We start from the raw sequence: 144,179 nt of genomic DNA, 5'->3' as shown, positions 1-144,179 counted from the left end.
GCAGATGAACAATCTTTTTTATTTTAATGAAATTTCCATGAATGTTCAAGGAAATGGAATACAACAGTTTTTCTTTCTTTCTTTTATCCCCCACCACCTCCCACCTTCCAAATCATGGTTGGCAACAGTAATATTCAATCTTCTGCATTCTTACTCTTTTACTTTATGCAGATTAACAATCTTTTTATTATTTTATTAAAATTTCCATGAATGTTCAAGGAAATTGGATACAACAGTTTTTCTTTCTTTCTTTTATCCCCCACTTGCCCGCAGCTTCTAATTCATGGTTGACAACATTAATATTCTATCTTCTGCATTCTTACTCTTTTTCTTTATGCAGATTAACTATCTTTTTATTATTTTATTGAAATTTCCATGAATGTTCAAGGAAATGGGATACAACAGGTTTTCTTACTTTCTTTTATCCCCCACCCCCGCCAGCTTCCAAATCATGGTTGACAACATTAATATTCTATCTTCTGCATTCTTACTCTTTTTCTTTATGCAGATTAACAATCTTTTATTATTTTATAGAAATTTCCATGAAAGTTCAAGGAAATGGGATACAACAGTTTTTCTTTCTTTCTTTTATCCCCCAACACCCCCCAGCTTCCCAATCATGGTTGACAACATTAATATTCTATCTTCTGCATTCTTACTCTTTTTCTCTATGCAGATTAACAATCTTTTTATTATTTTATTGAAATTTCCATGAATGTTCAAGTAAATGGGATACAACAGTTTTTCTTTCTTTCTTTTATCCTCCTGCGGCCCCAGCTTCCAAATCATGGTTGACAACATTAATATTCTATCTTCTGCATTCTTACTCTTTTTCTGTATGCAGATTAACAATCTTTTTATTATTTTATTGAAATTTCCATGAATGTTCAAGGAAATGGGACACAACAGTTTTTCTTTCTTTCTTTTGTCCAGAACCCCCGCCATCTTCCAAATCATGGTTGACAACATTAATATTCAATCTTCTGCATTCTTACTCTTTTTCTTTATGCAGATTAAGAATCTTTTATTATTTTATTGAAATTTCCATGAATGTTCAAAGAAATGGGATACAACAGTTTTTCTTTCTTTCTTTCCTCCCCCACCCACCCCCCGCTTCCAAATCATGTTTGACAACATAATATTCTATCTTCTGCCTTCATATTCTTTTTCTTTATGCAGATTAACCATCTTGTCATTATTTTATTGAAATTTCATGAATGTTCAAGGAATTGGGATACAACAATTTCTCTTTCTTTCTTTTATCCCCCAACCACAAGCTTCCAAATCATGCTTGACAAGATTAATATTCTATTTTCTGCATTCTTACACTTTTTCTTTATGCAGATTAACAATCTATTTATTATTTTATTGAAATTTCAATGAATGTTCAAGGAAATGGGATACAACAGTTTTTCTTTCTTTCTTTCATCCACCACACCCCCCAGCTTCCAAATCATGGTTGACAACATAATATTCTATCTTCTGCCTTCATACTCTTTTTCTTTATCCAGATTCACAATCTTGTCATTATTTTATTGAAATTTCATGAATGTTCAAGGAAATGGGATACAACTGTTTTTCTTTCTTTCTTTTATCCCCCACTCCCCCCCAGTTTACAAATCACGGTTGACAACATTAATATTCTATCTTCTGCATTCTTACCCTTTTTGTTTATGCAGATTAACAATCTTTTTATTATTGTATTGAAATTTCCATGAATGTTCAAGGAAATGGGATAAAAAAGTTTTTCTTTCTTTCTTTTATCCCCCACCCCCGCCAGCTTCCAAATCATGGTTGACAACATTAACATTCTATCTCCTGCATTCTTACTCTTTTTCTTTATGCAGATTACCAATCTTTTTATTATTTTATTGAACTTTCCATCAATGTTCAAGGAAATGGAATACAACAGTTTTTCTTTCATTCTTTTATCCCCCACCCCCCCAAGCTTCCAAATCATGGTTGACAACATTAATATTCTATCTTCTGCATTCTTACTCTTTTTCTCTATGCAGATTAAGAATCTCATTATTATTTTATTGAAATTTCAATGAATGTTCATAAAAATGTGACACAAGAGTTTTTCTTTCTTTCTTTTATCCCCCACCCCCCAAGCTTCCAAATCATGTTTCACAACACTAATCGTCTATCTTCTGCATTCTTACACTTTTTCTTTATGCAGATTAACAATCTTTTTATTATTGTATTGAAATTTCCATGAATGTTCAAGGAAATGGGATACAACAGTTTTTCTTTCTTTCTTTTATCCCCCACCCCCGCCAGCTTCCAAATCATGGTTGACAACATTAATATTCTATCTTCTGCATTCTTACACTTTTTCATTATGCAGACTAACAATCTTTTTATTATTTTATTGAAATTTCCATGAATGTTCAAGGAAATGTGATACAACATTATTTCTTTCTTTTTTTCATCCCCCACGCCCCCAGCTTCCAAATCGTGGTTGACAATATTAATATTCAATGTCCTGCATTCTTACACTTTTTCTTTATGCTGATTAACTATTTTTTATTATTTTATTGAAATTTCCATGAATGTTCAAGGAAATGGGATACAACAGTTTTTCTTTCTTTCTTTCAATCTCCTACACCCCCAGCTTCCAAATCATGCTTGACAAGATTAATATTCTATCTTCTGCATTCTTACCCTTTTTCTTTATGCAGATTAACAATCTTTTATTATTTTTTTGAAATTTCCATGAATGTTCAAGGAAATGGGATACAACAATTTTTCTTTCTTTCTTTCATCCCCTACTCCCCAAGCTTCCAAATCATGGTTGACAACATTAATATTCTATCTTCTGCATTCTTACTCTTTTTCTTTATGCAGATTACCAATCGTTTTATTATTTTATTGAAATTTCCATGAATGTTCAAGGAAATGGTATACAACAGTTTTTCTTTCTTTCTTTTATCCCCCACCACCCCCCACATTCCAAATCATGGTTGACAACATTAATATTCAATCTTCTGTAATCTTACACTTTTTCTTTATGTAAATAACAATCTATTTATTATTTTATTGAAATTTCCATGAATGTCCAAGGAAATGGGATACAACATTTTTTCTTTCTTTCTTTTATCCCCCACGCCCCCAGCTTCCAAATCGTGGTTGACAACATTAATATTCAATCTTCGGCATTCTTACACTTTTTCTTTATGCAGATGAACAATCTTTTTATTATTTTAATGAAATTTCCATGAATGTTCAAGGAAATGGAATACAACAGTTTTTCTTTCTTTCTTTTATCCCCCACCACCTCCCACCTTCCAAATCATGGTTGGCAACAGTAATATTCAATCTTCTGCATTCTTACACTTTTACTTTATGCAGATTAACAATCTTTTTATTATTTTATTAAAATTTCCATGAATGTTCAAGGAAATTTGATACAACTGTTTTTCTTTCTTTCTTTTATCCCCCACTTGCCCGCAGCTTCTAATTCATGGTTGACAACATTAATATTCTATCTTCTGCATTTTTACTCTTTTTCTTTATGCAGATTAACTATCTTTTTATTATTTTATTGAAATTTCCATGAATGTTCAAGGAAATGGGATACAACAGTTTTTCTTACTTTCTTATATCCCCAACCCCCCCAGCTTCCAAATCATGGTTGACAACATTAATATTCTATCTTCTGCATTCTTACACTTTTTCTTTATGCAGACTAACAATCTTTTTATTATTTTATTGAAATTTCCATGAATGTTCAAGGAAATGTGATACAACATTATTTCTTTCTTTCTTTCATCCCCCACGCCCCCAGCTTCCAAATCGTGGTTGACAATATTAATATTCAATGTTCAGCATTCTTATACTTTTTCTTTATGCAGATTAACAATTTTTTATTATTTTAATTGAATTTCCATGAGTGTTCAAGGAAATGGTATATAACAGTTTGTCTTTCTTTCTTTCATCCCCCTACCCCCCGAGCTTCCCAATCATGGTTGAAAACATTAATATTCTATCTTCTGCATTCTTACTCTTTTTCTCTATGCAGATTAACAATCTTTTTATTATTTTATTGAAATTTCCATGAATGTTCAAGTAAATGGGATACAACAGTTTTTCTTTCTTTCTTTTATCCTCCAGCGGCCCCAGCTTCCAAATCATGGTTGACGACATTAATATTCTATCTTCTGCATTCTTACTCTTTTTCTTTATGCAGATTAACAATCTTGTCATTATTTTATTGAAATTTCATGAATGTTCAAGGAATTGGGATACAACAATTTCTCTTTCTTTCTTTTATCCCCCACCCCCCAAGCTTCCAAATCATGGTTGACAAGATTAATATTCTATCTTCTGCATTCTTACAATTTTTCTTTATGCAGATTAACAATCTTTTATTATTTTATTGAAATTTCCATGAAAGTTCAAGGAAATGGGATACAACAGTTTTTCTTTCTTTCTTTCATCCCCCTACCCCCCCAGCTTCCAAATCATGGTTGACAACATTAATATTCCATCTTCTGCATTCTTACACTTTTTCTTTATGCAGATTAACAATCTTTTATTATTTTATTGAAATTTCCATGAAAGTTCAAGGAAATGGGATACAACAGTTTTTCTTTCTTTCTTTCATCCCCCTACCCCCCCAGCTTCCAAATCATGGTTGAAAACATTAATATTCCATCTTCTGCATTCTTACTCTTTTTCTTTATGCAGATTACCAATCTTTTTATTATTTTATTGAACTTTCCATCAATGTTCAAGGAAATGGAATACAACAGTTTTTCTTTCATTCCTTTATCCCCCACACCCCCAAGCTTCCAAATCATGGTTGACAACATTAATATTCTATCTTCTGCATTCTTACTCTTTTTCTCTATGCAGATTAAGAATCTCTTTATTATTTTATTGAAATTTCAATGAATGTTCATAGAAATGTGACACCAGAGTTTTTCTTTCTTTCTTTTATCCCCCACCCCCCAAGCTTCCAAATCATGGTTCACAACACTAATCGTCTATCTTCTGCATTCTTACACTTTTTCTTTATGCAGATTAACAATCTTTTTATTATTGTATTGAAATTTCCATGAATGTTCAAGGAAATGGGATACAACAGTTTTTCTTTCTTTCTTTTATCCCCCACCCCCGCAAGCTTCCAAATCATGGTTGACAACATGAACATTCTATCTCCTGCATTCTTACTCTTTTTCTTTATGCAGATTAACAATCTTTTATTATTTTTTTGAAATTTCCATGAATGTTCAAGGAAATGGGATACAACAGTTTTTCTTTCTTTCTTTCATCCCCCACCCCCCCAGCTTCCAAATCATGGTTGACAACATAATATTGTATCTTCTGCCTTCATACTCGTTTTCTTTATGCATTTAACAATCTTGTCATTATTTTATTGAAATTTCATGAATGTTCAAGGAAATGGGATACAACATTTTCTCTTTCTTTCTTTTATCCCCCACAACCCCCCACCTTCCAAATCATGGTTGACAACATTAATATTCAATCTTCTGTAATCTTACACTTTTTCTTTATGTAAATAACAATCTATTTATTATTTTATTGAAATTTCCATGAATGTCCAAGGAAATGGGATACAACATTTTTTCTTTCTTTCTTTTATCCCCCACGCCCCCAGCTTCCAAAGCGTGGTTGACAACATTAATATTCAATCTTCGGCATTCTTACACTTTTTCTTTATGCAGATGAACAATCTTTTTTATTTTAATGAAATTTCCATGAATGTTCAAGGAAATGGAATACAACAGTTTTTCTTTCTTTCTTTTATGCCCCATACCCCAAGCTTCCAAATCATGGTTGACAAGATTAATATTCTATCTTCTGCATTCTTTCACTTTTTCTTTATGCAGATTAACAATCTATTTATTATTTTATTGAAATTTCCATGAATGTTCAAGGAAATGGGATACAACAGTTTTTCTTTCTTTCTTTTATGCCCCATACCCCCCAGCTTCCAAATCATGGTTGCCAACATTAATATTCTATCTTCTGCATTCTAACTCTTTCTTTACGCAGGTTAACAATCTTTTTGTTATTTTATTGAAATTTCCATGAATGTTCAAGGAAATGGGATACGACACTTTTTCTTTCTTTCTATCATCCCCCAACCCCCCAGCTTCGAAATCATGGTTGAAAACATTAATATTCTATCTTCTACATTCTTACTCTTTTTCTTTATGCAGATTAACAATCTTTTTATTATTTTATTGAAATTTTAAGAATGTTCAAGGAATTGGGATACAACAATTTCTCTTTCTTTCTTTTATCCCCCAACCACAAGCTTCCAAATCATGCTTGACAAGATTAATATTCTATCTTCTGCATTCTTACACTTTTTCTTTATGCAGATTAACAATCTATTTATTATTTTATTGAAATTTCAATGAATGTTCAAGGAAATGGGATACAACAGTTTTTCTTTCTTTCTTTCATCCCCCACACCCACCAGCTTCCAAATCATGGTTGACAACATAATATTCTATCTTCTGCCTTCATAATCTTTTTCTTTATCCAGATTCACAATCTTGTCATTATTTTATTGAAATTTCATGAATGTTCAAGGAAATGGGATACAACAATTTCTCTTTCTTTCTTTTATCCCCCACGCTCCAAGCTTCCAAATCATGGTTGACAACATTAATAATCTATGTTCTGCGTTCTTACTCTTTTTCTTTATGCAGATTAACAATCGTTTTATTATTTTATTGAACTTTCCATCAATGTTCAAGGAAATGGTATACAACTGTTTTCCTTCTTTCTTTTATCCCCCACTCCCCCCCAGTTTACAAATCACGGTTGACAACATTAATATTCTATCTTCTGCATTCTTACCCTTTTTGTTTATGCAGATTAACAATCTTTTTATTATTGTATTGAAATTTCAATGAATGTTCATAGAAATGTGACACAAGAGTTTTTCTTTCTTTCTTTTATCCCCCACCCCCCAAGCTTCCAAATCATGTTTCACAACACTAATCGTCTATCTTCTGCATTCTTACACTTTTTCTTTATGCAGATTAACAATTTTTTATTATTGTATTGAATTTTCCATGAATGTTCAAGGAAATGGGATACAACAGTTTTTCTTTCTTTCTTTTATCCCCCACCCCCGCCAGCTTCCAAATCATGGTTGACAACATTAATATTCTATCTTCTGCATTCTTACACTTTTTCTTTATGCAGACTAACAATCTTTTTATTATTTTATTGAAATTTCCATGAATGTTCAAGGAAATGTGATACAACATTATTTCTTTCTTTTTTTCATCTCCCACGCCCCCAGCTTCCAAATCGTGGTTGACAATATTAATATTCAATGTCCTGCATTCTTACACTTTTTCTTTATGCAGATTAACAATTTTTTATTATTTTATTGAAATTTCCATGAATGTTCAAGGAAATGGGATACGACAGTTTTTCTTTCTTTCTTTCATCCCCCTACACCCCCAGCTTCCAAATCATGCGTGACAAGATTAATATTCTATCTTCTGCATTCTTACCCTTTTTCTTTATGCAGATTAACAATCTATTTATTATTTTATTGAAATTTCAATGAATGTTCAAGGAAATGGGATACAACAGTTTTTCTTTCTTTCTTTCATCCCCCACACCCCCCAGCTTCCAAATCATGGTTGACAACATAATATTCTATCTTCTGCCTTCATACTCTTTTTCTTTATCCAGATTCACAATCTTGTCATTATTTTATTGAAATTTCATGAATGTTCCAGGAAATGGGATACAACAATTTCTCTTTCTTTCTTTTATCCCCCACGCTCCAAGCTTCCAAATCATGGTTGAGAACATTAATAATCTATGTTCTGCGTTCTTACCCTTTTTCTTTATGCAGATTACCAATCTTTTTATTATTTTATTGAACTTTCCATGAATGTTCAAGGAAATGGGATAAAAAAGTTTTTCTTTCTTTCTTTTATCCCCCACCCCCGCCAGCTTCCAAATCATGGTTGACAACATTAACATTCTATCTCCTGCATTCTTACTCTTTTTCTTTATGAAGATTACCAATCTTTTTATTATTTTATTGAACTTTCCATCAATGTTCAAGGAAATGGAATACAACAGTTTTTCTTTCATTCTTTTATCCCCCACACCCCCAAGCTTCCAAATCATGGTTGACAACATTAATATTCTATCTTCTGCATTCTTACTCTTTTTCTCTATGCAGATTAAGAATCTCTTTATTATTTTATTGAAATTTCAATGAATGTTCATAGAAATGTGACACCAGAGTTTTTCTTTCTTTCTTTTATCCCCCACCCAACAAGCTTCCAAATCATGGTTCACAACACTAATCGTCTATCTTCTGCATTCTTACACTTTTTCTTTATGCAGATTAACAATCTTTTTATTATTGTATTGAAATTTCCATGAATGTTCAAGGAAATGGGATACAACAGTTTTTCTTTCTTTCTTTCATCCCCCACCCCCCCAGCTTCCAAATCATGGTTGACAACATAATATTGTATCTTCTGCCTTCATACTCGTTTTCTTTATGCATTTAACAATCTTGTCATTATTTTATTGAAATTTCATGAATGTTCAAGGAAAAGGGATACAACATTTTCTCTTTCTTTCTTTTATCCCCCACAACCCCCCACCTTCCAAATCATGGTTGACAACATTAATATTCAATCTTCTGTAATCTTACACTTTTTCTTTATGTAAATAACAATCTATTTATTATTTTATTGAAATTTCCATGAATGTCCAAGGAAATGGGATACAACATTTTTTCTTTCTTTCTTTTATCCCCCACGCCCCCAGCTTCCAAAGCGTGGTTGACAACATTAATATTCAATCTTCGGCATTCTTACACTTTTTCTTTATGCAGATGAACAATCTTTTTTATTTTAATGAAATTTCCATGAATGTTCAAGGAAATGGAATACAACAGTTTTTCTTTCTTTCTTTTATCCCCCACCACCCCCCACCTTCCAAATCATGGTTGGCAACAGTAATATTCAATCTTCTGCATTCTTACACTTTTACTTTATGCAGATTAACAATCTTTTTATTATTTTATTAAAATTTCCATGAATGTTCAAGGAAATTGGATACAACAGTTTTTCTTTCTTTCTTTTATCCCCCACTTGCCCGCAGCTTCTAATTCATGGTTGACAACATTAATATTCTATCTTCTGCATTCTTACTCTTTTTCTTTATGCAGATTAACTATCTTTTTATTATTTTATTGAAATTTCCATGAATGTTCAAGGAAATGGGATACAACAGTTTTTCTTACTTTCTTTTATCCCCCACCCCCCCCAGCTTCCAAATCATGGTTGACAACATTAATATTCTATCTTCTGCATTCTTACACTTTTTCTTTATGCAGACTAACAATCATTTTATTATTTTATTGAAATTTCCATGAATGTTCAAGGAAATGTGATACAACATTATTTCTTTCTTTCTTTCATCCCCCACGCCCCCAGCTTCCAAATCGTGGTTGACAACATTAATATTCAATGTTCTGCATTCTTACACTTTTTCTTTATGCAGATTAACAATTTTTTATTATTTTATTGAAATTTACATGAATGTTCAAGGAAATGGTATACAACAGTTTTTCTTTCTTTCTTTCATCCCCCTACCCCCCCAGCTTCCAAATCATGGTTGACAACGTTAATATTCCATCTTCTGCATTCTTACTCTTTTTCTTTATGCAGATTAACAATCTTTTATTATTTTATAGAAATTTCCATGAAAGTTCAAGGAAATGGGATACAACAGTTTTTCTTTCTTTCTTTTATCCCCCAACACCCCCCAGCTTCCCAATCATGGTTGACAACATTAATATTCTATCTTCTGCATTCTTACACTTTTTCTCTATGCAGATTAACAATCTTTTTATTATTTTATTGAAATTTCCATGAATGTTCAAGTAAATGGGATACAACAGTTTTTCTTTCTTTCTTTTATCCTCCAGCGGTCCCAGCTTCCAAATCATGGTTGATAACATTAATATTCTATCTTCTGCATTCTTACTCTTTTTCTTTATGCAGATTAACAATCTTTTTATTATTTTATTGAAATTTCCATGAATGTTCAAGGAAATGGGATACAACAGTTTTTCTTTCTTTCTTTTATCCAGAACCCCCGCCATCTTCCAAATCATGGTAGACAACATTAATATTCAATCTTCTGCATTCGTACTCTTTTTCTTTATGCAGATTAAGAATCTTTTATTATTTTATTGAAATTTCCATGAATGTTCAAAGAAATGGGATACAACAGTTTTTCTTTCTTTCTTTCCTCCCCCACCCACTCCCCGCTTCCAAATCATGTTTGACAACATAATATTCTATCTTCTGCCTTCATATTCTTTTTCTTTATGCAGATTAACAATCTTGTCATTATTTTATTGAAATTTCATGAATGTTCAAGGAATTGGGATACAACAATTTCTCTTTCTTTCTTTAATCCCCCACCCCCCAAGCTTCCAAATCATGGTTGACAAGATTAATATTCTATCATCTGCATTCTTACACTTTTTCTTTATGCAGATTAACAATCTATTTATTATTTTATTGAAATTTCCATGAATGTTCAAGGAAATGGGATACAACAGTTTTTCTTTCTTTCTTTTATCCCCCATACCCCCCAGCTTCCAAATCATGGTTGCCAACATTAATATTCTATCTTCTGCATTCTAACTCTTTCTTTCGGCAGGTTAACAATCTTTTTGTTATTTTATTGAAATTTCCATGAATGTTCAAGGAAATGGGATACGACACTTTTTCTTTCATTCTATCATCCCCCAACCCCCCAGCTTCCATATCATGGTTGAAAACATTAATATTCTATCTTCTGCATTCTTACCCTTTTTGTTTATGCAGATTAACAATCTTTTTATTATTGTATTGAAATTTCCATGAATGTTCAAGGAAATGGGATAAAAAGTTTTTCTTTCTTTCTTTTATCCCCCACCCCCGCCAGCTTCCAAATCATGGTTGACAACATTAACATTCTATCTCCTGCATTCTTACTCTTTTTCTTTATGCAGATTACCAATCTATTTATTATTTTATTGAACTTTCCATCAATGTTCAAGGAAATGGAATACAACAGTTTTTCTTTCATTCTTTTATCCCCCACCCCCCCAAGCTTCCAAATCATGGTTGACAACATTAATATTCTATCTTCTGCATTCTTACTCTTTTTCTCTATGCAGATTAAGAATCTCATTATTATTGTATTGAAATTTCCATGAATGTTCAAGGAAATGGGATACAACAGTTTTTCTTTCTTTCTTTTATCCCCCACCCCCGCCAGCTTCCAAATCATGGTTGACAACATTAATATTCTATCTTCTGCATTCTTACACTTTTTCATTATGCAGACTAACAATCTTTTTATTATTTTATTGAAATTTCCATGAATGTTCAAGGAAATGTGATACAACATTATTTCTTTCTTTTTTTCATCCCCCACGCCCCCAGCTTCCAAATCGTGGTTGACAATATTAATATTCAATGTCCTGCATTCTTACACTTTTTCTTTATGCTGATTAACAATTTTTTATTATTTTTTTGAAATTTCCATGAATGTTCAAGGAAATGGGATACAACAGTTTTTCTTTCTTTCTTTCATCCCCCACTCCCCAATCTTCCAAATCATGGTTGACAACATTAATATTCTATCTTCTGAATTCTTACTCTTTTTCTTTATGCAGATTACCAATCGTTTTATTATTTTATTGAAATTTCCATGAATGTTCAAGGAAATGGTATACAACAGTTTTTCTTTCTTTCTTTTATCCCCCACCACCCCCCACATTCCAAATCATGGTTGACAACATTAATATTCAATCTTCTGTAATCTTACACTTTTTCTTTATGTGAATAACAATCTATTTATTATTTTATTGAAATTTCCATGAATGTCCAAGGAAATGGGATACAACATTTTTTCTTTCTTTCTTTTATCCCCCACGCCCCCAGCTTCCAAATCGTGGTTGACAACATTAATATTCAATCTTCGGCATTCTTACACTTTTTCTTTATGCAGATGAACAATCTTTTTATTATTTTAATGAAATTTCCATGAATGTTCAAGGAAATGGAATACAACAGTTTTTCTTTCTTTCTTTTATCCCCCACCACCTCCCACCTTCCAAATCATGTTTGGCAACAGTAATATTCAATCTTCTGCATTCTTACACTTTTACTTTATGCAGATTAACAATCTTTTTATTATTTTATTGAAATTTTATGAATGTTCAAGGAATTGGGATACAACAATTTCTCTTTCTTTCTTTTATCCCCCAACCACAAGCTTCCAAATCATGCTTGACAAGATTAATATTCTATCTTCTGCATTCTTACACTTTTTCTTTATGCAGATTAACAATCTATTAATTATTTTATTGAAATTTCAATGAATGTTCAAGGAAATGTGATACAACAGTTTTTCTTTCTTTCTTTCATCCCCCACACCCCCCAGCTTCCAAATCATGGTTGAAAACATAATATTCTATCTTCTGCCTTCATACTCTTTTTCTTTATCCAGATTCACAATCTTGTCATTATTTTATTGAAATTTCATGAATGTTCAAGGAAATGGTATACAACAATTTCTCTTTCTTTCTTTTATCCCCCACGCTCCAAGCTTCCAAATCATGGTTGACAACATTAATAATCTATGTTCTGCGTTCTTACTCTTTTTCTTTATGCAGATTACCAATCTTTTTATTATTTTATTGAAGTTTCCAAGAATGTTCAAGGAAATGGTATACAACTGTTTTTCTTTCTTTCTTTTATCCCCCACTCCCCCCTAGTTTACAAATCATGGTTGACTACATTAATATTCTATCTTCTGCATTCTTACCCTTTTTGTTTATACAGATTAACAATCTTTTTATTATTTTATTGAACTTTCCATCAATGTTCAAGGAAATGGAATACAACAGTTTTTCTTTCATTCTTTTATCCCCCACACCCCCAAGCTTCCAAATCATGGTTGACAACATTAATATTCTATCTTCTGCATTCTTACTCTTTTTCTCTATGCAGATTAAGAATCTCTTTATTATTTTCTTGAAATTTCAATGAATGTTCATGGAAATGTGACACAAGAGTTTTTCTTTCTTTCTATTATCCCCCACCCCCCAAGCTTCCAAATCATGGTTCACAACACTAATCGTCTATCTTCTGCATTCTTACACTTTTTCTTTATGCAGATTAACAATCTTTTTATTATTGTATTGAAATTTCCATGAATGTTCAAGGAAATGGGATACAACAGTTTTTCTTTCTTTCTTTTATCCCCCACCCCCGCCAGCTTCCAAATCATGGTTGACAACATGAACATTCTATCTCCTGCATTCTTACTCTTTTTCTTTATGCAGATTAACAATCTTTTATTATTTTTTTGAAATTTCCATGAATGTTCAAGGAAATGGGATACAACAGTTTTTCTTTCTTTCTTTTATCCCCCACCACCCACCACCTTCCAATTCATGGTTGACAACATTAATATTCAATCTTCGGCATTCTTACACTTTTTCTTTATGCAGATGAACAATCTTTTTATTATTTTAATGAAATTTCCATGAATGTTCAAGGAAATGGAATACAACAGTTTTTCTTTCTTTCTTTTATCCCCCACCACATCCCACCTTCCAAATCATGGTTGGCAACAGTAATATTCAATCTTCTGCATTCTTACACTTGTACTTTATGCAGATTAACAATCTTTTTATTATTTTATTAAAATTGCCTTGAATGTTCAAGGAAATGGGATACAACAGTTTTTCTTTCTTTCTTTTATCCAGCACCCCCGCCATCTTCCTAATCATGGTTGACAACATTAATATTAAATCTTCTGCATTCTTACACTTTTACTTTATGCAGATTAACAATCTTTCTCTTATTTTATTGAAATTTCCATGAATGTTCAAGGAAATGGGATACAACAGTTTTTCTTTCTTTCTTTTATCCCCCACAACCCCCCAGCTTCTAAAACATGGTTGACAACATTAATATTCTATCTTCTGCATTCTTACTATTTTTCTTTATGCAGATTAACAATCTTTTTATTATTGTATTGAAATTTCCATGAATGTTCATTAAATGGGATACAACAGTTTTTCTTTCTTTCTTTTATCCCCCACCCCCGCCAGCTTCCAAATCATGGTTGACAACATGAACATTCTATCTCCTGCATTCTTACTCTTTTTCTTTATGCAGATTAACAATCTTTTATTATTTTTTTGAAATTTCCATGAATGTTCAAGGAAATGGGATACAACAGTTTTTCTTTCTTTCTTTCATCCCCCACCCCCCCCCAGCTTCCAAATCATGGTTGACAACACAATATTCTATCTTCTGCCTTCATACTCTTTTTCTTTATGCATTTAACAATCTTGTCATTATTTTATTGAAATTTCATGAATGTTCAAGGAAATGGGATACAACATTTTCTCTTTCTTTCTTTTATCCCCCACTCCCCAAGCTTCCAAATCATGGTTGACAACATTAATATTCTATCTTCTGCATTCTTACTCTTTTTCTTTATGCAGATTACCAATCTTTTTAATATTTTATTGAAATTTCCATGAATGTTCAAGGAAATGGTATACAACAGTTTTTCTTTCTTTCCTTTATTCCCCACCACCCACCACCTTCCAAATCATGGTTGACAACATTTATATTCAATCTTCTGTATTCTTACACTTTTTCTTTATGTAAATAACATTCTATTTATTATTTTATTGAAATGTCCATGAAAGTCCAAGGAAATGGGATACAACATTTTTTCTTTCTTTCTTTTATCCCCCATGCCCCCAGCTTCCAAATCGTGGTTGACAACATTAATATTCAATCTTCGGCATTCTTACACTTTTTCTTTATGCAGATAAACAATCTTTTTATTATTTTATTGAAATTTCCATGAATGTTCAAGGAAATGGAATACAACAGTTTTTCTTTCTTTCTTTTATCCCCCACCACCTCCCACCTTCCAAATCATGGTTGGCAACAGTAATATTCAATCTTGTGCATTCTTACACTTTTACTTTATGCAGATTAACAATCTTTTTATTATTTTATTAAAATTTCCATGAATGTTCAAGGAAATTGGATACAACAGTTTTTCTTACTTTCTTTTATCCCCCACCCCCCAGGCTTCCAAATCATGTTTGACAACATTAATATTCTATCTTCTGCAGTCTTACACTTTTTCTTTATGCAGACTAACAATCTTTTTATTATTTTATTGAAATTTCCATGAATGTTCAAGGAAATGTGATACAACATTATTTCTTTCTTTCTTTCATCCCGCACGCCCCCAGCTTCCAAATCGTGGTTGAAAATATTAATATTCAATGTTCTGCATTCTTACCCTTTTTCTTTATGAAGATTAACAATTTTTTATTATTTTATTGAAATTTCCATGAATGTTCAAGGAAATGGGATACAACAGTTTTTCTTTCTTTCTTACATCCCCCTACACCCCCAGCTCCCAAATCATTGTTGACAACATTAATATTCCATCTTCTGCATTCTTACTCTTTTTCTTTATGCAGATTAACAATCTTTTATTATTTTATTGAAATTTCCATGAAAGTTCAAGTAAATGGAATACAACAGTTTTTCTTTCTTTCTTTTATCCCCCAACACGCCCCAGCTTCCCAATCATGGTTGACAACATAATATTGTATCTTCTGCCTTCATACTCTTTTTCTTTATGCATTTAACAATCTTGTCATTATTTTATTGAAATTTCATGAACGTTCAAGGAAATGGGATACAACATTTTCTCTTTCTTTCTTTTATCCCCCACTCCCCAAGCTTCCAAATCATGGTTGACAACATTAATATTCTATCTTCTGCATTCTTACTCTTTTTCTTTATGCAGATTACCAATCGTTTTATTATTTTATTTAAATCTCCATGAATGTTCAAGGAAATGGTATACAACAGTTTTTCTTACTTTCTTTTATCCCCCACCACCCCCCACCTTCCAAATCATGGTTGACAACATTAATATTCAATCTTCTGTAATCTTACACTTTTTCTTTATGTAAATAACAATCTATTTATTATTTTATTGAAATTTCCATGAATGTCCAAGGAAATGGGATACAACATTTTTTCATTCTTTCTTTTATCCCCCACGCCCCCAGCTTCCAAAGCGTGGTTGACAACATTAATATTCAATCTGCGGCATTCTTACACTTTTTCTTTATGCAGATGAACAATCTTTTTATTATTTTAATGAAATTTCCATGAATGTTCAAGGAAATGGAATACAACAGTTTTTCTTTCTTTCTTTTATCCCCCACTTGCCCGCAGCTTCTAATTCATGGCTGACAACATTAATATTCTATCTTCTGCATTCTTACTCTTTTTCTTTATGCAGATTAACTATCTTTTTATTATTTTATTGAAATTTCCATGAATGTTCAAGGAAATGGGATACAACAGTTTTTCTTACTTTCTTTTATCCCCCACCCCCCCCAGCTTCCAAATCATGGTTGACAACATTAATATTCTATCTTCTGCATTCTTACACTTTTTCTTTATGCAGACTAACAAACTTTTTATTATTTTATTGAAATTTCCATGAATGTTCAAGGAAATGTGATACAACATTATTTCTTTCTTTGTTTCATCCCCACGCCCCCAGCTTCCAAATCGTGGTTGACAATATTAATATTCAATGTTCTGCATTCTTACACTTTTTCTTTATGCAGATTAACAATTTTTTATTATTTTATTGAAATTTCCATGAATGTTCAAGGAAATGATATACAACAGTTTTTCTTTCTTTCTTTCATCCCCCTACACCCCCAGCTTCCAAATCATGGTTGACAACATTAATATTCCATCTTCTGCATTCTTACTCTTTTTCTTTATGCAGATTAACAATCTTTTATTATTTTATTGAAATTTCCATGAAAGTTCAAGGAAATGGGATACAACAGTTTTTCTTTCTTTCTTTTATCCCCCAACACCCCCCATCTTCCCAATCATGGTTGACAACATTAATATTCTATCTTCTGCATTCTTACTCTTTTTCTCTATGCAGATTAACAATCTTTTTATTATTTAATTGAAATTTCCATGAATGTTCAAGTAAATGGGATACAACAGTTTTTCATTCTTTCGTTTATCCTCCAGCGGCCCCAGCTTCCAAATCATGGTTGACAACATTAATATTCTATCTTCTGCATTCTTACTCTTTTTCTTTGTGCAGATTAACAATCTTTTTATTATTTTATTGAAATTTCCATGAATGTTCAAGGAAATGAGATACAACAGTTTTTCTTTCTTTCTTTTATCCAGCACCCCCGCCATCTTCCAAATCATGGTTGACAACATTAATATTCAATCTTCTGCATTCTTACACTTTTACTTTATGCAGATTAACAATCTTTTTCTTATTTTATTGAAATTTCCATGAATGTTCAAGGAAATGGGATACAACAGTTTTTCTTTCTTTTATCCCCCACAACCCCCCAGCTTCTAAAACATGGTTGACAACATTAATATTCTATCTTCTGCATTATTACTCTTTTTCTTTATGCAGATTCACAATCTTTTTATTATTGTATTCAAATTTCCATGAATGTTCAAGGAAATGGGATACAACAGTTTTTCTTTCTTTCTTTTATCCCCCACCCCCGCCAGCTTCCAAATCATGGTTGACAACATGAACATTCTATCTCCTGCATTCTTACTCTTTTTCTTTATGCAGATTAACATTCTTTTATTATTTTTTTGAAATTTCCATGAATGTTCAAGGAAATGGGATACAACAGTTTTTCTTTCTTTCTTTCATCCCCCACCCCCCCAGCTTCCAAATCATGGTTGACAACATAATATTGTATCTTCTGCCTTCATACTCTTTTTCTTTATGCATTTAACAATCTTGTCATTATTTTATTGAAATTTTATGAATGTTCAAGGAAATGGGATACAACACTTTCTCTTTCTTTCTTTTATCCCCCACTCCCCAAGCTTCCAAATCATGGTTGACAACATTAATATTCTATCTTCTGCATTCTTACTCTTTTTCTTTATGCAGATTACCAATCTTTTTAATATTTTATTGAAATTTCCACGAATGTTCAAGGAAATGGTATACAACAGTTTTTCTTTCTTTCTTTTATCCCCCACCACCCACCACCTTCCAAATCATGGTTGACAACATTAATATTCAATCTTCTGTATTCTTACACTTTTTCTTTATGTAAATAACAATCTATTTATTATTTTATTGAAATTTCCATGAATGTCCATGGAAATGGGATACAACATTTTTTCTTTCTTTCTTTTATCCCCCATGCCCCCAGCTTCCAAATCGTGGTTGACAACATTAATATTCAATCTTCGGCATTCTTACACTTTTTCTTTATGCAGATGAACAATCTTTTTATTATTTTATTGAAATTTCCATGAATGTTCAAGGAAATGGAATACAACAGTTTTTCTTTCTTTCTTTTATCCCCCACCACCTCCCACCTTCCAAATCATGGTTGGCAACAGTAATATTCAATCTTGTGCATTCTTACACTTTTACTTTATGCAGATTAACAGTCTTTTCATTATTTTATTAAAATTTCCATGAATGTTCAAGGAAATTGGATACAACAGTTTTTCTTACTTTCTTTTATCCCCCACCCCCCAGGCTTCCAAATCATGTTTGACAACATTAATATTCTATCTTCTGCATTCTTACACTTTTTCTTTATGCAGACTAACAATCTTTTTATTATTTTATTGAAATTTCCATGAATGTTCAAGGAAATGTGATACAACATTATTTCTTTCTTTCTTTCATCCCGGACGCCCCCAGCTTCCAAATCGTGGTTGACAATATTAATATTCAATGTTCTGCATTCTTACACTTTTTCTTAATGCAGATTAACAATTTTTTATTATTTTATTGAAATTTCCATGAATGTTCAAGGAAATGGGATACAACAGTTTTTCTTTCTTTATTTCATCCCCCTACCACCCCAGCTCCCAAATCATTGTTGACAACATTAATATTTCATCTTCTGCATTCTTACTCTTTTTCTTTATGCAGATTACCAATCTTTTTATTATTTTATTGAACTTTCCATGAATGTTCAAGGAAATGGTACACAACTGTTTTTCTTTCTTCTTTTATCGCCCACGCCCCCCAGCTTCCAAATCATGGTTGACAATATTAATATTCTATCTTCTGCATTCTTACACTTTTTCTTTATGCAGACTAATAATCTTGTTATTATTTTATTGAAATCTCCATGAATGTTCAAGGAAATGGGATACAACATTATTTCTTTCTTTCTTTTATCCCCCACACCCCCAGCTTTCAAATCGTGGTTGACAACTTTAATATTCAATATTCTGCATTCTTACACTTTTTCTTTATGCAGATTAACAATCTTTTTATTATTTTCTTGAAATTTCCATAAATGTTCAAGGAAATGGGATACAACACTTTTTTTTTCTTTCTATCATCCCCCAACCCCCCCAGCATCCAAATCATAGTTGAAAACATTCATATTCTATCTTCTGCATTCTTACTATTTTTCTTTATGCAGATTACCAATCTTTTTATTATTTTATTGAAATTTCCATGAATGTTCAAGGAAATGGGATACAACAGTTTTTCTTTCATTCTTTTATCCCCCACCCCCTCAGCTTCCAAATCATGATTGAAAACATTAATATTCTATCTTCTGCAATCTTACTGTTTTTCTCTATGCAGATTAACAATCTTTTTATTATTTTATTGAAATTTCCATGAATGTTCATGGAAATGGGATACAACAGATTTTCTTTCTTTCTTTTATCCCCCACCCCCCAGCTTCCAAATCATGGTTGACAACATAATATTCTATCCTCTGCCTTCTTACTCTTTATCTTTATGCAGATTAACAATCTTTTAATTATATTATTGAGATTTCATGAATGTTCAAGTGATTGGTATACAGCAATTTCTCTATCTTTCTTTTATCCCCCACCACCCGAAGCTTCCAAATCATGGTTGACAAGATTAATAATCTATCTTCTGCATTCTTTTTTTCTTTATGCAGATAAACAATCTTTTTATTATTTTATTTAAATTGCCATGAATGTTCAAGGAAATGGGATAAAAAAGTTTTTCTTTCTTTCTTTTATCCTCCAGCGCGCCCAGCTTCCAAATCATGGTTGACAACATTAATATTCTATCTTCTGCATTCTTACTCTTTTTCTTTAAGCAGATTAACAATCTTTTTATTATTTTATTGAAATTTCCATGAATGTTCAAGGACATGGGATACAACAGTTTTTCTTTCTTTCTTTTATCCAGCACACCCGCCATCTTCCATATCATGGTTGACAATATTAATATTCAATCTTCTGCATTCTTACACTTTTACTTTATGCAGATTAACAATCTTTTTCTTATTTTATTGAAATTTCCATGAATGTTCCAGTAAATGGGATACAGCAGTTTTTCTTTCTTTCTTTTATCCTCCAGCGACCCCAGCTTCCAAATCATGGTTGACAACATTAATATTCTATCTTCTGCATTCTTACTCTTTTTCTTCATGCAGATTAACAATCTTTTTATTATTTTATTGAAATTTCCATGAATGTTCAAGGAAATGGGATACAACAGTTTTTCTTTCTTTCTTTTATCCAGCACCCCTGCCATCTTCCAAATCATGGCTGACATCATTAATATTCAATCTTCTGCATTCTTACACTTTTACTTTATGCAGATTAACAATTTTTTCTTATTTTTTTGAAATTTCCATGAATGTTCCAGTAAATGGGATACAACAGTTTTTCTTTCTTTCTTTTATCCTCCAGCGCCCCCAGCTTCCAAATCATGGTTGATAACATTAATATTCTATCTTCTGCATTCTTACTCTTTTTCTTTATGTAGATTATCAATCTTTTTATTATTTTATTGAAATTTCCATGAATGTTCAAGGAAATGGGATACAACTGTTTTTCTTTCTTTCTTTTATCCTCCAGCGCCCCCAGCTTCGAAATCATGGTTGACAACATAATATTCTATCTTCTGCCTTCATACTCTTTTTCTTTATGCATTTAACAATCTTGTCATTATTTTATTGAAATTTCATGAATGTTCAAGGAAATGGGATACAACATTTTCTCTTTCTTTCTTTTATCCCCCAATCCCCATGCTTCCAAATCATGGTTGACAACATTAATATTCTATCTTCTGCATTCTTACACTTTTACTTTATGCAGATTAACAATCTTTTCATTATTTTATTGAAATTTCCATGAATGTTCAAGGAAATGGGATACAACTGTTTTTCTTTCTTTCTTTTATCCCCCACCCCCCCAGTGTCCAAATCATGGTTGACAACATAATATTCTATCTTCTGCCTTCTTACTCTTTATCTTAATGCAGATTAACAATCTTTTCATTATATTATTGAGATTTCATGAATGTTCAAGGGATTGGGATACAGCAATTTCTCTATCTTTCTTTTATCCCCCACCACCCCAAGGTTCCAAATCATGGTTGAAAACATTAATATTCTATCTTCTGCATTCTTACACTTTTTCTTTATAGAGATTAACAATCTTTTTATTACTTTATTGAAATTTCCTTCAATGTTCAAGGACATGGGATACAACAGTTTTTCTTTCTTTCTTTTATCCAGCACCCCCGCCATCTTCCAAATCATGGTTGACAACATTAATATTCAATCTTCTGCATTCTTACACTTTTACTTTATGCAGATTAACAATCTTTTTCTCATTTTATTGAAATTTCCATGAATGTTCAAGGAAATGGGATACAACAATTTTTCTTTCTTTCTTTTATCCCCCACAACCCCCCATCTTCCAAAACATGGGTGACAACATTAATGTTCTATCTTCTGCATTCTTACCCTTTTTCTATATGCAGATTAACAATCTTTTTATTATTGTATTGAAATTTCCATGAATGTTCAAGGAAATGGGATACAACAGTTTTTCTTTCTTTCTTTCATCCCCCACCCCCCCCAGCTTCCAAATCATGGTTGACAACATAATATTGTATCTTCTGCCTTCATACTCTTTTTCTTTATGCAGATTCACAATCTTGTCATTATTTTATTGAAATTCCATGAATGTTCAAGGAAATGGGATGCAACAATTTTTCTTTCTTTCTTTTATACCCCACGCTCCAAGCTTCCAAATCATGGTTGACAACATTAATATTCTATCTTCTGCATTCTTATTCTTTTTCTTTATGCAGGTTACCAATCTTTTTATTATTTTATTGAACTTTCCATGAATGTTCAAGGAAATGGTATACAACGGTTTTTCTTTCTTACTTTTATCCCCCACTCCCCCCCAGCTTCCAAATCATGGTTGACAACATTAATATTCTATCTTCTGCATTCTTACTCTTTTTCTTTATGCAGATTAACAATCTTTTTATTATTTTATTGAAATTTCCATGAATGTTCAAGGAAATGGGATACAACAGTTTTTCTTTCTTTCTTTTATCCAGCACCCCTGCCATCTTCCAAATCTTGGTTGACAACATTAATATTCAATCTTCTGCATTCTTACACTTTTACTTTATGCAGATTAACAATCTTTTTCTTATTTTATTGAAATTTCCATGAATGTTCCAGTAAATGGGATACAACAGTTTTTCTTTCTTTCTTTTATCCTCCAGCGCCCCCAGCTTCCAAATCATGGTTGAAAACATTAATATTCTATCTTCTGGATTCTTACTCTTTTTCTTTATGCAGATTAACAATCTTTTTATTGTTTTATTGAAATTTCCATGAATGTACAAGGAAATGGGATACAACAGTTTTTCTTTCATTCTTTTATCCCTCACCCCCTCAGCTTCCAAATCATGATTGAAAACATTAATATTCTATATTCTGCATTCTTACTGTTTTTCTTTATGCAGATTAACAACCTTTTATTATTTTATTGAAATTTCCATGAATGTTCAAGGCAATGGCATACAACAGTTTTTCTTTCTTTCTTTTATCCCCCACCCCCCCAGTGTCCAAATCATGGTTGACAACATAATATTCTATCTTCTGCCTTCTTACTCTTTATCTTTATGCAGATTAACAATTTTTCATTATATTATTGATATTTCATGGTTGTTCAAGGGATTGGGATACAGCAATTTCTCTATCTTTCTTTTATCCCCCACCACCCCAAGCTTCCAAATCATGGTTGACAAGATTAATAATCTCTCTTCTGCATTCTTACTCTTTTTCTTTATGCAGAATAACAATCTTTTTATTATTTTACTGAAATTTCCATGAATGTTCAAGGAAATGGTATACAACAGTTTTTCTTTCTTTCTTTTACCCCCCACTCCCCCCCAGCTTCCAAATCTTGGTTGAAAACATTAATATTCTATCTTCTGCATTCTTACACTTTTTCTTTATGCAGATTATAATCTACTTATTATTTTATTGAAATTTCAATGGATGTTCAAGGAAATGGGATACAACAGTTTTTCTTTCTTTCTTTCATTCCCCACCCCCCCCAGCTTCCAAATCATGGTTGACAACATAAAATTCTATCTTCTGCCTTCATACTCTTTTTCTTTATGCAGATTCACAATCTTGTCATTATTTTATTGAAATTTCATGAATGTTCAAGGAAATGGGATACAACAATTTCTCTTTCTTTCTTTTATCCCCCACGCTCCAAGCTTCCAAATCATGGTTGACAACATTAATATTCTATCTTCTGCATTCTTACTCTTTTTCTTTTTGCAGATTACCAATCTTTTTATTATTTTATTGAACTTTCCATGAATGTTCAAGGAAATGGGATCCAACAGTGTTTCTTTCTTTCTTTTATCCCCCACCCCCGTCAGCTTCAAAATCATGGTTGACAACATTAATATTCTATCTTCTGCATTCTTACTCTTTTTCTCTATGCAGATTAAGAATCTCTTTATTATTTTATTGAAATTTCAATGAATATTCATAGAAATGTGACACAAGTGTTTTTCTTTCTTTCTTTTATCCCCCACCCCCCAAGCTTCCAAATCATTGTTCACAACACTAATAGTCTATCTTCTGCATTCTTACACTTTTTCTTTATGCATATGAACAATCTTTTTATTATTTTATTGAAATTTCCATGAATGTTCAAGGAAATGGGATACAACAGTTTTTCTTTCTTTCTTTTATCCCCCACCTCCCCCAGCTTCCAAATCGTGGTTGACAACATTAATATTTTATCTTCTGCATTCTTACACTTTTTCTTTATGCAGATGAACAATCTTTTTATTATTTTATTGAAATTTCCATGAATGTTCAAAGAAATGGGATACAACAGTTTTTCTTTTTTTCTTTCATCCCCCACCCCCCCCAGCTTCCAAATCATGGTTGACAACATAATATTCTATCTTCTGCCTTCATACACTTTTTCTTTATGCATTTAACAATCTTGTCATTATTTTATTGAAATTTCATGAATGTTCAAGGAAATGGGATACAACATTTTCTCTTTTTTCTTTTATCCCCCACTCCCCAAGCTTCCAAATCATGGTTGACAACATTAATATTCTATCTTCTGCATTCTTACTCTTTTTCTTTATGCAGATTACCAATCTTTTTATTATTTTATTGAAATTTCCATGAATGTTCAATGAAATGGGATACAACAGTTTTTCTTTCTTTCTTTTATCCCCCACAACCCCCCAGCTTCCAAAACATGGCTGACAACATTAATTTTCTATCTTCTGCATTCTTACTCTTTTTCTTTATGCAGATTAACAATCTTTTTATTATTGTATTGAAATTTCCATGAATGTTCAAGGAAATGGGATACAACAGTTTTTCTTTCTTTCTTTCATCCCTCACCCCCCCCAGCTTCCAAATCATGGTTGAAAACATAATATTGTATCTTCTGCCTTCATACTCTTTTTCTTTATGCAGATTCACAATCTTGTCATTATTTTATTGAAATTCCATGAATGTTCAAGGAAATGGGATACAACAATTTCTCTTTCTTTCTTTTATCCCCCACGCTCCAAGCTTCCAAATCATGGTTGACAACATTAATATTCTATCTTCTGCATTCTTATTGTTTTTCTTTATGCAGATTACCAATCTTTTTATTATTTTATTGAACTTTCCATGAATGTTCAAGGAAATCGTATACAACTGTTTTTCTTTCTTTCTTTTATCCTCCAGCGACCCCAGCTTCCAAATCATGGTTGACAACATTAATATTCTATCTTCTGCATTCTTACACTATTTCTTTATGCATATTAACAATCTTTTTATTATTTTATTGAAATTTCCATGAATGTTCAAGGAAATGGGATACAGCAGTTTTTCTTTCTTTCTTTTGTCCTCCAGCGACCCCAGCTTCCAAATCATGGTTGACAACATTAATATTCTATCTTCTGCATTCTTACTCTTTTTCTTTATGCAGATTAACAAACTTTTTATTATTTTATTGAAATTTCCATGAATGTTCCAGTAAATGGGATACAGCAGTTTTTCTTTCTTTCTTTTATCCTCCAGCGACCCCAGCTTCCAAATCATGGTTGACAACATTAATATTCTATCTTCTGCATTCTTACACTATTTCTTTATGCATATTAACAATCTTTTTATTATTTTATTGAAATTTCCATGAATGTTCAAGGAAATGGGATACAACAGTTTTTCTTTCTTTCTTTCATCCCCCACCCCCCCAGCTTCCAAATCATGGTTGACAACATAATATTCTATCTTCTGCCTTCATACTCTTTTTCTTTATGCATTTAACAATCTTGTCATTATTTTATTGAAATTTCATGAATGTTCAAGGAAATGGGATACAATATTTTCTCTTTCTTTCTTTTATCCCCCACTCCCCAAGCTTCCAAATCATGGTTGACAACATTAATATTCTATGTTCTGCATTCTTACTCTTTTTCTTTATGCAGATTACCAATCTTTTTATTATTTTATTGAAATTTCCATGAATGTTCAAGGAAATGGTATACAACAGTTTTTCTTTCTTTCTTTTATCCCCCACTCCCCCCCCAGTTTACAAATCATGGTTGACAACATTAACATTCTATCTCCTGCATTCTTACTCTTTTTCTTTATGCATATTAACAATTTTTTTTATTATTTTATTGAAATTTCCATGAATGGTCAAGGAAATGGGATACAACAGTTTTTCTTTCTTCTTTTATCGCCCACGCCCCCCAGCTTCCAAATCATGGTTGACAATATTAATATTCTATCTTCTGCATTCTTACACTTTTTCTTTATGCAGACTAATAATCTTGTTATTATTTTATTGAAATCTCCATGAATGTTCAAGGAAATGGGATACAACATTATTTCTTTCTTTCTTTTATCCCCCACACCCCCAGCTTTCAAATCGTGGTTGACAACTTTAATATTCAATATTCTGCATTCTTACACTTTTTCTTTATGCAGATTAACAATCTTTTTATTATTTTCTTGAAATTTCCATAAATGTTCAAGGAAATGGGATACAACACTTTTTTTTTCTTTCTATCATCCCCCAACCCCCCCAGCATCCAAATCATAGTTGAAAACATTCATATTCTATCTTCTGCATTCTTACTATTTTTCTTTATGCAGATTACCAATCTTTTTATTATTTTATTGAAATTTCCATGAATGTTCAAGGAAATGGGATACAACAGTTTTTCTTTCATTCTTTTATCCCCCACCCCCTCAGCTTCCAAATCATGATTGAAAACATTAATATTCTATCTTCTGCAATCTTACTGTTTTTCTCTATGCAGATTAACAATCTTTTTATTATTTTATTGAAATTTCCATGAATGTTCATGGAAATGGGATACAACAGATTTTCTTTCTTTCTTTTATCCCCCACCCCCCAGCTTCCAAATCATGGTTGACAACATAATATTCTATCCTCTGCCTTCTTACTCTTTATCTTTATGCAGATTAACAATCTTTTAATTATATTATTGAGATTTCATGAATGTTCAAGTGATTGGTATACAGCAATTTCTCTATCTTTCTTTTATCCCCCACCACCCGAAGCTTCCAAATCATGGTTGACAAGATTAATAATCTATCTTCTGCATTCTTTTTTTCTTTATGCAGATAAACAATCTTTTTATTATTTTATTTACATTGCAATGAATGTTCAAGGAAATGGGATACAACATTATTTCTTTCTTTCTTTCATCCCGCACGCCCCCAGCTTCCAAATCGTGGTTGAAAATATTAATATTCAATGTTCTGCATTCTTACCCTTTTTCTTTATGAAGATTAACAATTTTTTATTATTTTATTGAAATTTCCATGAATGTTCAAGGAAATGGGATACAACAGTTTTTCTTTCTTTCTTACATCCCCCTACACCCCCAGCTCCCAAATCATTGTTGACAACATTAATATTCCATCTTCTGCATTCTTACTCTTTTTCTTTATGCAGATTAACAATCTTTTATTATTTTATTGAAATTTCCATGAAAGTTCAAGTAAATGGAATACAACAGTTTTTCTTTCTTTCTTTTATCCCCCAACACGCCCCAGCTTCCCAATCATGGTTGACAACATAATATTGTATCTTCTGCCTTCATACTCTTTTTCTTTATGCATTTAACAATCTTGTCATTATTTTATTGAAATTTCATGAACGTTCAAGGAAATGGGATACAACATTTTCTCTTTCTTTCTTTTATCCCCCACTCCCCAAGCTTCCAAATCATGGTTGACAACATTAATATTCTATCTTCTGCATTCTTACTCTTTTTCTTTATGCAGATTACCAATCGTTTTATTATTTTATTTAAATCTCCATGAATGTTCAAGGAAATGGTATACAACAGTTTTTCTTACTTTCTTTTATCCCCCACCACCCCCCACCTTCCAAATCATGGTTGACAACATTAATATTCAATCTTCTGTAATCTTACACTTTTTCTTTATGTAAATAACAATCTATTTATTATTTTATTGAAATTTCCATGAATGTCCAAGGAAATGGGATACAACATTTTTTCATTCTTTCTTTTATCCCCCACGCCCCCAGCTTCCAAAGCGTGGTTGACAACATTAATATTCAATCTTCGGCATTCTTACACTTTTTCTTTATGCAGATGAACAATCTTTTTATTATTTTAATGAAATTTCCATGAATGTTCAAGGAAATGGAATACAACAGTTTTTCTTTCTTTCTTTTATCCCCCACTTGCCCGCAGCTTCTAATTCATGGCTGACAACATTAATATTCTATCTTCTGCATTCTTACTCTTTTTCTTTATGCAGATTAACTATCTTTTTATTATTTTATTGAAATTTCCATGAATGTTCAAGGAAATGGGATACAACAGTTTTTCTTACTTTCTTTTATCCCCCACCCCCCCCAGCTTCCAAATCATGGTTGACAACATTAATATTCTATCTTCTGCATTCTTACACTTTTTCTTTATGCAGACTAACAAACTTTTTATTATTTTATTGAAATTTCCATGAATGTTCAAGGAAATGTGATACAACATTATTTCTTTCTTTGTTTCATCCCCACGCCCCCAGCTTCCAAATCGTGGTTGACAATATTAATATTCAATGTTCTGCATTCTTACACTTTTTCTTTATGCAGATTAACAATTTTTTATTATTTTATTGAAATTTCCATGAATGTTCAAGGAAATGATATACAACAGTTTTTCTTTCTTTCTTTCATCCCCCTATACCCCCAGCTTCCAAATCATGGTTGACAACATTAATATTCCATCTTCTGCATTCTTACTCTTTTTCTTTATGCAGATTAACAATCTTTAATTATTTTATTGAAATTTCCATGAAAGTTCAAGGAAATGGGATACAACAGTTTTTCTTTCTTTCTTTTATCCCCCAACACCCCCCATCTTCCCAATCATGGTTGACAACATTAATATTCTATCTTCTGCATTCTTACTCTTTTTCTCTATGCAGATTAACAATCTTTTTATTATTTAATTGAAATTTCCATGAATGTTCAAGTAAATGGGATACAACAGTTTTTCATTCTTTCGTTTATCCTCCAGCGGCCCCAGCTTCCAAATCATGGTTGACAACATTAATATTCTATCTTCTGCATTCTTACTCTTTTTCTTTGTGCAGATTAACAATCTTTTTATTATTTTATTGAAATTTCCATGAATGTTCAAGGAAATGAGATACAACAGTTTTTCTTTCTTTCTATTATCCAGCACCCCCGCCATCTTCCAAATCATGGTTGACAACATTAATATTCAATCTTCTGCATTCTTACACTTTTACTTTATGCAGATTAACAATCTTTTTCTTATTTTATTGAAATTTCCATGATTGTTCAAGGAAATGGGATACAACAGTTTTTCTTTCTTTTATCCCCCACAACCCCCCAGCTTCTAAAACATGGTTGACAACATTAATATTCTATCTTCTGCATTATTACTCTTTTTCTTTATGCAGATTCACAATCTTTTTATTATTGTATTCAAATTTCCATGAATGTTCAAGGAAATGGGATACAACAGTTTTTCTTTCTTTCTTTTATCCCCCACCCCCGCCAGCTTCCAAATCATGGTTGACAACATGAACATTCTATCTCCTGCATTCTTACTCTTTTTCTTTATGCAGATTAACATTCTTTTATTATTTTTTTGAAATTTCCATGAATGTTCAAGGAAATGGGATACAACAGTTTTTCTTTCTTTCTTTCATCCCCCACCCCCCCAGCTTCCAAATCATGGTTGACAACATAATATTGTATCTTCTGCCTTCATACTCTTTTTCTTTATGCATTTAACAATCTTGTCATTATTTTATTGAAATTTTATGAATGTTCCAGGAAATGGGATACAACACTTTCTCTTTCTTTCTTTTATCCCCCACTCCCCAAGCTTCCAAATCATGGTTGACAACATTAATATTCTATCTTCTGCATTCTTACTCTTTTTCTTTATGCAGATTACCAATCTTTTTAATATTTTATTGAAATTTCCACGAATGTTCAAGGAAATGGTATACAACAGTTTTTCTTTCTTTCTTTTATCCCCCACCACCCACCACCTTCCAAATCATGGTTGACAACATTAATATTCAATCTTCTGTATTCTTACACTTTTTCTTTATGTAAATAACAATCTATTTATTATTTTATTGAAATTTCCATGAATGTCCATGGAAATGGGATACAACATTTTTTCTTTCTTTCTTTTATCCCCCATGCCCCCAGCTTCCAAATCGTGGTTGACAACATTAATATTCAATCTTCGGCATTCTTACACTTTTTCTTTATGCAGATGAACAATCTTTTTATTATTTTATTGAAATTTCCATGAATGTTCAAGGAAATGGAATACAACAGTTTTTCTTTCTTTCTTTTATCCCCCACCACCTCCCACCTTCCAAATCATGGTTGGCAACAGTAATATTCAATCTTGTGCATTCTTACACTTTTACTTTATGCAGATTAACAGTCTTTTCATTATTTTATTAAAATTTCCATGAATGTTCAAGGAAATTGGATACAACAGTTTTTCTTACTTTCTTTTATCCCCCACCCCCCAGGCTTCCAAATCATGTTTGACAACATTAATATTCTATCTTCTGCATTCTTACACTTTTTCTTTATGCACACTAACAATCTTTTTATTATTTTATTGAAATTTCCATGAATGTTCAAGGAAATGTGATACAACATTATTTCTTTCTTTCTTTCATCCCGGACGCCCCCAGCTTCCAAATCGTGGTTGACAATATTAATATTCAATGTTCTGCATTCTTACACTTTTTCTTAATGCAGATTAACAATTTTTTATTATTTTATTGAAATTTCCATGAATGTTCAAGGAAATGGGATACAACAGTTTTTCTTTCTTTATTTCATCCCCCTACCACCCCAGCTCCCAAATCATTGTTGACAACATTAATATTCCATCTTCTGCATTCTTACTCTTTTTCTTTATGCAGATTACCAATCTTTTTATTATTTTATTGAACTTTCCATGAATGTTCAAGGAAATGGTACACAACTGTTTTTCTTTCTTCTTTTATCGCCCACGCCCCCCAGCTTCCAAATCATGGTTGACAATATTAATATTCTATCTTCTGCATTCTTACACTTTTTCTTTATGCAGACTAATAATCTTGTTATTATTTTATTGAAATCTCCATGAATGTTCAAGGAAATGGGATACAACATTATTTCTTTCTTTCTTTTATCCCCCACACCCCCAGCTTTCAAATCGTGGTTGACAACTTTAATATTCAATATTCTGCATTCTTACACTTTTTCTTTATGCAGATTAACAATCTTTTTATTATTTTCTTGAAATTTCCATAAATGTTCAAGGAAATGGGATACAACAATTTTTTTTTCTTTCTATCATCCCCCAACCCCCCCAGCATCCAAATCATAGTTGAAAACATTCATATTCTATCTTCTGCATTCTTACTATTTTTCTTTATGCAGATTACCAATCTTTTTATTATTTTATTGAAATTTCCATGAATGTTCAAGGAAATGGGATACAACAGTTTTTCTTTCATTCTTTTATCCCCCACCCCCTCAGCTTCCAAATCATGATTGAAAACATTAATATTCTATCTTCTGCAATCTTACTGTTTTTCTCTATGCAGATTAACAATCTTTTTATTATTTTATTGAAATTTCCATGAATGTTCATGGAAATGGGATACAACAGATTTTCTTTCTTTCTTTTATCCCCCACCCCCCAGCTTCCAAATCATGGTTGACAACATAATATTCTATCCTCTGCCTTCTTACTCTTTATCTTTATGCAGATTAACAATCTTTTAATTATATTATTGAGATTTCATGAATGTTCAAGTGATTGGTATACAGCAATTTCTCTATCTTTCTTTTATCCCCCACCACCCGAAGCTTCCAAATCATGGTTGACAAGATTAATAATCTATCTTCTGCATTCTTTTTTTCTTTATGCAGATAAACAATCTTTTTATTATTTTATTTAAATTGCCATGAATGTTCAAGGAAATGGGATAAAAAAGTTTTTCTTTCTTTCTTTTATCCTCCAGCACGCCCAGCTTCCAAATCATGGTTGACAACATTAATATTCTATCTTCTGCATTCTTACTCTTTTTCTTTAAGCAGATTAACAATCTTTTTATTATTTTATTGAAATTTCCATGAATGTTCAAGGACATGGGATACAACAGTTTTTCTTTCTTTCTTTTATCCAGCACACCCGCCATCTTCCATATCATGGTTGACAATATTAATATTCAATCTTCTGCATTCTTACACTTTTACTTTATGCAGATTAACAATCTTTTTCTTATTTTATTGAAATTTCCATGAATGTTCCAGTAAATGGGATACAGCAGTTTTTCTTTCTTTCTTTTATCCTCCAGCGACCCCAGCTTCCAAATCATGGTTGACAACATTAATATTCTATCTTCTGCATTCTTACTCTTTTTCTTCATGCAGATTAACAATCTTTTTATTATTTTATTGAAATTTCCATGAATGTTCAAGGAAATGGGATACAACAGTTTTTCTTTCTTTCTTTTATCCAGCACCCCTGCCATCTTCCAAATCATGGCTGACATCATTAATATTCAATCTTCTGCATTCTTACACTTTTACTTTATGCAGATTAACAATTTTTTCTTATTTTTTTGAAATTTCCATGAATGTTCCAGTAAATGGGATACAACAGTTTTTCTTTCTTTCTTTTATCCTCCAGCGCCCCCAGCTTCCAAATCATGGTTGATAACATTAATATTCTATCTTCTGCATTCTTACTCTTTTTCTTTATGTAGATTATCAATCTTTTTATTATTTTATTGAAATTTCCATGAATGTTCAAGGAAATGGGATACAACTGTTTTTCTTTCTTTCTTTTATCCTCCAGCGCCCCCAGCTTCGAAATCATGGTTGACAACATAATATTCTATCTTCTAGCTTCATACTCTTTTTCTTTATGCATTTAACAATCTTGTCATTATTTTATTGAAATTTCATGAATGTTCAAGGAAATGGGATACAACATTTTCTCTTTCTTTCTTTTATCCCCCAATCCCCATGCTTCCAAATCATGGTTGACAACATTAATATTCTATCTTCTGCATTCTTACACTTTTACTTTATGCAGATTAACAATCTTTTCATTATTTTATTGAAATTTCCATGAATGTTCAAGGAAATGGGATACAACTGTTTTTCTTTCTTTCTTTTATCCCCCACCCCCCCAGTGTCCAAATCATGGTTGACAACATAATATTCTATCTTCTGCCTTCTTACTCTTTATCTTTATGCAGATTAACAATCTTTTCATTATATTATTGAGATTTCATGAATGTTCAAGGGATTGGGATACAGCAATTTCTCTATCTTTCTTTTATCCCCCACCACCCCAAGGTTCCAAATCATGGTTGAAAACATTAATATTCTATCTTCTGCATTCTTACACTTTTTCTTTATAGAGATTAACAATCTTTTTATTACTTTATTGAAATTTCCTTCAATGTTCAAGGACATGGGATACAACAGTTTTTCTTTCTTTCTTTTATCCAGCACCCCCGCCATCTTCCAAATCATGGTTGACAACATTAATATTCAATCTTCTTCATTCTTACACTTTTACTTTATGCAGATTAACAATCTTTTTCTCATTTTATTGAAATTTCCATGAATGTTCAAGGAAATGGGATACAACAATTTTTCTTTCTTTCTTTTATCCCCCACAACCCCCCATCTTCCAAAACATGGGTGACAACATTAATGTTCTATCTTCTGCATTCTTACTCTTTTTCTATATGCAGATTAACAATCTTTTTATTATTGTATTGAAATTTCCATGAATGTTCAAGGAAATGGGATACAACAGTTTTTCTTTCTTTCTTTCATCCCCCACCCCCCCCAGCTTCCAAATCATGGTTGACAACATAATATTGTATCTTCTGCCTTCATACTCTTTTTCTTTATGCAGATTCACAATCTTGTCATTATTTTATTGAAATTCCATGAATGTTCAAGGAAATGGGATGCAACAATTTTTCTTTCTTTCTTTTATACCCCACGCTCCAAGCTTCCAAATCATGGTTGACAACATTAATATTCTATCTTCTGCATTCTTATTCTTTTTCTTTATGCAGGTTACCAATCTTTTTATTATTTTATTGAACTTTCCATGAATGTTCAAGGAAATGGTATACAACGGTTTTTCTTTCTTACTTTTATCCCCCACTCCCCCCCAGCTTCCAAATCATGGTTGACAACATTAATATTCTATCTTCTGCATTCTTACTCTTTTTCTTTATGCAGATTAACAATCTTTTTATTATTTTATTGAAATTTCCATGAATGTTCAAGGAAATGGGATACAACAGTTTTTCTTTCTTTCTTTTATCCAGCACCCCTGCCATCTTCCAAATCTTGGTTGACAACATTAATATTCAATCTTCTGCATTCTTACACTTTTACTTTATGCAGATTAACAATCTTTTTCTTATTTTATTGAAATTTCCATGAATGTTCCAGTAAATGGGATACAACAGTTTTTCTTTCTTTCTTTTATCCTCCAGCGCCCCCAGCTTCCAAATCATGGTTGAAAACATTAATATTCTATCTTCTGGATTCTTACTCTTTTTCTTTATGCAGATTAACAATCTTTTTATTGTTTTATTGAAATTTCCATGAATGTACAAGGAAATGGGATACAACAGTTTTTCTTTCATTCTTTTATCCCTCACCCCCTCAGCTTCCAAATCATGATTGAAAACATTAATATTCTATATTCTGCATTCTTACTGTTTTTCTTTATGGAGATTAACAACCTTTTATTATTTTATTGAAATTTCCATGAATGTTCAAGGCAATGGCATACAACAGTTTTTCTTTCTTTCTTTTATCCCCCACCCCCCCAGTGTCCAAATCATGGTTGACAACATAATATTCTATCTTCTGCCTTCTTACTCTTTATCTTTATGCAGATTAACAATTTTTCATTATATTATTGATATTTCATGGTTGTTCAAGGGATTGGGATACAGCAATTTCTCTATCTTTCTTTTATCCCCCACCACCCCAAGCTTCCAAATCATGGTTGACAAGATTAATAATCTCTCTTCTGCATTCTTACTCTTTTTCTTTATGCAGAATAACAATCTTTTTATTATTTTACTGAAATTTCCATGAATGTTCAAGGAAATGGTATACAACAGTTTTTCTTTCTTTCTTTTCCCCCCCACTCCCCCCCAGCTTCCAAATCTTGGTTGAAAACATTAATATTCTATCTTCTGCATTCTTACACTTTTTCTTTATGCAGATTAACAATCTACTTATTATTTTATTGAAATTTCAATGGATGTTCAAGGAAATGGGATACAACAGTTTTTCTTTCTTTCTTTCATTCCCCACCCCCCCCAGCTTCCAAATCATGGTTGACAACATAAAATTCTATCTTCTGCCTTCATACTCTTTTTCTTTATGCAGATTCACAATCTTGTCATTATTTTATTGAAATTTCATGAATGTTCAAGGAAATGGGATACAACAATTTCTCTTTCTTTCTTTTATCCCCCACGCTCCAAGCTTCCAAATCATGGTTGACAACATTAATATTCTATCTTCTGCATTCTTACTCTTTTTCTTTTTGCAGATTACCAATCTTTTTATTATTTTATTGAACTTTCCATGAATGTTCAATGAAATGGGATACAACAGTTTTTCTTTCTTTCTTTTATCCCCCACAACCCCCCAGCTTCCAAAACATGGCTGACAACATTAATTTTCTATCTTCTGCATTCTTACTCTTTTTCTTTATGCAGATTAACAATCTTTTTATTATTGTATTGAAATTTCCATGAATGTTCAAGGAAATGGGATACAACAGTTTTTCTTTCTTTCTTTCATCCCTCACCCCCCCCAGCTTCCAAATCATGGTTGAAAACATAATATTGTATCTTCTGCCTTCATACTCTTTTTCTTTATGCAGATTCACAATCTTGTCATTATTTTATTGAAATTCCATGAATGTTCAAGGAAATGGGATACAACAATTTCTCTTTCTTTCTTTTATCCCCCACGCTCCAAGCTTCCAAATCATGGTTGACAACATTAATATTCTATCTTCTGCATTCTTATTGTTTTTCTTTATGCAGATTACCAATCTTTTTATTATTTTATTGAACTTTCCATGAATGTTCAAGGAAATCGTATACAACTGTTTTTCTTTCTTTCTTTTATCCTCCAGCGACCCCAGCTTCCAAATCATGGTTGACAACATTAATATTCTATCTTCTGCATTCTTACACTATTTCTTTATGCATATTAACAATCTTTTTATTATTTTATTGAAATTTCCATGAATGTTCAAGGAAATGGGATACAGCAGTTTTTCTTTCTTTCTTTTGTCCTCCAGCGACCCCAGCTTCCAAATCATGGTTGACAACATTAATATTCTATCTTCTGCATTCTTACTCTTTTTCTTTATGCAGATTAACAAACTTTTTATTATTTTTTTGAAATTTCCATGAATGTTCCAGTAAATGGGTTACAGCAGTTTTTCTTTCTTTCTTTTATCCTCCAGCGACCCCAGCTTCCAAATCATGGTTGACAACATTAATATTCTATCTTCTGCATTCTTACACTATTTCTTTATGCATATTAACAATCTTTTTATTATTTTATTGAAATTTCCATGAATGTTCAAGGAAATGGGATACAACAGTTTTTCTTTCTTTCTTTCATCCCCCACCCCCCCAGCTTCCAAATCATGGTTGACAACATAATATTCTATCTTCTGCCTTCATACTCTTTTTCTTTATGCATTTAACAATCTTGTCATTATTTTATTGAAATTTCATGAATGTTCAAGGAAATGGGATACAATATTTTCTCTTTCTTTCTTTTATCCCCCACTCCCCAAGCTTCCAAATCATGGTTGACAACATTAATATTCTATGTTCTGCATTCTTACTCTTTTTCTTTATGCAGATTACCAATCTTTTTATTATTTTATTGAAATTTCCATGAATGTTCAAGGAAATGGTATACAACAGTTTTTCTTTCTTTCTTTTATCCCCCACCACCCCCCACCTTCCAAATCATGGTTGACAACATTAATATTCAATCTTCGGCATTCTTACACTTTTTCTTTATGCAGATTAACAATCTTTTTATTATTTTATTGAAATTTCCATGAGTGTTCAAGGAAATGGGATACAACAGTTTTTCTTTCTTTCTTTTATCCCCCACCCCCCCGGCTTCCAAATCATAGTTGACAACATTAATATTCCATCTTCTGCATTCTTACTCTTTTTCTTTATGCAGATTAGCAATCTTTTTATTATTTTATTGAAATTTCCATGAATGTTCAAGGAAATGGGAGGCAACAGTTTTTCTTTCTTTCTTTTATCCCCCACCCCCCCAGCGTCAAAATCATGGTTGACAACATTAATATTCTATCTTCTGCATTCTTAATCTTTTTCTTTATGCAGATTACCAATCTTTTTATTATTTTATTGAACTTTCCATGAATGTTCAAGGAAATGGTATAGAACTCTTTTTCTTTCATTCTTTTATCCCCCACTCCCCCCCAGCTTCCAAATCATGGTTGAAAACATTAATATTCTATCTTCTGCATTCTTACACTTTTTCTTTATACAGATTAACAATCTTTTTATTACTTTATTGAAATTTCCTTCAATGTTCAAGGACATGGGATACAACAGTTTTTCTTTCTTTCTTTTATCCAGCACCCCCGCCATCTTCCAAATCATGGTTGACAGCATTAATATTCAATCTTCTGCATTCTTACACTTTTACTTTATGCGGATTAACAATCTTTTTCTCATTTTATTGAAATTTCCATGAATGTTCAAGGAAATGGGATACAACAGTTTTTCTTTCTTTCTTTTATCCCCCACAACCCCCCAGCTTCCAAAACATGGCTGACAACATTAATTTTCTATCTTATGCATTCTTACTCTTTTTCTTTATGCAGATTAACAATCTTTTTATTATTGTATTGAAATTTCCATGAATGTTCAAGGAAATGGGATACAACAGTTTTTCTTTCTTTCTTTCATCCCCCACCCCCCCCAGCTTCCAAATCATGGTTGACAACATAATATTGTATCTTCTGCCTTCATACTCTTTTTCTTTATGCAGATTCACAATCTTGTCATTATTTTATTGAAATTCCATGAATGTTCAAGGAAATGGGATACAACAATTTCTCTTTCTTACTTTTATACCCCACGCTCCAAGCTTCCAAATCATGGTTGACAACATTAATATTCTATCTTCTGCATTCTTATTCTTTTTCTTTATGCAGATTACCAATCTTTTTATTATTTTATTGAACTTTCCATGAATGTTCAAGGAAATGGTATACAACGGTTTTTCTTTCTTACTTTTATCCCCCACTCCCCCCCAGTTTACAAATCATGGTTGACAACATTAATATTCTATCTTCTGCATTCTTACTCTTTTTCTTTATGCAGATTATCAATCTTTTTATTATTTTATTGAAATTTCCATGAATGTTCCAGTAAATGGGATACAGCAGTTTTTCATTCTTTCTTTTATCTCCCACCCCCCCAGCGTCAAAATCATGGTTGACAACATTAATATTCTATCTTCTGCATTCTTAATCTTTTTCTTTATGCAGATTACCAATCTTTTTATTATTTTATTGAACTTTCCATGAATGTTCAAGGAAATGGTATAGAACACTTTTTCTTTCATTCTTTTATCCCCCACTCCCCCCCAGCTTCCAAATCATGGTTGAAAACATTAATATTCTATCTTCTGCATTCTTACACTTTTTCTTTATACAGATTAACAATCTTTTTATTACTTTATTGAAATTTCCTTCAATGTTCAAGGACATGGGATACAACAGTTTTTCTTTCTTTCTTTTATCCAGCACCCCCGCCATCTTCCAAATCATGGTTGACAACATTAATATTCAATCTTCTGCATTCTTACACTTTTACTTTATGCAGATTAACAATCTTTTTCTCATTTTATTGAAATTTCCATGAATGTTCAAGGAAATGGGATACAACAGTTTTTCTTTCTTTTTTTTATCCCCCACAACCCCCCAGCTTCCAAAACAAGGCTGACAACATTAATTTTCTATCTTCTGCATTCTTACTCTTTTTCTTTATGCAGATTAACAATCTTTTTATTATTGTATTGAAATTTCCATGAATGTTCAAGGAAATGGGATACAACAGTTTTTCTTTCTTTCTTTCATCCCCCACCCCCCCCAGCTTCCAAATCATGGTTGACAACATAATATTGTATCTTCTGCCTTCATACTCTTTTTCTTTATGCAGATTCACAATCTTGTCATTATTTTATTGAAATTCCATGAATGTTCAAGGAAATGGGATACAATTTCTCTTTCTTACTTTTATACCCCACGCTCCAAGCTTCCAAATCATGGTTGACAACATTAATATTCTATCTTCTGCATTCTTATTCTTTTTCTTTATGCAGATTACCAATCTTTTTATTATTTTATTGAACTTTCCATGAATGTTCAAGGAAATGGTATACAACGGTTTTTCTTTCTTACTTTTATCCCCCACTCCCCCCCAGTTTACAAATCATGGTTGACAACATTAATATTCTATCTTCTGCATTCTTACTCTTTTTCTTTATGCAGATTAACAATCTTTTTATTATTTTATTGAAATTTCCATGAATGTTCCAGTAAATGGGATACAGCAGTTTTTCTTTCTTTCTTTTATCCCCCCGCGACCCCAGCTTCCAAATCATGGTTGACGACATTAATATTCTATCTTCTGCATTCTTACTCTTTTTCTTTATGCAGATTAACAATCTTTTTATTATTTTATTGAAATTTCCATGAATGTTCCAGTAAATGGGATACAGCAGTTTTTCTTTCTTTCTTTTATCCTCCAGCGACCCCAGCTTCCAAATCATTTTTGACAACATTAATATTCTATCTTCTGCATTCTTACACTTTTTCTTTATGCAGATTAACAATCTTTTTATTATTTTATTGAAATTTCCATGAATGTTCAAGGAAATGGGATACAACAGTTTTTCTTTCTTTCTTTTATCCAGCACCCCTGCCATCTTCCAAATCTTGGTTGACAACATTAATATTCAATCTTCTGCATTCTTACACTTTTACTTTATGCAGATTAACAATCTTTTTCTTATTTTATTGAAATTTCCATGAATGTTCCAGTAAATGGGATACAACAGTTTTTCTTTCTTTCTTTTATCCTCTAGCGCCCCCAGCTTCCAAATCATGGTTGACAACATTAATATTCTATCTTCTGCATTCTTACACTTTTTCTTTATGCAGATTAACAATCTCTTTATTGTTTTATTGAAATTTCCATGAATGTTCAAGGAAATGGGATACAACAGTTTTTCTTTCATTCTTTTATCCCTCACCCCCTCAGCTTCCAAATCATGATTGAAAACATTAATATTCTATATTCTGCATTCTTACTGTTTTTCTTTATGCAGATTAACAATCTTTTATTATTTTATTGAAATTTCCATGAATGTTCAAGGAAATGGCATACAACAGTTTTTCTTTCTTTCTTTTATCCCCCACCCCCCCAGTGTCCAAATCATGGTTGACAACATAATATTCTATCTTCTGCCTTCTTACTCTTTATCTTTATGCAGATTAACAATTTTTCATTATATTATTGATATTTCATGAATGTTCAAGGGATTGGGATACAGCAATTTCTCTATCTTTCTTTTATCCCCCACCACCCCAAGCTTCCAAATCATGGTTGACAAGATTAATAATCTATCTTCTGCATTCTTACACTTTTTCTTTATGCAGATTACCAATCTTTTTATTATTTTATTGAAATTTCCATGAATGTTCAAGGAAATGGTATACAACAGTTTTTCTTTCTTTCTTTCATCCCTCACCCCCCCCCCCGGCTTCCAAATCATGGTTGACAACATAATATTGTATCTTCTGCCTTCATACTCTTTTTCTTTATGCAGATTCACAATCTTGTCATTATTTTATTGAAATTCCATGAATCTTCAAGTAAATGGGATACAACAATTTCTCTTTCTTTCTTTTATCCCCCACGCTCCAAGCTTCCAAATCATGGTTGACAACATTAATATTCTATCTTCTGCATTCTTATTCTTTTTCTTTATGCAGATTACCAATCTTTTTATTATTTTATTGAACTTTCCATGAATGTTCAAGGAAATGGTATACAACGGTTTTTCTTTCTTACTTTTATCCCCCACTCCCCCCCAGTTTACAAATCATGGTTGACTACAATAATATTCTATCTTCTGCATTCTTACTCTTTTTCTTTATGCAGATTAATAATCTTTTTATTATTTTATTGAAATTTCCATGAATGTTCCAGTAAATGGGATACAGCAGTTTTTCTTTCTTTCTTTTATCCTCCAGCGACCCCAGCTTCCAAATCATGGTTGAAAACATTAATATTCTATGTTCTGCATTCTTACTCTTTTTCTTTATGCATTTTACCAATCTTTTTATTATTTTATTGAAATTTCCATGAATGTTCAAGGAAATGGTATACAACAGTTTTTCTTTCTTTCTTTTATCCCCCACCACACCCCACCTTCCAAATCATGGTTGACAACATTAATATTCAATCTTCGGCATTCTTACACTTTTTCTTTATGCAGATTAACAATCTTTTTATTATTTTATTGAAATTTCCATGAGTGTTCACGGAAATGGGATACAACAGTTTTTCTTTCTTTTTTTATCCCCCACCCCCCGGCTTCCAAATCATGGTTGACAACATTAATATTCCATCTTCTGCATTCTTACTCTTTTTCTTTATGCAGATTAGCAATCTTTTTATTGTTTTATTGAAATTTCCATGAATGTTCAAGGAAATGGGAGGCAACAGTTTTTCTTTCTTTCTTTTATCCCCCACCCCCCCAGCGTCAAAATCATGGTTGACAACATTAATATTATATCTTCTGCATTCTTACTCTTTTTCTTTATGCAGATTACCAATCTTTTTATTATTTTATTGAACTTTCCATGAATGTTCAAGGAAATGGTATAGAACTCTTTTTCTTTCATTCTTTTATCCCCCACTCCCCCCCAGCTTCCAAATCATGGTTGAAAACATTAATATTCTATCTTCTGCATTCTTACACTTTTTCTTTATACAGATTAACAATCTTTTTATTACTTTATTGAAATTTCCTTCTATGTTCAAGGACATGGGATACAACAGTTTTTCTTTCTTTCTTTTATCCAGAACCCCGGCATCTTCCAAATCATGGTTGACAACATTAATATTCAATCTTCTGCATTCTTACACTTTTACTTTATGCAGATTAACAATCTTTTTCTCATTTTATTGAAATTTCCATGAATGTTCAAGGAAATGGGATACAACAGTTTTTCTTTCTTTCTTTTATCCCCCACAACCCCCAGCTTCCGAAACATGGCTGACAACATTAATTTTCTATCTTCTGCATTCTTACTCTTTTTCTTTATGCAGATTAACAATCTTTTTATTATTGTATTGAAATTTCCATGAATGTTCAAGGAAATGGGATACAACAGTTTTTCTTTCTTTCTTTCATCCCCCACCCCCCCCAGCTTCCAAATCATGGTTGACAACATAATATTGTATCTTCTGCCTTCATACTCTTTTTCTTTATGCAGATTCACAATCTTGTCATTATTTTATTGAAATTCCATGAATGTTCAAGGAAATGGGATACAACAGTTTTTCTTTCTTTCTTTTATCCCCCACAACCCCCCAGCTTCCAAAACATAGCTGACAACATTAATTTTCTATCTTCTGCATTCTTACTCTTTTTGTTTATGCAGATTAACAATCTTTTCATTATATTATTGATATTTCATGGTTGTTCAAGGGATTGGGATACAGCAATTTCTCTATCTTTCTTTTATCCCCCACCACCCCAAGCTTCCAAATCATGGTTGACAAGATTAATAATCTATCTTCTGCATTCTTACTCTTTTTCTTTATGCAGAATAACAATCTTTTTATTATTTTACTGAAACTTCCATGAATGTTCAAGGAAATGGTATACAACAGTTTTTCTTTCTTTCTTTTACCCACCACTCCCCCCCAGCTTCCAAATCTTGATTGAAAACATTAATATTCTATCTTCTGCATTCTTACACTTTTTCTTTATGCAGATTAACAATCTACTTATTATTTTATTGAAATTTCAATGAATGTTCTAGGAAATGGGATACAACAGTTTTTCTTTCTTTCTTTCATCCCCCACCCCCCCGCAGCTTCCAAATCATGGTTGACAACATAATATTCTATCTTCTGCCTTCATACTCTTTTTCTTTATGCAGATTCACAATCTTGTCCTTATTTTATTGAAATTTCATGAATGTTCAAGGAAATGGGATACAACAATTTCTCTTTCTTTCTTTTATCACCCACCCCCGTCAGCTTCAAAATCATGGTTGACAACATTAACATTCTATCTTCTGCATTCTTACTCTTTTTCTCTATGCAGATTAAGAATCTCTTTATTATTTTATTGAAATTTCAATGAATGTTCATAGAAATGTGACACAAGAGTTTTTCTTTCTTTCTTTTATCCCCCACTCCCCAAGCTTCCAAATCATGGTTCACAACACTAATATTCTATCTTCTGCATTCTTACACTTTTTCTTTATGCATATGAACAATCTTTTTATTATTTTATTGAAATTTCCATGAATGTTCAAGGAAATGGGATACAACAGTTTTTCTTTCTTTCTTTTATCCCCCACCTCCCTCAGCTTCCAAATCATGGTTGACAACATTAATATTTTATCTTCTGCATTCTTACACTTTTTCTTTATGCAGATAAACAATCTTTTTATTATTTTATTGAAATTTCCATGAATGTTCAAGGAAATGGGATACAACAGTTTTTCTTTCTTTCTTTCATCCCCCACCCCCACCCAGCTTCCAAATCATGGTTGACAACATAATATTCTATCTTCTGCCTTCATACTCTTTTTCTTTAAGCATTTAACAATCTTGTCATTATTTTATTGAAATTTCATGAATGTTCAAGGAAATGGTATACAACAGTTTTTCTTTCTTTCTTTTATCCCCCACCACCCCCCACCTTCCTAATCATGGTTGAAAACATTAATATTCTATCTTCTGCATTCTTACAGTTTTTCTTTATACAGATTAACAATCTTTTTATTATTTTATTGAAATTTCCATCAATGTTCAAGGACATGTGATACAACAGTTTTTCTTTCTTTCTTTTATCCAGCACCCCCGCCATCTTCCAAATCATGGTTGACAACATTAATATTCAATCTTCTGCATTCTTACACTTTTACTTTATGCAGATTAACAATCTTTTTCTTATTTTATTGAAATTTCCATGAATGTTCAAGGAAATGGGATACAACAGTTTTTCTTTCTTTCTTTTATCCCCCACAACCCCCCAGGTTCCAAAACATGGCTGACAACATTAATTTTCTATCTTCTGCATTCTTACTCTTTTTCTTTATGCAGATTAACAATCTTTTTATTATTGTATTGAAATTTCCATGAATGTTCAAGGAAATGGAATACAACAGTTTTTCTTTCTTTCTTTCATCCCTCACCCCCCCCAGCTTCCAAATCATGGTTGACAACATAATATTGTATCTTCTGCCTTCATACTCTTTTTCTTTATGCAGATTCACAATCTTGTCATTATTTTATTGAAATTCCATGAATGTTCAAGGAAATGGGATACAACAATTTCTCTTTCTTTCTTTTATCCCCCACGCTCCAAGCTTCCAAATCATGGTTGACAACATTAATATTCTATCTTCTGCATTCTTATTCTTTTTCTTTATGCAGATTACCAATCTTTTTATTATTTTATTGAACTTTCCATGAATGTTCAAGGAAATGGTATACAACTGTTTTTCTTTCTTACTTTTATCCCCCACTCCCCCCCAGTATACAAATCATGGTTGACAACATTAATATTCAATCTTCTGCATTCTTACACTTTTACTTTATGCAGATTAACAATCTTTTTCTTATTTTATTGAAATTTCCATGAATGTTCCAGTAAATGGGATACAACAGTTTTTCTTTCTTTCTTTTATCCTCCAGCGCCCCCAGCTTCCAAATCATGGTTGACAACATTAATATTCTATCTTCAGCATTCTTACTCTTTTTCTTTATGCAGATTAACAATCTTTTTATTGTTTTATTGTAATTTCCATAAATGTTCAAGGAAAGGGATACAACAGTTTTTCTTTCATTCTTTTATCCCTCACCCCCTCAGCTTCCAAATCATGATTGAAAACATTAATATTCTATATTCTGCATTCTTACTGTTTTTCTTTATGCAGATTAACAATCTTTTATTATTTTATTGAAATTTCCATGAATGTTCAAGTAAATGGCATACAACAGTTTTTCTTTCTTTCTATTATCCCCCACCCCCCCAGTGTCCAAATCATGGTTGACAACATAATATTCTATCTTCTGCCTTCTTACTCTTTATCTTTATGCAGATTAACAATATTTTCATTATATTATTGAGATTTCATGAATGTTCAAGGGATTGCGATACAGCAATTTCTCTATCTTTCTTTTATCCCCCACCACCCCAAGCTTCCAAATCATGGTTGACAAGATTAATAATCTATCTTCTGCATTCTTACTCTTTTTCTTTATGCAGAATAACAATCTTTTTATTATTTTACTGAAATTTCCATGAATGTTCAAGGAAATGGGATACAACAGTTTTTCTTTCTTTCTTTCATCCCCCACCCCCCCCCAGCTTCCAAATCATGGTTGAAAACATAATATTCTATCTTCTGCCTTCATGCTCTTTTTCTTTATGCAGATTACCAATCTTTTTATTATTTTATTGAACTTTCCATGAATGTTCAAGGAAATGGTATACAACAGTTTCTCTTTCTTTCTTTTATCCCCCACTCCCCCCCAGTTTACAAATCATGGTTGACAACATTAATATTCTATCTTCTGCATTCTTACACTTTTTGTTTATGCAGATTAACAATCTTTTTATTATTGTATTGAAATTTCCATGAATGTTCAAGGAAATGGGATAAAAAAGTTTTTCTTTCTTTCTTTTATCCCCCACCCCCACCAGCTTCCAAATCATGGTTGACAACATTAACATTCTATCTCCTGCATTCTTATTCTTTTTCTTTATGCAGATTACCAATCTTTTTATTATCTTATTGAACTTTCCATGAATGTTCAAGGAAATGGGATACAACAGTGTTTCTTTCTTTCTTTTATCCCCCACCCCCGTCAGCTTCAAAATCATGGTTGACAACATTAATATTCTATCTTCTGCATTCTTACTCTTTTTCTCTATGCAGATTAAGAATCTCTTTATTATTTTATTGAAATTTCAATGAATGTTCATAGAAATGTGACACAAGAGTTTTTCTTTCTTTCTTTTATCCCCCACCCCCCAAGCTTCCAAATCATGGTTCACAACACTAATAGTCTATCTTCTGCATTCTTACACTTTTTCTTTATGCATATGAACAATCTTTTTATTATTTTATTGAAATTTCCATGAATGTTCAAGGAAATGGGATACAACAGTTTTTCTTTCTTTCTTTTATCCCCCACCTCCCCCAGCTTCCAAATCATGGTTGACAACATTAATATTTTATCTTCTGCATTCTGACACTTTTTCTTTATGCAGATGAACAATCTTTTTATTATTTTATTGAAATTTCCATGAATGTTCAAGGAAATGGGATACAACAGTTTTTCTTTCTTTCTTTCATCCCCCACCCCCCCAGCTTCCAAATCATGGTTGACAACATAATATTCTATCTTCTGCCTTCATACTCTTTTTCTTTATGCATTTAACAATCTTGTCATTATTTTATTGAAATTTCATGAATGTTCAAGGAAATGGGATACAACATTTTCTCTTTCTTTCTTTTATCCCCCACTCCCCAAGCTTCCAAATCATGGTTGACAACATTAATATTCTATCTTCTGCATTCTTACTCTTTTTCTTTATGCAGATTACCAATCTTTTTATTATTTTATTGAAATTTCCTTGAATTTTCAAGGAAATGGTATACAACAGTTTTTCTTTCTTTCTTTTATCCCCCACCACCCCCCACCTTCCAAATCATGGTTGACAACATTAATATTCAATCTTCTGTATTCTTACACTTTTTCTTTATGTAAATAACAATATATTTATTATTTTATTGAAATTTCCATGAATGTCCAAGGAAATGGGATTCAACATTTTTTCTTTCTTTCTTTTATCCCCCACGCCCCCAGCTTCCAAATCGTGGTTGACAACATTAATATTCAATCTTCGGCATTCTTACACTTTTTCTTTATGCAGATTACCAATCTTTTTATTATTTTATTGAAATTTCCATGAATGTGCAAGGAAATGGTATACAACAGTTTTTCTTTCTTTCTTTTATCCCCCACCACCCCCCACATTCCAAATCATGGTTGACAACATTAATATTCTATCTTCGGCATTCTTACACTTTTTCTTTATGTAAATAACAATCTATTTATTATTTTATTCAAATTTCCATGAATGTTCAAGGAAATGGGATACAACAGTTTTTCTTTCTTTCTTTCATCCCCCACCCCCCCCAGCTTCCAAATCATGGTTGAAAACATAATATTCTATCTTCTGCCTTCATACTCTTTTTCTTTATGCAGATTCACAATCTTGTCATTATTTTATTGAAATTTCATGAATGTTCAAGGAAATGGGATACAACAATTTCTCTTTCTTTCTTTTATCCCCCACGCTCCAAGCTTCCAAATCATGGTTGACAACATTAATATTCTATCTTCTGCATTCTTACTCTTTTTCTTTATGCAGATTACCAATCTTTTTATTATTTTATTGAACTTTCCATGAATGTTCAAGGAAATGGTATACAACAGTTTCTCTTTCTTTCTTTTATCCCCCACTCCCCCCCAGTTTACAAATCATGGTTGACAACATTAATATTCTATCTTCTGCATTCTTACCCTTTTTGTTTATGCAGATTAACAATCTTTTTATTATTGTATTGAAATTTCCATGAATGTTCAAGGAAATGGGATAAAAAAGTTTTTCTTTCTTTCTTTTATACCCCACCCCCACCAGCTTCCAAATCATGGTTGACAACATTAACATTCTATCTCCTGCATTCTTACTCTTTTTCTTTATGCAGATTACCAATCTTTTTATTATCTTATTGAACTTTCCATGAATGTTCAAGGAAATGGGATACAACAGTGTTTCTTTCTTTCTTTTATCCCCCACCCCCTTCAGCTTCAAAATCATGGTTGACAACATTAATATTCTATCTTCTGCATTCTTACTCTTTTTCTCTATGCAGATTAAGAATCTCTTTATTATTTTATTGAAATTTCAATGAATGTTCATAGAAATGTGACACAAGAGTTTTTCTTTCTTTCTTTTATCCCCCACCCCCCAAGCTTCCAAATCATGGTTCACAACACTAATAGTCTATCTTCTGCATTCTTACACTTTTTCTTTATGCAGATGAACAATCTTTTTATTATTTTATTGAAATTTCCATGAATATTCAAGGAAATGGGATACAACAGTTTTTCTTTCTTTCTTTCATCCCCCCCCCCAGCTACCAAATCATGGTTGACAACATAATATTCTATCTTCTGCCTTCATACTCTTTTTCTTAATGCATTTAACAATCTTGTCATTATTTTATTGAAATTTCATGAATGTTCAAGGAAATGGGATACAACATTTTCTCTTTCTTTCTTTTATCCCCCACTCCCCAAGCTTCCAAATCATGGTTGACAACATTAATATTCTATCTTCTGCATTCTTACTCTTTTTCTTTATGCAGATTACCAATCTTTTTATTATTTTATTGAAATTTCAATGAATGTTCAAGGAAATGGTATACAACAGTTTTTCTTTCCTTCTTTTATCCCCCACCAGCCCCACCTTCCAAATCATGGTTGACAACATTAATATTCAATCTTCTGTATTCTTACACTTTTTCTTTATGTAAATAACAATCTATTTATTATTTTATTGAAATTTCCATGAATGTCCAAGGAAATCGGATACAACATTTTTTCTTTCTTTCTTTTATCCCCCACGCCCCCAGCTTCCAAATCGTGGTTGACAACATTAATATTCAATCTTCGGCATTCTTACACTTTTTCTTTATGCAGATTACCAATCTTTTTATTATTTTATTGAAATTTCCATGAATGTGCAAGGAAATGGTATACAACAGTTTTTCTTTCTTTCTTTTATCCCCCACCACCCCCCACCTTCCAAATCATGGTTGACAATATTAATATTCAATCTTCGGCATTCTTACACTTTTTCTTTATGTAAGTAACAATCTATTTATTATTTTATTGAAATTTCCATGAATGTTCAAGGAAATGGGATACAACAGTTTTTCTTTCTTTCTTTCATCCCCCACCCCCCCCAGCTTCCAAATCATGGTTGACAACATAATATTCTATCTTCTGCCTTCATAGTCTTTTTCTTTATGCAGATTCACAATCTTGTCATTATTTTATTGAAATTCCATGAATGTTCAAGGAAATGGGATACAACAATTTCTCTTTCTTTCTTTTATCCCCCACGCTCCAAGCTTCCAAATCATGGATGACAACATTAATATTCTATCTTCTGCATTCTTATTCTTTTTCTTTATGCAGATTACCATTCTTTTTATTATTTTTTTGAACTTTCCATGAATGTTCAAGGAAATGGTATACAACTGTTTTTCTTTCTTTCTTTTATCCCCCACTGCCCCCAGTTTACAAATCATGGTTGACAACATTAATATTCTATCTTCTGCATTCTTACTCTTTTTCTTTATGCAGATTAACAATCTTTTTATTTTTTTATTGAAATTTCCATGAATGTTCCAGTAAATGGGATACAGCAGTTCTTCTTTCTTTCTTTTATCCTCCAGCGACCCCAGCTTCCAAATCATGGTTGAAAACATAATATTCTATCTTCTGCCTTCATACTCTTTTTCTTTATGCAGATTCACAATCTTGTCATTATTTTATTGAAATTTCATGAATGTTCAAGGAAATGGGATACAACAATTTCTCTTTCTTTCTTTTATCCCCCACGCTCCAAGCTTCCAAATCATGGTTGACAACATTAATATTCTATCTTCTGCATTCTTACTCTTTTTCTTTATGCAGATTACCAATCTTTTTATTATTTTATTGAACTTTCCATGAATGTTCAAGGAAATGGTATGCAACAGTTTCTCTTTCTTTCTTTTATCCCCCACTCCCCCCCAGTTTACAAATCATGGTTGACAACATTAATATTCTATCTTCTGCATTCTTACCCTTTTTGTTTATGCAGATTAACAATCTTTTTATTATTGTATTGAAATTTCCATGAATGTTCAAGGAAATGGGATAAAAAAGTTTTTCTTTCTTTCTTTTATCCCCCACCCCCACAGGCTTCCAAATCATGGTTGACAACATTAACATTCTATCTCCTGCATTCTTACTCTTTTTCTTTATGCAGATTATCAATCTTTTTATTATCTTATTGAACTTTCCATGAATGTTCAAGGAAATGGGATACAACAGTGTTTCTTTCTTTCTTTTATCCCCCACCCCCGTCAGCTTCAAAATCATGGTTGACAACATTAATATTCTATCTTCTGCATTCTTACTCTTTTTCTCTATGCAGATTAAGAATCTCTTTATTATTTTATTGAAATTTCAATGAATGTTCATAGAAATGTGACACAAGAGTTTTTCTTTCTTTCTTTTATCCCCCACCCCCCAAGCTTCCAAATCATGGTTCACAACACTAATAGTCTATCTTCTGCATTCTTACACTTTTTCTTTATGCATATGAACAATCTATTTATTATTTTATTGAAATTTCCATGAATGTTCAAGGAAATGGGATACAACAGTTTTTCTTTCTTTCTTTTATCCCCCACCTCCCCCAGCTTCCAAATCATGGTTGACAACATTAATATTTTATCTTCTGCATTCTTACACTTTTTCTTTATGCAGATGAACAATCTTTTTATTATTTTATTGAAATTTCCATGAATATTCAAGGAAATGGGATACAACAGTTTTTCTTTCTTTCTTTCATCCCCCACCCCCCCCAGCTTCCAAATCATGGTTGACAACATAATATTCTATCTTCTGCCTTCATACTCTTTTTCTTTATGCATTTAACAATCTTGTCAGTATTTTATTGAAATTTCATGAATGTTCAAGGAAATGGGATACAACATTTTCTCTTTCTTTCTTTTATCCCCCACTCCCCAAGCTTCCAAATCATGGTTGACAACATTAATATTCTATCTACTGCATTCTTACTCTTTTTCTTTATGCAGATTACCAATCTTTTTATTATGTTATTGAAATCTCCATGAATGTTCAAGGAAATGGTAAACAACAGTTTTTCTTTCTTTCTTTTATCCCCCACGACCCCCCACATTCCAAATCATGGTTGACAACATTAATATTCAATCTTCTGTATTCTTACACTTTTTCTTTATGTAAATAACAATCTATTTATTATTTTATTGAAATTTCCATGAATGTCCAAGGAAATGGGATATAACCTTTTTTCTTTCTTTCTTTTATCCCCCACGCCCCCAGCTTCCAAATCGTGGTTGACAACATTAATATTCAATCTTCGGCATTCTTACACTTTTTCTTTATGTAAATAACAATCCATTTATTATTTTATTGAAATTTCCATGAATGTTCAAGGATATGGGATACAACAGTTTTTCTTTCTTTCTTTCATCCCCCCCCCAGCTACCAAATCATGGTTGACAACATAATATTCTATCTTCTGCCTTCATACTCTTTTTCTTTATGCATTTAACAATCTTGTCATTATTTTATTGAAATTTCATGAATGTTCAAGGAAATGGGATACAACATTTTCTCTTTCTTTCTTTTATCCCCCACTCCCCAAGCTTCCAAATCATGGTTGACAACATTAATATTCTATCTTCTGCATTCTTACTCTTTTTCTTTATGCAGATTACCAATCTTTTTATTATTTTATTGAAATTTCCATGAATGTTCAAGGAAATGGTATACAACAGTTTTTCTTTCCTTCTTTTATCCCCCACCACCCCCCACCTTCCAAATCATGGTTGACAACATTAATATTCAATCTTCTGTATTCTTACACTTTTTCTTTATGTAAATAACAATCTATTTATTATTTTATTGAAATTTCCATGAATGTCCAAGGAAATGGGATACAACATTTTTTCTTTCTTTCTTTTATCCCCCACGCCCCCAGCTTCCAAATCGTGGTTGACAACATTAATATTCAATCTTCGGCATTCTTACACTTTTTCTTTATGCAGATTACCAATCTTTTTATTATTTTATTGAAATTTCCATGAATGTGCAAGGAAATGGTATACAACAGTTTTTCTTTCTTTCTTTTATCCCCCACCACCCCCCACATTCCAAATCATGGTTGACAATATTAATATTCAATCTTCGGCATTCTTACACTTTTTCTTTATGTAAGTAACAATCTATTTATTATTTTATTGAAATTTCCATGAATGTTCAAGGAAATGGGATACAACAGTTTTTCTTTCTTTCTTTCATCCCCCACCCCCCCCAGCTTCCAAATCATGGTTGACAACATAATATTCTATCTTCTGCCTTCATAGTCTTTTTCTTTATGCAGATTCACAATCTTGTCATTATTTTATTGAAATTCCATGAATGTTCAAGGAAATGGGATACAACAATTTCTCTTTCTTTCTTTTATCCCCCACGCTCCAAGCTTCCAAATCATGGTTGACAACATTAATATTCTATCTTCTGCATTCTTATTCTTTTTCTTTATGCAGATTACCATTCTTTTTATTATTTTATTGAACTTTCCATGAATGTTCAAGGAAATGGTATACAACTGTTTTTCTTTCTTTCTTTTATCCCCCACTGCCCCCCAGTTTACAAATCATGGTTGACAACATTAATATTCTATCTTCTGCATTCTTACTCTTTTTCTTCATGCAGATTAACAATCTTTTTATTTTTTTATTGAAATTTCCATGAATGTTCCAGTAAATGGGATACAGCAGTTTTTCTTTCTTTCTTTTATCCTCCAGCGACCCCAGCTTCCAAATCATGGTTGACAACATTAATATTCTATCTTCTGCATTCTTACTCTTTTTCTTTATGCAGATTAACAATCTCTTTATTATTTTATTGAAATTTCCATGAATGTTCAAGGAAATGGGATACAACAGTTTTTCTTTCTTTCTTTTATCCCCCACCCCCCCCAGCTTCCAAATCATGCTTGACAAGATTAATATTCTATCTTCTACATTCTTACACTTTTTCTTTATGCAGATTAACAATCTATTTATTATTTCATTGAAATTTCAATGAATGTTCAAGGAAATGGGATACAACAATTTTTCTTTCTTTCTTTCATCCCCCAACCCCCCAGCTTCCAAATCATGGTTGACAACATAATATTCTATCTTCTGCCTTCATACTCTTTTTCTTTATGCATTTAACAATCTTGTCATTATTTTATTGAAATTTCATGAATGTTCAAGGAAATGGGATACAACATTTTCTCTTTCTTTCTTTTATCCCCCACTCCCCAAGCTTCCAAATCATGGTTGACAACATTAATATTCTATCTTGTGAATTCTTACTTTTTCTTTATGCAGATTACCAATCTTTTTATTATTTTATTGAAATTTCCATGAATGTTCAAGGAAATGGTATACAACAGTTTTTCTTTCTTTCTTTTATCCCCCACCACCCCCCAGATTCCAAATCATGGTTGACAACATTAATATTCAATCTTCTTTATTCTTACACTTTTTCTTTATGTAAATAACAATCTATTCATTATTTTATTGAAATTTCCATGAATGTCCAAGGAAATGGGATACAACATTTTTCCTTTCTTTCTTTTATCCCCCACACCCCCAGCTTCCAAATCGTGTTTGACAATACTAATATTCAATCTTCGGCATTCTTACACTTTTTCTTTATGCAGATGAACAATCTTTTTATTATTTTAATTTAATTTCCATGAATGTTCAAGGAAATGGAATACAACAGTTTTTCTTTCTTTCTTTTATCCCCCACTCCCCCCCAGTTTACAAATCATGGTTGACAACATTAATATTCTATCTTCTGCATTCTTACCCTTTTTGTTTATGCAGATTAACAATCTTTTTAGTATTGTATTGAAATTTCCATGAATGCTCAAGGAAATGGGATAAAAAAGTTTTTCTTTCTTTCTTTTATCCCCCACCCCCGCCAGCTTCCAAATCATGGTTGACAACATTAACATTCTATCTCCTGCATTCTTACTCTTTTTCTTTATGCAGATTACCAATCTTTTTATTATTTTATTGAACTTTCCATGAATGTTCAAGGAAATGGGATACAACAGTGTTTATTTCTTTCTTTTATCCCCCACCCCCGTCAGCTTCAAAATCATGGTTGACAACATTAATATTCTATCTTCTGGATTCTTACTCTTTTTCTCTATGCAGATTAAGAATCTCTTTATTATTTTATTGAAATTTCAATGAATGTTCATAGAAATGTGACACAAGAGTTTTTCTTTCTTTCTTTTATCCCCCACCCCCCAAGCTTCCAAATCATGGTTCACAACACTAATAGTCTATCTTCTGCATTCTTACACTTTTTCTTTATGCATATGAACAATCTTTTTATTATTTTATTGAAATTTCCATGAATGTTCAAAGAAATGGGATACAACAGTTTTTCTTTCTTTCTTTTATCCCCCACCTCCCCCAGCTTCCAAATCATGGTTGACAACATTAATATTTTATCTTCTGCATTCTTACACTTTTTCTTTATGCAGATGAACAATCTTTTTATTATTTTATTGAAATTTCCATGAATGTTCAAGGAAATGGGATACAAGAGTTTTTCTTTCTTTCTTTCATCCCCCACCCCCCCAGCTTCCCGAACATGGTTGACAACATAATATTCTATCTTCTGCCTTCATACTCTTTTTCTTTATGCATTTAACAATCTTGTCATTATTTTATTGAAATTTCATGAATGTTCAAGGAAATGGGATACAACATTTTCTCTTTCTTTCTTTTATCCCCCACTCCCCAAGCTTCCAAATCATGGTTGACAACATTAATATTCTATCTTCTGCATTCTTACTCTTTTTCTTTATGCAGATTACCAATCTTTTTATTATTTTATTGAAATTTCCATGAATGTTCAAGGAAATGGTATACAACAGTTTTTCTTTCCTTCTTTTATCCCCCACCACCCCCCACCTTCCAAATCATGGTTGACAACATTAATATTCAATCTTCGGCATTCTTACACTTTTTCTTTATGTAAATAACAATCCATTTATTATTTTATTGAAATTTCCATGAATGTTCAAGGATATGGGATACAACAGTTTTTCTTTCTTTCTTTCATCCCCCCCCCAGCTACCAAATCATGGTTGACAACATAATATTCTATCTTCTGCCTTCATACTCTTTTTCTTTATGCATTTAACAATCTTGTCATTATTTTATTGAAATTTCATGAATGTTCAAGGAAATGGGATACAACATTTTCTCTTTCTTTCTTTTATCCCCCACTCCCCAAGCTTCCAAATCATGGTTGACAACATTAATATTCTATCTTCTGCATTCTTACTCTTTTTCTTTATGCAGATTACCAATCTTTTTATTATTTTATTGAAATTTCCATGAATGTTCAAGGAAATGGTATACAACAGTTTTTCTTTCCTTCTTTTATCCCCCACCACCCCCCACCTTCCAAATCATGGTTGACAACATTAATATTCAATCTTCTGTATTCTTACACTTTTTCTTTATGTAAATAACAATCTATTTATTATTTTATTGAAATTTCCATGAATGTCCAAGGAAATGGGATACAACATTTTTTCTTTCTTTCTTTTATCCCCCACGCCCCCAGCTTCCAAATCGTGGTTGACAACATTAATATTCAATCTTCGGCATTCTTACACTTTTTCTTTATGCAGATTACCAATCTTTTTATTATTTTATTGAAATTTCCATGAATGTGCAAGGAAATGGTATACAACAGTTTTTCTTTATTTCTTTTATCCCCCACCACCCCCCACATTCCAAATCATGGTTGACAATATTAATATTCAATCTTCGGCATTCTTACACTTTTTCTTTATGTAAGTAACAATCTATTTATTATTTTATTGAAATTTCCATGAATGTTCAAGGAAATGGGATACAACAGTTTTTCTTTCTTTCTTTCATCCCCCACCCCCCCCAGCTTCCAAATCATGGTTGACAACATAATATTCTATCTTCTGCCTTCATAGTCTTTTTCTTTATGCAGATTCACAATCATGTCATTATTTTATTGAAATTCCATGAATGTTCAAGGAAATGGGATACAACAATTTCTCTTTCTTTCTTTTATCCCCCACGCTCCAAGCTTCCAAATCATGGTTGACAACATTAATATTCTATCTTCTGCATTCTTATTCTTTTTCTTTATGCAGATTACCATTCTTTTTATTATTTTATTGAACTTTCCATGAATGTTCAAGGAAATGGTATACAACTGTTTTTCTTTCTTTCTTTTATCCCCCACTGCCCCCCAGTTTACAAATCATGGTTGACAACATTAATATTCTATCTTCTGCATTCTTACTCTTTTTCTTCATGCAGATTAACAATCTTTTTATTTTTTTATTGAAATTTCCATGAATGTTCCAGTAAATGGGATACAGCAGTTTTTCTTTCTTTCTTTTATCCTCCAGCGACCCCAGCTTCCAAATCATGGTTGACAACATTAATATTCTATCTTCTGCATTCTTACTCTTTTTCTTTATGCAGATTAACAATCTCTTTATTATTTTATTGAAATTTCCATGAATGTTCAAGGAAATGGGATACAACAGTTTTTCTTTCTTTCTTTTATCCCCCACCCCCCCCAGCTTCCAAATCATGCTTGACAAGATTAATATTCTATCTTCTACATTCTTACACTTTTTCTTTATGCAGATTAACAATCTATTTATTATTTCATTGAAATTTCAATGAATGTTCAAGGAAATGGGATACAACAATTTTTCTTTCTTTCTTTCATCCCCCAACCCCCCAGCTTCCAAATCATGGTTGACAACATAATATTCTATCTTCTGCCTTCATACTCTTTTTCTTTATGCATTTAACAATCTTGTCATTATTTTATTGAAATTTCATGAATGTTCAAGGAAATGGGATACAACATTTTCTCTTTCTTTCTTTTATCCCCCACTCCCCAAGCTTCCAAATCATGGTTGACAACATTAATATTCTATCTTGTGAATTCTTACTTTTTCTTTATGCAGATTACCAATCTTTTTATTATTTTATTGAAATTTCCATGAATGTTCAAGGAAATGGTATACAACAGTTTTTCTTTCTTTCTTTTATCCCCCACCACCCCCCAGATTCCAAATCATGGTTGACAACATTAATATTCAATCTTCTTTATTCTTACACTTTTTCTTTATGTAAATAACAATCTATTCATTATTTTATTGAAATTTCCATGAATGTCCAAGGAAATGGGATACAACATTTTTCCTTTCTTTCTTTTATCCCCCACACCCCCAGCTTCCAAATCGTGTTTGACAATACTAATATTCAATCTTCGGCATTCTTACACTTTTTCTTTATGCAGATGAACAATCTTTTTATTATTTTAATTTAATTTCCATGAATGTTCAAGGAAATGGAATACAACAGTTTTTCTTTCTTTCTTTTATCCCCCACTCCCCCCCAGTTTACAAATCATGGTTGACAACATTAATATTCTATCTTCTGCATTCTTACCCTTTTTGTTTATGCAGATTAACAATCTTTTTAGTATTGTATTGAAATTTCCATGAATGCTCAAGGAAATGGGATAAAAAAGTTTTTCTTTCTTTCTTTTATCCCCCACCCCCGCCAGCTTCCAAATCATGGTTGACAACATTAACATTCTATCTCCTGCATTCTTACTCTTTTTCTTTATGCAGATTACCAATCTTTTTATTATTTTATTGAACTTTCCATGAATGTTCAAGGAAATGGGATACAACAGTGTTTATTTCTTTCTTTTATCCCCCACCCCCGTCAGCTTCAAAATCATGGTTGACAACATTAATATTCTATCTTCTGGATTCTTACTCTTTTTCTTTATGCAGATTAACAATCTCTTTATTATTTTATTGAAATTTCCATGAATGTTCAAGGAAATGGGATACAACAGTTTTTCTTTCTTTCTTTTATCCCCCACCCCCCCCAGCTTCCAAATCATGCTTGACAAGATTAATATTCTATCTTCTACATTCTTACACTTTTTCTTTATGCAGATTAACAATCTATTTATTATTTCATTGAAATTTCAATGAATGTTCAAGGAAATGGGATACAACAATTTTTCTTTCTTTCTTTCATCCCCCAACCCCCCAGCTTCCAAATCATGGTTGACAACATAATATTCTATCTTCTGCCTTCATACTCTTTTTCTTTATGCATTTAACAATCTTGTCATTATTTTATTGAAATTTCATGAATGTTCAAGGAAATGGGATACAACATTTTCTCTTTCTTTCTTTTATCCCCCACTCCCCAAGCTTCCAAATCATGGTTGACAACATTAATATTCTATCTTGTGAATTCTTACTTTTTCTTTATGCAGATTACCAATCTTTTTATTATTTTATTGAAATTTCCATGAATGTTCAAGGAAATGGTATACAACAGTTTTTCTTTCTTTCTTTTATCCCCCACCACCCCCCAGATTCCAAATCATGGTTGACAACATTAATATTCAATCTTCTTTATTCTTACACTTTTTCTTTATGTAAATAACAATCTATTCATTATTTTATTGAAATTTCCATGAATGTCCAAGGAAATGGGATACAACATTTTTCCTTTCTTTCTTTTATCCCCCACACCCCCAGCTTCCAAATCGTGTTTGACAATACTAATATTCAATCTTCGGCATTCTTACACTTTTTCTTTATGCAGATGAACAATCTTTTTATTATTTTAATTTAATTTCCATGAATGTTCAAGGAAATGGAATACAACAGTTTTTCTTTCTTTCTTTTATCCCCCACTCCCCCCCAGTTTACAAATCATGGTTGACAACATTAATATTCTATCTTCTGCATTCTTACCCTTTTTGTTTATGCAGATTAACAATCTTTTTAGTATTGTATTGAAATTTCCATGAATGCTCAAGGAAATGGGATAAAAAAGTTTTTCTTTCTTTCTTTTATCCCCCACCCCCGCCAGCTTCCAAATCATGGTTGACAACATTAACATTCTATCTCCTGCATTCTTACTCTTTTTCTTTATGCAGATTACCAATCTTTTTATTATTTTATTGAACTTTCCATGAATGTTCAAGGAAATGGGATACAACAGTGTTTATTTCTTTCTTTTATCCCCCACCCCCGTCAGCTTCAAAATCATGGTTGACAACATTAATATTCTATCTTCTGGATTCTTACTCTTTTTCTCTATGCAGATTAAGAATCTCTTTATTATTTTATTGAAATTTCAATGAATGTTCATAGAAATGTGACACAAGAGTTTTTCTTTCTTTCTTTTATCCCCCACCCCCCAAGCTTCCAAATCATGGTTCACAACACTAATAGTCTATCTTCTGCATTCTTACACTTTTTCTTTATGCATATGAACAATCTTTTTATTATTTTATTGAAATTTCCATGAATGTTCAAGGAAATGGGATACAACAGTTTTTCTTTCTTTCTTTTATCCCCCACCTCCCCCAGCTTCCAAATCATGGTTGACAACATTAATATTTTATCTTCTGCATTCTTACACTTTTTCTTTATGCAGATGAACAATCTTTTTATTATTTTATTGAAATTTCCATGAATGTTCAAGGAAATGGGATACAAGAGTTTTTCTTTCTTTCTTTCATCCCCCACCCCCCCAGCTTCCCGAACATGGTTGACAACATAATATTCTATCTTCTGCCTTCATACTCTTTTTCTTTATGCATTTAACAATCTTGTCATTATTTTATTGAAATTTCATGAATGTTCATGGAAATGGGATACAACATTTTCTCTTTCTTTCTTTTATCCCCCACTCCCCAAGCTTCCAAATCATGGTTGACAACATTAATATTCTATCTTCTGCATTCTTACTCTTTTTCTTTATGCAGATTACCAATCTTTTTATTATTTTATTGAAATTTCCATGAATGTTCAAGGAAATGGTATACAAGAGTTTTTCTTTCTTTCTTTTATCCCCCACCCCCCCCCAGCTTCCAAATCATGCTTGACAAGATTAATATTCAATCTTCGGCATTCTTAGACTTTTTCTTTATGCAGATTACCAATCTTTTTATTATTTTATTGAAATTTCCATGAATGTGCAAGGAAATGGTATACAACAGTTTTTCTTTCTTTCTTTTATCCCCCACTGCCCCCCAGTTTACAAATCATGGTTGACAACATTAATATTCTATCTTCTGCATTCTTACTCTTTTTCTTTATGCAGATTAACAATCTTTTTATTATTTTATTGAAATTTCCATGAATGTTCCAGTAAATGGGATACAGCAGTTTTTCTTTCTTTCTTTTATCCTCCAGCGACCCCAGCTTCCAAATCATGGTTGACAACATTAATATTCTATCTTCTGCATTCTTACACTTTTCCTTTATGCAGATTAACAATCTTTTTATTATTTTATTGAAATTTCCATGAATGTTCAAGGAAATGGGATACAACAGTTTTTCTTTCTTTCTTTTATCCAGCACCCATGCCATCTTCCAAATCATGATTGACAATATTAATATTCAATCTTCTGCATTCTTACACTTTTACTTTATGCATATTAACAATCTTTTTCTTATTTTATTGAAATTTCCATGAATATTCCAGTAAATGGTATACAACAGTTTTTCTTTCTTTCTTTTATCCTCCAGCGCCCCCACCTTCCAAATCATGGTTGACAACATTAATATTCTATCTTCTGCATTCTTACTCTTTTTCTTTATGCAGATTAACAATCTTTTTATTATTTTATTGAAATTTCCATGAATGTTCAAGGAAATGGGATACAACAGTGTTTCTTTCTTTCTTTCATCCCCCACCCCCCCCAGCTTCCAAATCATGGTTGCCAACATTAATATTCTATCTTCTGCATTCTTATTCTTTTTCTTTATGCAGATTACCATTCTTTTTATTATTTTATTGAACTTTCCATGAATGTTCAAGGAAATGGTATACAACTGTTTTTCTTTCTTTCTTTTATCCCCCACTGCCCCCCAGTTTACAAATCATGGTTGACAACATTAATATTATATCTTCTGCATTCTTACACTTTTTCTTTATGCAGATTAACAATCTACTTATTATTTTATTGAAATTTCAATGAATGTTCAAGGAAATGGGATACAACAGTTTTTCTTTCTTTCTTTCATCCCCCACCACCCCCAGCTTCCAAATCATGGTTGACAACATAATATTCTATCTTCTGCCTTCATACTCTTTTTCTTTATGCAGATTCACAATCTTGTCATTATTTTATTGAAATTTCATGAATGTTCAAGGAAATGGGATACAACAATTTCTCTTTCTTTCTTTTATCCCCCACGCACCAAGCTTCCAAATCATGGTTGACAACATTAATATTCTATCTTCTGCATTCTTACTCTTTTTCTTTATGCAGATTACCAATCTTTTTATTATTTTATTGAACTTTCCATGAATGTTCAAGGAAATGGTATACAACAGTTTCTCTTTCTTTCTTTTATCCCCCACTCCCCCCCAGTTTACAAATCATGGTTGACAACATTAATATTCTATCTTCTGCATTCTTACCCTTTTTGTTTATGCAGATTAACAATCTTTTTATTATTGTATTGAAATTTCCATGAATGTTCAAGGAAATGGGATAAAAAAGTTTTTCTTTCTTTCTTTTATCCCCCACCCCCACCAGCTTCCAAATCATGGTTGACAACTTTAACATTCTATCTCCTGCATTCTTACTATTTTTCTTTATGCAGATTACCAATCTTTTTATTATCTTATTGAACTTTCCATGAATGTTCAAGGAAAAGGGATACAACAGTGTTTCTTTCTTTCTTTTATCCCCCACCCCCCCCAGCTTCCAAATCATGGTTGACAACATAATATTCTATCTTCTGCCTTCTTACTCTTTATCTTTATGCAGATTAACAATTTTTCATTATATTATTGATATTTCATGGTTGTTCAAGGGATTGGGATACAGCAATTTCTCTATCTTTCTTTTATCCCCCACCACCCCAAGCTTCCAAATCATGGTTGACAAGATTAATAATCTCTCTTCTGCATTCTTACTCTTTTTCTTTATGCAGAATAACAATCTTTTTATTATTTTACTGAAATTTCCATGAATGTTCAAGGAAATGGTATACAACAGTTTTCCTTTCTTTCTTTTACCCCCCACTCCCCCCCAGCTTCCAAATCTTGGTTGAAAACATTAATATTCTATCTTCTGCATTCTTACACTTTTTCTTTATGCAGATTAACAATCTACTTATTATTTTATTGAAATTTCAATGGATGTTCAAGGAAATGGGATACAACAGTTTTTCTTTCTTTCTTTCATTCCCCACCCCCCCCCAGCTTCCAAATCATGGTTGACAACATAAAATTCTATCTTCTGCCTTCATACTCTTTTTCTTTATGCAGATTCACAATCTTGTCATTATTTTATTGAAATTTCATGAATGTTCAAGGAAATGGGATACAACAATTTCTCTTTCTTTCTTTTATCCCCCACGCTCCAAGCTTCCAAATCATGGTTGACAACATTAATATTCTATCTTCTGCATTCTTACTCTTTTTCTTTTTGCAGATTACCAATCTTTTTATTATTTTATTGAACTTTCCATGAATGTTCAAGGAAATGGGATCCAACAGTGTTTCTTTCTTTCTTTTATCCCCCACCCCCGTCAGCTTCAAAATCATGGTTGACAACATTAATATTCTATCTTCTGCATTCTTACTCTTTTTCTCTATGCAGATTAAGAATCTCTTTATTATTTTATTGAAATTTCAATGAATATTCATAGAAATGTGACACAAGAGTTTTTCTTTCTTTCTTTTATCCCCCACCCCCCAAGCTTCCAAATCATTGTTCACAACACTAATAGTCTATCTTCTGCATTCTTACACTTTTTCTTTATGCATATGAACAATCTTTTTATTATTTTATTGAAATTTCCATGAATGTTCAAGGAAATGGGATACAACAGTTTTTCTTTCTTTCTTTTATCCCCCACCTCCCCCAGCTTCCAAATCGTGGTTGACAACATTAATATTTTATCTTCTGCATTCTTACACTTTTTCTTTATGCAGATGAACAATCTTTTTATTATTTTATTGAAATTTCCATGAATGTTCAAAGAAATGGGATACAACAGTTTTTCTTTTTTTCTTTCATCTCCCACCCCCCCCAGCTTCCAAATCATGGTTGACAACATAATATTCTATCTTCTGCCTTCATACACTTTTTCTTTATGCATTTAACAATCTTGTCATTATTTTATTGAAATTTCATGAATGTTCAAGGAAATGGGATACAACATTTTCTCTTTCTTTCTTTTATCCCCCACTCCCCAAGCTTCCAAATCATGGTTGACAACATTAATATTCTATCTTCTGCATTCTTACTCTTTTTCTTTATGCAGATTACCAATCTTTTTATTATTTTATTGAAATTTCCATGAATGTTCAATGAAATGGGATACAACAGTTTTTCTTTCTTTCTTTTATCCCCCACAACCCCCCAGCTTCCAAAACATGGCTGACAACATTAATTTTCTATCTTCTGCATTCTTACTCTTTTTCTTTATGCAGATTAACAATCTTTTTATTATTGTATTGAAATTTCCATGAATGTTCAAGGAAATGGGATACAACAGTTTTTCTTTCTTTCTTTCATCCCTCACCCCCCCCAGCTTCCAAATCATGGTTGACAACATAATATTGTATCTTCTGCCTTCATACTCTTTTTCTTTATGCAGATTCACAATCTTGTCATTATTTTATTGAAATTCCATGAATGTTCAAGGAAATGGGATACAACAATTTCTCTTTCTTTCTTTTATCCCCCACGCTCCAAGCTTCCAAATCATGGTTGACAACATTAATATTCTATCTTCTGCATTCTTATTGTTTTTCTTTATGCAGATTACCAATCTTTTTATTATTTTATTGAACTTTCCATGAATGTTCAAGGAAATGGTATACAACTGTTTTTCTTTCTTTCTTTTATCCTCCAGCGACCCCAGCTTCCAAATCATGGTTGACAACATTAATATTCTATCTTCTGCATTCTTACACTATTTCTTTATGCATATTAACAATCTTTTTATTATTTTATTGAAATTTCCATGAATGTTCAAGGAAATGGGATACAGCAGTTTTTCTTTCTTTCTTTTGTCCTCCAGCGACCCCAGCTTCCAAATCATGGTTGACAACATTAATATTCTATCTTCTGCATTCTTACACTTTTTCTTTATGCAGATTAACAAACTTTTTATTATTTTATTGAAATTTCCATGAATGTTCCAGTAAATGGGATACAGCAGTTTTTCTTTCTTTCTTTTATCCTCCAGCGACCCCAGCTTCCAAATCATGGTTGACAACATTAATATTCTATCTTCTGCATTCTTACACTATTTCTTTATGCATATTAACAATCTTTTTATTATTTTATTGAAATTTCCATGAATGTTCAAGGAAATGGGATACAACAGTTTTTCTTTCTTTCTTTCATCCCCCACCCCCCCAGCTTCCAAATCATGGTTGACAACATAATATTCTATCTTCTGCCTTCATACTCTTTTTCTTTATGCATTTAACAATCTTGTCATTATTTTATTGAAATTTCATGAATGTTCAAGGAAATGGGATACAATATTTTCTCTTTCTTTCTTTTATCCCCCACTCCCCAAGCTTCCAAATCATGGTTGACAACATTAATATTCTATGTTCTGCATTCTTACTCTTTTTCTTTATGCAGATTACCAATCTTTTTATTATTTTATTGAAATTTCCATGAATGTTCAAGGAAATGGTATACAACAGTTTTTCTTTCTTTCTTTTATCCCCCACCACCCCCCACCTTCCAAATCATGGTTGACAACATTAATATTCAATCTTCGGCATTCTTACACTTTTTCTTTATGCAGATTAACAATCTTTTTATTATTTTATTGAAATTTCCATGAGTGTTCAAGGAAATGGGATACAACAGTTTTTCTTTCTTTCTTTTATCCCCCACCCCCCCGGCTTCCAAATCATAGTTGACAACATTAATATTCCATCTTCAGCATTCTTACTCTTTTTCTTTATGCAGATTAGCAATCTTTTTATTATTTTATTGAAATTTCCATGAATGTTCAAGGAAATGGGAGGCAACAGTTTTTCTTTCTTTCTTTTATCCCCCACCCCCCCAGCGTCAAAATCATGGTTGACAACATTAATATTCTATCTTCTGCATTCTTAATCTTTTTCTTTATGCAGATTACCAATCTTTTTATTATTTTATTGAACTTTCCATGAATGTTCAAGGAAATGGTATAGAACTCTTTTTCTTTGTTACTTTTATCCCCCACTCCCCCCCAGTTTACAAATCATGGTTGACAACATTAATATTCTATCTTCTGCATTCTTACTCTTTTTCTTTATGCAGATTATCAATCTTTTTATTATTTTATTGAAATTTCCATGAATGTTCCAGTAAATGGGATACAGCAGTTTTTCTTTCTTTCTTTTATCTCCCACCCCCCCAGCGTCAAAATCATGGTTGACAACATTAATATTCTATCTTCTGCATTCTTAATCTTTTTCTTTATGCAGATTACCAATCTTTTTATTATTTTATTGAACTTTCCATGAATGTTCAAGGAAATGGTATAGAACACTTTTTCTTTCATTCTTTTATCCCCCACTCCCCCCCAGCTTCCAAATCATGGTTGAAAACATTAATATTCTATCTTCTGCATTCTTACACTTTTTCTTTATACAGATTAACAATCTTTTTATTACTTTATTGAAATTTCCTTCAATGTTCAAGGACATGGGATACAACAGTTTTTCTTTCTTTCTTTTATCCAGCACCCCCGCCATCTTCCAAATCATGGTTGACAACATTAATATTCAATCTTCTGCATTCTTACACTTTTACTTTATGCAGATTAACAATCTTTTTCTCATTTTATTGAAATTTCCATGAATGTTCAAGGAAATGGGATACAACAGTTTTTCTTTCTTTCTTTTATCCCCCACAACCCCCCAGCTTCCAAAACAAGGCTGACAACATTAATTTTCTATCTTCTGCATTCTTAATCTTTTTCTTTATGCAGATTAACAATCTTTTTATTATTGTATTGAAATTTCCATGAATGTTCAAGGAAATGGGATACAACAGTTTTTCTTTCTTTCTTTCATCCCCCACCCCCCCAGCTTCCAAATCATGGTTGACAACATAATATTGTATCTTCTGCCTTCATACTCTTTTTCTTTATGCAGATTCACAATCTTGTCATTATTTTATTGAAATTCCATGAATGTTCAAGGAAATGGGATACAATTTCTCTTTCTTACTTTTATACCCCACGCTCCAAGCTTCCAAATCATGGTTGACAACATTAATATTCTATCTTCTGCATTCTTATTCTTTTTCTTTATGCAGATTACCAATCTTTTTATTATTTTATTGAACTTTCCATGAATGTTCAAGGAAATGGTATACAACGGTTTTTCTTTCTTACTTTTATCCCCCACTCCCCCCCAGTTTACAAATCATGGTTGACAACATTAATATTCTATCTTCTGCATTCTTACTCTTTTTCTTTATGCAGATTAACAATCTTTTTATTATTTTATTGAAATTTCCATGAATGTTCCAGTAAATGGGATACAGCAGTTTTTCTTTCTTTCTTTTATCCCCCAGCGACCCCAGCTTCCAAATCATGGTTGACAACATTAATATTCTATCTTCTGCATTCTTACTCTTTTTCTTTATGCAGATTAACAATCTTTTTATTATTTTATTGAAATTTCCATGAATGTTCCAGTAAATGGGATACAGCAGTTTTTCTTTCTTTCTTTTATCCTCCAGCGACCCCAGCTTCCAAATCATGGTTGACAACATTAATATTCTATCTTCTGCATTCTTACACTTTTTCTTTATGCACATTAACAATCTTTTTATTATTTTATTGAAATTTCCATGAATGTTCAAGGAAATGGGATACAACAGTTTTTCTTTCTTTCTTTTATCCAGCACCCCTGCCATCTTCCAAACCTTGGTTGACAACATTAATATTCAATCTTCTGCATTCTTACACTTTTACTTTATGCAGATTAACAATCTTTTTCTTATTTTATTGAAATTTCCATGAATGTTCCATTAAATGGGATACAACAGTTTTTCTTTCTTTCTTTTATCCTCTAGCGCCCCCAGCTTCCAAATCATGGTTGACAACATTAATATTCTATCTTCTGCATTCTTACTCTTTTTCTTTATGCAGATTAACAATCTCTTTATTGTTTTATTGAAATTTCCATGAATGTTCAAGGAAATGGGATACAACAGTTTTTCTTTCATTCTTTTATCCCTCACCCCCTCAGCTTCCAAATCATGATTGAAAACATTAATATTCTATATTCTGCATTCTTACTGTTTTTCTTTATGCAGATTAACAATCTTTTATTATTTTATTGAAATTTCCATGAATGTTCAAGGAAATGGCATACAACAGTTTTTCTTTCTTTCTTTTATCCCCCACCCCCCCAGTGTCCAAATCATGGTTGACAACATAATATTCTATCTTCTGCCTTCTTACTCTTTATCTTTATGCAGATTAACAATTTTTCATTATATTATTGATATTTCATGAATGTTCAAGGGATTGGGATACAGCAATTTCTCTATCTTTCTTTTATCCCCCACCACCCCAAGCTTCCAAATCATGGTTGACAAGATTAATAATCTATCTTCTGCATTCTTACACTTTTTCTTTATGCAGATTACCAATCTTTTTATTATTTTATTGAAATTTCCATGAATGTTCAAGGAAATGGTATACAACAGTTTTTCTTTCTTTCTTTCATCCCTCACCCCCCCACCGGCTTCCAAATCATGGTTGACAACATAATATTGTATCTTCTGCCTTCATACTCTTTTTCTTTATGCAGATTCACAATCTTGTCATTATTTTATTGAAATTCCATGAATCTTCAAGTAAATGGGATACAACAATTTCTCTTTCTTTCTTTTATCCCCCACGCTCCAAGCTTCCAAATCATGGTTGACAACATTAATATTCTATCTTCTGCATTCTTATTCTTTTTCTTTATGCAGATTACCAATCTTTTTATTATTTTATTGAACTTTCCATGAATGTTCAAGGAAATGGTATACAACGGTTTTTCTTTCTTACTTTTATCCCCCACTCCCCCCCAGTTTACAAATCATGGTTGACTACATTAATATTCTATCTTCTGCATTCTTACTCTTTTTCTTTATGCAGATTAATAATCTTTTTATTATTTTATTGAAATTTCCATGAATGTTCCAGTAAATGGGATACAGCAGTTTTTCTTTCTTTCTTTTATCCTCCAGCGAACCCAGCTTCCAAATCATGGTTGAAAACATTAATATTCTATGTTCTGCATTCTTACTCTTTTTCTTTATGCAGATTACCAATCTTTTTATTATTTTATTGAAATTTCCATGAATGTTCAAGGAAATGGTATACAACAGTTTTTCTTTCTTTCTTTTATCCCCCACCACCCCCCACCTTCCAAATCATGGTTGACAACATTAATATTCAATCTTGGGCATTCTTACACTTTTTCTTTATGCAGATTAACAATCTTTTTATTATTTTATTGAAATTTCCATGAGTGTTCACGGAAATGGGATACAACAGTTTTTCTTTCTTTTTTTATCCCCCACCCCCCGGCTTCCAAATCATGGTTGACAACATTAATATTCCATCTTCTGCATTCTTACTCTTTTTCTTTATGCAGATTAGCAATCTTTTTATTGTTTTATTGAAATTTCCATGAATGTTCAAGGAAATGGGAGGAAACAGTTTTTCTTTCTTTCTTTTATCCCCCACCCCCCCAGCGTCAAAATCATGGTTGACAACATTAATATTATATCTTCTGCATTCTTACTCTTTTTCTTTATGCAGATTACCAATCTTTTTATTATTTTATTGAACTTTCCATGAATGTTCAAGGAAATGGTATAGAACTCTTTTTCTTTCATTCTTTTATCCCCCACTCCCCCCCAGCTTCCAAATCATGGTTGAAAACATTAATATTCTATCTTCTGCATTCTTACACTTTTTCTTTATACAGATTAACAATCTTTTTATTACTTTATTGAAATTTCCTTCTATGTTCAAGGACATGGGATACAACAGTTTTTCTTTCTTTCTTTTATCCAGCACCCCCGCCATCTTCCAAATCATGGTTGACAACATTAATATTCAATCTTCTGCATTCTTACACTTTTACTTTATGCAGATTAACAATCTTTTTCTCATTTTATTGAAATTTCCATGAATGTTCAAGGAAATGGGATACAACAGTTTTTCTTTCTTTCTTTTATCCCCCACCTCCCCCAGCTTCCAAATCGTGGTTGACAACATTAATATTTTATCTTCTGCATTCTTACACTTTTTCTTTATGCAGATGAACAATCTTTTTATTATTTTATTGAAATTTCCATGAATGTTCAAAGAAATGGGATACAACAGTTTTTCTTTTTTTCTTTCATCCCCCACCCCCCCCAGCTTCCAAATCATGGTTGACAACATAATATTCTATCTTCTGCCTTCATACACTTTTTCTTTATGCATTTAACAATCTTGTCATTATTTTATTGAAATTTCATGAATGTTCAAGGAAATGGGATACAACATTTTCTCTTTCTTTCTTTTATCCCCCACTCCCCAAGCTTCCAAATCATGGTTGACAACATTAATATTCTATCTTCTGCATTCTTACTCTTTTTCTTTATGCAGATTACCAATCTTTTTATTATTTTATTGAAATTTCCATGAATGTTCAATGAAATGGGATACAACAGTTTTTCTTTCTTTCTTTTATCCCCCACAACCCCCCAGCTTCCAAAACATGGCTGACAACATTAATTTTCTATCTTCTGCATTCTTACTCTTTTTCTTTATGCAGATTAACAATCTTTTTATTATTGTATTGAAATTTCCATGAATGTTCAAGGAAATGGGATACAACAGTTTTTCTTTCTTTCTTTCATCCCTCACCCCCCCCAGCTTCCAAATCATGGTTGACAACATAATATTGTATCTTCTGCCTTCATACTCTTTTTCTTTATGCAGATTCACAATCTTGTCATTATTTTATTGAAATTCCATGAATGTTCAAGGAAATGGGATACAACAATTTCTCTTTCTTTCTTTTATCCCCCACGCTCCAAGCTTCCAAATCATGGTTGACAACATTAATATTCTATCTTCTGCATTCTTATTGTTTTTCTTTATGCAGATTACCAATCTTTTTATTATTTTATTGAACTTTCCATGAATGTTCAAGGAAATGGTATACAACTGTTTTTCTTTCTTTCTTTTATCCTCCAGCGACCCCAGCTTCCAAATCATGGTTGACAACATTAATATTCTATCTTCTGCATTCTTACACTATTTCTTTATGCATATTAACAATCTTTTTATTATTTTATTGAAATTTCCATGAATGTTCAAGGAAATGGGATACAGCAGTTTTTCTTTCTTTCTTTTGTCCTCCAGCGACCCCAGCTTCCAAATCATGGTTGACAACATTAATATTCTATCTTCTGCATTCTTACACTTTTTCTTTATGCAGATTAACAAACTTTTTATTATTTTATTGAAATTTCCATGAATGTTCCAGTAAATGGGATACAGCAGTTTTTCTTTCTTTCTTTTATCCTCCAGCGACCCCAGCTTCCAAATCATGGTTGACAACATTAATATTCTATCTTCTGCATTCTTACACTATTTCTTTATGCATATTAACAATCTTTTTATTATTTTATTGAAATTTCCATGAATGTTCAAGGAAATGGGATACAACAGTTTTTCTTTCTTTCTTTCATCCCCCACCCCCCCAGCTTCCAAATCATGGTTGACAACATAATATTCTATCTTCTGCCTTCATACTCTTTTTCTTTATGCATTTAACAATCTTGTCATTATTTTATTGAAATTTCATGAATGTTCAAGGAAATGGGATACAATATTTTCTCTTTCTTTCTTTTATCCCCCACTCCCCAAGCTTCCAAATCATGGTTGACAACATTAATATTCTATGTTCTGCATTCTTACTCTTTTTCTTTATGCAGATTACCAATCTTTTTATTATTTTATTGAAATTTCCATGAATGTTCAAGGAAATGGTATACAACAGTTTTTCTTTCTTTCTTTTATCCCCCACCACCCCCCACCTTCCAAATCATGGTTGACAACATTAATATTCAATCTTCGGCATTCTTACACTTTTTCTTTATGCAGATTAACAATCTTTTTATTATTTTATTGAAATTTCCATGAGTGTTCAAGGAAATGGGATACAACAGTTTTTCTTTCTTTCTTTTATCCCCCACCCCCCCGGCTTCCAAATCATAGTTGACAACATTAATATTCCATCTTCAGCATTCTTACTCTTTTTCTTTATGCAGATTAGCAATCTTTTTATTATTTTATTGAAATTTCCATGAATGTTCAAGGAAATGGGAGGCAACAGTTTTTCTTTCTTTCTTTTATCCCCCACCCCCCCAGCGTCAAAATCATGGTTGACAACATTAATATTCTATCTTCTGCATTCTTAATCTTTTTCTTTATGCAGATTACCAATCTTTTTATTATTTTATTGAACTTTCCATGAATGTTCAAGGAAATGGTATAGAACACTTTTTCTTTCATTCTTTTATCCCCCACTCCCCCCCAGCTTCCAAATCATGGTTGAAAACATTAATATTCTATCTTCTGCATTCTTACACTTTTTCTTTATACAGATTAACAATCTTTTTATTACTTTATTGAAATTTCCTTCAATGTTCAAGGACATGGGATACAAGAGTTTTTCTTTGTTTCTTTTATCCAGCACCCCCGCCATCTTCCAAATCATGGTTGACAACATTAATATTCAATCTTCTGCATTCTTACACTTTTACTTTATGCAGATTAACAATCTTTTTCTCATTTTATTGAAATTTCCATGAATGTTCAAGGAAATGGGATACAACAGTTTTTCTTTCTTTCTTTTATCCCCCACAACCCCCCAGCTTCCAAAACAAGGCTGACAACATTAATTTTCTATCTTCTGCATTCTTAATCTTTTTCTTTATGCAGATTAACAATCTTTTTATTATTGTATTGAAATTTCCATGAATGTTCAAGGAAATGGGATACAACAGTTTTTCTTTCTTTCTTTCATCCCCCACCCCCCCAGCTTCCAAATCATGGTTGACAACATAATATTGTATCTTCTGCCTTCATACTCTTTTTCTTTATGCAGATTCACAATCTTGTCATTATTTTATTGAAATTCCATGAATGTTCAAGGAAATGGGATACAATTTCTCTTTCTTACTTTTATACCCCACGCTCCAAGCTTCCAAATCATGGTTGACAACATTAATATTCTATCTTCTGCATTCTTATTCTTTTTCTTTATGCAGATTACCAATCTTTTTATTATTTTATTGAACTTTCCATGAATGTTCAAGGAAATGGTATACAACGGTTTTTCTTTCTTACTTTTATCCCCCACTCCCCCCCAGTTTACAAATCATGGTTGACAACATTAATATTCTATCTTCTGCATTCTTACTCTTTTTCTTTATGCAGATTAACAATCTTTTTATTATTTTATTGAAATTTCCATGAATGTTCCAGTAAATGGGATACAGCAGTTTTTCTTTCTTTCTTTTATCCCCCAGCGACCCCAGCTTCCAAATCATGGTTGACAACATTAATATTCTATCTTCTGCATTCTTACTCTTTTTCTTTATGCAGATTAACAATCTTTTTATTATTTTATTGAAATTTCCATGAATGTTCCAGTAAATGGGATACAGCAGTTTTTCTTTCTTTCTTTTATCCTCCAGCGACCCCAGCTTCCAAATCATGGTTGACAACATTAATATTCTATCTTCTGCATTCTTACACTTTTTCTTTATGCAGATTAACAATCTTTTTATTATTTTATTGAAATTTCCATGAATGTTCAAGGAAATGGGATACAACAGTTTTTCTTTCTTTCTTTTATCCAGCACCCCTGCCATCTTCCAAATCTTGGTTGACAACATTAATATTCAATCTTCTGCATTCTTACACTTTTACTTTATGCAGATTAACAATCTTTTTCTTATTTTATTGAAATTTCCATGAATGTTCCAGTAAATGGGATACAACAGTTTTTCTTTCTTTCTTTTATCCTCTAGCGCCCCCAGCTTCCAAATCATGGTTGACAACATTAATATTCTATCTTCTGCATTCTTACTCTTTTTCTTTATGCAGATTAACAATCTCTTTATTGTTTTATTGAAATTTCCATGAATGTTCAAGGAAATGGGATACAACAGTTTTTCTTTCATTCTTTTATCCCTCACCCCCTCAGCTTCCAAATCATGATTGAAAACATTAATATTCTATATTCTGCATTCTTACTGTTTTTCTTTATGCAGATTAACAATCTTTTATTATTTTATTGAAATTTCCATGAATGTTCAAGGAAATGGCATACAACAGTTTTTCTTTCTTTCTTTTATCCCCCACCCCCCCAGTGTCCAAATCATGGTTGACAACATAATATTCTATCTTCTGCCTTCTTACTCTTTATCTTTATGCAGATTAACAATTTTTCATTATATTATTGATATTTCATGAATGTTCAAGGGATTGGGATACAGCAATTTCTCTATCTTTCTTTTATCCCCCACCACCCCAAGCTTCCAAATCATGGTTGACAAGATTAATAATCTATCTTCTGCATTCTTACACTTTTTCTTTATGCAGATTACCAATCTTTTTATTATTTTATTGAAATTTCCATGAATGTTCAAGGAAATGGTATACAACAGTTTTTCTTTCTTTCTTTCATCCCTCACCCCCCCACCGGCTTCCAAATCATGGTTGACAACATAATATTGTATCTTCTGCCTTCATACTCTTTTTCTTTATGCAGATTCACAATCTTGTCATTATTTTATTGAAATTCCATGAATCTTCAAGTAAATGGGATACAACAATTTCTCTTTCTTTCTTTTATCCCCCACGCTCCAAGCTTCCAAATCATGGTTGACAACATTAATATTCTATCTTCTGCATTCTTATTCTTTTTCTTTATGCAGATTACCAATCTTTTTATTATTTTATTGAACTTTCCATGAATGTTCAAGGAAATGGTATACAACGGTTTTTCTTTCTTACTTTTATCCCCCACTCCCCCCCAGTTTACAAATCATGGTTGACTACATTAATATTCTATCTTCTGCATTCTTACTCTTTTTCTTTATGCAGATTAATAATCTTTTTATTATTTTATTGAAATTTCCATGAATGTTCCAGTAAGTGGGATACAGCAGTTTTTCTTTCTTTCTTTTATCCTCCAGCGAACCCAGCTTCCAAATCATGGTTGAAAACATTAATATTCTATGTTCTGCATTCTTACTCTTTTTCTTTATGCAGATTACCAATCTTTTTATTATTTTATTGAAATTTCCATGAATGTTCAAGGAAATGGTATACAACAGTTTTTCTTTCTTTCTTTTATCCCCCACCACCCCCCACCTTCCAAATCATGGTTGACAACATTAATATTCAATCTTGGGCATTCTTACACTTTTTCTTTATGCAGATTAACAATCTTTTTATTATTTTATTGAAATTTCCATGAGTGTTCACGGAAATGGGATACAACAGTTTTTCTTTCTTTTTTTATCCCCCACCCCCCGGCTTCCAAATCATGGTTGACAACATTAATATTCCATCTTCTGCATTCTTACTCTTTTTCTTTATGCAGATTAGCAATCTTTTTATTGTTTTATTGAAATTTCCATGAATGTTCAAGGAAATGGGAGGCAACAGTTTTTCTTTCTTTCTTTTATCCCCCACCCCCCCAGCGTCAAAATCATGGTTGACAACATTAATATTATATCTTCTGCATTCTTACTCTTTTTCTTTATGCAGATTACCAATCTTTTTATTATTTTATTGAACTTTCCATGAATGTTCAAGGAAATGGTATAGAACTCTTTTTCTTTCATTCTTTTATCCCCCACTCCCCCCCAGCTTCCAAATCATGGTTGAAAACATTAATATTCTATCTTCTGCATTCTTACACTTTTTCTTTATACAGATTAACAATCTTTTTATTACTTTATTGAAATTTCCTTCTAGGTTCAAGGACATGGGATACAACAGTTTTTCTTTCTTTCTTTTATCCAGCACCCCCGCCATCTTCCAAATCATGGTTGACAACATTAATATTCAATCTTCTGCATTCTTACACTTTTACTTTATGCAGATTAACAATCTTTTTCTCATTTTATTGAAATTTCCATGAATGTTCAAGGAAATGGGATACAACAGTTTTTCTTTCTTTCTTTTATCCCCCACAACCCCCAGCTTCCGAAACATGGCTGACAACATTAATTTTCTATCTTCTGCATTCTTACTCTTTTTCTTTATGCAGATTAACAATCTTTTTATTATTGTATTGAAATTTCCATGAATGTTCAAGGAAATGGGATACAACAGTTTTTCTTTCTTTCTTTCATCCCCCACCCCCCCCAGCTTCCAAATCATGGTTGACAACATAATATTGTATCTTCTGCCTTCATACTCTTTTTCTTTATGCAGATTCACAATCTTGTCATTATTTTATTGAAATTCCATGAATGTTCAAGGAAATGGGATACAACATTTTCTCTTTCTTTCTTTTATCCCCCACTCCCCAAGCTTCCAAATCATGGTTGACAACATTAATATTCTATCTTCTGCATTCTTACTCTTTTTCTTCATGCAGATTACCAATCTTTTTATTATTTTATTGAAATTTCCATGAATGTTCAATGAAATGGGATACAACAGTTTTTCTTTCTTTCTTTTATCCCCCACAACCCCCCAGCTTCCAAAACATGGCTGACAACATTAATTTTCTATCTTCTGCATTCTTACTCTTTTTCTTTATGCAGATTAACAATCTTTTTATTATTGTATTGAAATTTCCATGAATGTTCAAGGAAATGGGATACAACAGTTTTTCTTTCTTTCTTTCATCCCTCACCCCCCCCAGCTTCCAAATCATGGTTGACAACATAATATTGTATCTTCTGCCTTCATACTCTTTTTCTTTATGCAGATTCACAATCTTGTCATTATTTTATTGAAATTCCATGAATGTTCAAGGAAATGGGATACAACAATTTCTCTTTCTTTCTTTTATCCCCCACGCTCCAAGCTTCCAAATCATGGTTGACAACATTAATATTCTATCTTCTGCATTCTTATTGTTTTTCTTTATGCAGATTACCAATCTTTTTATTATTTTATTGAACTTTCCATGAATGTTCAAGGAAATGGTATACAACTGTTTTTCTTTCTTTCTTTTATCCTCCAGCGACCCCAGCTTCCAAATCATGGTTGACAACATTAATATTCTATCTTCTGCATTCTTACACTATTTCTTTATGCATATTAACAATCTTTTTATTATTTTATTGAAATTTCCATGAATGTTCAAGGAAATGGGATACAGCAGTTTTTCTTTCTTTCTTTTGTCCTCCAGCGACCCCAGCTTCCAAATCATGGTTGACAACATTAATATTCTATCTTCTGCATTCTTACACTTTTTCTTTATGCAGATTAACAAACTTTTTATTATTTTATTGAAATTTCCATGAATGTTCCAGTAAATGGGATACAGCAGTTTTTCTTTCTTTCTTTTATCCTCCAGCGACCCCAGCTTCCAAATCATGGTTGACAACATTAATATTCTATCTTCTGCATTCTTACACTATTTCTTTATGCATATTAACAATCTTTTTATTATTTTATTGAAATTTCCATGAATGTTCAAGGAAATGGGATACAACAGTTTTTCTTTCTTTCTTTCATCCCCCACCCCCCCAGCTTCCAAATCATGGTTGACAACATAATATTCTATCTTCTGCCTTCATACTCTTTTTCTTTATGCATTTAACAATCTTGTCATTATTTTATTGAAATTTCATGAGTGTTCAAGGAAATGGGATACAATATTTTCTCTTTCTTTCTTTTATCCCCCACTCCCCAAGCTTCCAAATCATGGTTGACAACATTAATATTCTATGTTCTGCATTCTTACTCTTTTTCTTTATGCAGATTACCAATCTTTTTATTATTTTATTGAAATTTCCATGAATGTTCAAGGAAATGGTATACAACAGTTTTTCTTTCTTTCTTTTATCCCCCACCACCCCCCACCTTCCAAATCATGGTTGACAACATTAATATTCAATCTTCGGCATTCTTACACTTTTTCTTTATGCAGATTAACAATCTTTTTATTATTTTATTGAAATTTCCATGAGTGTTCAAGGAAATGGGATACAACAGTTTTTCTTTCTTTCTTTTATCCCCCACCCCCCCGGCTTCCAAATCATAGTTGACAACATTAATATTCCATCTTCAGCATTCTTACTCTTTTTCTTTATGCAGATTAGCAATCTTTTTATTATTTTATTGAAATTTCCATGAATGTTCAAGGAAATGGGAGGCAACAGTTTTTCTTTCTTTCTTTTATCCCCCACCCCCCCAGCGTCAAAATCATGGTTGACAACATTAATATTCTATCTTCTGCATTCTTAATCTTTTTCTTTATGCAGATTACCAATCTTTTTATTATTTTATTGAACTTTCCATGAATGTTCAAGGAAATGGTATAGAACTCTTTTTCTTTGTTACTTTTATCCCCCACTCCCCCCCAGTTTACAAATCATGGTTGACAACATTAATATTCTATCTTCTGCATTCTTACTCTTTTTCTTTATGCAGATTATCAATCTTTTTATTATTTTATTGAAATTTCCATGAATGTTCCAGTAAATGGGATACAGCAGTTTTTCTTTCTTTCTTTTATCTCCCACCCCCCCAGCGTCAAAATCATGGTTGACAACATTAATATTCTATCTTCTGCATTCTTAATCTTTTTCTTTATGCAGATTACCAATCTTTTTATTATTTTATTGAACTTTCCATGAATGTTCAAGGAAATGGTATAGAACACTTTTTCTTTCATTCTTTTATCCCCCACTCCCCCCCAGCTTCCAAATCATGGTTGAAAACATTAATATTCTATCTTCTGCATTCTTACACTTTTTCTTTATACAGATTAACAATCTTTTTATTACTTTATTGAAATTTCCTTCAATGTTCAAGGACATGGGATACAACAGTTTTTCTTTCTTTCTTTTATCCAGCACCCCCGCCATCTTCCAAATCATGGTTGACAACATTAATATTCAATCTTCTGCATTCTTACACTTTTACTTTATGCAGATTAACAATCTTTTTCTCATTTTATTGAAATTTCCATGAATGTTCAAGGAAATGGGATACAACAGTTTTTCTTTCTTTCTTTTATCCCCCACAACCCCCCAGCTTCCAAAACAAGGCTGACAACATTAATTTTCTATCTTCTGCATTCTTAATCTTTTTCTTTATGCAGATTAACAATCTTTTTATTATTGTATTGAAATTTCCATGAATGTTCAAGGAAATGGGATACAACAGTTTTTCTTTCTTTCTTTCATCCCCCACCCCCCCAGCTTCCAAATCATGGTTGACAACATAATATTGTATCTTCTGCCTTCATACTCTTTTTCTTTATGCAGATTCACAATCTTGTCATTATTTTATTGAAATTCCATGAATGTTCAAGGAAATGGGATACAATTTCTCTTTCTTACTTTTATACCCCACGCTCCAAGCTTCCAAATCATGGTTGACAACATTAATATTCTATCTTCTGCATTCTTATTCTTTTTCTTTATGCAGATTACCAATCTTTTTATTATTTTATTGAACTTTCCATGAATGTTCAAGGAAATGGTATACAACGGTTTTTCTTTCTTACTTTTATCCCCCACTCCCCCCCAGTTTACAAATCATGGTTGACAACATTAATATTCTATCTTCTGCATTCTTACTCTTTTTCTTTATGCAGATTAACAATCTTTTTATTATTTTATTGAAATTTCCATGAATGTTCCAGTAAATGGGATACAGCAGTTTTTCTTTCTTTCTTTTATCCCCCAGCGACCCCAGCTTCCAAATCATGGTTGACAACATTAATATTCTATCTTCTGCATTCTTACTCTTTTTCTTTATGCAGATTAACAATCTTTTTATTATTTTATTGAAATTTCCATGAATGTTCCAGTAAATGGGATACAGCAGTTTTTCTTTCTTTCTTTTATCCTCCAGCGACCCCAGCTTCCAAATCATGGTTGACAACATTAATATTCTATCTTCTGCATTCTTACACTTTTTCTTTATGCAGATTAACAATCTTTTTATTATTTTATTGAAATTTCCATGAATGTTCAAGGAAATGGGATACAACAGTTTTTCTTTCTTTCTTTTATCCAGCACCCCTGCCATCTTCCAAACCTTGGTTGACAACATTAATATTCAATCTTCTGCATTCTTACACTTTTACTTTATGCAGATTAACAATCTTTTTCTTATTTTATTGAAATTTCCATGAATGTTCCATTAAATGGGATACAACAGTTTTTCTTTCTTTCTTTTATCCTCTAGCGCCCCCAGCTTCCAAATCATGGTTGACAACATTAATATTCTATCTTCTGCATTCTTACTCTTTTTCTTTATGCAGATTAACAATCTCTTTATTGTTTTATTGAAATTTCCATGAATGTTCAAGGAAATGGGATACAACAGTTTTTCTTTCATTCTTTTATCCCTCACCCCCTCAGCTTCCAAATCATGATTGAAAACATTAATATTCTATATTCTGCATTCTTACTGTTTTTCTTTATGCAGATTAACAATCTTTTATTATTTTATTGAAATTTCCATGAATGTTCAAGGAAATGGCATACAACAGTTTTTCTTTCTTTCTTTTATCCCCCACCCCCCCAGTGTCCAAATCATGGTTGACAACATAATATTCTATCTTCTGCCTTCTTACTCTTTATCTTTATGCAGATTAACAATTTTTCATTATATTATTGATATTTCATGAATGTTCAAGGGATTGGGATACAGCAATTTCTCTATCTTTCTTTTATCCCCCACCACCCCAAGCTTCCAAATCATGGTTGACAAGATTAATAATCTATCTTCTGCATTCTTACACTTTTTCTTTATGCAGATTACCAATCTTTTTATTATTTTATTGAAATTTCCATGAATGTTCAAGGAAATGGTATACAACAGTTTTTCTTTCTTTCTTTCATCCCTCACCCCCCCACCGGCTTCCAAATCATGGTTGACAACATAATATTGTATCTTCTGCCTTCATACTCTTTTTCTTTATGCAGATTCACAATCTTGTCATTATTTTATTGAAATTCCATGAATCTTCAAGTAAATGGGATACAACAATTTCTCTTTCTTTCTTTTATCCCCCACGCTCCAAGCTTCCAAATCATGGTTGACAACATTAATATTCTATCTTCTGCATTCTTATTCTTTTTCTTTATGCAGATTACCAATCTTTTTATTATTTTATTGAACTTTCCATGAATGTTCAAGGAAATGGTATACAACGGTTTTTCTTTCTTACTTTTATCCCCCACTCCCCCCCAGTTTACAAATCATGGTTGACTACATTAATATTCTATCTTCTGCATTCTTACTCTTTTTCTTTATGCAGATTAATAATCTTTTTATTATTTTATTGAAATTTCCATGAATGTTCCAGTAAATGGGATACAGCAGTTTTTCTTTCTTTCTTTTATCCTCCAGCGAACCCAGCTTCCAAATCATGGTTGAAAACATTAATATTCTATGTTCTGCATTCTTACTCTTTTTCTTTATGCAGATTACCAATCTTTTTATTATTTTATTGAAATTTCCATGAATGTTCAAGGAAATGGTATACAACAGTTTTTCTTTCTTTCTTTTATCCCCCACCACCCCCCACCTTCCAAATCATGGTTGACAACATTAATATTCAATCTTGGGCATTCTTACACTTTTTCTTTATGCAGATTAACAATCTTTTTATTATTTTATTGAAATTTCCATGAGTGTTCACGGAAATGGGATACAACAGTTTTTCTTTCTTTTTTTATCCCCCACCCCCCGGCTTCCAAATCATGGTTGACAACATTAATATTCCATCTTCTGCATTCTTACTCTTTTTCTTTATGCAGATTAGCAATCTTTTTATTGTTTTATTGAAATTTCCATGAATGTTCAAGGAAATGGGAGGAAACAGTTTTTCTTTCTTTCTTTTATCCCCCACCCCCCCAGCGTCAAAATCATGGTTGACAACATTAATATTATATCTTCTGCATTCTTACTCTTTTTCTTTATGCAGATTACCAATCTTTTTATTATTTTATTGAACTTTCCATGAATGTTCAAGGAAATGGTATAGAACTCTTTTTCTTTCATTCTTTTATCCCCCACTCCCCCCCAGCTTCCAAATCATGGTTGAAAACATTAATATTCTATCTTCTGCATTCTTACACTTTTTCTTTATACAGATTAACAATCTTTTTATTACTTTATTGAAATTTCCTTCTATGTTCAAGGACATGGGATACAACAGTTTTTCTTTCTTTCTTTTATCCAGCACCCCCGCCATCTTCCAAATCATGGTTGACAACATTAATATTCAATCTTCTGCATTCTTACACTTTTACTTTATGCAGATTAACAATCTTTTTCTCATTTTATTGAAATTTCCATGAATGTTCAAGGAAATGGGATACAACAGTTTTTCTTTCTTTCTTTTATCCCCCACCTCCCCCAGCTTCCAAATCGTGGTTGACAACATTAATATTTTATCTTCTGCATTCTTACACTTTTTCTTTATGCAGATGAACAATCTTTTTATTATTTTATTGAAATTTCCATGAATGTTCAAAGAAATGGGATACAACAGTTTTTCTTTTTTTCTTTCATCCCCCACCCCCCCCAGCTTCCAAATCATGGTTGACAACATAATATTCTATCTTCTGCCTTCATACACTTTTTCTTTATGCATTTAACAATCTTGTCATTATTTTATTGAAATTTCATGAATGTTCAAGGAAATGGGATACAACATTTTCTCTTTCTTTCTTTTATCCCCCACTCCCCAAGCTTCCAAATCATGGTTGACAACATTAATATTCTATCTTCTGCATTCTTACTCTTTTTCTTTATGCAGATTACCAATCTTTTTATTATTTTATTGAAATTTCCATGAATGTTCAATGAAATGGGATACAACAGTTTTTCTTTCTTTCTTTTATCCCCCACAACCCCCCAGCTTCCAAAACATGGCTGACAACATTAATTTTCTATCTTCTGCATTCTTACTCTTTTTCTTTATGCAGATTAACAATCTTTTTATTATTGTATTGAAATTTCCATGAATGTTCAAGGAAATGGGATACAACAGTTTTTCTTTCTTTCTTTCATCCCTCACCCCCCCCAGCTTCCAAATCATGGTTGACAACATAATATTGTATCTTCTGCCTTCATACTCTTTTTCTTTATGCAGATTCACAATCTTGTCATTATTTTATTGAAATTCCATGAATGTTCAAGGAAATGGGATACAACAATTTCTCTTTCTTTCTTTTATCCCCCACGCTCCAAGCTTCCAAATCATGGTTGACAACATTAATATTCTATCTTCTGCATTCTTATTGTTTTTCTTTATGCAGATTACCAATCTTTTTATTATTTTATTGAACTTTCCATGAATGTTCAAGGAAATGGTATACAACTGTTTTTCTTTCTTTCTTTTATCCTCCAGCGACCCCAGCTTCCAAATCATGGTTGACAACATTAATATTCTATCTTCTGCATTCTTACACTATTTCTTTATGCATATTAACAATCTTTTTATTATTTTATTGAAATTTCCATGAATGTTCAAGGAAATGGGATACAGCAGTTTTTCTTTCTTTCTTTTGTCCTCCAGCGACCCCAGCTTCCAAATCATGGTTGACAACATTAATATTCTATCTTCTGCATTCTTACACTTTTTCTTTATGCAGATTAACAAACTTTTTATTATTTTATTGAAATTTCCATGAATGTTCCAGTAAATGGGATACAGCAGTTTTTCTTTCTTTCTTTTATCCTCCAGCGACCCCAGCTTCCAAATCATGGTTGACAACATTAATATTCTATCTTCTGCATTCTTACACTATTTCTTTATGCATATTAACAATCTTTTTATTATTTTATTGAAATTTCCATGAATGTTCAAGGAAATGGGATACAACAGTTTTTCTTTCTTTCTTTCATCCCCCACCCCCCCAGCTTCCAAATCATGGTTGACAACATATTATTCTATCTTCTGCCTTCATACTCTTTTTCTTTATGCATTTAACAATCTTGTCATTATTTTATTGAAATTTCATGAATGTTCAAGGAAATGGGATACAATATTTTCTCTTTCTTTCTTTTATCCCCCACTCCCCAAGCTTCCAAATCATGGTTGACAACATTAATATTCTATGTTCTGCATTCTTACTCTTTTTCTTTATGCAGATTACCAATCTTTTTATTATTTTATTGAAATTTCCATGAATGTTCAAGGAAATGGTATACAACAGTTTTTCTTTCTTTCTTTTATCCCCCACCACCCCCCACCTTCCAAATCATGGTTGACAACATTAATATTCAATCTTCGGCATTCTTACACTTTTTCTTTATGCAGATTAACAATCTTTTTATTATTTTATTGAAATTTCCATGAGTGTTCAAGGAAATGGGATACAACAGTTTTTCTTTCTTTCTTTTATCCCCCACCCCCCCGGCTTCCAAATCATAGTTGACAACATTAATATTCCATCTTCAGCATTCTTACTCTTTTTCTTTATGCAGATTAGCAATCTTTTTATTATTTTATTGAAATTTCCATGAATGTTCAAGGAAATGGGAGGCAACAGTTTTTCTTTCTTTCTTTTATCCCCCACCCCCCCAGCGTCAAAATCATGGTTGACAACATTAATATTCTATCTTCTGCATTCTTAATCTTTTTCTTTATGCAGATTACCAATCTTTTTATTATTTTATTGAACTTTCCATGAATGTTCAAGGAAATGGTATAGAACACTTTTTCTTTCATTCTTTTATCCCCCACTCCCCCCCAGCTTCCAAATCATGGTTGAAAACATTAATATTCTATCTTCTGCATTCTTACACTTTTTCTTTATACAGATTAACAATCTTTTTATTACTTTATTGAAATTTCCTTCAATGTTCAAGGACATGGGATACAACAGTTTTTCTTTCTTTCTTTTATCCAGCACCCCCGCCATCTTCCAAATCATGGTTGACAACATTAATATTCAATCTTCTGCATTCTTACACTTTTACTTTATGCAGATTAACAATCTTTTTCTCATTTTATTGAAATTTCCATGAATGTTCAAGGAAATGGGATACAACAGTTTTTCTTTCTTTCTTTTATCCCCCACAACCCCCCAGCTTCCAAAACAAGGCTGACAACATTAATTTTCTATCTTCTGCATTCTTAATCTTTTTCTTTATGCAGATTAACAATCTTTTTATTATTGTATTGAAATTTCCATGAATGTTCAAGGAAATGGGATACAACAGTTTTTCTTTCTTTCTTTCATCCCCCACCCCCCCAGCTTCCAAATCATGGTTGACAACATAATATTGTATCTTCTGCCTTCATACTCTTTTTCTTTATGCAGATTCACAATCTTGTCATTATTTTATTGAAATTCCATGAATGTTCAAGGAAATGGGATACAATTTCTCTTTCTTACTTTTATACCCCACGCTCCAAGCTTCCAAATCATGGTTGACAACATTAATATTCTATCTTCTGCATTCTTATTCTTTTTCTTTATGCAGATTACCAATCTTTTTATTATTTTATTGAACTTTCCATGAATGTTCAAGGAAATGGTATACAACGGTTTTTCTTTCTTACTTTTATCCCCCACTCCCCCCCAGTTTACAAATCATGGTTGACAACATTAATATTCTATCTTCTGCATTCTTACTCTTTTTCTTTATGCAGATTAACAATCTTTTTATTATTTTATTGAAATTTCCATGAATGTTCCAGTAAATGGGATACAGCAGTTTTTCTTTCTTTCTTTTATCCCCCAGCGACCCCAGCTTCCAAATCATGGTTGACAACATTAATATTCTATCTTCTGCATTCTTACTCTTTTTCTTTATGCAGATTAACAATCTTTTTATTATTTTATTGAAATTTCCATGAATGTTCCAGTAAATGGGATACAGCAGTTTTTCTTTCTTTCTTTTATCCTCCAGCGACCCCAGCTTCCAAATCATGGTTGACAACATTAATATTCTATCTTCTGCATTCTTACACTTTTTCTTTATGCAGATTAACAATCTTTTTATTATTTTATTGAAATTTCCATGAATGTTCAAGGAAATGGGATACAACAGTTTTTCTTTCTTTCTTTTATCCAGCACCCCTGCCATCTTCCAAATCTTGGTTGACAACATTAATATTCAATCTTCTGCATTCTTACACTTTTACTTTATGCAGATTAACAATCTTTTTCTTATTTTATTGAAATTTCCATGAATGTTCCAGTAAATGGGATACAACAGTTTTTCTTTCTTTCTTTTATCCTCTAGCGCCCCCAGCTTCCAAATCATGGTTGACAACATTAATATTCTATCTTCTGCATTCTTACTCTTTTTCTTTATGCAGATTAACAATCTCTTTATTGTTTTATTGAAATTTCCATGAATGTTCAAGGAAATGGGATACAACAGTTTTTCTTTCATTCTTTTATCCCTCACCCCCTCAGCTTCCAAATCATGATTGAAAACATTAATATTCTATATTCTGCATTCTTACTGTTTTTCTTTATGCAGATTAACAATCTTTTATTATTTTATTGAAATTTCCATGAATGTTCAAGGAAATGGCATACAACAGTTTTTCTTTCTTTCTTTTATCCCCCACCCCCCCAGTGTCCAAATCATGGTTGACAACATAATATTCTATCTTCTGCCTTCTTACTCTTTATCTTTATGCAGATTAACAATTTTTCATTATATTATTGATATTTCATGAATGTTCAAGGGATTGGGATACAGCAATTTCTCTATCTTTCTTTTATCCCCCACCACCCCAAGCTTCCAAATCATGGTTGACAAGATTAATAATCTATCTTCTGCATTCTTACACTTTTTCTTTATGCAGATTACCAATCTTTTTATTATTTTATTGAAATTTCCATGAATGTTCAAGGAAATGGTATACAACAGTTTTTCTTTCTTTCTTTCATCCCTCACCCCCCCACCGGCTTCCAAATCATGGTTGACAACATAATATTGTATCTTCTGCCTTCATACTCTTTTTCTTTATGCAGATTCACAATCTTGTCATTATTTTATTGAAATTCCATGAATCTTCAAGTAAATGGGATACAACAATTTCTCTTTCTTTCTTTTATCCCCCACGCTCCAAGCTTCCAAATCATGGTTGACAACATTAATATTCTATCTTCTGCATTCTTATTCTTTTTCTTTATGCAGATTACCAATCTTTTTATTATTTTATTGAACTTTCCATGAATGTTCAAGGAAATGGTATACAACGGTTTTTCTTTCTTACTTTTATCCCCCACTCCCCCCCAGTTTACAAATCATGGTTGACTACATTAATATTCTATCTTCTGCATTCTTACTCTTTTTCTTTATGCAGATTAATAATCTTTTTATTATTTTATTGAAATTTCCATGAATGTTCCAGTAAGTGGGATACAGCAGTTTTTCTTTCTTTCTTTTATCCTCCAGCGAACCCAGCTTCCAAATCATGGTTGAAAACATTAATATTCTATGTTCTGCATTCTTACTCTTTTTCTTTATGCAGATTACCAATCTTTTTATTATTTTATTGAAATTTCCATGAATGTTCAAGGAAATGGTATACAACAGTTTTTCTTTCTTTCTTTTATCCCCCACCACCCCCCACCTTCCAAATCATGGTTGACAACATTAATATTCAATCTTGGGCATTCTTACACTTTTTCTTTATGCAGATTAACAATCTTTTTATTATTTTATTGAAATTTCCATGAGTGTTCACGGAAATGGGATACAACAGTTTTTCTTTCTTTTTTTATCCCCCACCCCCCGGCTTCCAAATCATGGTTGACAACATTAATATTCCATCTTCTGCATTCTTACTCTTTTTCTTTATGCAGATTAGCAATCTTTTTATTGTTTTATTGAAATTTCCATGAATGTTCAAGGAAATGGGAGGCAACAGTTTTTCTTTCATTCTTTTATCCCCCACTCCCCCCCAGCTTCCAAATCATGGTTGAAAACATTAATATTCTATCTTCTGCATTCTTACACTTTTTCTTTATACAGATTAACAATCTTTTTATTACTTTATTGAAATTTCCTTCTAGGTTCAAGGACATGGGATACAACAGTTTTTCTTTCTTTCTTTTATCCAGCACCCCCGCCATCTTCCAAATCATGGTTGACAACATTAATATTCAATCTTCTGCATTCTTACACTTTTACTTTATGCAGATTAACAATCTTTTTCTCATTTTATTGAAATTTCCATGAATGTTCAAGGAAATGGGATACAACAGTTTTTCTTTCTTTCTTTTATCCCCCACAACCCCCAGCTTCCGAAACATGGCTGACAACATTAATTTTCTATCTTCTGCATTCTTACTCTTTTTCTTTATGCAGATTAACAATCTTTTTATTATTGTATTGAAATTTCCATGAATGTTCAAGGAAATGGGATACAACAGTTTTTCTTTCTTTCTTTCATCCCCCACCCCCCCCAGCTTCCAAATCATGGTTGACAACATAATATTGTATCTTCTGCCTTCATACTCTTTTTCTTTATGCAGATTCACAATCTTGTCATTATTTTATTGAAATTCCATGAATGTTCAAGGAAATGGGATACAACAGTTTTTCTTTCTTTCTTTTATCCCCCACAACCCCCCAGCTTCCAAAACATAGCTGACAACATTAATTTTCTATCTTCTGCATTCTTACTCTTTTTGTTTATGCAGATTAACAATCTTTTCATTATATTATTGATATTTCATGGTTGTTCAAGGGATTGGGATACAGCAATTTCTCTATCTTTCTTTTATCCCCCACCACCCCAAGCTTCCAAATCATGGTTGACAAGATTAATAATCTATCTTCTGCATTCTTACTCTTTTTCTTTATGCAGAATAACAATCTTTTTATTATTTTACTGAAACTTCCATGAATGTTCAAGGAAATGGTATGCAACAGTTTTTCTTTCTTTCTTTTACCCACCACTCCCCCCCAGCTTCCAAATCTTGGTTGAAAACATTAATATTCTATCTTCTGCATTCTTACACTTTTTCTTTATGCAGATTAACAATCTACTTATTATTTTATTGAAATTTCAATGAATGTTCTAGGAAATGGGATACAACAGTTTTTCTTTCTTTCTTTCATCCCCCACCCCCCCGCAGCTTCCAAATCATGGTTGACAACATAATATTCTATCTTCTGCCTTCATACTCTTTTTCTTTATGCAGATTCACAATCTTGTCATTATTTTATTGAAATTTCATGAATGTTCAAGGAAATGGGATACAACAATTTCTCTTTCTTTCTTTTATCCCCCACGCTCCAAGCTTCCAAATCATGGTTGACAACATTAATATTCTATCTTCTGCATTCTTATTCTTTTTCTTTATGCAGATTACCAATCTTTTTATTATTTTATTGAACTTTCCATGAATGTTCAAGGAAATGGTATACAACTGTTTTTCTTTGTTACTTTTATCCCCCACTCCCCCCCAGTATACAAATCATGGTTGACAACATTAATATTCAATCTTCTGCATTCTTACACTTTTACTTTATGCAGATTAACAATCTTTTTCTTATTTTATTGAAATTTCCATGAATGTTCCAGTAAATGGGATACAACAGTTTTTCTTTCTTTCTTTTATCCTCCAGCGCCCCCAGCTTCCAAATCATGGTTGACAACATTAATATTCTATCTTCAGCATTCTTACTCTTTTTCTTTATGCAGATTAACAATCTTTTTATTGTTTTATTGTAATTTCCATAAATGTTCAAGGAAAGGGATACAACAGTTTTTCTTTCATTCTTTTATCCCTCACCCCCTCAGCTTCCAAATCATGATTGAAAACATTAATATTCTATATTCTGCATTCTTACTGTTTTTCTTTATGCAGATTAACAATCTTTTATTATTTTATTGAAATTTCCATGAATGTTCAAGTAAATGGCATACAACAGTTTTTCTTTCTTTCTATTATCCCCCACCCCCCCAGTGTCCAAATCATGGTTGACAACATAATATTCTATCTTCTGCCTTCTTACTCTTTATCTTTATGCAGATTAACAATATTTTCATTATATTATTGAGATTTCATGAATGTTCAAGGGATTGCGATACAGCAATTTCTCTATCTTTCTTTTATCCCCCACCACCCCAAGCTTCCAAATCATGGTTGACAAGATTAATAATCTATCTTCTGCATTCTTACTCTTTTTCTTTATGCAGAATAACAATCTTTTTATTATTTTACTGAAATTTCCATGAATGTTCAAGGAAATGGGATACAACAGTTTTTCTTTCTTTCTTTCATCCCCCACCCCCCCCAGCTTCCAAATCATGGTTGAAAACATAATATTCTATCTTCTGCCTTCATACTCTTTTTCTTTATGCAGATTACCAATCTTTTTATTATTTTATTGAACTTTCCATGAATGTTCAAGGAAATGGTATACAACAGTTTCTCTTTCTTTCTTTTATCCCCCACTCCCCCCCAGTTTACAAATCATGGTTGACAACATTAATATTCTATCTTCTGCATTCTTACACTTTTTGTTTATGCAGATTAACAATCTTTTTATTATTGTATTGAAATTTCCATGAATGTTCAAGGAAATGGGATAAAAAAGTTTTTCTTTCTTTCTTTTATCCCCCACCCCCACCAGCTTCCAAATCATGGTTGACAACATTAACATTCTATCTCCTGCATTCTTATTCTTTTTCTTTATGCAGATTACCAATCTTTTTATTATCTTATTGAACTTTCCATGAATGTTCAAGGAAATGGGATACAACAGTGTTTCTTTCTTTCTTTTATCCCCCACCCCCGTCAGCTTCAAAATCATGGTTGACAACATTAATATTCTATCTTCTGCATTCTTACTCTTTTTCTCTATGCAGATTAAGAATCTCTTTATTATTTTATTGAAATTTCAATGAATGTTCATAGAAATGTGACACAAGAGTTTTTCTTTCTTTCTTTTATCCCCCACCCCCCAAGCTTCCAAATCATGGTTCACAACACTAATAGTCTATCTTCTGCATTCTTACACTTTTTCTTTATGCAGATGAACAATCTTTTTATTATTTTATTGAAATTTCCATGAATATTCAAGGAAATGGGATACAACAGTTTTTCTTTCTTTCTTTCATCCCCCCCCCCCAACTACCAAATCATGGTTGACAACATAATATTCTATCTTCTGCCTTCATACTCTTTTTCTTTATGCATTTAACAATCTTGTCATTATTTTATTGAAATTTCATGAATGTTCAAGGAAATGGGATACAACATTTTCTCTTTCTTTCTTTTATCCCCCACTCCCCAAGCTTCCAAATCATGGTTGACAACATTAATATTCTATCTTCTGCATTCTTACTCTTTTTCTTTATGCAGATTACCAATCTTTTTATTATTTTATAGAAATTTCCATGAATGTTCAAGGAAATGGTATACAACAGTTTTTCTTTCCTTCTTTTATCCCCCACCACCCCCCACCTTCCAAATCATGGTTGACAACATTAATATTCAATCTTCTGTATTCTTACACTTTTTCTTTATGTAAATAACAATATATTTATTATTTTATTGAAATTTCCATGAATGTCCAAGGAAATGGGATACAACATTTTTTCTTTCTTTCTTTTATCCCCCACGCCCCCAGCTTCCAAATCGTGGTTGACAACATTAATATTCAATCTTCGGCATTCTTACACTTTTTCTTTATGCAGATTACCAATCTTTTTATTATTTTATTGAAATTTCCATGAATGTGCAAGGAAATGGTATACAACAGTTTTTCTTTCTTTCTTTTATCCCCCACCACCCCCCACCTTCCAAATCATGGTTGACAATATTAATATTCAATCTTCGGCATTCTTACACTTTTTCTTTATGTAAGTAACAATCTATTTATTATTTTATTGAAATTTCCATGAATGTTCAAGGAAATGGGATACAACAGTTTTTCTTTCTTTCTTTCATCCCCCACCCCCCCCAGCTTCCAAATCATGGTTGACAACATAATATTCTATCTTCTGCATTCTTACTGTTTTTCTTTATGCAGATTACCATTCTTTTTATTATTTTATTGAACTTTCCATGAATGTTCAAGGAAATGGTATACAACTGTTTTTCTTTCTTTCTTTTATCCCCCACTGCCCCCCAGTTTACAAATCATGGTTGACAACATTAATATTCTATCTTCTGCATTCTTACTCTTTTTCTTTATGCAGATTAACAATCTTTTTATTTTTTTATTGAAATTTCCATGAATGTTCCAGTAAATGGGATACAGCAGTTTTTCTTTCTTTCTTTTATCCTCCAGCGACCCCAGGTTCCAAATCATGGTTGACAACATAATATTCTATCTTCTTCCTTCGTACTCTTTTTCTTTATGCAGATTCACAATCTTGTCATTATTTTATTGAAATTTCATGAATGTTCAAGGAAATGGGATACAACAATTTCTCTTTCTTTCTTTTATCCCCCACGCTCCAAGCTTCCAAATCATGGTTGACAACATTAATATTCTATCTTCTGCATTCTTACTCTTTTTCTTTATGCAGATTACCAATCTTTTTATTATTTTATTGAACTTTCCATGAATGTTCAAGGAAATGGTATACAACAGTTTCTCTTTCTTTCTTTTATCCCCCACTCCCCCCCAGTTTACAAATCATGGTTGACAACATTAATATTCTATCTTCTGCATTCTTACCCTTTTTGTTTATGCAGATTAACAATCTTTTTATTATTGTATTGAAATTTCCATGAATGTTCAAGGAAATGGGATAAAAAAGTTTTTCTTTCTTTCTTTTATCCCCCACCCCCACAGGCTTCCAAATCATGGTTGACAACATTAACATTCTATCTCCTGCATTCTTACTCTTTTTCTTTATGCAGATTATCAATCTTTTTATTATCTTATTGAACTTTCCATGAATGTTCAAGGAAATGGGATACAACAGTGTTTCTTTCTTTCTTTTATCCCCCACCCCCGTCAGCTTCAAAATCATGGTTGACAACATTAATATTCTATCTTCTGCATTCTTACTCTTTTTCTCTATGCAGATTAAGAATCTCTTTATTATTTTATTGAAATTTCAATGAATGTTCATAGAAATGTGACACAAGAGTTTTTCTTTCTTTCTTTTATCCCCCACCCCCCAAGCTTCCAAATCATGGTTCACAACACTAATAGTCTATCTTCTGCATTCTTACACTTTTTCTTTATGCATATGAACAATCTTTTTATTATTTTATTGAAATTTCCATGAATGTTCAAGGAAATGGGATACAACAGTTTTTCTTTCTTTCTTTTATCCCCCACCTCCCCCAGCTTCCAAATCATGGTTGACAACATTAATATTTTATCTTCTGCATTCTGACACTTTTTCTTTATGCAGATGAACAATCTTTTTATTATTTTATTGAAATTTCCATGAATGTTCAAGGAAATGGGATACAACAGTTTTTCTTTCTTTCTTTCATCCCCCACCCCCCCAGCTTCCAAATCATGGTTGACAACATAATATTCTATCTTCTGCCTTCATACTCTTTTTCTTTATGCATTTAACAATCTTGTCATTATTTTATTGAAATTTCATGAATGTTCAAGGAAATGGGATACAACATTTTCTCTTTCTTTCTTTTATCCCCCACTCCCCAAGCTTCCAAATCATGGTTGAGAACATTAATATTCTATCTTCTGCATTCTTACTCTTTTTCTTTATGCAGATTACCAATCTTTTTATTATTTTATTGAAATTTCCATGAATTTTCAAGGAAATGGTATACAACAGTTTTTCTTTCTTTCTTTTATCCCCCACCACCCCCCACCTTCCAAATCATGGTTGACAACATTAATATTCAATCTTCTGTATTCTTCCACTTTTTCTTTATGTAAATAACAATATATTTATTATTTTATTAAAATTTCCATGAATGTCCAAGGAAATGGGATTCAACATTTTTTCTTTCTTTCTTTTATCCCCCACGCCCCCAGCTTCCAAATCGTGGTTGACAACATTAATATTCAATCTTCGGCATTCTTACACTTTTTCTTTATGCAGATTACCAATCTTTTTATTATTTTATTGAAATTTCCATGAATGTGCAAGGAAATGGTATACAACAGTTTTTCTTTCTTTCTTTTATCCCCCACCACCCCCCACATTCCAAATCATGGTTGACAACATTAATATTCTATCTTCGGCATTCTTACACTTTTTCTTTATGTAAATAACAATCTATTTATTATTTTATTCAAATTTCCATGAATGTTCAAGGAAATGGGATACAACAGTTTTTCTTTCTTTCTTTCATCCCCCACCCCCCCCAGCTTCCAAATCATGGTTGAAAACATAATATTCTATCTTCTGCCTTCATACTCTTTTTCTTTATGCAGATTCACAATCTTGTCATTATTTTATTGAAATTTCATGAATGTTCAAGGAAATGGGATACAACAATTTCTCTTTCTTTCTTTTATCCCCCACGCTCCAAGCTTCCAAATCATGGTTGACAACATTAATATTCTATCTTCTGCATTCTTACTCTTTTTCTTTATGCAGATTACCAATCTTTTTATTATTTTATTGAACTTTCCATGAATGTTCAAGGAAATGGTATACAACAGTTTCTCTTTCTTTCTTTTATCCCCCACTCCCCCCCAGTTTACAAATCATGGTTGACAACATTAATATTCTATCTTCTGCATTCTTACCCTTTTTGTTTATGCAGATTAACAATCTTTTTATTATTGTATTGAAATTTCCATGAATGTTCAAGGAAATGGGATAAAAAAGTTTTTCTTTCTTTCTTTTATCCCCCACCCCCACCAGCTTCCAAATCATGGTTGACAACATTAACATTCTATCTCCTGCATTCTTACTCTTTTTCTTTATGCAGATTACCAATCTTTTTATTATCTTATTGAACTTTCCATGAATGTTCAAGGAAATGGGATACAACAGTGTTTCTTTCTTTCTTTTATCCCCCACCCCCGTCAGCTTCAAAATCATGGTTGACAACATTAATATTCTATCTTCTGCATTCTTACTCTTTTTCTCTATGCAGATTAAGAATCTCTTTATTATTTTATTGAAATTTCAATGAATGTTCATAGAAATGTGACACAAGAGTTTTTCTTTCTTTCTTTTATCCCCCACCCCCCAAGCTTCCAAATCATGGTTCACAACACTAATAGTCTATCTTCTGCATTCTTACACTTTTTCTTTATGCAGATGAACAATCTTTTTATTATTTTATTGAAATTTCCATGAATATTCAAGGAAATGGGATACAACAGTTTTTCTTTCTTTCTTTCATCCCCCCCCCCCAGCTACCAAATCATGGTTGACAACATAATATTCTATCTTCTGCCTTCATACTCTTTTTCTTTATGCAGATTCACAATCTTGTCATTATTTTATTGAAATTTCATGAATGTTCAAGGAAATGGGATACAACAATTTCTCTTTCTTTCTTTTATCCCCCACGCTCCAAGCTTCCAAATCATGGTTGACAACATTAATATTCTATCTTCTGCATTCTTATTCTTTTTCTTTATGCAGATTACCAATCTTTTTATTATTTTATTGAACTTTCCATGAATGTTCAAGGAAATGGTATACAACTGTTTTTCTTTGTTACTTTTATCCCCCACTCCCCCCCAGTATACAAATCATGGTTGACAACATTAATATTCAATCTTCTGCATTCTTACACTTTTACTTTATGCAGATTAACAATCTTTTTCTTATTTTATTGAAATTTCCATGAATGTTCCAGTAAATGGGATACAACAGTTTTTCTTTCTTTCTTTTATCCTCCAGCGCCCCCAGCTTCCAAATCATGGTTGACAACATTAATATTCTATCTTCAGCATTCTTACTCTTTTTCTTTATGCAGATTAACAATCTTTTTATTGTTTTATTGTAATTTCCATAAATGTTCAAGGAAAGGGATACAACAGTTTTTCTTTCATTCTTTTATCCCTCACCCCCTCAGCTTCCAAATCATGATTGAAAACATTAATATTCTATATTCTGCATTCTTACTGTTTTTCTTTATGCAGATTAACAATCTTTTATTATTTTATTGAAATTTCCATGAATGTTCAAGTAAATGGCATACAACAGTTTTTCTTTCTTTCTATTATCCCCCACCCCCCCAGTGTCCAAATCATGGTTGACAACATAATATTCTATCTTCTGCCTTCTTACTCTTTATCTTTATGCAGATTAACAATATTTTCATTATATTATTGAGATTTCATGAATGTTCAAGGGATTGCGATACAGCAATTTCTCTATCTTTCTTTTATCCCCCACCACCCCAAGCTTCCAAATCATGGTTGACAAGATTAATAATCTATCTTCTGCATTCTTACTCTTTTTCTTTATGCAGAATAACAATCTTTTTATTATTTTACTGAAATTTCCATGAATGTTCAAGGAAATGGGATACAACAGTTTTTCTTTCTTTCTTTCATCCCCCACCCCCCCCAGCTTCCAAATCATGGTTGAAAACATAATATTCTATCTTCTGCCTTCATACTCTTTTTCTTTATGCAGATTACCAATCTTTTTATTATTTTATTGAACTTTCCATGAATGTTCAAGGAAATGGTATACAACAGTTTCTCTTTCTTTCTTTTATCCCCCACTCCCCCCCAGTTTACAAATCATGGTTGACAACATTAATATTCTATCTTCTGCATTCTTACACTTTTTGTTTATGCAGATTAACAATCTTTTTATTATTGTATTGAAATTTCCATGAATGTTCAAGGAAATGGGATAAAAAAGTTTTTCTTTCTTTCTTTTATCCCCCACCCCCACCAGCTTCCAAATCATGGTTGACAACATTAACATTCTATCTCCTGCATTCTTATTCTTTTTCTTTATGCAGATTACCAATCTTTTTATTATCTTATTGAACTTTCCATGAATGTTCAAGGAAATGGGATACAACAGTGTTTCTTTCTTTCTTTTATCCCCCACCCCCGTCAGCTTCAAAATCATGGTTGACAACATTAATATTCTATCTTCTGCATTCTTACTCTTTTTCTCTATGCAGATTAAGAATCTCTTTATTATTTTATTGAAATTTCAATGAATGTTCATAGAAATGTGACACAAGAGTTTTTCTTTCTTTCTTTTATCCCCCACCCCCCAAGCTTCCAAATCATGGTTCACAACACTAATAGTCTATCTTCTGCATTCTTACACTTTTTCTTTATGCAGATGAACAATCTTTTTATTATTTTATTGAAATTTCCATGAATATTCAAGGAAATGGGATACAACAGTTTTTCTTTCTTTCTTTCATCCCCCCCCCCCAACTACCAAATCATGGTTGACAACATAATATTCTATCTTCTGCCTTCATACTCTTTTTCTTTATGCATTTAACAATCTTGTCATTATTTTATTGAAATTTCATGAATGTTCAAGGAAATGGGATACAACATTTTCTCTTTCTTTCTTTTATCCCCCACTCCCCAAGCTTCCAAATCATGGTTGACAACATTAATATTCTATCTTCTGCATTCTTACTCTTTTTCTTTATGCAGATTACCAATCTTTTTATTATTTTATAGAAATTTCCATGAATGTTCAAGGAAATGGTATACAACAGTTTTTCTTTCCTTCTTTTATCCCCCACCACCCCCCACCTTCCAAATCATGGTTGACAACATTAATATTCAATCTTCTGTATTCTTACACTTTTTCTTTATGTAAATAACAATATATTTATTATTTTATTGAAATTTCCATGAATGTCCAAGGAAATGGGATACAACATTTTTTCTTTCTTTCTTTTATCCCCCACGCCCCCAGCTTCCAAATCGTGGTTGACAACATTAATATTCAATCTTCGGCATTCTTACACTTTTTCTTTATGCAGATTACCAATCTTTTTATTATTTTATTGAAATTTCCATGAATGTGCAAGGAAATGGTATACAACAGTTTTTCTTTCTTTCTTTTATCCCCCACCACCCCCCACCTTCCAAATCATGGTTGACAATATTAATATTCAATCTTCGGCATTCTTACACTTTTTCTTTATGTAAGTAACAATCTATTTATTATTTTATTGAAATTTCCATGAATGTTCAAGGAAATGGGATACAACAGTTTTTCTTTCTTTCTTTCATCCCCCACCCCCCCCAGCTTCCAAATCATGGTTGACAACATAATATTCTATCTTCTGCATTCTTACTGTTTTTCTTTATGCAGATTACCATTCTTTTTATTATTTTATTGAACTTTCCATGAATGTTCAAGGAAATGGTATACAACTGTTTTTCTTTCTTTCTTTTATCCCCCACTGCCCCCCAGTTTACAAATCATGGTTGACAACATTAATATTCTATCTTCTGCATTCTTACTCTTTTTCTTTATGCAGATTAACAATCTTTTTATTTTTTTATTGAAATTTCCATGAATGTTCCAGTAAATGGGATACAGCAGTTTTTCTTTCTTTCTTTTATCCTCCAGCGACCCCAGGTTCCAAATCATGGTTGACAACATAATATTCTATCTTCTTCCTTCGTACTCTTTTTCTTTATGCAGATTCACAATCTTGTCATTATTTTATTGAAATTTCATGAATGTTCAAGGAAATGGGATACAACAATTTCTCTTTCTTTCTTTTATCCCCCACGCTCCAAGCTTCCAAATCATGGTTGACAACATTAATATTCTATCTTCTGCATTCTTACTCTTTTTCTTTATGCAGATTACCAATCTTTTTATTATTTTATTGAACTTTCCATGAATGTTCAAGGAAATGGTATACAACAGTTTCTCTTTCTTTCTTTTATCCCCCACTCCCCCCCAGTTTACAAATCATGGTTGACAACATTAATATTCTATCTTCTGCATTCTTACCCTTTTTGTTTATGCAGATTAACAATCTTTTTATTATTGTATTGAAATTTCCATGAATGTTCAAGGAAATGGGATAAAAAAGTTTTTCTTTCTTTCTTTTATCCCCCACCCCCACAGGCTTCCAAATCATGGTTGACAACATTAACATTCTATCTCCTGCATTCTTACTCTTTTTCTTTATGCAGATTATCAATCTTTTTATTATCTTATTGAACTTTCCATGAATGTTCAAGGAAATGGGATACAACAGTGTTTCTTTCTTTCTTTTATCCCCCACCCCCGTCAGCTTCAAAATCATGGTTGACAACATTAATATTCTATCTTCTGCATTCTTACTCTTTTTCTCTATGCAGATTAAGAATCTCTTTATTATTTTATTGAAATTTCAATGAATGTTCATAGAAATGTGACACAAGAGTTTTTCTTTCTTTCTTTTATCCCCCACCCCCCAAGCTTCCAAATCATGGTTCACAACACTAATAGTCTATCTTCTGCATTCTTACACTTTTTCTTTATGCATATGAACAATCTTTTTATTATTTTATTGAAATTTCCATGAATGTTCAAGGAAATGGGATACAACAGTTTTTCTTTCTTTCTTTTATCCCCCACCTCCCCCAGCTTCCAAATCATGGTTGACAACATTAATATTTTATCTTCTGCATTCTGACACTTTTTCTTTATGCAGATGAACAATCTTTTTATTATTTTATTGAAATTTCCATGAATGTTCAAGGAAATGGGATACAACAGTTTTTCTTTCTTTCTTTCATCCCCCACCCCCCCAGCTTCCAAATCATGGTTGACAACATAATATTCTATCTTCTGCCTTCATACTCTTTTTCTTTATGCATTTAACAATCTTGTCATTATTTTATTGAAATTTCATGAATGTTCAAGGAAATGGGATACAACATTTTCTCTTTCTTTCTTTTATCCCCCACTCCCCAAGCTTCCAAATCATGGTTGAGAACATTAATATTCTATCTTCTGCATTCTTACTCTTTTTCTTTATGCAGATTACCAATCTTTTTATTATTTTATTGAAATTTCCATGAATTTTCAAGGAAATGGTATACAACAGTTTTTCTTTCTTTCTTTTATCCCCCACCACCCCCCACCTTCCAAATCATGGTTGACAACATTAATATTCAATCTTCTGTATTCTTCCACTTTTTCTTTATGTAAATAACAATATATTTATTATTTTATTAAAATTTCCATGAATGTCCAAGGAAATGGGATTCAACATTTTTTCTTTCTTTCTTTTATCCCCCACGCCCCCAGCTTCCAAATCGTGGTTGACAACATTAATATTCAATCTTCGGCATTCTTACACTTTTTCTTTATGCAGATTACCAATCTTTTTATTATTTTATTGAAATTTCCATGAATGTGCAAGGAAATGGTATACAACAGTTTTTCTTTCTTTCTTTTATCCCCCACCACCCCCCACATTCCAAATCATGGTTGACAACATTAATATTCTATCTTCGGCATTCTTACACTTTTTCTTTATGTAAATAACAATCTATTTATTATTTTATTCAAATTTCCATGAATGTTCAAGGAAATGGGATACAACAGTTTTTCTTTCTTTCTTTCATCCCCCACCCCCCCCAGCTTCCAAATCATGGTTGAAAACATAATATTCTATCTTCTGCCTTCATACTCTTTTTCTTTATGCAGATTCACAATCTTGTCATTATTTTATTGAAATTTCATGAATGTTCAAGGAAATGGGATACAACAATTTCTCTTTCTTTCTTTTATCCCCCACGCTCCAAGCTTCCAAATCATGGTTGACAACATTAATATTCTATCTTCTGCATTCTTACTCTTTTTCTTTATGCAGATTACCAATCTTTTTATTATTTTATTGAACTTTCCATGAATGTTCAAGGAAATGGTATACAACAGTTTCTCTTTCTTTCTTTTATCCCCCACTCCCCCCCAGTTTACAAATCATGGTTGACAACATTAATATTCTATCTTCTGCATTCTTACCCTTTTTGTTTATGCAGATTAACAATCTTTTTATTATTGTATTGAAATTTCCATGAATGTTCAAGGAAATGGGATAAAAAAGTTTTTCTTTCTTTCTTTTATCCCCCACCCCCACCAGCTTCCAAATCATGGTTGACAACATTAACATTCTATCTCCTGCATTCTTACTCTTTTTCTTTATGCAGATTACCAATCTTTTTATTATCTTATTGAACTTTCCATGAATGTTCAAGGAAATGGCATACAACAGTGTTTCTTTCTTTCTTTTATCCCCCACCCCCTTCAGCTTCAAAATCATGGTTGACAACATTAATATTCTATCTTCTGCATTCTTACTCTTTTTCTCTATGCAGATTAAGAATCTCTTTATTATTTTATTGAAATTTCAATGAATGTTCATAGAAATGTGACACAAGAGTTTTTCTTTCTTTCTTTTATCCCCCACCCCCCAAGCTTCCAAATCATGGTTCACAACACTAATAGTCTATCTTCTGCATTCTTACACTTTTTCTTTATGCAGATGAACAATCTTTTTATTATTTTATTGAAATTTCCATGAATATTCAAGGAAATGGGATACAACAGTTTTTCTTTCTTTCTTTCATCCCCCCCCCCCAGCTACCAAATCATGGTTGACAACATAATATTCTATCTTCTGCCTTCATACTCTTTTTCTTTATGCATTTAACAATCTTGTCATTATTTTATTGAAATTTCATGAATGTTCAAGGAAATGGGATAAAACATTTTCTCTTTCTTTCTTTTATCCCCCACTCCCCAAGCTTCCAAATCATGGTTGACAACATTAATATTCTATCTTCTGCATTCTTACTCTTTTTCTTTATGCAGATTACCAATCTTTTTATTATTTTATTGAAATTTCAATGAATGTTCAAGGAAATGGTATACAACAGTTTTTCTTTCCTTCTTTTATCCCCCACCACCCCCCACCTTCCAAATCATGGTTGACAACATTAATATTCAATCTTCTGTATTCTTACACTTTTTCTTTATGTAAATAACAATCTATTTATTATTTTATTGAAATTTCCATGAATGTCCAAGGAAAACGGATACAACATTTTTTCTTTCTTTCTTTTATCCCCCACGCCCCCAGCTTCCAAATCGTGGTTGACAACATTAATATTCAATCTTCGGCATTCTTACACTTTTTCTTTATGCAGATTACCAATCTTTTTATTATTTTATTGAAATTTCCATGAATGTGCAAGGAAATGGTATACAACAGTTTTTCTTTCTTTCTTTTATCCCCCACCACCCCCCACCTTCCAAATCATGGTTGACAATATTAATATTCAATCTTCGGCATTCTTACACTTTTTCTTTATGTAAGTAACAATCTATTTATTATTTTATTGAAATTTCCATGAATGTTCAAGGAAATGGGATACAACAGTTTTTCTTTCTTTCTTTCATCCCCCACCACCCCCAGCTTCCAAATCATGGTTGACAACATAATATTCTATCTTCTGCCTTCATAGTCTTTTTCTTTATGCAGATTCACAATCTTGTCATTATTTTATTGAAATTCCATGAATGTTCAAGGAAATGGGATACAACAATTTCTCTTTCTTTCTTTTATCCCCCACGCTCCAAGCTTCCAAATCATGGATGACAACATTAATATTCTATCTTCTGCATTCTTATTCTTTTTCTTTATGCAGATTACCATTCTTTTTATTATTTTATTGAACTTTCCATGAATGTTCAAGGAAATGGTATACAACTGTTTTTCTTTCTTTCTTTTATCCCCCACTGCCCCCAGTTTACAAATCATGGTTGACAACATTAATATTCTATCTTCTGCATTCTTACTCTTTTTCTTTATGCAGATTAACAATCTTTTTATTTTTTTATTGAAATTTCCATGAATGTTCCAGTAAATGGGATACAGCAGTTTTTCTTTCTTTCTTTTATCCTCCAGCGACCCCAGCTTTCAAATCATGGTTGAAAACATAATATTCTATCTTCTGCCTTCATACTCTTTTTCTTTATGCAGATTCACAATCTTGTCATTATTTTATTGAAATTTCATGAATGTTCAAGGAAATGGGATACAACAATTTCTCTTTCTTTCTTTTATCCCCCACGCTCCAAGCTTCCAAATCATGGTTGACAACATTAATATTCTATCTTCTGCATTCTTACTCTTTTTCTTTATGCAGATTACCAATCTTTTTATTATTTTATTGAACTTTCCATGAATGTTCAAGGAAATGGTATACAACAGTTTCTCTTTCTTTCTTTTATCCCCCACTCCCCCCCAGTTTACAAATCATGGTTGACAACATTAATATTCTATCTTCTGCATTCTTACCCTTTTTGTTTATGCAGATTAACAATCTTTTTATTATTGTATTGAAATTTCCATGAATGTTCAAGGAAATGGTATAAAAAAGTTTTTCTTTCTTTCTTTTATCCCCCACCCCCACAGGCTTCCAAATCATGGTTGACAACATTAACATTCTATCTCCTGCATTCTTACTCTTTTTCTTTATGCAGATTATCAATCTTTTTATTATCTTATTGAACTTTCCATGAATGTTCAAGGAAATGGGATACAACAGTGTTTCTTTCTTTCTTTTATCCCCCACCCCCGTCAGCTTCAAAATCATGGTTGACAACATTAATATTCTATCTTCTGCATTCTTACTCTTTTTCTCTATGCAGATTAAGAATCTCTTTATTATTTTATTGAAATTTCAATGAATGTTCATAGAAATGTGACACAAGAGTTTTTCTTTCTTTCTTTTATCCCCCACCCCCCAAGCTTCCAAATCATGGTTCACAACACTAATAGTCTATCTTCTGCATTCTTACACTTTTTCTTTATGCATATGAACAATCTATTTATTATTTTATTGAAATTTCCATGAATGTTCAAGGAAATGGGATACAACAGTTTTTCTTTCTTTCTTTTATCCCCCACCTCCCCCAGCTTCCAAATCATGGTTGACAACATTAATATTTTATCTTCTGCATTCTTACACTTTTTCTTTATGCAGATGAACAATCTTTTTATTATTTTATTGAAATTTCCATGAATATTCAAGGAAATGGGATACAACAGTTTTTCTTTCTTTCTTTCATCCCCCACCCCCCCCCAGCTTCCAAATCATGGTTGACAACATAATATTCTATCTTCTGCCTTCATACTCTTTTTCTTTATGCATTTAACAATCTTGTCAGTATTTTATTGAAATTTCATGAATGTTCAAGGAAATGGGATACAACAATTTCTCTTTCTTTCTTTTATCCCCCACTCCCCAAGCTTCCAAATCATGGTTGACAACATTAATATTTTATCTACTGCATTCTTACTCTTTTTCTTTATGCAGATTACCAATCTTTTTATTATGTTATTGAAATCTCCATGAATGTTCAAGGAAATGGTATACAACTGTTTTTCTTTCTTTCTTTTATCCCCCACCACCCCCCACATTCCAAATCATGGTTGACAACATTAATATTCAATCTTCTGTATTCTTACACTTTTTCTTTATGTAAATAACAATCTATTTATTATTTTATTGAAATTTCCATTAATGTCCAAGGAAATGGGATATAACATTTTTTCTTTCTTTCTTTTATCCCCCACGCCCCCAGCTTCCAAATCGTGGTTGACAACATTAATATTCAATCTTCGGCATTCTTACACTTTTTCTTTATGCAGATTACCAATCTTTTTATTATTTTATTGAAATTTCCATGAATGTGCAAGGAAATGGTATACAACAGTTTTTCTTTTTTTCTTTTATCCCCCACCACCCCCCACCTTCCAAATCATGGTTGACAACATTAATATTCAATCTTCGGCATTCTTACACTTTTTCTTTATGTAAATAACAATCCATTTATTATTTTATTGAAATTTCCATGAATGTTCAAGGATATGGGATACAACAGTTTTTCTTTCTTTCTTTCATCCCCCCCCCAGCTACCAAATCATGGTTGACAACATAATATTCTATCTTCTGCCTTCATACTCTTTTTCTTTATGCATTTAACAATCTTGTCATTATTTTATTGAAATTTCATGAATGTTCAAGGAAATGGGATACAACATTTTCTCTTTCTTTCTTTTATCCCCCACTCCCCAAGCTTCCAAATCATGGTTGACAACATTAATATTCTATCTTCTGCATTCTTACTCTTTTTCTTTATGCAGATTACCAATCTTTTTATTATTTTATTGAAATTTCCATGAATGTTCAAGGAAATGGTATACAACAGTTTTTCTTTCCTTCTTTTATCCCCCACCACCCCCCACCTTCCAAATCATGGTTGACAACATTAATATTCAATCTTCTGTATTCTTACACTTTTTCTTTATGTAAATAACAATCTATTTATTATTTTATTGAAATTTCCATGAATGTCCAAGGAAATGGGATACAACATTTTTTCTTTCTTTCTTTTATCCCCCACGCCCCCAGCTTCCAAATCGTGGTTGACAACATTAATATTCAATCTTCGGCATTCTTACACTTTTTCTTTATGCAGATTACCAATCTTTTTATTATTTTATTGAAATTTCCATGAATGTGCAAGGAAATGGTATACAACAGTTTTTCTTTCTTTCTTTTATCCCCCACCACCCCCCACATTCCAAATCATGGTTGACAATATTAATATTCAATCTTCGGCATTCTTACACTTTTTCTTTATGTAAGTAACAATCTATTTATTATTTTATTGAAATTTCCATGAATGTTCAAGGAAATGGGATTCAACATTTTTTCTTTCTTTCTTTTATCCCCCACGCCCCCAGCTTCCAAATCGTGGTTGACAACATTAATATTCAATCTTCGGCATTCTTACACTTTTTCTTTATGTAAGTAACAATCTATTTATTATTTTATTGAAATTTCCATGAATGTCCAAGGAAATGGGATTCAACATTTTTTCTTTCTTTCTTTTATCCCCCACGCCCCCAGCTTCCAAATCGTGGTTGACAACATTAATATTCAATCTTCGGCATTCTTACACTTTTTCTTTATGCAGATTACCAATCTTTTTATTATTTTATTGAAATTTCCATGAATGTGCAAGGAAATGGTATACAACAGTTTTTCTTTCTTTCTTTTATCCCCCACCACCCCCCACATTCCAAATCATGGTTGACAACATTAATATTCTATCTTCGGCATTCTTACACTTTTTCTTTATGTAAATAACAATCTATTTATTATTTTATTCAAATTTTCATGAATGTTCAAGGAAATGGGATACAACAGTTTTTCTTTCTTTCTTTCATCCCCCACCCCCCCCAGCTTCCAAATCATGGTTGAAAACATAATATTCTATCTTCTTCCTTCATACTCTTTTTCTTTATGCAGATTCACAATCTTGTCATTATTTTATTGAAATTTCATGAATGTTCAAGGAAATGGGATACAACAATTTCTCTTTCTTTCTTTTATCCCCCACGCTCCAAGCTTCCAAATCATGGTTGACAACATTAATATTCTATCTTCTGCATTCTTACTCTTTTTCTTTATGCAGATTACCAATCTTTTTATTATTTTATTGAACTTTCCATGAATGTTCAAGGAAATGGTATACAACAGTTTCTCTTTCTTTCTTTTATCCCCCACTCCCCCCTAGTTTACAAATCATGGTTGACAACATTAATATTCTATCTTCTGCATTCTTACCCTTTTTGTTTATGCAGATTAACAATCTTTTTATTATTGTATTGAAATTTCCATGAATGTTCAAGGAAATGGGATAAAAAAGTTTTTCTTTCTTTCTTTTATCCCCCACCCCCACCAGCTTCCAAATCATGGTTGACAACATTAACATTCTATCTCCTGCATTCTTACTCTTTTTCTTTATGCAGATTACCAATCTTTTTATTATCTTATTGAACTTTCCATGAATGTTCAAGGAAATGGGATACAACAGTGTTTCTTTCTTTCTATTATCCCCCACACCCTTCAGCTTCAAAATCATGGTTGACAACATTAATATTCTATCTTCTGCATTCTTACTCTTTTTCTCTATGCAGATTAAGAATCTCTTTATTATTTTATTGAAATTTCAATGAATGTTCATAGAAATGTGACACAAGAGTTTTTCTTTCTTTCTTTTATCCCCCACCCACCAAGCTTCCAAATCATGGTTCACAACACTAATAGTCTATCTTCTGCATTCTTACACTTTTTCTTTATGCAGATGAACAATCTTTTTATTATTTTATTGAAATTTCCATGAATATTCAAGGAAATGGGATACAACAGTTTTTCTTTCTTTCTTTCATCCCCCCCCCCAGCTACCAAATCATGGTTGACAACATAATATTCTATCTTCTGCCTTCATACTCTTTTTCTTTATGCATTTAACAATCTTGTCATTATTTTATTGAAATTTCATGAATGTTCAAGGAAATGGGATACAACATTTTCTCTTTCTTTCTTTTATCCCCCACTCCCCAAGCTTCCAAATCATGGTTGACAACATTAATATTCTATCTTCTGCATTCTTACTCTTTTTCTTTATGCAGATTACCAATCTTTTTATTATTTTATTGAAATTTCCATGAATGTTCAAGGAAATGGTATACAACAGTTTTTCTTTCCTTCTTTTATCCCCCACCACCCCCCACCTTCCAAATCATGGTTGACAACATTAATATTCAATCTTCTGTATTCTTACACTTTTTCTTTATGTAAATAACAATCTATTTATTATTTTATTGAAATTTCCATGAATGTCCAAGGAAATGGGATACAACATTTTTTCTTTCTTTCTTTTATCCCCCACGTCCCCAGCTTCCAAATCGTGGTTGACAACATTAATATTCAATCTTCGGCATTCTTACACTTTTTCTTTATGCAGATTACCAATCTTTTTATTATTTTATTGAAATTTCCATGAATGTGCAAGGAAATGGTATACAACAGTTTTTCTTTCTTTCTTTTATCCCCCACCACCCCCCACCTTCCAAATCATGGTTGACAATATTAATATTCAATCTTCTTCATTCTTACACTTTTTCTTTATGTAAGTAACAATCTATTTATTATTTTATTGAAATTTCCATGAATGTTCAAGGAAATGGGATACAACAGTTTTTCTTTCTTTCTTTCATCCCCCACCCCCCCCAGCTTCCAAATCATGGTTGACAACATAATATTCTATCTTCTGCCTTCATACTCTTTTTCTTTATGCAGATTCACAATCTTGTCATTATTTTATTGAAATTTCATGAATGTTCAAGGAAATGGGATACAACAATTTCTCTTTCTTTCTTTTATCCCCCACGCTCCAAGCTTCCAAATCATGGTTGACAACATTAATATACTATCTTCTGCATTCTTACTCTTTTTCTTTATGCAGATTACCAATCTTTTTATTATTTTATTGAACTTTCCATGAATGTTCAAGGAAATGGTATACAACAGTTTCTCTTTCTTTCTTTTATCCCCCACTCCCCCCCAGTTTACAAATCATGGTTGACAACATTAATATTCTATCTTCTGCATTCTTACCCTTTTTGTTTATGCAGATTAACAATCTTTTTATTATTGTATTGAAATTTCCATGAATGTTCAAGGAAATGGGATACAACAGTTTTTCTTTCTTTCTTTTATCCCCCACCCCCACAGGCTTCCAAATCATGGTTGACAACATTAACATTCTATCTCCTGCATTCTTACTCTTTTTCTTTATGCAGATTATCAATCTTTTTATTATCTTATTGAACTTTCCATGAATGTTCAAGGAAATGGGATACAACAGTGTTTCTTTCTTTCTTTTATCCCCCACCCCCGTCAGCTTCAAAATCATGGTTGACAACATTAATATTCTATCTTCTGCATTCTTACTCTTTTTCTCTATGCAGATTAAGAATCTCTTTATTATTTTATTGAAATTTCAATGAATGTTCATAGAAATGTGACACAAGAGTTTTTCTTTCTTTCTTTTATCCCCCACCCCCCAAGCTTCCAAATCATGGTTCACAACACTAATAGTCTATCTTCTGCATTCTTACACTTTTTCTTTATGCATATGAACAATCTTTTATTATTTTATTGAAATTTCCATGAATGTTCAAGGAAATGGGATACAACAGTGTTTCTTTCTTTCTTTCATCCCCCACCCCCCCCAGCTTCCAAATCATGGTTGCCAACATTAATATTCTATCTTCTGCATTCTTATTCTTTTTCTTTATGCAGATTACCATTCTTTTTATTATTTTATTGAACTTTCCATGAATGTTCAAGGAAATGGTATACAACTGTTTTTCTTTCTTTCTTTTTTCCCCCACTGCCCCCCAGTTTACAAATCATGGTTGACAACATTAATATTATATCTTCTGCATTCTTACACTTTTTCTTTATGCAGATTAACAATCTACTTATTATTTTATTGAAATTTCAATGAATGTTCAAGGAAATGGGATACAACAGTTTTTCTTTCTTTCTTTCATCCCCCACCCCCCCCAGCTTCCAAATCATGGTTGACAACATAATATTCTATCTTCTGCCTTCATACTCTTTTTCTTTATGCATTTAACAATCTTGTCATTATTTTATTGAAATTTCATGAATGTTCAAGGAAATGGGATACAACATTTTCTCTTTCTTTCTTTTATCCCCCACTCCCCAAGCTTCCAAATCATGGTTGACAACATTAATATTCTATCTTCTGCATTCTTACTCTTTTTCTTTATGCAGATTACCAATTTTTTATTATTTTATTGAAATTTCCATGAATGTTCAAGGAAATGGTATACAACAGTTTTTCTTTCCTTCTTTTATCCCCCACCACCCCCCACCTTCCAAATCATGGTTGACAACATTAATATTCAATCTTCTGTATTCTTACACTTTTTCTTTATGTAAATAACAATCTATTTATTATTTTATTGAAATTTCCATGAATGTCCAAGGAAATGGGATACAACATTTTTTCTTTCTTTCTTTTATCCCCCACGTCCCCAGCTTCCAAATCGTGGTTGACAACATTAATATTCAATCTTCGGCATTCTTACACTTTTTCTTTATGCAGTTTACCAATCTTTTTATTATTTTATTGAAATTTCCATGAATGTGCAAGGAAATGGTATACAACAGTTTTTCTTTCTTTCTTTTATCCCCCACCACCCCCCACCTTCCAAATCATGGTTGACAATATTAATATTCAATCTTCTTCATTCTTACACTTTTTCTTTATGTAAGTAACAATCTATTTATTATTTTATTGAAATTTCCATGAATGTTCAAGGAAATGGGATACAACAGTTTTTCTTTCTTTCTTTCATCCCCCACCCCCCCCAGCTTCCAAATCATGGTTGACAACATAATATTCTATCTTCTGCCTTCATACTCTTTTTCTTTATGCAGATTCACAATCTTGTCATTATTTTATTGAAATTTCATGAATGTTCAAGGAAATGGGATACAACAATTTCTCTTTCTTTCTTTTATCCCCCACGCTCCAAGCTTCCAAATCATGGTTGACAACATTAATATACTATCTTCTGCATTCTTACTCTTTTTCTTTATGCAGATTACCAATCTTTTTATTATTTTATTGAACTTTCCATGAATGTTCAAGGAAATGGTATACAACAGTTTCTCTTTCTTTCTTTTATCCCCCACTCCCCCCCAGTTTACAAATCATGGTTGACAACATTAATATTCTATCTTCTGCATTCTTACCCTTTTTGTTTATGCAGATTAACAATCTTTTTATTATTGTATTGAAATTTCCATGAATGTTCAAGGAAATGGGATAAAAAAGTTTTTCTTTCTTTCTTTTATCCCCCACCCCCACAGGCTTCCAAATCATGGTTGACAACATTAACATTCTATCTCCTGCATTCTTACTCTTTTTCTTTATGCAGATTATCAATCTTTTTATTATCTTATTGAACTTTCCATGAATGTTCAAGGAAATGGGATACAACAGTGTTTCTTTCTTTCTTTTATCCCCCACCCCCGTCAGCTTCAAAATCATGGTTGACAACATTAATATTCTATCTTCTGCATTCTTACTCTTTTTCTCTATGCAGATTAAGAATCTCTTTATTATTTTATTGAAATTTCAATGAATGTTCATAGAAATGTGACACAAGAGTTTTTCTTTCTTTCTTTTATCCCCCACCCCCCAAGCTTCCAAATCATGGTTCACAACACTAATAGTCTATCTTCTGCATTCTTACACTTTTTCTTTATGCATATGAACAATCTCTTTATTATTTTATTGAAATTTCCATGAATGTTCTAGGAAATGGGATACAACAGTTTTTCTTTCTTTCTTTTATCCCCCACCTCCCCCAGCTTCCAAATCATGGTTGACAACATTAATATTCAATCTTCTGCATTCTTATACTTTTACTTTATGCAGATTAACAATCTTTGTCTTATTTTATTGAAATTTCCATGAATGTTCCAGTAAATGGGATACAACAGTTTTTCTTTCTTTCTTTTATCCTCCAGCGCCCCCAGCTTCCAAATCATGGTTGACATCATTAATATTCTATCTTCAGCATTCTTACTCTTTTTCTTTATGCAGATTAACAATCTTTTTATTGTTTTATTGTAATTTCCATAAATGTTCAAGGAAAGGGATACAACAGTTTTTCTTTCATTCTTTTATCCCTCATCCCCTCAGCTTCCCAATCATGATTGAAAACATTAATATTCTATATTCTGCATTCTTACTGTTTTTCTTTATGCAGATTAACAATCTTTTATTATTTTATTGAAATTTCCATGAATGTTCCAGTAAATGGGATACAGCAGTTTTTCTTTCTTTCTTTTATCCTCCAGCGACCCCAGCTTCCAAATCATGGTTGACAACATTAATATTCTATCTTCTGCATTCTTACACTTTTCCTTTATGCAGATTAACAATCTTTTTATTATTTTATTGAAATTTCCATGAATGTTCAAGGAAATGGGATACAACAGTTTTTCTTTCTTTCTTTTATCCAGCACCCCTGCCATCTTCCAAATCATGATTGACAACATTAATATTCAATCTTCTGCATTCTTACACTTTTACTTTATGCATATTAACAATCTTTTTCTTATTTTATTGAAATTTCCATGAATATTCCAGTAAATGGTATACAACAGTTTTTCTTTCTTTCTTTTATCCTCCAGCGCCCCCACCTTCCAAATCATGGTTGACAACATTAATATTCTATCTTCTGCATTCTTACTCTTTTTCTTTATGCAGATTAACAATCTTTTTATTATTTTATTGAAATTTCCATGAATGTTCAAGGAAATGGGATACAACAGTGTTTCTTTCTTTCTTTCATCCCCCACCCCCCCCAGCTTCCAAATCATGGTTGCCAACATTAATATTCTATCTTCTGCATTCTTATTCTTTTTCTTTATGCAGATTACCATTCTTTTTATTATTTTATTGAACTTTCCATGAATGTTCAAGGAAATGGTATACAACTGTTTTTCTTTCTTTCTTTTTTCCCCCACTGCCCCCCAGTTTACAAATCATGGTTGACAACATTAATATTATATCTTCTGCATTCTTACACTTTTTCTTTATGCAGATTAACAATCTACTTATTATTTTATTGAAATTTCAATGAATGTTCAAGGAAATGGGATACAACAGTTTTTCTTTCTTTCTTTCATCCCCCACCCCCCCCAGCTTCCAAATCATGGTTGACAACATAATATTCTATCTTCTGCCTTCATACTCTTTTTCTTTATGCAGATTCACAATCTTGTCATTATTTTATTGAAATTTCATGAATGTTCAAGGAAATGGGATACAACAATTTCTCTTTCTTTCTTTTATCCCCCACGCACCAAGCTTCCAAATCATGGTTGACAACATTAATATTCTATCTTCTGCATTCTTACTCTTTTTCTTTATGCAGATTACCAATCTTTTTATTATTTTATTGAACTTTCCATGAATGTTCAAGGAAATGGTATACAACAGTTTCTCTTTCTTTCTTTTATCCCCCACTCCCCCCCAGTTTACAAATCATGGTTGACAACATTAATATTCTATCTTCTGCATTCTTACCCTTTTTGTTTATGCAGATTAACAATCTTTTTATTATTGTATTGAAATTTCCATGAATGTTCAAGGAAATGGGATAAAAAAGTTTTTCTTTCTTTCTTTTATCCCCCACCCCCACCAGCTTCCAAATCATGGTTGACAACTTTAACATTCTATCTCCTGCATTCTTACTCTTTTTCTTTATGCAGATTACCAATCTTTTTATTATCTTATTGAACTTTCCATGAATGTTCAAGGAAAAGGGATACAACAGTGTTTCTTTCTTTCTTTTATCCCCCACCCCCGTCAGCTTCAAAATCATGGTTGACAACATTAATATTCTATCTTCTGCATTCTTACTCTTTTTCTCTATGCAGATTAAGAATCTCTTTATTATTTTATTGAAATTTCAATGAATGTTCATAGAAATGTGACACAAGAGTTTTTCTTTCTTTCTTTTATCCCCCACCCCCCAAGCTTCCAAATCATGGTTCACAACACTAATAGTCTATCTTCTGCATTCTTACACTTTTTCTTTATGCATATGAACAATCTTTTTATTATTTTATTGAAATTTCCATGAATGTTCAAGGAAATGGGATACAACAGTTTTTCTTTCTTTCTTTTATCCCCCACCTCCCCCAGCTTCCAAATCATGGTTGACAACATTAATATTTTATCTTCTGCATTCTTACACTTTTTCTTTATGCAGATGAACAATCTTTTAATTATTTTATTGAAATTTCCATGAATGTGCAAGGAAATGGTATACAACAGTTTTTCTTTCTTTCTTTTATCCCCCACCACACCCCACCTTCCAAATCATGGTTGACAACATTAATATTCAATCTTCGGCATTCTTACACTTTTTCTTTATGTAAATAACAATCTATTTATTATTTTATTGAAATTTCCATGAATGTCCAAGGAAATGGGATACAACATTTTTTCTTTCTTTCTTTTATCCCCCACGTCCCCAGCTTCCAAATCGTGGTTGACAACATTAATATTCAATCTTCGGCATTCTTACACTTTTTCTTTATGCAGATTACCAATCTTTTTATTATTTTATTGAAATTTCCATGAATGTGCAAGGAAATGGTATACAACAGTTTTTCTTTCTTTCTTTTATCCCCCACCACCCCCCACCTTCCAAATCATGGTTGACAATATTAATATTCAATCTTCTTCATTCTTAAACTTTTTCTTTATGTAAGTAACAATCTATTTATTATTTTATTGAAATTTCCATGAATGTTCAAGGAAATGGGATACAACAGTTTTTCTTTCTTTCTTTCATCCCCCACCCCCCCCAGCTTCCAAATCATGGTTGACAACATAATATTCTATCTTCTGCCTTCATACTCTTTTTCTTTATGCAGATTCACAATCTTGTCATTATTTTATTGAAATTTCATGAATGTTCAAGGAAATGGGATACAACAATTTCTCTTTCTTTCTTTTATCCCCCACGCTCCAAGCTTCCAAATCATGGTTGACAACATTAATATACTATCTTCTGCATTCTTACTCTTTTTCTTTATGCAGATTACCAATCTTTTTATTATTTTATTGAACTTTCCATGAATGTTCAAGGAAATGGTATACAACAGTTTCTCTTTCTTTCTTTTATCCCCCACTCCCCCCCAGTTTACAAATCATGGTTGACAACATTAATATTCTATCTTCTGCATTCTTACCCTTTTTGTTTATGCAGATTAACAATCTTTTTATTATTGTATTGAAATTTCCATGAATGTTCAAGGAAATGGGATAAAAAAGTTTTTCTTTCTTTCTTTTATCCCCCACCCCCACAGGCTTCCAAATCATGGTTGACAACATTAACATTCTATCTCCTGCATTCTTACTCTTTTTCTTTATGCAGATTATCAATCTTTTTATTATCTTATTGAACTTTCCATGAATGTTCAAGGAAATGGGATACAACAGTGTTTCTTTCTTTCTTTTATCCCCCACCCCCGTCAGCTTCAAAATCATGGTTGACAACATTAATATTCTATCTTCTGCATTCTTACTCTTTTTCTCTATGCAGATTAAGAATCTCTTTATTATTTTATTGAAATTTCAATGAATGTTCATAGAAATGTGACACAAGAGTTTTTCTTTCTTTCTTTTATCCCCCACCCCCCAAGCTTCCAAATCATGGTTCACAACACTAATAGTCTATCTTCTGCATTCTTACACTTTTTCTTTATGCATATGAACAATCTTTTTATTATTTTATTGAAATTTCCATGAATGTTCTAGGAAATGGGATACAACAGTTTTTCTTTCTTTCTTTTATCCCCCACCTCCCCCAGCTTCCAAATCATGGTTGACAACATTAATATTCAATCTTCTGCATTCTTACACTTTTACTTTATGCAGATTAACAATCTTTTTCTTATTTTATTGAAATTTCCATGAATGTTCCAGTAAATGGGATACAACAGTTTTTCTTTCTTTCTTTTATCCTCCAGCGCCCCCAGCTTCCAAATCATGGTTGACATCATTAATATTCTATCTTCAGCATTCTTACTCTTTTTCTTTATGCAGATTAACAATCTTTTTATTGTTTTATTGTAATTTCCATAAATGTTCAAGGAAAGGGATACAACAGTTTTTCTTTCATTCTTTTATCCCTCATCCCCTCAGCTTCCCAATCATGATTGAAAACATTAATATTCTATATTCTGCATTCTTACTGTTTTTCTTTATGCAGATTAACAATCTTTTATTATTTTATTGAAATTTCCATGAATGTTCCAGTAAATGGGATACAGCAGTTTTTCTTTCTTTCTTTTATCCTCCAGCGACCCCAGCTTCCAAATCATGGTTGACAACATTAATATTCTATCTTCTGCATTCTTACACTTTTCCTTTATGCAGATTAACAATCTTTTTATTATTTTATTGAAATTTCCATGAATGTTCAAGGAAATGGGATACAACAGTTTTTCTTTCTTTCTTTTATCCAGCACCCCTGCCATCTTCCAAATCATGATTGACAACATTAATATTCAATCTTCTGCATTCTTACACTTTTACTTTATGCATATTAACAATCTTTTTCTTATTTTATTGAAATTTCCATGAATATTCCAGTAAATGGTATACAACAGTTTTTCTTTCTTTCTTTTATCCTCCAGCGCCCCCAACTTCCAAATCATGGTTGACAACATTAATATTCTATCTTCTGCATTCTTACTCTTTTTCTTTATGCAGATTAACAATCTTTTTATTATTTTATTGAAATTTCCATGAATGTTCAAGGAAATGGGATACAACAGTGTTTCTTTCTTTCTTTCATCCCCCACCCCCTCCAGCTTCCAAATCATGGTTGCCAACATTAATATTCTATCTTCTGCATTCTTATTCTTTTTCTTTATGCAGATTACCATTCTTTTTATTATTTTATTGAACTTTCCATGAATGTTCAAGGAAATGGTATACAACTGTTTTTCTTTCTTTCTTTTTTCCCCCACTGCCCCCCAGTTTACAAATCATGGTTGACAACATTAATATTATATCTTCTGCATTCTTACACTTTTTCTTTATGCAGATTAACAATCTACTTATTATTTTATTGAAATTTCAATGAATGTTCAAGGAAATGGGATACAACAGTTTTTCTTTCTTTCTTTCATCCCCCACCCCCCCCAGCTTCCAAATCATGGTTGACAACATAATATTCTATCTTCTGCCTTCATACTCTTTTTCTTTATGCAGATTCACAATCTTGTCATTATTTTATTGAAATTTCATGAATGTTCAAGGAAATGGGATACAACAATTTCTCTTTCTTTCTTTTATCCCCCACGCACCAAGCTTCCAAATCATGGTTGACAACATTAATATTCTATCTTCTGCATTCTTACTCTTTTTCTTTATGCAGATTACCAATCTTTTTATTATTTTATTGAACTTTCCATGAATGTTCAAGGAAATGGTATACAACAGTTTCTCTTTCTTTCTTTTATCCCCCACTCCCCCCCAGTTTACAAATCATGGTTGACAACATTAATATTCTATCTTCTGCATTCTTACCCTTTTTGTTTATGCAGATTAACAATCTTTTTATTATTGTATTGAAATTTCCATGAATGTTCAAGGAAATGGGATAAAAAAGTTTTTCTTTCTTTCTTTTATCCCCCACCCCCACCAGCTTCCAAATCATGGTTGACAACTTTAACATTCTATCTCCTGCATTCTTACTCTTTTTCTTTATGCAGATTACCAATCTTTTTATTATCTTATTGAACTTTCCATGAATGTTCAAGGAAAAGGGATACAACAGTGTTTCTTTCTTTCTTTTATCCCCCACCCCCGTCAGCTTCAAAATCATGGTTGACAACATTAATATTCTATCTTCTGCATTCTTACTCTTTTTCTCTATGCAGATTAAGAATCTCTTTATTATTTTATTGAAATTTCAATGAATGTTCATAGAAATGTGACACAAGAGTTTTTCTTTCTTTCTTTTATCCCCCACCCCCCAAGCTTCCAAATCATGGTTCACAACACTAATAGTCTATCTTCTGCATTCTTACACTTTTTCTTTATGCATATGAACAATCTTTTTATTATTTTATTGAAATTTCCATGAATGTTCAAGGAAATGGGATACAACAGTTTTTCTTTCTTTCTTTTATCCCCCACCTCCCCCAGCTTCCAAATCATGGTTGACAACATTAATATTTTATCTTCTGCATTCTTACACTTTTTCTTTATGCAGATGAACAATCTTTTAATTATTTTATTGAAATTTCCATGAATGTGCAAGGAAATGGTATACAACAGTTTTTCTTTCTTTCTTTTATCCCCCACCACACCCCACCTTCCAAATCATGGTTGACAACATTAATATTCAATCTTCGGCATTCTTACACTTTTTCTTTATGTAAATAACAATCTATTTATTATTTTATTGAAATTTCCATGAATGTCCAAGGAAATGGGATACAACAGTTTTTCTTTCTTTCTTTCATCCCCCCCCCCCAGCTACGAAATCATGGTTGACAACATAATATTCTATCTTCTGCCTTCATACTCTTTTTCTTTATGCATTTAACAATCTTGTCATTATTTTATTGAAATTTCATGAATGTTCAAGGAAATGGGATACAACATTTTCTCTTTCTTTCTTTTATCCCCCACTCCCCAAGCTTCCAAATCATGGTTGACAACATTAATATTCAATCTTCGGCATTCTTACACTTTTTCTTCATGCAGATTACCAATCTTTTTATTATTTTATTGAAATTTCCATGAATGTGCAAGGAAATGGTATACAACAGTTTTTCTTTCTTTCTTTTATTCCCCACCACCCCCCACCTTCCAAATCATGGTTGAAAACATTAATATTCTATCTTCTGCATTCTTACAGTTTTTCTTTATACAGATTAACAATCTATTTATTATTTTATTGAAATTTCCATCAATGTTCAAGGACATGGGATACAACAGTTTTTCTTTCTTTCTTTTATCCAGCACCCCCGCCATCTTCCAAATCATGGTTGACAACATTAATATTCAATCTTCTGCATTCTTACACTTTTACTTTATGCAGATTAACAATCTTTTTCTTATTTTATTGAAATTTCCATGAATGTTCAAGGAAATGGGATACAACAGTTTTTCTTTCTTTCTTTTATCCCCCACAACCCCCCAGGTTCCAAAACATGGCTGACAACATTAATTTTCTATCTTCTGCATTCTTACTCTTTTTCTTTATGCAGATTAACAATCTTTTTATTATTGTATTGAAATTTCCATGAATGTTCAAGGAAATGGAATACAACAGTTTTTCTTTCTTTCTTTCATCCCTCACCCCCCCCAGCTTCCAAATCATGGTTGACAACATAATATTGTATCTTCTGCCTTCATACTCTTTTTCTTTATGCAGATTCACAATCTTGTCATTATTTTATTGAAATTCCATGAATGTTCAAGGAAATGGGATACAACAATTTCTCTTTCTTTCTTTTATCCCCCACGCTCCAAGCTTCCAAATCATGGTTGACAACATTAATATTCTATCTTCTGCATTCTTATTCTTTTTCTTTATGCAGATTACCAATCTTTTTATTATTTTATTGAACTTTCCATGAATGTTCAAGGAAATGGTATACAACTGTTTTTCTTTCTTACTTTTATCCCCCACTCCCCCCCAGTATACAAATCATGGTTGACAACATTAATATTCTATCTTCTGCATTCTTACTCTTTTTCTTTATGCAGATTAACAATCTTTTTATTATTTTATTGAAATTTCCATGAATGTTCCAGTAAATGGGATACAGCAGTTTTTCTTTCTTTCTTTTATCCTCCAGCGACCCCAGCTTCCAAATCATGGTTGACAACATTAATATTCTATCTTCTGCATTCTTACTCTTTTTCTTTATGCAGATTAACAATCTTTTTATTATTTTATTGAAATTTCCATGAATGTTCAAGGAAATGGGATACAACAGTTTTTCTTTCTTTCTTTTATCCAGCACCCCTGCCATCTTCCAAATCATTGTTGACAACATTAATATTCAATCTTCTGCATTCTTACACTTTTACTTTATGCAGATTAACAATCTTTTTCTTATTTTATTGAAATTTCCATGAATGTTCCAGTAAATGGGATACAACAGTTTTTCTTTCTTTCTTTTATCCTCCAGCGCCCCCAGCTTCCAAATCATGGTTGACATCATTAATATTCTATCTTCAGCATTCTTACTCTTTTTCTTTATGCAGATTAACAATCTTTTTATTGTTTTATTGTAATTTCCATAAATGTTCAAGGAAAGGGATACAACAGTTTGTCTTTCATTCTTTTATCCCTCACCCCCTCAGCTTCCCAATCATGATTGAAAACATTAATATTCTATATTCTGCATTCTTACTGTTTTTCTTTATGCAGATTAACAATCTTTTATTATTTTATTGAAATTTCCATGAATGTTCAAGTAAATGGCATACAACAGTTTTTCTTTCTTTCTATTATCCCCCACCCCCCCAGTGTCCAAATCATGGTTGACAACATAATATTCTATCTTCTGCCTTCTTACTCTTTATCTTTATGCAGATTACCAATCTTTTTATTATTTTATTGAAATTTCCATGAATGTTCAAGGAAATGGTATACAACAGTTTTTCTTTCTTTCTTTTATCCCCCACCACCCCCCACCTTCCAAATCATGGTTGACAACATTAATATTCAATCTTCTGTATTCTTACACTTTTTCTTTATGTAAATAACAATATATTTATTATTTTATTGAAATTTCCATGAATGTCCAAGGAAATGGGATTCAACATTTTTTCTTTCTTTCTTTTATCCCCCACGCCCCCAGCTTCCAAATCGTGGTTGACAACATTAATATTCAATCTTCGGCATTCTTACACTTTTTCTTTATGCAGATTACCAATCTTTTTATTATTTTATTGAAATTTCCATGAATGTGCAAGGAAATGGTATACAACAGTTTTTCTTTCTTTCTTTTATCCCCCACCACCCCCCACATTCCAAATCATGGTTGACAACATTAATATTCTATCTTCGGCATTCTTACACTTTTTCTTTATGTAAATAACAATCTATTTATTATTTTATTCAAATTTCCATGAATGTTCAAGGAAATGGGATACAACAGTTTTTCTTTCTTTCTTTCATCCCCCACCCCCCCCAGCTTCCAAATCATGGCTGAAAACATAATATTCTATCTTCTTCCTTCATACTCTTTTTCTTTATGCAGATTCACAATCTTGTCATTATTTTATTGAAATTTCATGAATGTTCAAGGAAATGGGATACAACAATTTCTCTTTCTTTCTTTTATCCCCCACGCTCCAAGCTTCCAAATCATGGTTGACAACATTAATATTCTATCTTCTGCATTCTTACTCTTTTTCTTTATGCAGATTACCAATCTTTTTATTATTTTATTGAACTTTCCATGAATGTTCAAGGAAATGGTATACAACAGTTTCTCTTTCTTTCTTTTATCCCCCACTCCCCCCCAGTTTACAAATCATGGTTGACAACATTAATATTCTATCTTCTGCATTCTTACCCTTTTTGTTTATGCAGATTAACAATCTTTTTATTATTGTATTGAAATTTCCATGAATGTTCAAGGAAATGGGATAAAAAAGTTTTTCTTTCTTTCTTTTATCCCCCACCCCCACCAGCTTCCAAATCATGGTTGACAACATTAACATTCTATCTCCTGCATTCTTACTCTTTTTCTTTATGCAGATTACCAATCTTTTTATTATCTTATTGAACTTTCCATGAATGTTCAAGGAAATGGGATACAACAGTGTTTCTTTCTTTCTTTTATCCCCCACCCCCTTCAGCTTCAAAATCATGGTTGACAACATTAATATTCTATCTTCTGCATTCTTACTCTTTTTCTCTATGCAGATTAAGAATCTCTTTATTATTTTATTGAAATTTCAATGAATGTTCATAGAAATGTGACACAAGAGTTTTTCTTTCTTTCTTTTATCCCCCACCCACCAAGCTTCCAAATCATGGTTCACAACACTAATAGTCTATCTTCTGCATTCTTACACTTTTTCTTTATGCAGATGAACAATCTTTTTATTATTTTATTGAAATTTCCATGAATATTCAAGGAAATGGTATACAACAGTTTTTCTTTCTTTCTTTCATCCCCCCCCCCCCAGCTACCAAATCATGGTTGACAACATAATATTCTATCTTCTGCCTTCATACTCTTTTTCTTTATGCATTTAACAATCTTGTCATTATTTTATTGAAATTTCATGAATGTTCAAGGAAATGGGATACAACATTTTCTCTTTCTTTCTTTTATCCCCCACTCCCCAAGCTTCCAAATCATGGTTGACAACATTAATATTCTATCTTCTGCATTCTTACTCTTTTTCTTTATGCAGATTACCAATCTTTTTATTATTTTATTGAAATTTCCATGAATGTTCAAGGAAATGGTATACAACAGTTTTTCTTTCTTTCTTTTATCCCCCACCACCCCCCACCTTCCAAATCATGGTTGACAATATTAATATTCAATCTTCTTCATTCTTACACTTTTTCTTTATGTAAGTAACAATCTATTTATTATTTTATTGAAATTTCCATGAATGTTCAAGGAAATGGGATACAACAGTTTTTCTTTCTTTCTTTCATCCCCCACCCCCCCCAGCTTCCAAATCATGGTTGACAACATAATATTCTATCTTCTGCCTTCATACTCTTTTTCTTTATGCAGATTCACAATCTTGTCATTATTTTATTGAAATTTCATGAATGTTCAAGGAAATGGGATACAACAATTTCTCTTTCTTTCTTTTATCCCCCACGCTCCAAGCTTCCAAATCATGGTTGACAACATTAATATACTATCTTCTGCATTCTTACTCTTTTTCTTTATGCAGATTACCAATCTTTTTATTATTTTATTGAACTTTCCATGAATGTTCAAGGAAATGGTATACAACAGTTTCTCTTTCTTTCTTTTATCCCCCACTCCCCCCCAGTTTACAAATCATGGTTGACAACATTAATATTCTATCTTCTGCATTCTTACCCTTTTTGTTTATGCAGATTAACAATCTTTTTATTATTGCATTGAAATTTCCATGAATGTTCAAGGAAATGGGATAAAAAAGTTTTTCTTTCTTTCTTTTATCCCCCACCCCCACAGGCTTCCAAATCATGGTTGACAACATTAACATTCTATCTCCTGCATTCTTACTCTTTTTCTTTATGCAGATTACCAATCTTTTTATTATCTTATTGAACTTTCCATGAATGTTCAAGGAAATGGGATACAACAGTGTTTCTTTCTTTCTTTTATCCCCCACCCCCGTCAGCTTCAGAATCATGGTTGACAACATTAATATTCTATCTCCTGCATTCTTAGTCTTTTTCTTTATGCAGATTACCATTCTTTTTATTATTTTATTGAACTTTCCATGAATGTTCAAGGAAATGGTATACAACAGTTTTTCTTTCTTTCTTTTATCCAGCACCTCCGCCATCTTCCAAATCATGGTTGACATCATTAATATTCTATCTTCAGCATTCTTACTCTTTTTCTTTATGCAGATTAACAATCTTTTTATTGTTTTATTGTAATTTCCATAAATGTTCAAGGAAAGGGATACAACAGTTTTTCTTTCATTCTTTTATCCCTCATCCCCTCAGCTTCCCAATCATGATTGAAAACATTAATATTCTATATTCTGCATTCTTACTGTTTTTCTTTATGCAGATTAACAATCTTTTATTATTTTATTGAAATTTCCATGAATGTTCCAGTAAATGGGATACAGCAGTTTTTCTTTCTTTCTTTTATCCTCCAGCGACCCCAGCTTCCAAATCATGGTTGACAACATTAATATTCTATCTTCTGCATTCTTACACTTTTCCTTTATGCAGATTAACAATCTTTTTATTATTTTATTGAAATTTCCATGAATGTTCAAGGAAATGGGATACAACAGTTTTTCTTTCTTTCTTTTATCCAGCACCCCTGCCATCTTCCAAATCATGATTGACAACATTAATATTCAATCTTCTGCATTCTTACACTTTTACTTTATGCATATTAACAATCTTTTTCTTATTTTATTGAAATTTCCATGAATATTCCAGTAAATGGTATACAACAGTTTTTCTTTCTTTCTTTTATCCTCCAGCGCCCCCACCTTCCAAATCATGGTTGACAACATTAATATTCTATCTTCTGCATTCTTACTCTTTTTCTTTATGCAGATTAACAATCTTTTTATTATTTTATTGAAATTTCCATGAATGTTCAAGGAAATGGGATACAACAGTGTTTCTTTCTTTCTTTCATCCCCCACCCCCCCCAGCTTCCAAATCATGGTTGCCAACATTAATATTCTATCTTCTGCATTCTTATTCTTTTTCTTTATGCAGATTACCATTCTTTTTATTATTTTATTGAACTTTCCATGAATGTTCAAGGAAATGGTATACAACTGTTTTTCTTTCTTTCTTTTTTCCCCCACTGCCCCCCAGTTTACAAATCATGGTTGACAACATTAATATTATATCTTCTGCATTCTTACACTTTTTCTTTATGCAGATTAACAATCTACTTATTATTTTATTGAAATTTCAATGAATGTTCAAGGAAATGGGATACAACAGTTTTTCTTTCTTTCTTTCATCCCCCACCCCCCCCAGCTTCCAAATCATGGTTGACAACATAATATTCTATCTTCTGCCTTCATACTCTTTTTCTTTATGCAGATTCACAATCTTGTCATTATTTTATTGAAATTTCATGAATGTTCAAGGAAATGGGATACAACAATTTCTCTTTCTTTCTTTTATCCCCCACGCACCAAGCTTCCAAATCATGGTTGACAACATTAATATTCTATCTTCTGCATTCTTACTCTTTTTCTTTATGCAGATTACCAATCTTTTTATTATTTTATTGAACTTTCCATGAATGTTCAAGGAAATGGTATACAACAGTTTCTCTTTCTTTCTTTTATCCCCCACTCCCCCCCAGTTTACAAATCATGGTTGACAACATTAATATTCTATCTTCTGCATTCTTACCCTTTTTGTTTATGCAGATTAACAATCTTTTTATTATTGTATTGAAATTTCCATGAATGTTCAAGGAAATGGGATAAAAAAGTTTTTCTTTCTTTCTTTTATCCCCCACCCCCACCAGCTTCCAAATCATGGTTGACAACTTTAACATTCTATCTCCTGCATTCTTACTCTTTTTCTTTATGCAGATTACCAATCTTTTTATTATCTTATTGAACTTTCCATGAATGTTCAAGGAAAAGGGATACAACAGTGTTTCTTTCTTTCTTTTATCCCCCACCCCCGTCAGCTTCAAAATCATGGTTGACAACATTAATATTCTATCTTCTGCATTCTTACTCTTTTTCTCTATGCAGATTAAGAATCTCTTTATTATTTTATTGAAATTTCAATGAATGTTCATAGAAATGTGACACAAGAGTTTTTCTTTCTTTCTTTTATCCCCCACCCCCCAAGCTTCCAAATCATGGTTCACAACACTAATAGTCTATCTTCTGCATTCTTACACTTTTTCTTTATGCATATGAACAATCTTTTTATTATTTTATTGAAATTTCCATGAATGTTCAAGGAAATGGGATACAACAGTTTTTCTTTCTTTCTTTTATCCCCTACCTCCCCCAGCTTCCAAATCATGGTTGACAACATTAATATTTTATCTTCTGCATTCTTACACTTTTTCTTTATGCAGATGAACAATCTTTTAATTATTTTATTGAAATTTCCATGAATGTGCAAGGAAATGGTATACAACAGTTTTTCTTTCTTTCTTTTATCCCCCACCACACCCCACCTTCCAAATCATGGTTGACAACATTAATATTCAATCTTCGGCATTCTTACACTTTTTCTTTATGTAAATAACAATCTATTTATTATTTTATTGAAATTTCCATGAATGTTCAAGGATATGGGATACAACAGTTTTTCTTTCTTTCTTTCATCCCCCCCCCCAGCTACGAAATCATGGTTGACAACATAATATTCTATCTTCTGCCTTCATACTCTTTTTCTTTATGCATTTAACAATCTTGTCATTATTTTATTGAAATTTCATGAATGTTCAAGGAAATGGGATACAACATTTTCTCTTTCTTTCTTTTATCCCCCACTCCCCAAGCTTCCAAATCATGGTTGACAACATTAATATTCAATCTTCGGCATTCTTACACTTTTTCTTCATGCAGATTACCAATCTTTTTATTATTTTATTGAAATTTCCATGAATGTGCAAGGAAATGGTATACAACAGTTTTTCTTTCTTTCTTTTATTCCCCACCACCCCCCACCTTCCAAATCATGGTTGAAAACATTAATATTCTATCTTCTGCATTCTTACAGTTTTTCTTTATACAGATTAACAATCTATTTATTATTTTATTGAAATTTCCATCAATGTTCAAGGACATGGGATACAACAGTTTTTCTTTCTTTCTTTTATCCAGCACCCCCGCCATCTTCCAAATCATGGTTGACAACATTAATATTCAATCTTCTGCATTCTTACACTTTTACTTTATGCAGATTAACAATCTTTTTCTTATTTTATTGAAATTTCCATGAATGTTCAAGGAAATGGGATACAACAGTTTTTCTTTCTTTCTTTTATCCCCCACAACCCCCCAGGTTCCAAAACATGGCTGACAACATTAATTTTCTATCTTCTGCATTCTTACTCTTTTTCTTTATGCAGATTAACAATCTTTTTATTATTGTATTGAAATTTCCATGAATGTTCAAGGAAATGGAATACAACAGTTTTTCTTTCTTTCTTTCATCCCTCACCCCCCCCAGCTTCCAAATCATGGTTGACAACATAATATTGTATCTTCTGCCTTCATACTCTTTTTCTTTATGCAGATTCACAATCTTGTCATTATTTTATTGAAATTCCATGAATGTTCAAGGAAATGGGATACAACAATTTCTCTTTCTTTCTTTTATCCCCCACGCTCCAAGCTTCCAAATCATGGTTGACAACATTAATATTCTATCTTCTGCATTCTTATTCTTTTTCTTTATGCAGATTACCAATCTTTTTATTATTTTATTGAACTTTCCATGAATGTTCAAGGAAATGGTATACAACTGTTTTTCTTTCTTACTTTTATCCCCCACTCCCCCCCAGTATACAAATCATGGTTGACAACATTAATATTCTATCTTCTGCATTCTTACTCTTTTTCTTTATGCAGATTAACAATCTTTTTATTATTTTATTGAAATTTCCATGAATGTTCCAGTAAATGGGATACAGCAGTTTTTCTTTCTTTCTTTTATCCTCCAGCGACCCCAGCTTCCAAATCATGGTTGACAACATTAATATTCTATCTTCTGCATTCTTACTCTTTTTCTTTATGCAGATTAACAATCTTTTTATTATTTTATTGAAATTTCCATGAATGTTCAAGGAAATGGGATACAACAGTTTTTCTTTCTTTCTTTTATCCAGCACCCCTGCCATCTTCCAAATCATTGTTGACAACATTAATATTCAATCTTCTGCATTCTTACACTTTTACTTTATGCAGATTAACAAACTTTTTCTTATTTTATTGAAATTTCCATGAATGTTCCAGTAAATGGGATACAACAGTTTTTCTTTCTTTCTTTTATCCTCCAGCGCCCCCAGCTTCCAAATCATGGTTGACATCATTAATATTCTATTTTCAGCATTCTTACTCTTTTTCTTTATGCAGATTAACAATCTTTTTATTGTTTTATTGTAATTTCCATAAATGTTCAAGGAAAGGGATACAACAGTTTTTCTTTCATTCTTTTATCCCTCACCCCCTCAGCTTCCCAATCATGATTGAAAACATTAATATTCTATATTCTGCATTCTTACTGTTTTTCTTTATGCAGATTAACAATCTTTTATTATTTTATTGAAATTTCCATGAATGTTCAAGTAAATGGCATACAACAGTTTTTCTTTCTTTCTATTATCCCCCACCCCCCCAGTGTCCAAATCATGGTTGACAACATAATATTCTATCTTCTGCCTTCTTACTCTTTATCTTTATGCAGATTACCAATCTTTTTATTATTTTATTGAAATTTCCATGAATGTTCAAGGAAATGGTATACAACAGTTTTTCTTTCTTTCTTTTATCCCCCACCACCCCCCACCTTCCAAATCATGGTTGACAACATTAATATTCAATCTTCTGTATTCTTACACTTTTTCTTTATGTAAATAACAATCTATTTATTATTTTATTCAAATTTCCATGAATGTTCAAGGAAATGGGATACAACAGTTTTTCTTTCTTTCTTTCATCCCCCACCCCCCCCAGCTTCCAAATCATGGCTGAAAACATAATATTCTATCTTCTTCCTTCATACTCTTTTTCTTTATGCAGATTCACAATCTTGTCATTATTTTATTGAAATTTCATGAATGTTCAAGGAAATGGGATACAACAATTTCTCTTTCTTTCTTTTATCCCCCACGCTCCAAGCTTCCAAATCGTGGTTGACAACATTAATATTCTATCTTCTGCATTCTTACTCTTTTTCTTTATGCAGATTACCAATCTTTTTATTATTTTATTGAACTTTCCATGAATGTTCAAGGAAATGGTATACAACAGTTTCTCTTTCTTTCCTTTATCCCCCACTCCCCCCCAGTTTACAAATCATGGTTGACAACATTAATATTCTATCTTCTGCATTCTTACCCTTTTTGTTTATGCAGATTAACAATCTTTTTATTATTGTATTGAAATTTCCATGAATGTTCAAGGAAATGGGATAAAAAAGTTTTTCTTTCTTTCTTTTATCCCCCATCCCCACCAGCTTCCAAATCATGGTTGACAACATTAACATTCTATCTCCTGCATTCTTACTCTTTTTCTTTATGCAGATTACCAATCTTTTTATTATCTTATTGAACTTTCCATGAATGTTCAAGGAAATGGGATACAACAGTGTTTCTTTCTTTCTTTTATCCCCCACCCCCTTCAGCTTCAAAATCATGGTTGACAACATTAATATTCTATCTTCTGCATTCTTACTCTTTTTCTCTATGCAGATTAAGAATCTCTTTATTATTTTATTGAAATTTCTATGAATGTTCATAGAAATGTGACACAAGAGTTTTTCTTTCTTTCTTTTATCCCCCACCCACCAAGCTTCCAAATCATGGTTCACAACACTAATAGTCTATCTTCTGCATTCTTACACTTTTTCTTTATGCAGATGAACAATCTTTTTATTATTTTATTGAAATTTCCATGAATATTCAAGGAAATGGTATACAACAGTTTTTCTTTCTTTCTTTCATCCCCCCCCCAGCTACCAAATCATGGTTGACAACATAATATTCTATCTTCTGCCTTCATACTCTTTTTCTTTATGCATTTAACAATCTTGTCATTATTTTATTGAAATTTCATGAATGTTCAAGGAAATGGGATACAACATTTTCTCTTTCTTTCTTTTATCCCCCACTCCCCAAGCTTCCAAATCATGGTTGACAACATTAATATTCTATCTTCTGCATTCTTACTCTTTTTCTTTATGCAGATTACCAATCTTTTTATTATTTTATTGAAATTTCCATGAATGTTCAAGGAAATGGTATACAACAGTTTTTCTTTCCTTCTTTTATCCCCCACCACCCCCCACCTTCCAAATCATGGTTGACAACATTAATATTCAATCTTCTGTATTCTTACACTTTTTCTTTATGTAAATAACAATCTATTTATTATTTTATTGAAATTTCCATGAATGTCCAAGGAAATGGGATACAACATTTTTTCTTTCTTTCTTTTATCCCCCACGTCCCCAGCTTCCAAATCGTGGTTGACAACATTAATATTCAATCTTCGGCATTCTTACACTTTTTCTTTATGCAGATTACCAATCTTTTTATTATTTTATTGAAATTTCCATGAATGTGCAAGGAAATGGTATACAACAGTTTTTCTTTCTTTCTTTTATCCCCCACCACCCCCCACCTTCCAAATCATGGTTGACAATATTAATATTCAATCTTCTTCATTCTTACACTTTTTCTTTATGTAAGTAACAATCTATTTATTATTTTATTGAAATTTCCATGAATGTTCAAGGAAATGGGATACAACAGTTTTTCTTTCTTTCTTTCATCCCCCACCCCCCCCAGCTTCCAAATCATGGTTGACAACATAATATTCTATCTTCTGCCTTCATACTCTTTTTCTTTATGCAGATTCACAATCTTGTCATTATTTTATTGAAATTTCATGAATGTTCAAGGAAATGGGATACAACAATTTCTCTTTCTTTCTTTTATCCCCCACGCTCCAAGCTTCCAAATCATGGTTGACAACATTAATATACTATCTTCTGCATTCTTACTCTTTTTCTTTATGCAGATTACCAATCTTTTTATTATTTTATTGAACTTTCCATGAATGTTCAAGGAAATGGTATACAACAGTTTCTCTTTCTTTCTTTTATCCCCCACTCCCCCCCAGTTTACAAATCATGGTTGACAACATTAATATTCTATCTTCTGCATTCTTACCCTTTTTGTTTATGCAGATTAACAATCTTTTTATTATTGCATTGAAATTTCCATGAATGTTCAAGGAAATGGGATAAAAAAGTTTTTCTTTCTTTCTTTTATCCCCCACCCCCACAGGCTTCCAAATCATGGTTGACAACATTAACATTCTATCTCCTGCATTCTTACTCTTTTTCTTTATGCAGATTACCAATCTTTTTATTATCTTATTGAACTTTCCATGAATGTTCAAGGAAATGGGATACAACAGTGTTTCTTTCTTTCTTTTATCCCCCACCCCCGTCAGCTTCAGAATCATGGTTGACAACATTAATATTCTATCTCCTGCATTCTTAGTCTTTTTCTTTATGCAGATTACCATTCTTTTTATTATTTTATTGAACTTTCCATGAATGTTCAAGGAAATGGTATACAACAGTTTTTCTTTCTTTCTTTTATCCAGCACCTCCGCCATCTTCCAAATCATGGTTGGCAACATTAATATTCAATCTTCTGCATTCTTACACTTTTACTTTATGCAGATTAACAATCTTTTTCTTATTTTATTGAAAATTCCATGAATGTTCCAGTAAATGGTATACAACAGTTTTTCTTTCTTTCTTTTATCCTCCAGCGCCCCCAGCTTCTAAATCATGGTTGCCAACATTAATATACTATCTTCTGCATTCTTACTCTTTTTCTTTATGCAGATTAACAATCTTTTTATTATTTTATTGAAATTTCCATGAATGTTCAAGGAAATGGGATACAGCAGTTTTTCTTTCTTTCTTTCATCCCCCACCCCCCCCAGCTTCCAAATCATGGTTGACAACATAATATTCTATCTTCTGCCTTCATACTCTTTTTCTTTATGCATTTAACAATCTTGTCATTATTTTATTGAAATTTCATGAATGTTCAAGGAAATGGGATAAAACATTTTCTCTTTCTTTCTTGTATCCCCCACTCCCCATGCTTCCAAATCATGGTTAACAACATTAATATTCTATCTTCTGCATTCTTACTCTTTTTCTTTATGCAGATTACCAATCTTTTTATTATTTTATTGAACTTTCCATGAATGTTCATGGAAATGGGATACAACAGTTTTTCTTTCTTTCTTTTATCCCCCACCCCCGCCAGCTTCCAAATCATGGTTGACAACATGAACATTCTATCTCCTGCATTCTTACTCTTTTTCTTTATGCAGATTAACAATCTTTTAATATTTTTTTGAAATTTCCATGAATGTTCAAGGAAATGGGATACAACAGTTTTTCTTTCTTTCTTTCATCCCCCATCCCCCCAGCTTCCAAATCATGGTTGACAACATAATATTGTATCTTCTGCCATCATACTCGTTTTCTTTATGCATTTAACAATCTTGTCATTATTTTATTGAAATTTCCATGAATGTTCAAGGAAATGGGATACAACATTTTCTCTTTCATTCTTTTATCCCCCTCTCCCCAAGCTTCCAAATCATGGTTGACAACATTAATATTCTATCTTCTACATTCTTACTCTTTTTCTTTATGCAGATTACCAATCGTTTTATTATTTTATTTAAATTTCCATGAATGTTCAAGGAAATGGTATACAACAGTTTTTCTTTCTTTCTTTTATCCCCCACCACCCCCACCTTCCAAATCATGGTTGACAACATTAATATTCAATCTTCTGTAATCTTACACTTTTTCTTTATGTAAATAACAATCTATTTATTATTTTATTGAAATTTCCATGAATCTCCAAGGAAACGGGATACAACATTTTTTCTTTCTTTCTTTTATCCCCCACGCCCCCAGCTTCCAAATCGTGGTTGACAACATTAATATTCAATCTTCGGCATTCTTACACTTTTTCTTTATGCAGATGAACAATCTTTTTATTATTTTAATGAAATTTCCATGAATGTTCAAGGAAATGGAATACAACAGTTTTTCTTTCTTTCTTTTATCCCCCACCACCTCCCACCTTCCAAATCATGGTTGGCAACAGTAATATTCAATCTTCTGCATTCTTACACTTTTACTTTATGCAGATTAACAATCTTTTTATTATTTTATTAAAATTTCCATGAATGTTCAAGGAAATTGGATACAACAGTTTCTCTTTCTTTCTTTTATCCCCCACTTGCCCGCAGCTTCTAATTCATGGTTGACAACATTAATATTTTATCTTCTGCATTCTTACTCTTTTTCTTTATGCAGATTAACTATCTTTTTATTATTTTATTGAAATTTCCATGAATGTTCAAGGAAATGGGATACAACAGTTTTTCTTACATTCTTTTATCCCCCACACCCCCCAGCTTCCAAATCATGGTTGACAACATTAATATTCTATCTTCTGCATTCTTACACTTTTTCTTTATGCAGACTAACAATCTTTTTATTATTTTATTGAAATTTCCATGAATGTTCAAGGAAATGTGATACAACATTATTTCTTTTTTTCATCCCCCACGCCCCCAGCTTCCAAATCGTGGTTGACAATATTAATATTCAATGTTCTGCATTCTTACACTTTTTCTTTATGCAGATTAACAATTTTTTATTATTTTATTGAAATTGCCATGAATGTTCAAGGAAATGGGATACAACAGTTTTTCTTTCTTTCTTTCATCCCCCTACCCCCCCAGCTTCCAAATCATGGTTGACAACATTAATATTCCATCTTCTGCATTCTTACTCTTTTTCTTTATGCAGATTAACAATCTTTTATTATTTTATTGAATTTTCCATGAAAGTTCAAGGAAATGGGATACAACAGTTTTTCTTTCTTTCTTTTATCCCCCAACACCCCCCAGCTTCCCAATCATGGTTGACCACATTAATATTCTATCTTCTGCATTCTTACTCTTTTTCTCTATGCAGATTAACAATCTTTTTATTATTTTATTGAAATTTCCATGAATGTTCAAGGAAATGGGATACAACAGTTTTTCTTTCTTTCTTTTATCCCGCACAACCCCCCAGATTCCCAATCGTTGTTGACAACATTAACATTGAATCTTCTGCATTCTTAATCTTTGTCTTTATGCAGATTAACAATCTTTTTATTATTTTATTGAAATTTCCATGAATGTTCAAAGAAATAGGATACAACAGTTTTTCTTTCTTTCTTTCATCCCCCACCCACCCCCATCTTCCAAATCATGTTTGACAACATAATATTCTATCTTCTGCCTTCATATTCTTTTTCTTTATGCAGATTAACAATCTTGTCATTTTTTTTTGAAATTTCATGAATGTTCAAGGAATTGGGATACAACAATTTCTCTTTCTTTCCTTTATCCCCCACCCCCCAAGCTTCCAAATCATGGTTGACAAGACTAATATTCTATCTTCTGCATTCTTACACTTTTTCTTTATGCAGATTAATAATCTATTTATTATTTTATTGAAATTTCCATGAAAGTTCAAGGAAATGGGATACAACAGTTTTTCTTTCTTTCTTTTATCCCCCATACCCCCCAGCTTCCAAATCATGGTTGCCAACATTAATATTCTATCTTCTGCATTCTAACTCTTTCTTTACGCAGGTTAACAATCTTTCTGTTATTTAATTGAAATTTCCATGAATGTTCAAGGAAATGGGATACGACACTTTTTCTTTCTTTCTATCTTCCCCCAACCCCCCAGCTTCCAAATCATGGTTGAAAACATTAATATTCTATCTTCTACATTCTTACTCTTTTTCTTTATGCAGATTAACTAACTTCTTATTATTTTATTGAAATTTTATGAATGTTCAAGGAATTGGGATACAACAATTTCTCTTTCTTTCTTTTATCCCCCACCCCCCAAGCTTCCAAATCATGCTTGACAAGATTAATATTCTATCTTCTGCATTCTTACACTTTTTCTTTATGCAGATTAACAATCTATTTATTATTTTATTGAAATTTGAATGAATGTTCAAGGAAATGGGATACAACAGTTTTTCTTTCTTTCTTTCATCCCCCACCGCCCCCAGCTTCCAAATCATGGTTGACAACATAATATTCTATCTTCTGCCTTCATACTCTTTTTCTTTATGCATTTAACAATCTTGTCATTATTTTATTGAAATTTCATGAATGTTCAAGGAAATGGGATACAACATTTTCTCTTTCTTTCTTTTATCCCCCGCTCCCCAAGCTTCCAAATCATGGTTGACAACATTAATATTCTATCTTCTGAATTCTTAGTCTTTTTCTTTATGCAGATTACCAATCTTTTTATTATTTTATTGAAATTTCCATGAATGTTCAAGGAAATGGTATACAACAGTTTTTCTTTCTTTCTTTTATCCCCCACCACCCCCCACCTTCCAAATCATGGTTGACAACATTAATAATCTATCTTCTGCATTCTAACTCTTTCTTTACGCAGGTTAACAATCTTTCTGTTATTTAATTGAAATTTCCATGAATGTTCAAGGAAATGGGATACGACAGTTTTTCTTTCTTTCTTTTATCCCCCACCACCCCCCACCTTCCAAATCATGGTTGACAACATTAATATTCAATCTTCTGTAATCTTACACTTTTTCTTTATGTAAATAACAATCTATTTATTATTTTATTGAAATTTCCATGAATGTCCAAGGAAATGGGATACAACATTTTTTCTTTCTTTCTTTTATCCCCCACGCCCCCAGCTTCCAAATCGTGGTTGACAATATTAATATTCAATCTTCTGCATTCTTACACTTTTACTTTATGCAGATTAACAATCTTTTTATTATTTTATTAAAATTTCCATGAATGTTCAAGGAAATTGGATACAACGGTTTTTCTTTCTTTCTTTTATCCCCCACTTGCCCGCAGCTTCTAATTCATGGTTGACAACATTAATATTCTATCTTCTGCATTCTTACACTCTTTCTTTATGCAGATTAACAATCTTTTTATTATTTTATTGAAATTTCCATGAATGTTCAAGGAAATGGTATACAACAGTTTTTCTTTCTTTCTTTTATCCAGCACCCCCGCCATCTTCCAAATCATGGTTGACAACATAAATATTTAATCTTCTGCATTCTTACACTTTTACTTTGTGCAGATTAACAATCTTTTTCTTATTTTATTGAAATTTCCATGAATGTTCAAGGAAATGGGATACAACAGTTTTTCTTTCTTTTTTTTATCCCCCACAACCCCCCAGCTTCCAAAACATGGTTGACAACATTAATATTCTATCTTCTGCATTCTTACTCTTTTTCTTTATGCAGATTAACAATCTTTTTATTATTGTATTGAAATTTCCATGAATGTTCAAGGAAATGGGACACAACAGTTTTTCTTTCTTTCTTTTATCCCCCACCCCCGCCAGCTTCCAAATCATGGTTGACAACATGAACATTCTATCTCCTGCATTCTTACTCTTTTTCTTTATGCAGATTAACAATCTTTTATTATTTTATTGAAATTTCCATGAATGTTCAAGGAAATGGTATACAACATTTTTTCTTTCTTTCTTTTATCCCCTACCACCCCCCACCTTCCAAATCATGGTTGACAACATTAATATTCAATCTTAGGCATTCTTACACTTTTTCTTTATGTAAATAACAATCTATTTATTATTTTATTGAAATTTCCATGAATGTTCAAGGAAATGGGATACAACAGTTTTTCTTTCTTTCTTTCATCCCCCACCCCCCCCAGCTTCCAAATCATGGTTGACAACATAATATTCTATCTTCTGCCTTCATACTCTTTTTCTTTATGCAGATTCACAATCTTGTCATAATTTTATTGAAATTCCATGAATGTTCAAGGAAATGGGATACAACAATTTCTTTTTCTTTCTTTTATCCCCCACGCTCCAAGCTTCCAAATCATGGTTGACAACATTAATATTCTATCTTCTGCATTCTTATTCTTTTTCTTTATGCAGATTACCATTCTTTTTATTATTTTATTGAACTTTCCATGAATGTTCAAGGAAATGGTATACAACTGTATTTCTTTCTTTCTTTTATCCCCCACTCCCCCCAAGTTTACAAATCATGGTTGACAACATTAATATTCAATCTTCGGCATTCTTACACTTTTTCTTTATGCAGATGAACAATCTTTTTATTATTTTAATGAAATTTCCATGAATGTTCAAGGAAATGGAATACAACAGTTTTTCTTTCTTTCTTTTATCCCCCACCACCTCCCACCTTCCAAATCATGGTTGGCAACATTAATATTCAATCTTCTGCATTCTTACACTTTTCCTTTATGCAGATTAACAATCTTTTTATTATTTTATTAAAATTTCCATGAATGTTCAAGGAAATTGGATACAACGGTTTTTCTTTCTTTCTTTTATCCCCCACTGGCCCGCAGCTTCTAAATCATGGTTGACAACATTAATATTCTATCTTCTGCATTCTTACTCTTTTTCTTTATGCAGATTATCTATCTTTTTATTATTTTATTGAAATTTCCATGAATGGTCAAGGAAATGGGATACAACAGTTTTTCTTACTTTCTTTTATCCCCCAGCTTCCAAATCATGGTTGACAACATTAATATTCTATCTCCTGCATTCTTACACTTTTTCTTTATGCAGACTAACAATCTTTTTAATATTTTATTGAAATTTCCATGAATGTTCAAGGAAATGTGATACAACATTATTTCTTTCTTTCTTTCAACACCCACGCACCCAGCTTCCAAATCGTGGTTGACAATATTAATATTCAATGTTCTGCATTCTTACACTTTTTCTTTATGCAGATTAACAATCTTTTAATTATTTTATTGAAATTTCCATCAATGTTCAAGGAAATGATACAACAGTTTTTCTTTCTTTCTTTCATCCCCCTACCCCCACAGCTTCCAAATCATGGTTGACAACATTAATATTCCATCTTCTGCATTCTTACACTTTTTCTCTATGCAGATTAACAATCTTTTTATTATTTTATTGAAATTTCCATGAGTGTTCAAGGAAACGGGTACAACAGTTTATCTTTCTTTCTTTTATCGCCCCCCCCCCGGCTTCCAAATCATGGTTGACAACATTAATATTCCATCTTCTGCATTCTTACTCTTTTTCTTTATGCAGATTAGCAATCTTTTTATTATTTTATTGAAATTTCCATGAATGTTCAAGGAAATGGGACGCAACAGTTTTTCTTTCTTTCTTTTATCACCCACCACCCCAGCGTCAAAATCATGGTTGACAACACTAATATTCTAACTTCTGCATTCTTACTCTTTTTCTCTATGCAGATTAAGAATCTCTTTATTATTTTATTGAAATTTCAATGAATGTTCATAGAAATGTGACACAAGAGTTTTTCTTTCTTTCTTTTATCCCCCACCCCCCAAGCTTCCAAATCATGGTTCACAACACTAATAGTCTATCTTCTGCATTCTTACACTTTTTCTTTATGCATATGAACAATCTTTTTATTATTTTATTGAAATTTCCATGAATGTTCAAGGAAATGGGATACAACAGTTTTTCTTTCTTTCTTTTATCCCCCACCTCCCCCAGCTTCCAAATCATGGTTGACAACATTAATATTCTATCTTCTGCATTCTTACACTTTTTCTTTATGCAGATGAACAATCTTTTTATTATTTTATTGAAATTTCCATGAATGTTCAAGGAAATGGGATACAACAGTTTTTCTTTCTTTCTTTCATCCCCCACCCACCCCCAGCTTCCAAATCATGGTTGACAACATAATATTCTATCTTCTGCCTTCATACTCTTTTTCTTTATGCATTTAACAATCTTGTCATTATTTTATTGAAATTTCATGAATGTTCAAGGAAATGGGATACAACATTTTCTCTTTCTTTCTTTTATCCCCCACTCCCCAAGCTTCCAAATCATGGTTGACAACATTAATATTCTATCTTCTGCATTCTTACTCTTTTTCTTTATGCAGATTACCAATCTTTTTATTATTTTATTGAAATTTCCATGAATGTTCAAGGAAATGGTATACAACAGTTTTTCTTTCTTTCTTTTATCCCCCACCACCCCCCACCTTCCAAATCATGGTTGACAACATTAATATTCAATCTTCTGTATTCTTACACTTTTTCTTTATGTAAATAACAATATATTTATTATTTTATTGAAATTTCCATGAATGTCCAAGGAAATGGGATTCAACATTTTTTCTTTCTTTCTTTTATCCCCCACGCCCCCAGCTTCCAAATCGTGGTTGACAACATTAATATTCAATCTTCGGCATTCTTACACTTTTTCTTTATGCAGATTACCAATCTTTTTATTATTTTATTGAAATTTCCATGAATGTGCAAGGAAATGGTATACAACAGTTTTTCTTTCTTTCTTTTATCCCCCACCACCCCCCACATTCCAAATCATGGTTGACAACATTAATATTCTATCTTCGGCATTCTTACACTTTTTCTTTATGTAAATAACAATCTATTTATTATTTTATTCAAATTTCCATGAATGTTCAAGGAAATGGGATACAACAGTTTTTCTTTCTTTCTTTCATCCCCCACCCCCCCAGCTTCCAAATCATGGTTGAAAACATAATATTCTATCTTCTGCCTTCATACTCTTTTTCTTTATGCAGATTCACAATCTTGTCATTATTTTATTGAAATTTCATGAATGTTCAAGGAAATGGGATACAACAATTTCTCTTTCTTTCTTTTATCCCCCACGCTCCAAGCTTCCAAATCATGGTTGACAACATTAATATTCTATCTTCTGCATTCTTACTCTTTTTCTTTATGCAGATTACCAATCTTTTTATTATTTTATTGAACTTTCCATGAATGTACAAGGAAATGGTATACAACAGTTTCTCTTTCTTTCTTTTATCCCCCACTCCCCCCCAGTTTACAAATCATGGTTGACAACATTAATATTCTATCTTCTGCATTCTTACCCTTTTTGTTTATGCAGATTAACAATCTTTTTATTATTGTATTGAAATTTCCATGAATGTTCAAGGAAATGGGATAAAAAAGTTTTTCTTTCTTTCTTTTATCCCCCACCCCCACCAGCTTCCAAATCATGGTTGACAACATTAACATTCTATCTCCTGCATTCTTACTCTTTTTCTTTATGCAGATTACCAATCTTTTTATTATCTTATTGAACTTTCCATGAATGTTCAAGGAAATGGGATACAACAGTGTTTCTTTCTTTCTTTTATCCCCCACCCCCTTCAGCTTCAAAATCATGGTTGACAACATTAATATTCTATCTTCTGCATTCTTACTCTTTTTCTCTATGCAGATTAAGAATCTCTTTATTATTTTATTGAAATTTCAATGAATGTTCATAGAAATGTGACACAAGAGTTTTTCTTTCTTTCTTTTATCCCCCACCCCCCAAGCTTCCAAATCATGGTTCACAACACTAATAGTCTATCTTCTGCATTCTTACACTTTTTCTTCATGCAGATGAACAATCTTTTTATTATTTTATTGAAATTTCCATGAATATTCAAGGAAATGGGATACAACAGTTTTTCTTTCTTTCTTTCATCCCCCCCCCAGCTACCAAATCATGGTTGACAACATAATATTCTATCTTCTGCCTTCATACTCTTTTTCTTTATGCATTTAACAATCTTGTCATTATTTTATTGAAATTTCATGAATGTTCAAGGAAATGGGATACAACATTTTCTCTTTCTTTCTTTTATCCCCCACTCCCCAAGCTTCCAAATCATGGTTGACAACATTAATATTCTATCTTCTGCATTCTTACTCTTTTTCTTCATGCAGATTACCAATCTTTTTATTATTTTATTGAAATTTCCATGAATGTTCAAGGAAATGGTATACAACAGTTTTTCTTTCCTTCTTTTATCCCCCACCACCCCCCACCTTCCAAATCATGGTTGACAACATTAATATTCAATCTTCTGTATTCTTACACTTTTTCTTTATGTAAATAACAATCTATTTATTATTTTATTGAAATTTCCATGAATGTCCAAGGAAATGGGATACAACATTTTTTCTTTCTTTCTTTTATCCCCCACCACCCCCCACCTTCCAAATCATGGTTGACAATATTAATATTCAATCTTCTTCATTCTTACACTTTTTCTTTATGTAAGTAACAATCTATTTATTATTTTATTGAAATTTCCATGAATGTTCAAGGAAATGGGATACAACAGTTTTTCTTTCTTTCTTTCATTCTCCACCCCCCCCAGCTTCCAAATCATGGTTGACAACATAATAATCTATCTTCTGCCTTCATAGTCTTTTTCTTTATGCAGATTCACAATCTTGTCATTATTTTATTGAAATTCCATGAATGTTCAAGGAAATGGTATACAACTGTTTTTCTTTCTTTCTTTTATCCCCCACTGCCCCCCAGTTTACAAATCATGGTTGACAACATTAATATTCTATCTTCTGCATTCTTACTCTTTTTCTTTATGCAGATTCACAATCTTTTTATTTTTTAATTGAAATTTCCATGAATGTTCCAGTAAATGGGATACAGCAGTTTTTCTTTCTTTCTTTTATCCTCCAGCTACCCCAGCTTCCAAATCATGGTTGACAACATAATATTCTATCTTCTGCCTTCATACTCTTTTTCTTTATGCAGATTCACAATCTTGTCATTATTTTATTGAAATTTCATGAATGTTCAAGGAAATGGGATACAACAATTTCTCTTTCTTTCTTTTATCCCCCACGCTCCAAGGTTCCAAATCATGGTTGACAACATTAATATTCTATCTTCTGCATTCTTACTCTTTTTCTTTATGCAGATTACCAATCTTTTTATTATTTTATTGAACTTTCCATGAATGTTCAAGGAAATGGGATACAACAATTTCTCTTTCTTTCTTTTATCCCCCACGCTCCAAGCTTCCAAATCATGGTTGACAACATTAATATTCTATCTTCTGCATTCTTACTCTTTTTCTTTATGCAGATTACCAATCTTTTTATTATTGTATTGAAATTTCCATGAATGTTCAAGGAAATGGGATAAAAAAGTTTTTCTTTCTTTCTTTTATCCCCCACCCCCACAGGCTTCCAAATCATGGTTGACAACATTAACATTCTATCTCCTGCATTCTTACTCTTTTTCTTTATGCAGATTACCAATCTTTTTATTATCTTATTGAACTTTCCATGAATGTTCAAGGAAATGGGATACAACAGTGTTTCTTTCTTTCTTTTATCCCCCACCCCCGTCAGCTTCAAAATCATGGTTGACAACATTAATATTCTATCTTCTGCATTCTTACTCTTTTTCTCTATGCAGATTAAGAATCTCTTTATTATTTTATTGAAATTTCAATGAATGTTCATAGAAATGTGACACAAGAGTTTTTCTTTCTTTCTTTTATCCCCCACCCCCCAAGCTTCCAAATCATGGTTCACAACACTAATAGTCTATCTTCTGCATTCTTACAATTTTTCTTTATGCATATGAACAATCTTTTTATTATTTTATTGAAATTTCCATGAATGTTCAAGGAAATGGGATACAACAGTTTTTCTTTCTTTCTTTTATCCCCCACCTCCCCCAGCTTCCAAATCATGGTTGACAACATTAATATTTTATCTTCTGCATTCTTACACTTTTTCTTTATGCAGATGAACAATCTTTTTATTATTTTATTGAAATTTCCATGAATATTCAAGGAAATGGGATACAACAGTTTTTCTTTCTTTCTTTCATCCCCCACCACCCCCAGCTTCCAAATCATGGTTGACAACATAATATTCTATCTTCTGCCTTCATACTCTATTTCTTTATGCATTTAACAATCTTGTCATTATTTTATTGAAATTTCATGAATGTTCAAGGAAATGGGATACAACATTTTCTCTTTCTTTCTTTTATCCCCCACTCCCCAAGCTTCCAAATCATGGTTGGCAACAGTAATATTCAATCTTCTGCATTCTTACACTTTTTCTTTATGCAGATTACCAATCTTTTTATTATTTTATTGAAATATCCATGAATGTGCAAGGAAATGGTATACAACACTTTTTCTTTTTTTCTTTTATCCCCCACCACCCCCCACCTTCCAAATCATGGTTGACAACATTAATATTCAATCTTCGGCATTCTTACACTTTTTCTTTATGTAAATAACAATCTATTTATTATTTTATTGAAATTTCCATGAATGTTCAAGGATATGGGATACAACAGTTTTTCTTTCTTTCTTTCATCCCCCCCCCCAGCTACCAAATCATGGTTGACAACATAATATTCTATCTTCTGCCTTCATACTCTTTTTCTTTATGCATTTAACAATCTTGTCATTATTTTATTGAAATTTCATGAATGTTCAAGGAAATGGGATACAACATTTTCTCTTTCTTTCTTTTATCCCCCACTCCCCAAGCTTCCAAATCATGGTTGACAACATTAATATTCTATCTTCTGCATTCTTACTCTTTTTCTTTATGCAGATTACCAATCTTTTTATTATTTTATTGAAATTTCCATGAATGTTCAAGGAAATGGTATACAACAGTTTTTCTTTCCTTCTTTTATCCCCCACCACCCCCCACCTTCCAAATCATGGTTGACAACATTAATATTCAATCTTCTGTATTCTTACACTTTTTCTTTAGGTAAATAACAATCTATTTATTATTTTATTGAAATTTATATGAATGTCCAAGGAAATGGGATACAACATTTTTTCTTTCTTTCTTTTATCCCCCACGCGCCCAGCTTCCAAATCGTGGTTGACAACATTAATATTCAATCTTTGGCATTCTTACACTTTTTCTTTATGCAGATTACCAATCTTTTTATTATTTTATTGAAATTTCCATGAATGTGCTAGGAAATGGTATACAACAGTTTTTCTTTCTTTCTTTTATCCCCCACCACCCCCCACATTCCAAATCATGGTTGACAATATTAATATTCAATCTTCGGCATTCTTACACTTTTTCTTTATGTAAGTAACAATCTATTTATTATTTTATTGAAATTTCCATGAATGTTCAAGGAAATGGGATACAACAGTTTTTCTTTCTTTCTTTCATCCCCCACCCCCCCCCAGCTTCCAAATCATGGTTGACAACATAATATTCTACCTTCTGCCTTCATAGTCTTTTTCTTTATGCAGATTCACAATCTTGTCATTATTTTATTGAAATTCCATGAATGTTCAAGGAAATGGGATACAACAATTTCTCTTTCTTTCTTTTATCCCCCACGCTCCAAGCTTCCAAATCATGGTTGACAACATTAATATTCTATCTTCTGCATTCTTATTCTTTTTCTTTATGCAGATTACCATTCTTTTTATTATTTTATTGAACTTTCCATGAATGTTCAAGGAAATGGTATACAACTGTTTTTCTTTCTTTCTTTTATCCCCCACTGCCCCCCAGTTTACAAATCATGGTTGACAACATTAATATTCTATCTTCTGCATTCTTACTCTTTTTCTTTATGCAGATTAACAATCTTTTTATTTTTTTATTGAAATTTCCATGAATGTTCCAGTAAATGGGATACAGCAGTTTTTCTTTCTTTCTTTTATCCTCCAGCGACCCCAGCTTCCAAATCATGGTTGACAACATTAATATTCTATCTTCTGCATTCTTACTCTTTTTCTTTATGCAGATTAACAATCTTTTTATTATTTTATTGAAATTTCCATGAATGTTCAAGGAAATGGGATACAACAGTTTTTCTTTCTTTCTTTTATCCAGCACCCCTGCCATCTTCCAAATCATGGTTGACAACATTAATATTCAATCTTCTGCATTCTTACACTTTTACTTTATGCAGATTAACAATCTTTTTCTTATTTTATTGAAATTTCCATGAATATTCCAGTAAATGGGATACAACAGTTTTTCTTTCTTTCTTTTATCCTCCAGCGCCCCCAGCTTCCAAATCATGGTTGACAACATTAATATTCTATCTTCGGCATTCTAACTCTTTCTTTACGCAGGTTAACAATCTTTTTGTTATTTTATTGAAATTTCCATGAATGTTCAAGGAAATGGGATACGACACTTTTTCTTTCTTTCTATCATCCCCCAACCCCCCAGCTTCCAAATCATGGTTGAAAACATTCATATTCTATCTTCTACATTCTTACTCTTTTTCTTTATGCAGATTGACAATCTTTTTATTATTTTATTGAAATTTTATGAATGTTCAAGGAATTAGGATACAACAATTTCTCTTTCTTTCTTTTATCCCCACCCCCCAAGCTTCCAAATCATGCTTGACAAGATTAATATTCTATCTTCTACATTCTTACACTTTTTCTTTATGCAGATTAACAATCTATTTATTATTTCATTGAAATTTCAATGAATGTTCAAGGAAATGGGATACAACAATTTTTCTTTCTTTCTTTCATCCCCCACCCCCCCCCAGCTTCCCAATCATGGTTGACAACATAATATTCTATCTTCTGCCTTCATACTCTTTTTCTTTATGCATTTAACAATCTTGTCATTATTTTATTGAAATTTCATGAATGTTCAAGGAAATGGGATACAACATTTTCTCTTTCTTTCTTTTATCCCCCACTCCCCAAGCTTCCAAATCATGGTTGACAACATTAATATTCTATCTTGTGAATTCTTACTCTTTTTCTTTATGCAGATTACCAATCTTTTTATTATTTTATTGAAATTTCCATGAATGT

This window comes from Cynocephalus volans, chromosome 4 (genome assembly GCF_027409185.1).
Source record: "Cynocephalus volans isolate mCynVol1 chromosome 4, mCynVol1.pri, whole genome shotgun sequence".
Classification (NCBI taxonomy): domain Eukaryota; kingdom Metazoa; phylum Chordata; class Mammalia; order Dermoptera; family Cynocephalidae; genus Cynocephalus; species Cynocephalus volans.
The sequence above is the reverse complement of the archived record's forward strand: the minus strand, read 5'-3'. Positions refer to the sequence as shown.